The sequence below is a fragment of the Papilio machaon genome, chromosome 20 (assembly GCF_912999745.1).
Source record: "Papilio machaon chromosome 20, ilPapMach1.1, whole genome shotgun sequence".
In the NCBI taxonomy this organism is placed as follows: domain Eukaryota; kingdom Metazoa; phylum Arthropoda; class Insecta; order Lepidoptera; family Papilionidae; genus Papilio; species Papilio machaon.
The window spans coordinates 6022273-6166451 of NC_060005.1; the positions used below are offsets into that span (position 1 = coordinate 6022273).

General features: G+C 34.0%; 8 protein-coding genes, 1 long non-coding RNA gene and 3 other non-coding genes across 17 annotated transcripts in view; 5 read left to right on the top strand and 7 right to left on the bottom strand.

Moving 5' to 3' along the window:
• Positions 1 to 14822: 14822 nt before the first annotated feature.
• LOC106711368 (importin-11) lies at positions 14823 to 30377 on the bottom strand. The gene is made up of 17 exons (XM_045682776.1): positions 30211 to 30377; positions 29388 to 29534; positions 28343 to 28563; positions 27608 to 27767; positions 26802 to 27048; positions 26206 to 26484; positions 25608 to 25789; positions 21583 to 21768; positions 20832 to 20931; positions 20495 to 20703; positions 19857 to 20060; positions 19144 to 19336; positions 18429 to 18681; positions 17508 to 17734; positions 16621 to 16750; positions 16010 to 16184; positions 14823 to 15092 (listed from the first exon to the last, which is right to left on the bottom strand). Exons 2-17 carry the CDS (start codon positions 29520 to 29522, stop codon positions 14988 to 14990), a joined length of 3006 nt encoding a protein of 1001 aa, XP_045538732.1. The 5' UTR covers positions 29523 to 29534; positions 30211 to 30377; the 3' UTR covers positions 14823 to 14987.
• A 683-nt stretch (positions 30378 to 31060) lies between these two features.
• LOC106711504 (heterogeneous nuclear ribonucleoprotein 27C) lies at positions 31061 to 57985 on the top strand. Of its 4 annotated transcripts, XM_045682905.1 has the most exons (12): positions 31061 to 31194; positions 33828 to 34031; positions 39613 to 39803; positions 41289 to 41371; positions 41645 to 41868; positions 42026 to 42225; positions 43732 to 43821; positions 44944 to 45116; positions 49228 to 49300; positions 55579 to 55664; positions 56058 to 56139; positions 56965 to 57985. In XM_045682905.1, exons 1-12 carry the CDS (start codon positions 31157 to 31159, stop codon positions 57087 to 57089), a joined length of 1569 nt encoding a protein of 522 aa, XP_045538861.1. In that variant the 5' UTR covers positions 31061 to 31156; the 3' UTR covers positions 57090 to 57985. The 4 variants fall into 4 exon arrangements, with proteins under 4 accessions (XP_045538861.1, XP_045538862.1, XP_045538863.1 ...); XM_045682906.1 differs by lacking the exon at positions 43732 to 43821 and having other exon boundaries at positions 31063 to 31194; XM_045682907.1 differs by lacking the exons at positions 55579 to 55664; positions 56058 to 56139 and having other exon boundaries at positions 31063 to 31194.
• Positions 57986 to 60100: 2115 nt separating this feature from the next.
• On the bottom strand, positions 60101 to 63557 carry LOC123722137. The gene is made up of 4 exons (XR_006756432.1): positions 63446 to 63557; positions 60827 to 60896; positions 60559 to 60660; positions 60101 to 60299 (listed from the first exon to the last, which is right to left on the bottom strand). It is a non-coding gene; the product is annotated as an uncharacterized LOC123722137 (long non-coding RNA).
• A 2727-nt stretch (positions 63558 to 66284) lies between these two features.
• Trnac-gca lies at positions 66285 to 66356 on the top strand. The gene has a single exon. It is a non-coding gene; the product is annotated as a tRNA-Cys (tRNA).
• A 329-nt stretch (positions 66357 to 66685) lies between these two features.
• Positions 66686 to 76414, bottom strand: LOC106711370 (ankyrin repeat and death domain-containing protein 1A). Its single transcript, XM_014503675.2, has 7 exons — positions 76292 to 76414; positions 75952 to 76050; positions 75715 to 75813; positions 74174 to 74371; positions 67554 to 67751; positions 66868 to 66966; positions 66686 to 66793 (listed from the first exon to the last, which is right to left on the bottom strand). The coding sequence occupies exons 1-7, from the start codon at positions 76412 to 76414 to the stop codon at positions 66686 to 66688; spliced, it is 924 nt and encodes a 307-aa protein (XP_014359161.2).
• A 12808-nt stretch (positions 76415 to 89222) lies between these two features.
• Positions 89223 to 95954, bottom strand: LOC106711446 (clavesin-2). 2 transcript variants are annotated; one of them, XM_014503759.2, is made up of 6 exons: positions 95795 to 95954; positions 92909 to 93083; positions 92048 to 92142; positions 91649 to 91793; positions 90660 to 90853; positions 89223 to 90352 (listed from the first exon to the last, which is right to left on the bottom strand). In XM_014503759.2, exons 2-6 carry the CDS (start codon positions 93057 to 93059, stop codon positions 90053 to 90055), a joined length of 885 nt encoding a protein of 294 aa, XP_014359245.2. In that variant the 5' UTR covers positions 93060 to 93083; positions 95795 to 95954; the 3' UTR covers positions 89223 to 90052. The 2 variants fall into 2 exon arrangements, with proteins under 2 accessions (XP_014359245.2, XP_014359244.2); XM_014503758.2 differs by having other exon boundaries at positions 89224 to 90352; positions 95791 to 95954.
• LOC123722167 lies at positions 91398 to 91511 on the bottom strand. The gene has a single exon (XR_006756437.1). It is a non-coding gene; the product is annotated as a U5 spliceosomal RNA (small nuclear RNA).
• Positions 95955 to 102014: 6060 nt separating the features above from the next.
• LOC123722157 lies at positions 102015 to 107504 on the bottom strand. Its single transcript, XM_045683024.1, has 3 exons — positions 106657 to 107504; positions 103843 to 104851; positions 102015 to 102089 (listed from the first exon to the last, which is right to left on the bottom strand). Exons 1-3 carry the CDS (start codon positions 107502 to 107504, stop codon positions 102015 to 102017), a joined length of 1932 nt encoding a protein of 643 aa, XP_045538980.1.
• Positions 102723 to 112987, top strand: LOC106711460 (alpha-tocopherol transfer protein). Of its 2 annotated transcripts, XM_045682770.1 has the most exons (6): positions 102723 to 102961; positions 110663 to 110810; positions 111362 to 111456; positions 111839 to 111980; positions 112129 to 112322; positions 112548 to 112987. In XM_045682770.1, the coding sequence occupies exons 2-6, from the start codon at positions 110669 to 110671 to the stop codon at positions 112845 to 112847; spliced, it is 873 nt and encodes a 290-aa protein (XP_045538726.1). In that variant the 5' UTR covers positions 102723 to 102961; positions 110663 to 110668; the 3' UTR covers positions 112848 to 112987. The 2 variants fall into 2 exon arrangements, with proteins under 2 accessions (XP_045538726.1, XP_014359260.2); XM_014503774.2 differs by lacking the exon at positions 102723 to 102961 and having other exon boundaries at positions 110735 to 110805.
• Positions 112988 to 114666: 1679 nt separating this feature from the next.
• On the bottom strand, positions 114667 to 132089 carry LOC106711372 (neuroendocrine convertase 1; the record flags this gene model as incomplete). The annotated part of the gene is made up of 15 exons (XM_045683025.1): positions 114667 to 115004; positions 115193 to 115326; positions 115509 to 115669; positions 116509 to 116631; positions 116831 to 116923; positions 119577 to 119677; positions 119750 to 119882; positions 120410 to 120489; positions 120557 to 120675; positions 121316 to 121433; positions 121512 to 121613; positions 122313 to 122459; positions 122747 to 122947; positions 123313 to 123414; positions 131898 to 132089. Coding segments are annotated over 15 exons (2088 nt in total), but the record flags the coding sequence as incomplete, so codon positions are not given.
• Positions 132090 to 137745: 5656 nt separating this feature from the next.
• The window catches only part of LOC106711373 (collagen and calcium-binding EGF domain-containing protein 1), a 7307-nt gene continuing 873 nt past the window's right edge, over positions 137746 to 144179 (top strand). Inside the window, exons 1-7 of the mRNA XM_045683026.1 lie at positions 137746 to 137894; positions 142117 to 142245; positions 142325 to 142473; positions 142678 to 142823; positions 143092 to 143248; positions 143426 to 143523; positions 143601 to 143770. Of these exons, the coding sequence (XP_045538982.1) occupies positions 137746 to 137894; positions 142117 to 142245; positions 142325 to 142473; positions 142678 to 142823; positions 143092 to 143248; positions 143426 to 143523; positions 143601 to 143770 (998 nt within the window). The remainder of the gene's footprint in view (positions 137895 to 142116; positions 142246 to 142324; positions 142474 to 142677; positions 142824 to 143091; positions 143249 to 143425; positions 143524 to 143600; positions 143771 to 144179) is intronic.
• LOC123722168 overlaps positions 144069 to 144179 on the top strand; it is a 114-nt gene continuing 3 nt past the window's right edge. The window contains exon 1 of the small nuclear RNA XR_006756438.1: positions 144069 to 144179. This exon is cut by the window's right edge and continues 3 nt beyond it. This is a non-coding gene — a small nuclear RNA (U5 spliceosomal RNA).

Consider the following 144179-nt stretch of genomic DNA (forward strand, 5'->3'; position numbering starts at 1 on the left):
AAATGTAAAATATAACAGTTATTGACATTATTGACAAAGTATTCTTACAATATGATTAACAAATGTAAAGACTTTAAATCAGTGAAAAATTTAAAATACTTTTATGATCTCAGTCGAGATAAAACGAGATTCCATTATAAATAACTCGTTTCTAGAAGTATGAAACAATTACAAAAGCCAGACGTAAATTACAAAGTAACAAAGTATGAGCGGAGAACTTCTCAAAATTATCGCCCAAGTTGCCGGCGGAAACTTTTAAAATGGAATTAAACAAGAGGAATGAAGCTCTTAAAAATATACGATTCGGTAAATGTCCATAGCGGGGGTTCACTGCAGATGATATATTTGCATGGAGTTAGGTAACAAAAAAAATAAACCGTTCCAAATTTAAAATATAAAACTATCAACGAATAATATTGTTCATTGTGTGTTTCGACCGCAGTGGCATTATGTATTGACACATATACTCTTCCCTCACATTTTCATTGCAAAAACAGAGGCAACAATTTGTGTCCAAACAAGTGTCACGCCAATGGAAATTCACAGTCATGAAAACATTGATGCAACTTACACACAACAGTGATAGACGTCAACAACATCTGTTGCACGAATGGTGCAATACCATGACCACACAGACGACATGCGTGAAGTGGAAGACATTCCGCGTTTCGTCTAATGAGTTTGTGTTCCGGAGGCGTAATTTTAGTCTTCTTTCCCTTCCCATCCCTCTCTTATAAAGGAAGGATGGGAAAGGGAAGTGAATTTGATGGTGGAGGACACGCATAGAAAGGAGAAATATTATCTACGGCTTTTAACCGACGGAGAAAGACACGCAAAGCAATTAACCCACCTGCAATTGCGGATGGCTAACGCATAGTCATGCCTAACTTGGATAGGCTCTAAGATCTTTGGTGGTGAATTTTAAGCTGACGACCAACGTACTTACTGTATTGTACTATATTTGAAATTAATTAAAACTATTTTCACGTTTTATATGAAGATCTCAAGAATAAATCAATGTGGAAGAGAGTAATAATAAAAGCAGACAACAAGGTAGAGATAGAAATAAGGAGAGAGAACATGTAGTATAGAGTAAAATAATATTAAGGTATTATTTTTAATGAATAACTTTCAAAGTTTTATAAGCACTTGTTGAGGGTGTAAGGTGCTTGAAGTCAGTTAATTTAAGATACGAACTATAACCGCCCCGTGTCCCTGACAGACTTAATTTCAAGTTGTCGCGGACAAAAGAGATTTTAGACCAAAAGGATTACTAAGCCGGTAATGAGTTTATTGTTTTAAATTAATTTATCAACAGCCTGAATAAAAAAGAATAAAGGTGCATTGCTTTATAATTATTTTTAAGGCAGATGGCCGCTTGCTTGCTTGACACCTTATAATATAAAAAAGTAAATCTATTCTTTTGTTTATTCTTATATCGTGTACTTAAAATTCTAATGAAGTGAATAGACAGTAGGTATTTGGCCTATTTCCAAATTCCAGACAGAACATGAGAATAGCAAATAAATTATGTTTAACTAGCATTATAACTTCAAACTTTCGTGGTTTTTACTATTATACTGTTCGTAAGAAACGGGACTCTTACCACGATTAGGCTGTTACAGCTCCCGATATTTCGGCACAGTTGCATGCGCCATGTTCACGGATTGACTGACAACAAACAGCCTAATCGTGGTAAGAGTCCCGTTTCTTACGAACAGTATATTAACTAGCATTGTTATCGCTTTCTTTGAAAAAATAATTAAGATATTAATAGATTTTTGTAGTAGATTCGGTAGCAGAATACTCATATAATTTGACAAAATTTAGGTAATTTGACATTTCCGAAAGAAGTAAATTAGCAAACTTGAAAGTCCACCAAAAACACCAAAAAAAAATCTACAAAAAACTTTGACGAAGACTTAAACGAATTAAATAAATAATTACCTAATATAGTTCCCTTTTCCAATTGTTCCTGTGCCAATAAGTAATTGCTTCCTTTTCTTATTTCACTGCCGCCTTCAGGAGAATTTATTATAGAATGTTTCACAGTAATATCCCCTTCATAGTCTTATCTCATTTCTATCGCAGTAGCCTACTTTATTTACAAACTTGACAGGCTAATCTGTAGCCTATTTATTTTCTTATAAATACAAATATAAAAGGGTTAAATATGATTATTTCTTAACACACATCGAATTAATTCAATATTTTTTGTGTTATTTACTACTGTCATTTATGGTTCTGGATAATAAAGTTCGATGATGCTCGTGGAATATATTTTACAATGAATACGATTCTTGAAGATGCTATTTGTGTGTTTAATTAAGAATCTATTTATTGTCTTGTATAGAGCATATTATTTATTTTATTAAATAAAGTCATCTATATAACATACAAATATTTTTATACTAGCTTTTACACGCGACTTCGTCCGCGCGGAATAAAAAAATGCACACAAGATAAAAAAGTTCCTATGTCCGTATCCTAGTTCTAAGCTAAAATTGATGGGAAGGTACCCCATCAATTTTCAGCTAAATCAGTTCGACTGATCTTGAGTTATAAATAGTGTAACTAACACGACTTTCTTATATATATATATATATATATAGATATTTAATACAAGCTGTCGCCCGCGGCTCCGTCCGCGCGCAGTTGAAAAAAAAAATGAAAAATAGATGTTGGCCGATTCTCAGACCTACTGAATATGCTCACAAAATTTCATGAGAATCGGTCAAGCCGTTTCGGAGGAGTACGGTGACGAAAACTGTGACACGAGAATTTTATATTTTACATTATGATACAAACTATCTATAGATACATGTAAGTAAAATCAGAGTGTATATAATATTAAAAAACATATTTTGTATACATGACGTATTTGTGTAGCTGATAACAAAGAAGAAATGTATAAAATTGGTGACTGATTGTCTTGTACAAGGTTACTTTTGTACCGGATAATCTCCGGAACAGCTGGACGGAACTTGTCGGAAAGACAGCGGATTTCACGTTGACGAGTTCGCGGACAATCTCTACTTAAATTATATTTACACTTTATTAATTAAATTATACTTTTATAGTAATGTAAGCTGTACAAAATTGTAATACGAAATCTTGCATTGCTAATCAGAAATTAACATGCAAGTAAACTAACAAACACGACTATTTATTGACTTTTAATTTAAGCCATTAATAATTCAAGTTTCTCTCGAAGCTTTACAAATGTAGCGGCAAAAGTTTCTCTGAACACTGAAAACGACAGCCAGAAGAATTCCCTTTGAAGTATTTTAAATAACTACTTTTAACTAATTTGAGAAATGTTAATTTAATTGATTTATGCAAAATCATGTGAAAATTCTTAAATGGACAAAGTATTTGTATTAAAACTGTTGCGGCGATAAAGGATAAATCGGTTTTTAAATGAACTTGATTATATATTCCGGTACGGAGATAACAAATGAAGAGACACAAAATTTTAATAATTGTTTATTTGTTATTTTTTTTCTGTATTAAATGTCTATAGACAAATTAAATCACTTCAAAACATGAATATTTTTGGTGTTTATAAAACTATACATTTTTAGAAGACAAGTTTTTTATGATTTACTATTTGCGAAACAAAATGGCTATTTTTATATTCCAGGCAGAGATAATCAATATTCACTGTTTAAATACTGTTAAATAGTCACAAATTTAATTTAATAAACAACAACGAAAAATATCCGGAATGGAGGACGTGAAAAATCCTTTTGGGTCCCTTTTAAAATGACCCTTTGTTCGTAGAGTCCGTAAATCAATGTACCGTCGGAAACATGGTGCCTTAATATAATCGTAGGAATTTAAAATAAACAGAATACTTAATCGAGCACAAAGTATTTTTGTTTTGTTAAATTAATCAGGAAAATAAAAAAAAACTTAGTCGTCCTTTTCAATGAGTAATTAATTAAACTATTTGTAATAAATAATTATTAACAACGAAATAGGTAATTCAATAAACATTTTCAAGCAAAATTCTTAGCTTCGAAATTTTCTCTGGAAAGTCCACAAACGAAAGAGCCAAAATTGCTTTCTTTGTTGAGGTAAATCAAGTAGATGTCTGCAGCACTACATTGCCGGCTCTTCCTTGTCTATTTTACAAAAATGTATTTAAAGCTAACAGAAAATTTCAGTTATAAAATTGAATGGAACATTTGATTTTCAACTTTCAAAAAACTTGTATAAAACATACTTTTATCCTTGTTATTCTCTTAAAAAAATCACAGACAACATTATCTTTAGTACAAGTGTTAAGTCAAGTGTTAATAAACAATTGTAATTTCTAATTATTTATTTCGCGTTAGTATTAAGTAACTACTCAGAATTTTAGTATAACTTATATAGCACATTTTAGGCTTTAATGACCTACCAAAAAAATCAAATTCTTTTTTAATAACATATCAAAGTTGATTGCGTCTCTAATTACATTCCATAGTCAAAGTTCTCAGAAAAGTTTCATATGAGTGGTGACTTAGTAGAACTTTTGGAATAGATGACTGTGAAATAGAAGTATATTAACACTAGTGACTTATGGATGGGTGGGCGCACGTCCGCTTGCGTTCCTCGGCCTCGGCTAATTGCGATCCTACGTGACCGACAGTTCGTGCTTCCATTCACTCGTTTTCGGTACATTAACAAAAGTTTTTTTTTTTTTTTGTGTAAGGAGGCAAATGAACAAAAGGTTCACGTGCAACAAACTGTTAACACGTACACTGCCACTACCACTTTCGTGTACAAAAAGAACTCGCAGTCAGCACAGAACGTGTTAAGTTATAGATACATTCATGACTTATCTATTTTGTTTGCTATCTACAAGTATTATAAAGTCTATTGGCTGAAACGGAAAATGGCCTTAGGCTTATTTCGCCTTATGTTAATACAAAATCTTTTATACGAGATTTGTACTGTTTAAAAGAAAGTACTCTACGATGTTAATAAATCCACCCCTGTACTTCTTCCTAAGTCCACCGTCACCCTTTATTCGTCAGTCGATTTAATTATACATCCTACAAAAAGTTTAAGCCTTAAAGAGCAAACTTAATGTATTCTACATAAAGGCTAATTCATCAGTACTTAACACTGGGCGTTAATTAACGTCATTCAATAACTAAGGGCCGGTCTTAACGAGCCTAACTTGTGGGTGTGGAGTCACAAAACATCAATTATTTAGAGGGCAAGCATTGTAATAGACGTTGGCGTTAAAACCCTCCCCTGTCCCGTGCCCCTTCCCCTCCCCTTAACCCCCGGCGCAGCTGTGGCGGTCACCGCGGTCAAATCACCATCCTTTAATTAATTATACACAAAGACATTTTTATTATGTCCCCTTTGAAATTTATTCAAAGGACTTTTTCATACACATTTGGTCGAATACACGCCTAAAGATTTTTGATTGCTTCCCTTATTCCAGATTGGTTTAGTTTTTTATTAATTGTTCGAGAAATGGAACATAATATCACTATTAGTACCACATGTAATACAATTCTATACTAGTGGTACTACTTTATACCTAACTAGCTTTTACCCGCGACTCCGTCCGCGCGGATAAAAAAAAATAGAAAACGGGGTAAAAATTATCCTATGTCCGTTTCCTGGTTCTAAGCTACCTGCCCACCAATTTTCAGTCAAATCGATTCAGCCGTTCTTGAGTTATAAATAGTGTAACTAACACGACTTTCTTTTATATATATAGAAGATTATTATTACGTACGTTGTAATATTTGAGGTTTTTCATGACATAACTGGAACATTAGAGAAATTCTTATCACGTGATAGAGTTGTCCGAGAGGAAGTAATGTCTATATTTATCTGGAGATTGAGAGGCTGTGTGGGTGCCGCGGTGGCAGCAAGGCAATCATAGTGTTGCCGAATGCGACCCAGCTACGTAACGTTTCCGATCACGCACCACACGCGCGATTGACTGTTAAGTTCATATAATACAGAAGGATATGCTGTTATTGTTATTGATGTTGAAAGCTTATAGAAAGAACAGCTTAAAAAGAAAGTAAAATTTTTCAACATACTTAAATAAAGAATCATATTTTATGTTAAATAAAGAATATTAAACCAACAGTAAATGTAGATATTTGTTGTGGAAATCATTTACTTTATGGTTGTTATACGAAATTAAACCGTTTCGTGATGTTTTCTAACCAGTGAGCACTCAAACGCATCAATGTAAAAAAGCATTTTTTAATTCATAAAATCCAATCGAACGATTTTGATCACGATTTTTTTATAGTATCAGCATAGTTATCGCTTTATGTAGGTAAACAACTTTATGGTTATTATTTTCTTTATATCGTATTCTTTCTGAAGAAATTATAGTTCTGTCTTGTGAGAACGTAAACATATACCGGCTTTACTTCTGTATGTTGTTATAGTATTTACTTAAAGCATTGATAAAGACTAAAATATCAAATAACTAACATTATAAATGGGAATGTGGGGTGGATGTTTGTTTGAAGTTATCCCCAGAACGGCTCAACGAATCTCGATGAAATTTGGCATAGATGTAGAACTTAGTCTGGGGTAGAACTTAGTCCGTGAGGACGGAGTCGCAGGCAACAGCTAGTATCAAATAAAGATAGAAAACAAAATTCTATTTGTTTCATATGTTTTGCTATATTTGAAAAGCGTGTCAAATTATTTTTATTGCAATAGTTCTTCAAACAAAGGAAAACATAAAGAAAATATAATCAGAAACTGCCACAAGCTGCATTATGAATATTCATAGCTACTTAATACAAATTTATATTAGGTTTATAATAGACAAATTATAAATTTTTTAAACGTTCATTAGCGCACATAATGACTTAATCTCTGCGATATAAGAGAATGTATTTTAAAATCTGCAAGATTTTAATTTCCCATTTTCATTATCCTCACAAAAATGCACGGACGATGAAAGCTTTTGTCATCTTATTTTACTAACCGTTGGTTTCTGACACCAAAACCTCTGTATAAAATTATCGCGACAAAACAGAGAGAACAATATCTTTTAAACAGGGATTTTAGTCTCAGAAACCCACGGTAAGTATTTATACAAAAACGTATAATTTTTTTAGAGAGTTTGTTTAGAAACATAGATGTGAAATAGTACCATGTTTTGGAAGAACAAAGCTACGGTGAGGACAGACATACTACTTCAATTTTTGGTATATAATTCTACAATCCTATAAAATTTGAATATTTTACAACTGTGAAATCAACGAATTGTAGAAATATTTGAAATCAACAATTTTCAACTCATGTATGTGTGAAATCCGGGTAAATTAAATCGGTGCGCGTCGACGGATAACTGGCTCTTCATAACCAGGTAATCCGGATAGCATTGCCTACGTAATACCTACGAATTTTAAAGCTGTGATAAATTAAAAGCACTTTTAGGAGAAGAACTTAAAATAGGATAACATAAATAAGCTATGAAACGATTTTGATTACATTAGAACAAGGTTCTTAGCAAAATGTTCAATGATAAGTATGAACGTCTATCATCACTTAACTTGTTTGCGCCCTTTAGTGTCTATTTCTATTTAGCGTTAGCCGCTCAACTCCGATAGCATGCGGCTGTCATTTTTTTATAAGAGTAGGGGGCAAACTGTAGGAGTGTTCATCGACGCCCATTGACATCTGCAATACCAGAGGAACCGCAAATGCGTTGTCGGCCTTTGAGATGGTGATACTTCTTGAAGGAACCTAAGTCGTAGGGTTTGGATATACCGCCGAGGACAGGCCATTCAACAACGCGGCTGTACGAGGTAGAAAATTGAAGAACATTCGCGTCAGTGAAACAGAACAAGCGACTCCATATTATGGCGGCTAGTCGCTAAGTCGAAATAGGCACTTAACATTTTACACTAAAAACAACACATCAAAGCCATTACTTGCTACGAACAAATACTACAAGATCTAGATGCAAAACGCCAAAAAAATCTCGACTTAAGCCTTCCTATATATATATATATATATATATATATATATATATATATATATATATATATATATATATATATATATATATCGTATGTATAGGATACTATTCTTCAGACCGGTTGTAAGACTAAGTTCTGATTTACCTGTCATGTGATATCTCACAAATAGCAAAGTTCGCCATTGACGGACTACGTCACGTACATCATTACCAACAAATATAGGTAACCAGACAATTTCTTTTCTGCGTCTTTATACAATATGATTTTTCGCTTACTAAAAAGATTAAATGATTTTTCATAGCCTTTCAAGGAATGACCTCGATTTCCATTGGGAATTAATACGTCTTCCCGGATGACGGTAATACTGACTCCGTCCAATCAAAGGCAACGGTGAAAAATGATGTCGGAAATTAATATAGGAAAAGTTTCCTTTGATAAACGACTCTGTGGGCTCGCGGACGGGGATCGATGTATTTTTTGTACGCTCTTGTATCCGTGAACAAATTGTGTAGAAAAACACGCGGTATCGTATTATTATAAGCTCATGTATACAGTTACGATTTAAGTTAAACCCAGTGGAAATAAACAAAAGAAAAAATACGGGAAGTGTTAAATATGTTCTTATTTTCTTAATTTAGAATTTTACTCGACAAATTATAAACAACCGAGATTAAGTTTGGAAAAGTTTAGATTTTTGTCACGTTTAGCTTGAAATTGTTATTTCAATGTACTATTCTGTTTGGTTCTTGATTTTTGTCGTGTTATATTTTTTAATATCCTAACTTTCTCGAATGTTAATAAGTTGCAAAATTCGAAATCGTTACTCATGTCAAATAAATTACTACGAAAGTTAACTTAAGCTGCCAATTAGTAAAGGATAAGAAAAATTACATCAAGTCTTCTTACGTTTCCAACTTTTTCACTTGTATTCATAAAAATCAATCAAAAACTGTCTTGATGAAAAATGAACGAAATAAACAATCCAGAGATCATAAATTTTAAAACTAGGCATTGTTACTCTAATAAATATTTATAGTCTGTCTATGAGGAGCACATAACTTGTTAAAATTACTTAAATTAACTGTGTCTTAAAATCGTATTCTTTATTTAAAAATTTAAAAAGAAAATCATATATAAGAGTTGAAATAAATTTAAAAAGGTTCAACATCTCAAAGCGAGTACGGAAGTGTGTGAAACGAAGTGTCAAGAATACTGAATACTGTGACGTCACATATGAGCGAACTTTATGATTTAACTTTAGCACGAAAATCCTTTTAAGTAAAGTAGAATGAAAACTATGAAACGGTTGGAATACTTGAAATAGTTCATATGAGGTACACACCCTAATTTTGTTCGGTTAGACATACTGGATTAAATTTATCTGCAATAAACATACAAATCTTTCTTTTCATTATAAGTAAAAAACTGCTAAATTTAATAGGATCAGTCTTTGTTACCTTACGATAAGTTGCAATGGTTTTTTTTTAATAGAGTTGACTCTATAAAGTCTCTAGTTATTGTTCCCATCTTCCGAAATATAGATTGAAATATTAGTAATTTAGATTTCGTTTATTGTGTGCGTTCGTTATGTGTATAATTCTATTTCACAGAAACAGTAAATTTATTTAAAAAAAATTTAATCCGTCATTTTTCCAACATTTGATTGAATGATTTTTCAGTTTTGTGTAAATCGAACTGATTGCCTCTCCGATGAACTTTGCCTCTGGCTCCGTATTAACCAATTCGTTAACGATCAATTTGCTTAAATAAATAGAAATTTAAAAACGTGATTCCCGTCAGCCGTCAGCTTGCAAATTGAATTGAGTCCGAGTCACTGGGCCGGACAGAGTATCGTTAAGCTTATGAAATTCTTCAAGTAAAATGTATGTAGAAAGTAAACAATATACAATACGTAGAATAAAAGTACTTACTGTGCAGCAATTAAAAAAAAAACATTGTAGAATTTAAACGTGAATTTTAATTGTTTAAACTCATTTATAAGAATATGCTGTTATCGTTTTATTTATTTTCAGAGAGATGACTCTATTGTGGCTTGAAACTATTGTTAACTAGCAGTCGCCCGCGACTCCGTCCGCGCTGAATTAAAAAAAAAAACTTAATACATACCCTATGTGTTCTTTCAGACTATGTTCTACATGTATGTTCTATAAAAATTTCCTCTGCTGCTATTCTATGGTCGCGATGATTGGTAGCAATTAATGCAATTAATAATTTAACAACGAATAATAAACAATATAAATTAAAATGCTTATAATTATAATTCAAGAAGGTAATATAAAGTGTCTGGAATGCAACCAGCGGAGTTACTTCATCAAGTAATCCTTGAGTTAGTGCTGAGTCTGCGAGTCTACAAGAAACAATATAGCATCGGAAACACGACACCCGCAGTTAAACGCACAAGTCACAAGCGGTAGCGAATTAAACATTTAGGGGACCTAACACTGTCGAAGCAAACGTTAAATTAAACAAATCGTCCGCGTAATGTTTCGTGATTTTTTTGAAACCAATTCCCCCATTTTCAAGCATGCCATGATTAATGGACAATCCCATAGGTGATTTGTAAAGATTTAAACATTATTATTGTTTTGTATTCTTGTGTTTTGTACCACATAATAATTTATAGTAGGAAGATGCGACAGGGAGGCGGCAATTAGCCATCTTAACGAACGCTTGAAATGAATATCATTCCCTGATTAATGTTGCCACTTGATAAATATATTGTTATAACTCATCGGCCCGCGACCGCCCGGACCACTCGCGGTCTCAACAAATGACTGTCATTTTTAAAAAATACGCGTTTAAAAGAGTTCACAATAATATACCCTATATTTTAGCAGTATTTTTTGTATGTTTTAATTTTTTAAAGGATAATTAATATTAGATTTTTATAAAAGTTACGTCATTGGCACGCGAAGATCATTTTGATATTATAGTTAAATCGTGCTATTTTTTAAACCTATTGGATAGAAGTTCAAATAACATTGTCGAAGGTTTGAACAGGTCCGTCGTCCTAGATTTTATCCCAGTATAAGAATATTTTATTAACACATTAATAATCTGCAAAAGAAGAGGTTTAAAAAGACTTTTGTTGACTTAAATTAGCATCCAATAAATTCTTTAATCGGCCCCTGATCCTAACATTGTTTAAAACGTGAAATAATTTTCTCTTAGTACTTCAACATACGATGCACCATTTCCATTGCTAGTGCTAATCAGCTTAGTTCTTAATCTGAAGATACAATCGCATCAATGGAATGCAACAGCGAACGTTACTCAGCACTAACAGATAGATCCGCTTGGTGTATACTAACACAATGTATTTAATACAATCATCTAAGTTATTCCTGTGGGTTTAGACTACAGTGTCACTTGTCCTTATCCGTGTGGAGTTATATTGTCATCCCTTAGATAACAATATTGTGTGAATACAAGTCACAGCAGTCGAAACCTTTTTTTTAGAGAGAAAAGATTATCCATACTCCGCGCCCAGGGCGGGACGCGGTAGTGTTATGGGATTCTTTCCCCAATAGGGGACATAACCACTAAACCCCGCTGTTTCTCCTAACGCTTGGTAGCGCGACCACGAATAAGCTTGCGCTTTCGTCCGCAAAACCGAAATTCACCAATTTTCAATACTTAGTAATTGCTTACTATTTAATCTATTTATATAAAAGAAAGTCGTGTTAGTTACACTATTTATAACTCAAGATCGGTCGAACTGATTTAGCTGAAAATTGATGGGGAGGTAGCTTAGAACTAGGAGACGGACATAGGATTTTTTTTATTTTGTAAGCATTTTTTTTATTCTGCGCGGACGGAGTCGCGGGTAAAAGCTAGTTTATAATACACTCGAAATATGTACAGCTTTACTTTTGTATATTGTTTTTTTTGTCTAATCTATATTATAAATCCAAATATTTGGATGAATGGATTGATGGATGTTTGTTTGATCTCCGGAACAGCTTAATGGATCTTGATGAAATTTGGCATAGATGTAGAACATAGTCTGGAAGGACACATAGGCAATTAAGTTCTTTTTTAATTCCGCGCAGACGGAGTCGCGGTCGACAGCTAGTGTTAATATAAAAACATATTAGAAGTATGAAACAATAAATGAAACCAAGACAAAATACTTAAAATCCTTTTTATTTAATAAAGCTTGAAGTTTTCCAACAATTGGTGAATGACACATTAACAGACTAAAAAAAGTTTTTTTTTTTAAACATTTCATGACTTTTAAAAACTTTATTAATTTTTAACCTGTAATAGATAAAAACTTAGACAAAATAAAAAAAAGATATATTTGATACACTGCCTAATATTGTGCAAACTAAATCTTTATAATAAAAGTATAATTTAATACTAAATTAGAATTAAAACTTATAAATACCATGAAAATTAAATCATATTATAATATAAATAAATTTAATTCAGAATGTTTCATACAAAATATATACAAATATATATAAATTAGGACATTCTTTTCACATTTAATACATACATTTTACATAAAACGTATACATTTTATTAGGAAACTTTTCCATAGCTTCACTAACACTATTTCATCTCAAGGAACAATTTTTAATAACTTTCAGATTTCGTTCATAAAAGTACTCTGTGCTTATAACAGAGATATACAGTAAAAAAAAACCGCTCAATACATCGGTTATAGCGACCAAAATAGTGGATATAAAGGATGTTTTTTTCCAATGTGTTTTTTTCATTGAGCCAATTATTTCTATGAATTCGAATGACCTAATGGGAAAAAAATTACACCCTTATAAACCTCACTTCGGTTATTACAACTGAAAATTAACAATCGTTTTAACCGATTTAGACTGCATAATGAATCAAATATGCCTTACTGCACTATTGACATAGTCATTATTACGTCAGTCAATTTGCATACACTGAAGTCTATAAATGGACTGGCTATAGGACGTAGTATTTTGTGCCCATTTGAATTTCGCCATTTTAACGCTCGTACCTGTTTGTATTGGTGATGTGTATTCGAACTAATAATATTGATAGAATTAATTGTCACGTAATATCAAAAGGTGCATTTAAATCGGAACAACAATCTCCGATCCATTTATAGGGATCACTGTTTGCGTGTCATTCAATTTGTATTATTTCTGGAGTGTCATAAGTTTTACGTCATTAGTCATTCCACAAGAAGTGTAAACCTTTATAAGTCACTATTGATTTTTTTATTTTATTTGAAATTGTATTTTAAATATTGTAATGAGCTACAATATAATAGTCAATTTTAATGTTTATTTATGTACATTACTGTACAATTAATTTTTTTTATATCTCTTTCTTTTAGTTATAAAAATGTTGAATGAATTAAAAATATTACCATATTGAGTAATGAGATGAAGTTTTATCTCTCGCTCACTTTTTTGGCAATCACTCGTAAACGCGTGGGCGCCGCGAAACAAATATAATTTTAAATGACAAAAAAAAATTGGCAGCCACTTTATTTAAAGTCTAAAATTAAAAAAAAAGGAGACACAAAAAAAAGGATTTTTTGTTATCCATAACATTTCATTAAAAAAAAATACAATTCATTTACCAAAGAAAATGCACTTTGTATAAATTGTTAACTAAAAAAAATACTTCAATTCTTCAAAGAAAGTATGTATAAATACAAATAAACATTAAAATAAATTCTTATAAAACCATATAAACCGAGCTTTTGCGATGGGATTACGTTTTAAATCTAATCAACTATAAGAAAGTCTTACCTTAGGTTTCTGAATCCAAAACCTCAGTATAAAACATATCGCTATCCCCGTCATTGATAACACAGAGATAGTAATCTATCTATATATATAAAAGAAAGTCGTGTTAGTTACACTATTTATAACTCAAGAACGGCTGAATCGATTTGACTGAAAATTGGTTGGCATATAGCTTAGAACCAGGAAAAGGACATAGGATAATTTTTATCCCGTTTTCTATTTTTTATTCCGCGCGGACGGAGTCGCGGGTAAAAGCTAGTATGTATTAAATGGTGATTTTAGACTCAGAAACCCATGATTAGCAATACTTCAATGACAATGTATCTCTGTAAATTAATTTTCCATTACTAATAAATGAGGAGCATCGGAACAAAAACTGAAAAATCGTATTTTGACATTTTTTATGATGCCACTTGGTTGTGAACCATAAACTTGGCCATATTTTTTCACAAAGAACAATATGATTTCTAGGTTTTTGTTCCGTTGCTCTTCAAATACATATTATATTAACATTTTCATCAGTCATATAGTCCAACCACGATAATTACACACTGGATTGAAAACAATTGAAAATTTAAACATGGCAATATTGATTGATAGTGCTAAGTTGTAAAGGATCAAATTTTAAGTTTTCATCAAGTTATTTAATGGTATAAGGACATGACTTTATTTTGAACACGAAATGATCAATGTCGTCATGTTTGATTGTTTATAAGGCAAATTTTATATGTGTCAATGGAGAGAGAAATGCCTTTTGCTCACTGTAGATGTAAGTATTATCAACAGTGAAGGTAGCACTAAATATGACATAGATATTAAAAAAAAAATTATTAGCCGACTTCAAAAAGAAGGAGGTTATCATTTCGTATGTATTTTTTTATATACAAAATGTAAAGTAATCTGTGGACAGTAGTCATAGCAACGGCTTCCTTCAAATTTCATTTGGAAAATTCAAAAATAAGTATTTTTTAAGATATTAGCGTTCACTAATTATTTGTTATAAAAGATAAAAAAAGGAATACATCTTTACTTTTTCTAAATCACTAGAATGACGTATAAAAAAACTTTGACAGATGACAAGCCACTTTTGACGCTAGCGCCACCTACTTTCAGATTTTCTCCCCATTAAAAACAACGTAAACGACTTAAAAAGGCCATAGTTTAATTTTATAACCTAAGTATATGGTAACAAATATGAATAAATTTCCAATTTGCTCATATTGTTCGTATCCAACATTACTTATATATAAATTCAAAGAGGTATATATTCTCTGATCTGTTTCAATGTATCTGGGTCAGTTAACTGCACCAGTCTCTCGAATGTCTCCACTCCAACTTGGTTCTTCAATGTTTCCAACTGGTTTTGAAAAAAACAAATAGAAATAAGGTTTTCAACCATCTTGATGGTTCGGAACTTTATAAGTCGCTATCACTGACCTATAGAAATGGACTGGCTATAAGACATAGTATTTTGTGCCCATTTGATTTTTGCCATTTTGTCGCTGATCGCAACTTATTCGAACATTTATAAGAAATTGCCTATCCATTTATAAAGATCAGTCGTCGCTGTGTAGTAAAGGGATGCGGGAAAGTCGAACTGTGCATTTAACTTCGTGCCACCAAAAAGATGGAAACGTTCTATACTTTGTTTTGGAGACATCTTATAGTGCATTTCAAATAATTCCTGAACTCGCACTATACTTATTACATCAAATCTACCAAATAGACTGCACAGACTTCTATTGAATGGACAGGCTTATAAGCCGTGGTATTTTGTGTTGTGCTATTTGATTTTCGCCATTTTGGCACTGATTGTTGCGGTTAGACAATTCGAACTAATAAAAGAAATAGAAATGTCGGGAATATTAACAGGAACATTTAAGTCAGAACAAAGCAAAGGCTGTAAATTCCAAACAATGATCTATCTATCTTTAGATATCAGTAGTAGACCGTAACTCCTCCCTCTCAGTACGGTTCTAAGACTCCCCCTAAACAATCTCGGCGTATAAATGTCTATAGCAGTGATTATCACATATTTCTTTTACCGGCCCCTTTGATAATCAATTATTTTTCAGCGCCCCCCATTTTTAATTCACCCCTAAAACTTAAAAAATACAATTTCATTACTTTAATTAATTTCAACGCCCCCCATTTTTTGAGCCCTTTAACGCCCACCTCTAGGTTCCAAACGCCCCCAAGGGGGCGTTATCGACAACTTTGAGAAACACTGGTCTATAGCGATATAGAGCAAAGTACCAGGATAGCATAAGTTACCTGGTGGTGTGTGACGAGGCGCAGATCAACAGCATGCGCGGGGTGAGCGGCGGCGAGGCGTCGACGGCGCTGCTCGTGTGGAGTATCCTCATTGCCTCCCCCCGCCCACCGCGCCGCACCCCCGCGACCCTCCAATGGTGACGCAGGCCGTGACCCCGGCGGTGCCACCAGACCACTGACAAACAAATTATAAGTAAACTCGAAACATATTGTTATCTCTATTTTGTCAAAGATAATAACAGGGATGACGATATGTTTTATATTGAGATTTCGGTCATAGAATTCGATACTCTATAACAGTGATTGTCAAACTTATTTCTTTCACCGCCCCCTTTGAAAATCAATTATATTTCAGAGCCCCCTAATTTTTATTCAGCCTTAAAACTTAAAAACCACAATTTCATTACTTTAATTAATTTCAATGCCCCCCATTTTTGGGCCTCTTATCACCCCCTCCTAGGTTTCAAACGCCCCCAAGGGGGCGTTATCGCCCACTTTGGGAAACACTGCTCTATAATAACATTGTATTGCGCAAGTCGCTTAGCAACTAAAATTGCCGCGTTTCATAGATTTACGTTGCTTTACTCTTAAGCCTTCACTCGTGTACTTACTCGACATATGTACCGTTGTCTTCAGTTTTCATAACATCGTTCAGTACCTCAGTGAGGTTGAGCAAGATGGCGGGGAACCTTTGCAGCACGGTCGCGTTCTGCGTCGTCAAAAGAGCTGCTAAACCTAGACCTAACATAGAAACAACAATCATTTAACAAAATCAATAAATCATGTCAAATCCATATCTATATATATAAAAGAAAGTCGTGTTAGTTACACTATTTATAACTCAAGAACGGCTGAATCGATTTGACTGAAAAGTGGTGGGCAGGTAGCTTAGAACCAGGAAACGGACATAGGATAAGGATAATTTTTATCCCGTTTTCTTTTTTTTTTTTTTTTTTATTCCGCGCGGACGGAGTCGCGGGAAAAAGCTAGTATCTTATATATTCCACTGCCGAAATAAGAGACAGTGGATATTTATAATCAAGTTAACTTACACACCATACCTAAACCGCATGATTTTTAAGCGTAGGTTTCTGAGACCCAAATCTCTTTATAAAACATATCGTAATTATCTGTTCCCTTATCCCTGACATTATCTTTGACAAAAAATATATAAAAACTAGCTGTCGCCCGCGACTCCGTCCGCGCGCAGTTAAAAAAAACTAAATGGGGGGGGAGGTTATGAAAACTAGATGTTGGCCGATTCTCAGACCTACTGAATATGCTCACAAAATTTCATTAGAATCGGTCAAGCCGTTTCGGAGGAGTATAACCACAAACACCGCGACAAGAGAATTTTATATATAAGATACGTTTTTAACAGAGATTTTGGTCTCAAAAACCCACTATATGTCATGATTTTCACATTAGATTATATCTAACAAAGTACTATTAAAAAACAGCCATCCCTTAAAGATAACAAGTTAAAAAATGAACTGACCTACAACTTTCCACCTTTCCACTTGCGTAACAAGATTCATCTTCTCAGTCCAAACATGTAGAACTTTATTCAGGACTTTTGCTGGATCCGAGTCATACTCTGTGAGACCATTGGCAGCTTCCTGCACCGCCTTGTAGAACAGATCTGATGACAGGAGAATGACTCGGGAGAGGAGACATAGTTGTACTGATAACACCATCGGCAGATCATCACCTTCTAATATACGTCTGGAATGGAAATTTATATTTTTGTATGATTATTTGTATGTCATTTTGATGTATGTCTCAAAACTCAAAATTTCTATGTAAATAATATTAAAGCCACAATTTTGAAATTTCTCAATATTATTTTTTAACTAGCTGTCACCAGTAACTACGTCTGCTGGGAATTAAAAGAAAACTTAATATGTAGCCTTTGTGTTCTTCTAGACCAGTGATTGTCAAACTTATTACTTTCACCGCCCCCTTTGAAAATCAATTATATTTCAGAGCCCCCCAATTTTTATTCAGCCCTAAAACTTAAAAACCACAATTTCATTACTTAAATTAATTTCAATGCCCCCCATTTTTTGGGCCTCTTATCGCCCCCTCCTAGGTTTCAAACGCCTCCAAGGGGGCGTTATCGCCCACTTTGAGAAACACTGTTCTAGACTATGTTCTACATCTATGCCAAATTTCATCAAGATCCGTTGAGCTGTTCTGAAGATACCTTCAAACAAACATACATCCATCTAAATTTATTATTTGAAATTAGTTTAGTATGAATTTTCTACTTGATCTTCTGTGTAAACCTAGAATGAAAGCCTCCTCCAGATTCTTCTATATCTTCCTGTCAGATATTAATCTGGTCTAGCCGTTCCTAGCAATTTTACTATATCGTGGCAACACCGCAGATAGTCAACATTGTAACAAAAAAACTTACCGTATAACATGTATTAGTATAGGCCATATAACTTTAACACCTAAAAATGCATTTCTCTCCGGATATGTCACACTAATCGCTATCTCAGCCATCTTGAGTGCAGCGATGACACCCTCTGTGCGCATGTCACTCAGCATGTCATCCAGTAGTGACATGCATTTCGCACCGGCACCGAGGAAGAATTCCTCAGGACATAGTAATGTGTACGCTTGCATTATGTATACAACTATCCTTAGATGTTCTGTAGATTGTTCTGGAATAAAGATATTACATTTGCTTAGTAGTTTGTCCTAACTAATTTGTTCTAGGTTTTTTGGCAGCTATTCTAAATGGCGACTAATATCAGCATTAATATTGCGTAATTATAAGACGTTATATACTAGAATTTAAGTTGGTATGCGCACGCGCAGAATTCTCGCCAACTCTTCTGTATATGCTATTTATCAAATACAGATATCTAACAAAAATATGAGAAAGGAGTAATCAAACAACACATTTCTTCTTATTTTCAAAAGCTTATGTATTAACTAGCTATCGCCCGCGACTCCGTCCGCGCGGAATTAAAAAAACCTTAATTAGTAGTTTATGTGTTCCTCCAGAGTATGTTCTACATCAGTGCTAAATTTCATCATACCTTCAAACAAATATCCATCCATCCATCCCATCTAAACTTTCGCATTTATAAGATAGAGGTGGGCCAACAAAATGAACTCACCTAATATGGGATACAAGTTATCAGCCAGCTGCAGCATGGCGGGGTCTGCGCTGTGCGATGTCTCCAGTATGGCCAGCCACAGCTCCAGAGCATCTTCTAGAAGATAGACGTGTGCTGGCTCACTCAGCTTGGTAGACTCGTTCACCACACTCAGTATCCATGGCCGCATGCTCGGAGCACATTCACCCAGCGCCTGCGAACGTATTTAATACAGTTATAGTTAAAAAAAAGACCAATTTATACATATCTAGTGTTAGATGTGAATCGTATCTATTGTTTTAAGACCAGGGATGATGAACAAATGGCACGCGAAACAATATTTTGGACACGTTACAAAATTTTATATACTAAGAAAAGTGTGTATGCGAACATGTGTGTGTCCTTTATGTACGGAATTCACATTAATAATAATAATAATCATCATCATTAGCTGATGCTGAAGGGCTTGGAGCCTATCTTAAGTTAGGGGGTGACTAGGACATAGTTTGCAGATATGTGTAAATTGCATCACCATGTTTTCCTTCACCTTAAAAGCATCAGATAAATATACATATGTAAATTAAAAGATTCGTACTCAAGACCTGCAGATAACAAGTCAAGCGCTTAACTCCTGAACCACCGACCGATGGTACACTCATTAAAAATTTCTTTACAAAAATAGCATTAATACGTAAAGGTTTAACACCCCTGATTTAGACATTTATAAAAATTACCTTTACTAAATGTACGATAGCAGCTAGAGCAGCTGCTCGCAACATGTGGTGGTGAGCTGCGTGGTGCCACAGCTGCGGCAAGTAGGCGAACAGTGGACCTGCACCACCACCACCATCACGAGCCACTCGAGCCCCACAGCGCTCTGTTACGTATGACACCACGTGCAGTACATGCATCTTCGTGTCACACTCCTCAGACTCCACCTGACAATAACATTACAATAGTAACCTACTAGTAGACTGTTAGTCAAATTGCTCCATCCATCCAAACTGTATTGTTTAATCCATATTGTCATTCCTTCTTTCTAATTCAAAATACAGAGCCAACATAACAGCCACTGTAATACAAATAAAGTACCAGGACAACATAAATACCAGTAGACTAGTAAACTTCTCCATGGAGATTTACTTCTATGAACTGAAAATGCTATCAGAACTAAATTATGACAGCTCACTAACGCCCCCCTGTCAACGTCATAAAAGTCACAAAATCCTCTTTATACTTTAGCTGTCATGTCATTTTTTCTTTGATATTTATGCGCAATATAATTTTCTACGTCTAAGTAGGTTTTATATATATTCTGAAAAAACCAACCAGCCATTGTGTGTTTACCAAGTACCAGGATAACATAACTTACTAGGAGGTCATACAACGCTGCGAGTGCATGTGGTGCGAAAGGAGCGAACACATCCACATCGAAGCTGAAATCATCAATGGTACTGCGCAGAGCCTTGGCGGCGGCCAACTTCACTGCGGGGTCCTCGTCCTTGCGGCTGAGCGGTTCGAGCAGCGCGGCGTACATTGCCGGCCGGAGAGCCTGCGATGCACGAACGCTGCTCCATGTACCTGTAATGGATGAGGTGATACTTTTAAACATCGTATACCGTGTATATAAATATTTGCATACTTAAACAATGTTTTCAATTAATTTAAACAGTTAATTGTCTACTAAATATGACTTCTGTAGTACTCACCGATTAACTGACAGACCCTCCTTCTTATTATTCTGTAGTTGTTATCTTTGATCTTTAACTCTTGACTTAAAACATTTGTAAACCATTCGTCAAAATCAACCTGCAAATAAATCAACATTTAAACAAAGAGTTCATAGCATAAATCAATAAAAGTTCACATAAAATATAATGAGCCTTCTGTAACAATAAATTTCATAGTTACCAACCTCAGCTCATTATACGTCCCCACTGAAGGGCTCCCCTACCCTAAGTTAAGGGTGACTAGGCTATAGTCAACCATACTGGCGAAGTGCGGGTTGACCTCACACATATCTATGAATTTCTTCTCAGATATGTGCAGGTTACAACACGAATGGTGAACGAAAAGATCGTACAAGAATATCGTACATATGTAAATTGTTATTCGAAAAATACATTGGTACATGTGAGGGTTCGAACACAGGACATACAGATTTCAAGTCAAGTGCTTAACCCTTGAGTTACCAAAGCTCTCGTATATATCCATCGCTATCTATATCCCTTACAATTCTTGAAAAATATTATCATTTTTATATTGAACTAGCTTTTTCCCGCGAGTCCGTCCGCGCGGAATAAAAAATAGAAAAGGGGGTAAAAATTATCCTATGTCCGTTTCCTGGTTCTAAGCTACCTGCCCACCAATTTTCAGTCAAATCGATTCAGCCGTTCTTGAGTTATAAATGGTGTAACTAACACGACTTTCTTTTATATATATATAGATAAATGAACTCACGTCATCATACAATTCGAAGGCGGCCAGTCCGACAGCATTGTAGACAGCATCCTTGTTGAGTATGGCGGGCAGGTCATCTGGCGCAGCTGGCGACTGCTGCAGCGCCCCCAGCATGCGGACCAGCTCCGGCGCCAGGGTCGTCCGGTGCAGCCTGAACAGCTCCATGAATACTGACTCTGTACACGGCTGTGGATATGTTAATATACGTTAATACAATTACTAGTTATAACACAACTCGGGTTAGACAGAAGTCATGGATTTCTATTTGGTGCAGTGATTGAATACTTATTATAATTTTGTGGAAATCTTATCTAGAATATATTGTCATTAAAATTGAATGTGTGATTTTTTTTTTCTTTGAAAAATGGAAAGATCATCTATAAGTTTTATTGCAAAACAATTATTATTTTTTTATTTTTCGCAATAATTAAAAAGTTATATCAAAATCAAAATTAATTTTTGAATCCAGTATCGAAGACGCGCCGAGAACTCCCGAACAAATCTGAGCGCGTGTGACGTCATACTGTTTTTTTTTTGTCAACTTGACAGCTGACGTATAATAGCGGTAAACGATGCATTTGGATATGTTCCGATATACACTGCGAGCACTGCACAGTGCTATCACTGTAGAAAAATTCGTTCTGTTATGGACTGCCAGTATACTGCCGCAGTACCCTAGGGAAATATATGACGTCATAAATCGCCGCCATATTCTACTGTGAGCACTGGCGTTTTCGAGGTAAGGTACTCGCAGTACCTTGATCACGTGATCAGTCAAAACCATCCGAGTGCCTAACGTCTTATAAACAAAGCTACAGTTTAATCAGAAAATTTTAAAGTTCTGTAATTAGTTTGGATTAATAAATAAAACAATGGAAGAATTGCAAAAATTAACCTTATTAGACTGTGTTGAATGAATGAAAAACATATTCTTTTTTATGAAAAAGTACTTACTTTTATTATATTATAAATTCAATTTACAATTCATATTAATTAAAATATTTTTAATTTGACACTACTCCAAAACAGTTTTTTTAATGTACTAGAAAACTTGAACACACTCATTTGAATGCTGTGTCAAAAAATACTGCTGAAAGTAAACGGGATTGCGTTCCGTTTTAAATCGTAACCAGTATAACTGGCTATAAAGGGACGGACGGCTTCACAGTATACTGAATTGACGTCACACTGTACAGTGGTCGCAGTGCATATCGGAACATACCCATTATGAATTTGCGAAACATTATGACGTCACAAGTATTGTGGCTATCGTTCACATTCACGTGACTATATTTTAATTTTAAATCGCTTGTAATTAATTGAAAAAAAAATATTTTTAGTTTTTCACGTTACACATCGATAAAATTAATAATTAAGTTTTTAAAATATATATAAAAAATAAACATTAATTTTTTTTTCACACTCCCAATTGTCTATGTCTGTATTCATTACTGTTTTACCTACTTTGTAAAAATGGCTGTTGGTCTTCCTAGAAATAAATAAACAAAAATATTCGGCATAATTAAATCTATAATCAAACAAGGATATCTTAACCGGTGAGAGGCGCTACTATCGCGATTGGTTCTGTCAATACATAATAAAACCTACTTAGACGTAGAAAATGACATAAAAGAAAAAATGACATGACAGCTACAGTATAAAGAGGATTTTGTGATTTTTATGACGTCGACAGGGGGGGCGTTAGTGAGCTGTCATAATTTAGTTTGACCCACCGGTTCAGATAATCTTGTCGGTCTACATATAATTCCAAAAGAATGCCGAAAGCTAATTTAAAGACACCATTTTAAATATATCTATATATAAAAAAAACAATTTCAAACAAAATGCATTCAAAAGTACCATTAAAAACAATCTCAAACAAAATGCACTCAAAAGTAACATAAAAAAACAATTTCAAACAAAATGCATTCAAAAGTACCATAAAAAACCATCTCAAACAAAATGCACTAAAAAGAAACAAAATAATGACATGAAAACTTCTTTCTTTCTTTCTTCTCTCTTTCAAAAACCCTCTAAACTCTAAAGAAAGTTCTCTTCTTTCTTGTAACATGTCTATATTGTATAATTATTGTTATTTCGCAGTCGGTGTCGGCCAAAGTAAATATAATATTATACATTTTATATTTGAGATGTATGAGACATACTTATGTTTATGTCCCTACTTAGGCCGAAACCGACTCCAAAATAACAATAATTATACAATATAGACATGTTACAAGAAAGAAGAGAACTTTCTTTAGAGTTTAGAGGGTTTTTGAAAGAGAGAAGAAAGAAAGAAAGAAGTTTTCATGTCATTATTTTGTTTCTTTTTAGTGCATTTTGTTTGAGATGGTTTTTTATGGTAATTTTGAATGCATTTTGTTTGAAATTGTTTTTTTATGTTACTTTTGAGTGCATTTTGTTTGAGATTGTTTTTAATGGTACTTTTGAATGCATTTTGTTTGAAATTGTTTTTTTATTTTACTTTTGAGTGCATTTTGTTTGAGATTGTTTTTTTTGAAGTCGGCTATTTTTTTTTTCTTAAAATTTTTGTTTTATTTCACAATTTTTAGTGAATTTGAAGTTCAATTACAAATTTCCTTAATACGTATGAGGAAAGAAATAAAGAAAAGGACTTTCCTATTTAATATGTGTGTACTTCAATTCAAAAAATAATTTAGAATGCAGCAGATAACCACTTATCCTTTAAACAGTGAAATAATTATCAAAATCGGTATACAAATTGAAAATTAACGAACTAATACATCGTAGCGTGCCTTTAATTTAGTCCAGCCGCGCGCCGCCGTAGAATTTTTCGAATGCGCGTAGTTTTTAATAATTTAATATCTTCCAAACTATTGATCAGAATTACATAGTTTAAAGGCTAATGTAATCTGCATTTAATACGCTAGCCATCAAATATATTTATTTGGATAAGGATTCATATCGAATATAATATAATAGCGCCGTAAGCTTACGACGCTGTTTTTCGTGTGCATTTTAATCGAAGTTTGTTCACAATAACATGGTTTTTGTGAGACATCCATAGATGATAGATATATGCCACCTGAGACTTTTATTTAGCAAATTTAAGGATCTATAATTACTCCGTACATCATTTTAATGTAGGTCATATAGTTTGACCTACGTAAGCCCAGAAAGCAAATTTGTGCTATTCATTGTAACGCGATGTAGCATTTTTCGTTTCCGCGTAATTTTATTCTTACGATATCTCCTAAACTATTAGACAGAATGATATAGTTTTAATTGCAAATATAATCTACATTAAATTCTCTTGATAATGAACATGTTTATTTACATAAGGGTTAATACTGAACTTGAATAATAGCGTCGGAAATAGGGCATGAATTTAATTAATGTTTCGTAAAGAAAAAAATGGTTATTGTGAGAAAACTATAAAAGATAGATATATGCTATCGCGGACTTTTATTTAGCACATTTAAAGAGCTACAATTCGCCATACATCATTTTGATGTAGGTCTTATAGTTTAGCCTACGTAAGCGCTGAAAGCAAAAATGTCCCTAATTTTCGCAACAAATTTTGAAGCTATATTCAAAATCTACTAGTCTTCTAGTTATTTAAAAAAAAAAAAACAAAAAAATGGGACCCACCTGCAAGTACTTCCTTTCGATTAAAATAATTTTTATCAAAATCGGACCACCAGGGACGGAGATTCGCGGTAACACACATAAAAAAAAAAAAAAAAAAATTCAGTCGAATTGATAACCTCCTTCTTTTTGAAGTCGGCTAATAAAAGAAAGTCGTGTTAGTTACACTATTTATAACTCAAGAACGGTTAAATCGATTTGACTGAAAATTGGTGGGCAGGTAGCTTAGAACCAGGAAACAGACATAGGATAATTTTTACCCCGTTTTCTATTTTTTATTCCGCGCTGACGGAGTCGCGGGTAAAAGCTAGTTAATCATAAATGTTGTAAATTGGTAGAAATTGTAGGTGATGTGTCAATTTACAATAAGTGTACTAGTCATGTGAGATTCTCACCCTAAGGCTATATTTCCATGACTCGCCAGCCTCGTCAGTGGCGAAGCTCTCAGGTTCAGCATCCCAGAGCGCGAGGTCGTCTCCACTGAGCGGGAAGTAGTGTGCCACGAGGTGCCGGCACATGTGGCACACCGTGCGCTCGTCCAGCACCTCCTGCTTCACCTGGTGCGCTTGCAGTACCACTGGACACGAGAAATTAATATTGTTAATAAAAAAAAGTAACAGATAATGTGTCAAATCAACCGAAACTACTATATTTATGTGCAAAAATATTTCATCCGCCATTTTGTGGCGGCCATCTTGGATCTATTTATAAACTCTACAAGTTGACCCCTTTCACAATTTTCAAAATTTATAAATCAAAAAATATTATTTTTTACACAACTGTAAACCTTTTGAAAAGTCTAATATGTGAAAGATATAATATAGTCAAACCGGGATAAAAGATAGTCGAATGGACTGTGATATTTTTCACACATATAGAGGTAATGGACCGGATAATGTCTCTCGCTTATGGAGGTTTAACATTTATGCAGGTTCGACTATATTTAAAACAAACTTAACCCGACAAGAATAGAATTAATTTAAAGATACTTACAAGGATCATTAACAGCTTCACCTTTGGGCAATTTATATTCAACACACTGGAGTATTGTCTTCAATATATTCAGACATTGTATCGTAAATCTCTCATATATGAGAGACATTCCTTGCTCCGTGAAGCAGTAGAACAGAGCAAATTCTAATGAAGGTCGTATGAGAGGCACATAAGAGAATGGATGGAAGCACAACACGCCTAGAGCTACTTTAGTTAAATGTATTATGAACTTTTCACATAACTCCAACGGGTAGATACCACGACCTTTAAGGAGTTTACCTGAAATAAAAAATCACATAACTTGGTTAAAGTTTCGAAAGTTGATATAAAGGCCAAAACCAAACTGGAGTTTGTTATTTTTCTTCAGAATGTTTATTTTAAAAGAAAAAAGATTTATCATTTTTTTTTTAACTTTAGTACAATTTGGCCACAATCACTAAAAATTCTGTTACATGTAAAGAGTTTCAAAAAAGCTAAAATCCAATATCTAATTCCTCTTAGAACTTGAGAACAATCATTATTAATAACATCCTACTTTGTTTTTCATTTCTAATTAACTATGAAAGAATCATTTAACGGTAAAATAAAATACTCACGGCATTCTAAACTTGTCTTAGCTCTATCAAACACGACATTCAAGAAGGCCACAGCATCCTCACTGTCATGTGCATTTTTAAAACCAAACACTGTCAGCTTCCTCAAGATCCTAAGACAAAGAAGTGCCTTCTCCAGATGTTCAGTGATCAGATCAGTTGCAGCACCCTCTTGTATGTTACGAAGAAATACTTGAGTGTTCTCGTGCCATAGTTGTAGTATGAATGGATACACAGAGTTTGTTAGTTCCTTAAAAATAAATTTAATTCATCATTATCAGCTCGCTATACATCCCCACTGAGGAGCTCGGAGCCTACCCCAAGTTAGGGGTGACTAGGCCATAGTCAACCACGCTGGCCCAGTGCGGGTTGGTTGACTTCACACATATATTTGAATTTCTTCTCAGATATGTGCAGCATCACGATGTTTTCCTTCACCGTAAGAACGTCGGATAAATGTACATATGTAAATAGAAAAACACATTGGTGCATGGCGGGATTCGAACCCAAGACCTGCAGTCAATTGCTTTACCCCTGAGGCACCGACGCCCTCGAAATTTAATTGTAAGGGATTAACTATTGAAATGCATTTATAATACGAAATTCACTTAATTATAAAAGTACGTTCTAAGGAGTATGGAATGCACACAGGAATAACATTGGCTAACTTTTTTTTTTAAATCTTCAGTGACAAAGTCGCGTGCGACCACTAGTATCACATAAAATAGTAACATGTATTTAAAGCTATTCCATATAAAAGAGAATTTAAAAGAATTGTTAGAGGATTCTATTAATGTTTCTTAACTTACAGAAAATGTTCTTCTATCACCAACAAGCCTCTTCGATGCTAATGCTTTAACCACATGATGGAATATAAGCAATGACCTGTGCTGCACGAGGGGTTGAGGTGCTTTCAAAGCACAGATCAAATCCGGCACCAAATTTGGCCAATTATTTGGACAGTCAAACCTAAAAAAATACAAATGTGAAATCGAAACAAAACATGAGTGCAAAAAAACTCCAATACATTCAATACCGCTGACTCTGCCCGTTCATTTTGGTACGTAAAAATCGTAGCGGTATTTAACGTGTTTAATTTGAACAAGGCAGATACACATAATCCAATTAAAGTATTCTTTGACAAAAGCTAATATCCATTATAGGATCCAATTACAGACTGACATATCCAATTAATCAAGTAGGTTAACTTGACGATCAAAAATAAATAAATTTATTTTGTACTTAGTAACTACGTTCAACTGACTTTCTCAAATTACCTTGTTTAATTAATACATATATGAAATTTTTCTAAATTAAATTTAATAACTTAATTATTAATTGTTGAAAATATAAAATAGTTTAATGGCTATATTATTTGTACAAAATAGATTAAAAATACATCCTATTTCAGTTTTTTAAGATGCATTTTCCTAACATTGTAGAATTCTACTACTTTCAATACTATAGTAATTATCATCTATTAAAATGAACTCTCAGAAATAAATTGATGTCAATAAGTAAATAAATTTTTTATTCAATCTAACCTTGCTATTTTTGATATCAACACCGCTTGTTGTGTTGCAATCTGTGTAACAGGTTCATTGAGTACAGGAGACGTCAGGATCCCCTGACGTAACTTGTGCTTCTCGTCATCAGTGATTGCATGAGGTGCATTCCTGCGCCAATATCTTTCCACTCCATTTTTGAAACACATTACAGCTAGCCAACGAACATTTACATCAATGGAGTGATTGGTTAAAACATTCTGTAATATAAACAAATAATATAATTATTGAGAACTTGTTATCATTGTTTAGTGTCAGTTGTAGAAAATAATAGCAACTGCAAATCATAATTAATACCACAAATTTATTTTATAACTAGCTTTTACCCGCGACTCCGTCCGCGCGGAATAAAAAAAAATGCACACAAGATAAAAAAAGTTCCTATGTCCATCTCCTAGTTCTAAGCTACCTCCCCATCAATTTTCAGCTAAATCAGTTAGACCAATCTTGAGTTATAAATAGTGTAACTATACACAACTTTCTTTTATATATATAGATTTCGCTTGAATAGTTCGTTCATTCATCATTAAAAAAAATTAATGAATTGACATCATTAAAATGTTTAGAATAAATAGATTATGCTATTTAATTTGATCTATATTTATTCAAATGAATCCCTATATCCCATGGTCACGCCATCACACGTGATCGGCTGGACCGATTTCACTTTTTTTTTGTTGTTGTGTTTGTTATTGTCAGAAGGTTCTTAATCATATGACAGAAAAAAATTAAAAAATTTAGATGGATGGATGGATAACGATGTTTGTTTGGAGGTATCTTCAGAAAGGCTTAATGGATCTTAATGAAATTTGTCTGGAAGAACATATAGGCTATGTATTAAGTTTTTTTTACTCCGCACAGACAAAGTCGCGGGCGACAACTAGTAAGCAATAGATTATGGATCCAAACATTTATTTAGTTTCATAATTGATGTTATGTACACTGTTGTCACTAGCGTCACTATAAATTTAGACATATTAACATGAATACAAGTAAGTTGGTGGCAATGAATGTGTTAACTAACCAAGAGAACTGAATAAAATCCAGGTTCAGTTTCCCATTCTTGTAGTTTCTTCTCTGCGGGCTTTAAAACTTCAGTGTCTTGACTAGTGGCACGATTCAGTGTGTCCAAGACCAAGGCATAAATATTTGGATCCATTGTGGCTGTTATCTGTAAAATTAATTTAAAAAAAACATGAAAAACATGAAATCACTCATATAATTAAAAAGTTGTTAAACCCATATAATGAATAACTATTTTTAAAATTTTTTAATTATACAGATTCCTTAACATAATAACTTTTATTTAAATATTATATGTGAGTATAAACTTCAGTATGAATTGTATAAAACATATTTTCATCCCTCATTCTTCTTGAAAAACATAAGATAAAAAAATAATAAAATTAATTTACTTCATGTAAAATAATGAAACATCTATTAAATGCTATAAAATTAAAACAATATATGTAAATGATACTATAATAAAATTATCAAAAGATATATATAACAATTGCATTGAAGTTGTTGAATAAGATCCACATATTTTTTTATTGTGCCTTTCATCTTTTGTATTTTTACTTTTACCCAAATGAGGTAATATAAAGAAAATAACCGAAGTGATTCAAAATCAAACCTAAATGTCTTTCATTAAATGTGATCTGGAATAACTTAAAACATAATGTGTGATTTTTCCAAACAAGCAAAATTGCAATGACATTTACATATTAAACACACCGGCAAAGATGTATTATGTAATTTTTACAATTGAAAAAATATGCAAGATGTGCCTTTTTCTGTATTGACATAATAAATTGAAATTAATTAAAACAAAATACATGACTTACACTTCACGACGAAAAAACAGATCACACAACATAACCTAATATTATTTGCGTATAACACTTATGAAGTTCATTAATTTAGAATCATTACATTACTTCTAGAATATGTAGGGGTTTATAAAAATAAGCCACAAATTAATTTATAACTATCCATGAGATATCGGAAGAAAGAATCAGCCAAATTTGATTCGAGCTACTCGGCTAAATTCTATCTGACAGTTTAATTGACAAATGGAAACTATGAAAACTGGAAACCTGTCAATCCAGTCCAGATTAAAATTACAATTTAAAAACGAAATTAGAAATTTCAAAAACCTTTCTATTGGTACCTCACTACACGGTAAAACCTTAAACGCTTTATGAAAATTATCAACCTTAATGCGAGTTTAATATCAAAACACGAAAGAAATTACGGGCGCGAAAAGTTAAACAGTAAGAGAGTAAAATTTACCACCAAAGTTTTTTGATGAGAACATAAAACATTTAAGTCAGCGATCTAGATTATTTATTTTTTTCGTTTTGTAACATAAAATCTTTATGGTGTCCGTGTATTTTGTCTATGTAATGACACGAAAGCATTTATATTTTCCCCTGAGAAATGTTATGGCAACATTGATACAAATGGCCGCCATATTGGTCTATTTTTGGCGAATTTAAATCAAATTAATACTTTGTATTTTTTAAACGGCTAATGCTCATAAATAATTCACGAGGTCCTATCTTTTTAGATTTTAATATATTTAAAATTTTATTTTTTGGCAAGACTTTTTTCATTAAAAATAGTTTTAAACAATTATAAAATTTCGAACTTGAGTTGACCACATCCTGTTTTCATGACTTTTGAGAAAGCGGATATGGTTGGTCCGCCATAATCATTCGTGTGGGTCTGTGGTTGTGTGGTTTGGGTGTCTTACCGGTGCCAAGCATTATTTTTAATTAGTAATAAGTTATGCGTATGAATCCAGACATGGACGATGACGAGAAGGGGTGAGCATAATAAAATGTATTTTTTAAATGTGTAAAAGGTTTTCCGGGTATGTCAAACTATAATAGGTCAAACTGCATGTCGCTTGCTGTGTCGCATTTCTTGAACAGCCAGCACATCTTGCTAAGTAAGGTTACGTATATGGCAGCATTGCATTTTACTTAAATCTTTATGATGTGTAAGATAAAATATGATGGCTAGTCTTGGCTTAAAGTTCAGTTCCTATCTGTTCAATTAGCCTTTTACCGGCGAGCGGCCACCGACCCCAAGCCTTAGAGTGCGACTTGCGTGCTAACGATCATGGCAGCTTCACTTTCTCGTTGTTTTTGCCTTTTTTTGGCAATATGTTATTCTTTAACGTAATTATTTAAATACGAATGTTTATATAACTGTACATCGTCGAAATTCCTTCGATGCGGAAACTTCGCAGTAAGAATAACCTTTCTGTGACAAATCATTGCTTTCTCTTATCGTATAATTCGCGGTATGGCTTTGTCAGTGTCACGTTTATATAGAGTATTTCGATAGCTTCTTATTTTCGATACATGCGATAATAATGAGGTTATTGGAGCGGCGGAGTGCCGCGTAGCTCAATCTCATTTACGAGACACGGCTAAAACATGCTGATTCATTAGCATATAGTTACCAGCGTCGACCGTATAAAATGTCTTCAACATTTGCACGCATTTTTTGCAAATCAAGCATGTGTTTATTTAAAAAGGCACGTTCACTACGACAGTGTGCAGTATTTAGACAACTTGATAATGTAATATGTTAGAACACAACAATTTATATTATAATTGTTAATTTGTTTTATCAGTTACGATTTTGATTATCTTTTAATGTTTTATTTTCATGATTCCTTACAAGTATAAAATGAGAGATGATAAGCTTGTGAAATTTTCCATACATACAATGTGAACAATCACATAGAGAGATTAAAGAGAATGGCACTTTCACCAGTTGTTGGTTATGTTATACAGTATAGGTGGCTTGAAAGTATATTTGAAACAATTTATATAATAAAAACTATCAAAAATTATAAAGCAATATAGCATTTAAAGCTTGCTGCCAAAGTAAAATTTATCTAAATAATAAAACAAATGTATAGATAACAGTTATGTGTCAAATATTTGGGTCAATATGACAAAAGTAATCATATTTTTTTTAAATGATATTTAGTGAACTTAATAAGGAGAAGAAGCACACTTGTGTTAAAAATACAACACTTGTTGATCAAAAATCTTTTAGCTATAAATTTATGCATTGACGAAATAGAAATAAACACAAAATATCCAAATACCTACAAGTAAAAGAAAAAAATTGAAAAATGTTGAAAGTTAATTTAGTAACTTTTTGTTCTGTATAATGCTGTAATTTTTTTGCTTCTTTTAAAACATGTATTTATTTACACATTTTTTATTTAAACCATTTTATATTTGCCAATAAAGTAGGGTTTTTGTCAGGTTTTTACAGTAGTCTTGTAGACTTAAGAAATTGAAGAAATTACATGATATTAAAGAAACTAGCTGTTGACTTTTCCGCCCAGAATAAAAAAACATAATAAGTAACCTATGTGTTCTTCCAGACTATGATCTACATTTATGTCAAATTTCATTGAGATCTGTCGAGAGCTGGAGATGCCTTCTAACAAACATCCATCCAAACATTTGCATTTTTTATATTAGTAAGATATGCTTTAAATTGAAAACACTGTTGAATGATTCTGAAGCAGTTTTACCTTTTATCATTGAACTTGCCTTATTTGTTTGTTTATATTAAAATTGTAAATTAAACATTGAATATTGTTTGCTTTATATACACATAATTAAAAAGTCAAAAACATTTGGCTTGGCTGTTTTACTTTCAAGTTCTGAATTTCATATTATTTTTGCAACTGAGATGGCTGAAATGCTATATTTTTATATTTTTTTAGTCTAATATAATGTTATCCATTAATTATTTATCATGAGAGTATAGATAGTGAAAGCCAAAGAAAGTATGGATGGATTGTGTGAAAGAGGATATGCATAAGAAGGGGGTAAATTCAGATATGACGGCTGATAGAGATGTATGGAGGAGTACATACTGTGCCGACCCTCCATAGGTATAAGGGCAGGTTGATGATGAGTATAAATAGCATTTGATAAGATTTTAATTAACATGATTTTCTCTTTAATAGTAAGTGAAAGTGAATTTGAAATATGACTCATGTGAGAAGTAATTTCTGTATGTTTAAATTTAAATATTTTAGGCATTGTAACAATTAAAAAATAATAAAAAGTATGTAAATGAGTCTGAGAGTAATGAAAATGAGAGAGATTGAATTAAATTAATCTTACTAATATTATAAAAGTGAATGTTTGGATGGATGTCTTTTACTATGTACTTACCTAATGGCCCAAAGGTTCTTGCTAAAATTTTGGCATAGTCTGGAAGAACACATAGGCTACTAATTCAATCCTTTTTTAATTCGATATTCGATTCGCGTGCAAAACCTATTCTGTATTTTTTATATTAGGTTTTTAAACAATAGTTACTGAAATTTTATTTTCACCTCAACTCATCCACTAATCCACTATTTTACTCAATTATAGCAGTTCTTGATTTCAATGAAAATGTGTTTGTTTGACAGAAAACTGTTTGTTGGTGGTCTGTCATGGGAGACTTCACAGGAGAACTTGCAGCGCTACTTCTCGCGCTACGGCGACGTGATCGATTGCGTTGTGATGAAGAATAGCGAGTCTGGCCGCTCGAGGGGTTTTGGATTTGTTACATTCGCTGAACCCAGCCTTGTTAACGTAGTGCTCCAGAATGGACCACATCAGCTTGATGGCAGGTTAGTTGAACCGTTGTCTCAGTGAGGAAATGTTATTATTTCTATGTATTCCTTATAACATATTGACGCCCCCACCGAATAACCCCGTAATAGGAAAAATCAATTTTTTCAGGAGAAGCAACAAAACCGTATTTCTTTAATAACTTCATCAATAATTATTGTACAAGAATCTTTTAGATACCAAAACAAAGCTTAATTTTTATAGCTTCATTGTATTTAATTTTCATTCATATATTCCGGGCGTATTCTGTGCTATGAAGGAAAAATTATAATACCGGAAATTTTATCTTAAAGTATAAAATTAATGTTTTGATTCGAATTAGTATAAGTTATACAAGTAACTTTCGTAATCCATTACCTACGGTTATTAGTGACTGACTTTTCCTTACTTTCTTGTGCAAAAGTATAAGAACGCTTTTTACATTGTGGACTAGTAGTTAGATTTACGGTGAACTGAAAATATTTGTGTGGGCGATATACGCAAGAGGCGAGTACTAGGAAGTACTGATTCATCTGATAGGTGTGTGGGTATCTTACCAATTTTTGTTTTGGGTAATTTAAGAAAAAAAATTACATCTTACGAAAATAGAAAAAATCATAGTTGTAGAAAGTAACAATACTTTATGATTTTTTTCTCTATTTATAATGTTTTATTACTCATTTATATTTTTGGTGTATTTTAGAAGTGATATTGAATTATTTAGTTTATAATATGTTTAAGTTTAAGAAATTCTTCTAAGTATGGTTGGCGACAGGCAGGCGGCCGGCCGTAAAAAATTAAGCCAAAATTTTAAGGCTTATAAAACGTGCGCCGACACCACGTAAGTGGGATAAGGCCAGGAAGATAATGACTTTAATAATTTTTGAGAAAAAACTAACACATTAGAGAGATTAAAAGTAAATGAATTCAGTAGAATTATTATTCTAAAAGACTTTAATTAAAAATTTATTGAAATCTAAAAAAAATATTATACGAAAGAATGTTAAATGAAGGTCTAATTCTGTCGAAGAAGTGATAGCGAGTGAGGTTATCTAGCGAAAAACCATGCGTTTATTGTAATAACATTCCAAGGTTATGCGGGCGATCCCTTCACCGTGCAACTGGTCGCGATTCTACATTGTTATCTCCTCCCGCCACAGACACGTGCCACGAAAGTACATTTTAATCACGCGCCTTCGGGAACTATTACTATTAGGTGTAGATGCACGCACTTTTGTACCGGGTTATAAGAACATGATTCACGCATTAGGTATATACATCGGAGATTTACAACTCACTGTTGTTACTCTGGTGCACTGAGAGCATCGATGGCGAAGTTGTAAAGCGATTAAGACCTACACGACCAGATTCGATCCCCGCTACATATCAATATGCTTTTGATTTTCTTATTTCGTGAAGGAAAACATCGTGATAGCCTGCATATGTATGATGTAATGGATTAGACAGAAGAAATAGTGTTTCTATGACTTAAAGTAAATAAACTAACAGATACTGTTAATATGAGAAAAAAACATCCTGTCACCTTTATAAAATGTGACCCAATTGTACTTAAATAAACCGCGGCCGACTTTGATTTCTATATTAAAATGCAAACATTTGAATGAACATTTTAAATATAAGTGAGCTTACAAAAAGCCTTAAAATCTCAGGTTACTAATTAAATTTGTAGACTCTTAGAATAAATGCACTAGTGAATCTGCAGTTAGCCTTTTTACGGAATCAAGTCGATTACAGAAGTACCAAAAAATTATGGACCTTGCACTATCTGAATAAAAGAGTATCCTCTATAAGTGAGAGTTGATGTTCGGACGATCTTCATAACCGAAAAACTCCGGTGAGGACGAAACCGATGTTGCGATCCCTTGGACTCTAACTTATCAAGGTTTGACTGTATTTTAAAAATACATATAACTATATAACAAAGTGTAAATAATCTAGACACGCTGGTTAATACGTAATAATGATTTTCTTTAGTTTTGTATGACTCACATTCTGATTGGTAACATATTGTCGCAATAGTCGAATCATTTCACACGTTTCAAGACATGAAGACACTAACATACAAAAAAGAGTAATATAACAAACTCCATTCCACCCTTCTTGAAAAACAGATGTTGTACAGAAAATGGAACAATACGGTAATGTTGTAAAAATTAAGAAAATACATGTGATTGCAACGTTCAGTTGAAAACAATTTTTATCTCCAGTTTTAATGAATTCGCACATTACATATGGAACGTAAATATGAATGAGGGTCGAGAAACTGTACCTCGGGGCACGACTGATATATTCTAAACGACTAGATAAGAAATCGATACTCTGTGTTCGGACGTGGAATTAAATGCGTGCAAGTTAAAAAAAATATATTTTTTTGACGAATATTTGTTTAAAGGTATGTCGGGAACGGCTCAACGGATCTTGATGAAATTTGGCACAGATGTAGAACGTAGTCTGGATAAACCCATTTATTAATTTGTTTTTAATTGACTGATGGGCAAAAGATAGTTATGAATAAACTTCTAATAGCAGATTTTTAAGAAGTCTTTATTAAAATAGATTAAATATAATTTTGTATTGGCGGTGTGATGTTTTACGAATTCCTGAACGCCTATAATGCGCCTACTAAGAATTGATTAAGGGCCGTTATTCGAAGTTTGCATTAAGGTCACGCGCCTCGTTTGCTGTAAATCGACATTTAGTTCTTATGAATAGACTGGGAAAAGGAATTCTTGTAATTACCTTAATAACATTAGGACGTAAAATCCAAATAGACCTTGATCGAATAGAACAAATGATGAAAACACAAGTTTATATCCTTAAATACACTTTTATATATCAAAATAAAATAATAAAGTTGTATAGCCTCGATAACAAGCAATTTTCAATTTGTAAGCTACGAATGATAAATGCAAACACGTCCCGTCTGACAATGGACAATTGTCGGTGGTAACAATAGGACTGTGGAAGAGCTGGAAGCTGCATTGGGTACACGCACTTGCATCTCACTTGTAGTAAACCAGTGTATTATATAAATTTCTCTCTCATAACTTCAGAGTTTATTTCATATAATATAATGTTTCAAATTTATATGACTTAACATAATGCATTGGATAGATGCAAAATTATAATACAGTCAAAATCTGTTATAACGACATCGAAGGGACTACTCATATTGAGTCGTAAAAACCGATAGTTGTAACAACCGGTGACAGGTATTAATAGGAAAGATATGTAATAACATTCAGCCAGGACCTTTGATTTTGGTCAATTTAACCGGTACGTTGTTCTAAACGATGTCGCCATAAACGGTTTTGCCTGTATATCAATTGATGAAATATAAAATTATACATTAGAAATAACATATTTTACGAGGTCGTTTCTGAAAGTTCATGTAGTAGAGTATTATTGTAGGTATGTCGAGGAGTATGAAATATTAATGTAACTGTCTATGGATTGCTAATCCATAACTCTAATCAGTAATGGATTATAGTACTGTCCTTGTGGCGTTCACTTACCTAGAACAATATACGGATCCCCGTCTTCCTGGAATAATATAAAACGCAATCAATAGAAAATTTCAAGGCATACGCAGCGCAGGCGTATCGTCCCCGTGAAACAACCCATCCTTTTTTTTACTCACTAAATATATATTTATATAATTTTATACATAACTTTTTTTTTAATTTATCTAGTCTACTATGTAGACGAGTGTTTGCAAATTAGGATAGTGCGATATTGTAGAGATTTGTTAACATTTTTTTAATCTAGAATAATGGAAATGAGCGAAGTAAAAGAGAAAAATAATACACATACGCATTATTTATTCAGAAAAACGTATATTTCATATGTTAAAGGGTAAAAAATACCTATGTAGTATTTTAATTATTCCTTTTACGTATATTATTTATGTTTTTTTAGAGATTTAAAGAGTAAATAAAGAAAAATATTTACCTAACGGATAATGGAACCGACATAGTTTTAGCTTGTAGCTAGTTTTGAGCTATCCTTACAAGCTCTGGAAAGCTCAATAAGGATAGTATTTTATCCCTAACTCTGCATTGTCTTGCTCAGAAGCTAATTACAAAACTGTAATACTAATAATCCATTTATAGTAGACCGCGTTTTGCAGTAACTATACCATCGGGTGAATGTCCTTCTCGTATAAAGTTATAAAAAAGTCGTTAGTACGCGCCGTCCGGTTTATTTTGTGTCCTCTACATTAGGAGGCGGACCTCGGTTGTTTGTGAATACATCAATAATTTTTCCATATTGCTACGTCATAATATAAAATATCACAAAATACAATGAACAAGTAAAATGCAAAAATGTATTTTGTTATAGATTAAGGTGACCTTGAGAAGGAACGTGTGAATAATTTTTTTTAAGTATAACTGTGGTCGCAAAGTCCCGGTTTCGATAAGAATTCGTTCTGTTCTGATCGGAGTTCAATGGTTGGGGCCGACCAACTGGCAAACGTCACATCTATGACACCTCCCTTGCTAACGCTTCAATGACTTTGTGGCATTTCTGATACATTAATGCATGAATGTCCCCTTATGTGTACGTAAAACCGATTTTATTATTATTACGCTTTTAAAGTTTTTTTTTTCAACATTAGATTTCACATTTCACATTAATAGATCTTAAGTTTATTTAAAATACACTGTTAGAATAATTAAAGCAAAATATAAAGATTATCAAACACCCACGTTCATTTTGTTCGGACAATCAACCTGCGAAGCCGCAACTTAGGCCTACGCAAAATATGCCACAGTTGTCGATAAAAAAATTGAATGAACAGGTTAATCCGAAAAACAGTTGAGATATATATTATTGTTTATATAAGAAATCATGAATGTGTACATATAAGGTTCACATTTTAAGTTCATTTTTCATGAAGACTTCAATCTTTAACCTCAAGGAAAGCGTTATTCTGCAACAATGAATCATTGTGACAATGTTTAGTAGCATTGTTCAACTAAGTTAAAGATTCGCATTTGTAATTTAATCATGTAATAGCCAATTGGCTTCCCGTACACACCCTCGTAGCCCTCCATTTTGTTTTAACGTTCCCCTATGTGTATTCATTACCCCATGCACGTGTTCTAACACTTGTAACACGCGCTCCTAGTTTATTGGGTAATTAAAACAATAAGATGGCTGGTAATAATTTGGAATTGTGCTGTTTTTAGCTCTTATACTATGGCAAATATTGGTGAATATATTTGAACAGATAAAATTGTTTGATAAATATCCTACTACCATCCTTACAAGGTACGAATAGTAGGAGATATATCTCACGGCATAATTTAGATGTATGAATGTTTGTCACCACGTAATTCCAGTTTAGCCTGAAGTAACCTGCCTGTATGAATTAAAATATAAAAAAAAACTAGCTCACATAAAGCATAAGCTACTATAATGCCCTTTATGAGCTAGTTTGTTTTTTTTATTATACACGGAGGAAGTCGCGGGCGAAAGCTCGTAGTTAACAAGTTATTATAATGGTTCCTAGATTACTTTTTCATATTGGACGTAGAGATGAATGTAAAAAAAATATCAAATCCTTTTTGTTCATAGAACCATCGACCCGAAGCCGTGCAACCCCCGCACGCTGCAGAAGCCGAAACGCGGCGGCGGCTACCCCAAGGTGTTCCTCGGTGGTCTGCCCTCCAACATCACCGAGACCGACCTGCGCATGTTCTTTGGCCGCTACGGCAAGGTTATGGAGGTCGTCATCATGTACGACCAGGAGAAGAAGAAGTCGAGAGGTAATACCCACAAATTTTACCTAACCTCCCAAAACATAGTTTACCCAGACAAAATTTATTCAATCATTCACAAATCGATGTTTCAATTGCCAAATATTAATATTTTAAGAAATGTAACAAGTCTTTTTTTATGTTTTGCGAAAATTCATTTATTTTTACCCTGTGTTTGGGCTAAAACAGAGTAATTATTAATTTGGCTATTGAGGCATAAAATTATTGTCATTAACATTTTATAAAGATATCATTGATTTGTTATATTACCCTCAAAACTGTATATAACAGGTAAAATTAATTCTTAGAAGATACTGGCTTAGTATGCCTTAAATATAGCTTAGCAAAACATTTTTAATTATTCTTTGTTATACAAATTTGGCTTTCTTATGATAAATTGATCTTTTCGGCTTATTCTATGATTTTTAAAAAGTATTTAGTTTTAAAATGTAAACAGATAAAGTTCATTTAGGGTTTGAGATAATTTTCTAAATTTTAGCCTAGTAAATTAATGAAACTTTGAAACAGTAATTTGTAATGTAAAGATTTGTTAAACAAATTGTCTCTTTTTCACCTAGTTGAACGAAGGCTAGGTATGTAATAGTTTACTAAAAACTATATAAAATGAATGGACTGTTGTAGATATATATACATTTATTATAAGTATATAACAAATTGATACATTTGTATATCATATTTATAAAAATCTGTGCTTAATAAATACATGTCTTCCTGCATATAAATTCATATTTATTTGACAAAGTTATCTATCTGTCTCCGTGCGGCTTTAAAAAAAACCTTTATAAGTAAGTCTACAACTGTGCCAAATTTCATCAAGATCCGTTGAGCCGTTATGTAGATATCTTCAAACATCCATCCATCCAAACATTCGCATTTATAATATTAGTAGGATAAAGTTATTCTTAAACAATCGATGTTGAATCAATGTGGCTTATGTCGCATAGTGTGTCTATTAGTTTGTTTCTAAAGCTGAGACATCTGTACACATTCGTTATCCTCTTTTTTCTAAAGAGAATTAGAGGTATGGCAATATTTGAGGTTTGTACAAGTGTTTCAGTTACGCAAAATCAATGGTAATCTTGTAGATTTAACTTGACTCTCCTTGCCTTGTATTCTTCGTACTACAGCATGCATCCTTGTATTTTTCTAAGTTGATAACTTCAGTGGTGGCTTTTGGCTCTCAATGTTTAATTAATTTTATGTTATTATTATTTTATTTTAAATAATGTATAAAGAAGTTTAATTGACTCATTACTAGTTAAGATCTGTCATATAAAAAAGAGTTATTAATTATATTAAATTTAAAATGGTTACTATGTTTGAACACTTGACTGATTTCTGGGGTAAAAAATGGTTTACTTGATTAGTTTGCTACCCAATGATATCTGCAACTAGAGAAGAATATATATTTTTTTTTTTGAAATAAGAAATCAACACCAATTGGGCTAAGTTAAAGCTTTTTGTGTGTTTTAGGTTTCGGCTTCCTGTCGTTCGAGGACGAGGTGTCAGTGGAGAGAGTGACTCAGGAGCACTTCATTAACCTCAACGGCAAACAGGTGATTACAACATTATGTATATATCCCTTTACTGCCTTCTTTATCAACACAATTTTTATCCACATCCAGGCAGTGCCTTCAACTTGTTCTGTTGTCGGTACGTTCAGATGTTTGTGGTACAGCAAAGCAGATCTGCATACACTCTTTAACTTTCTAAGAGTTATGGAGCCTACTAAGTTTGCTACATTTAAATATTTATTAAACGCATATAAAGCTTGTTCTTTTATGGCATTGTCAATAAGAGGCGATCATTAATTCTGAACTCGATTTCAGGTGGAGATCAAGCGCGCGGAGCCCCGCGACGGGTCCGGTAAGCTCGGTTCCGGGTCCGGTGGTATGGGCGGAGGTGCAATGGGCGGAGCGCCCGGAGACGCCCCCGCCGCCGGACAATGGGGCCCGCCCCAGGCCGCGCCCATCAACATGATACAGGGCCATAACGGACAGATGGGTGGTCCGCCAATCAACATGCCTATGGCAGGACCCAACATCATGCAAGGGTGAGCTTCTTAATAACGTCATTTCATTCATATCCGACTCGAAGGACCTAGTTTTGTTTTCGCTAATAAACCGCTTTACTTCAAGATAATAGTATAACTAGTACAGTTTCTAGATAATATGATGAGCAGAGTATTAAAGGTGAGTTGTATGTGTCAGGTACCAAGGGTGGGGTACGTCCCCGGGGCAGACGTCGTACGCGGGGTACGGCGCTGCGGGCGGCGGCGCAGGACCCGGCAACTACCAGGGCTGGGGTGCTCCGCCCGCCCCGCAGGCGCCGCCGCACGCGCCCGCCTGGCCCGCCACCAACAACTACACGCAGCACGCGCAGCCTCCCGCACAGGGATACGGCAGCTACGGTATGTACCACCTACAATGTCTATCTCTTCTAATATTTCCTCATAAAGTTTAGCAAACAATCTACAACATATTTTGTTGTACACAATATACAGTTGCTGTTTTTATTTTTTATACTCCTTGTAGCTGAAGCTTGTGCTGCGCATCCGATTTTATTTTTCAGTTATTTTCTCTTACCTATTTAAATAAGAATATAAAATACATACATTTTATTGTTTCGATGATATGTAATAGCTAGTGAAGGAATAGATTGGACATTTCCTTTACCATTCCTATTTTTATGAAATGCTGGTAACGCATCCGTAACTCTTGTAAGCTTATTTGCTGCCTTCAACAACAAAAATATATAATATTGTTAACATATTAGTTGCAAACTGTTAAGATGCTTCTAGTGTTGAAAATTAAAAACATCTATGTGAAAGGACAGCAAATTCTTCGAAGAAGACATTTTCCTTTTTTTTTAGCCTACCCAGAAATTTCAGGTTAGGTTGTGTCAATGCTGAAATGACAACACATCAATGTTAATTTGAAATCAAACTCACAAGGAAGATGATAAAGTGACAAAATTGTAATTAAAATTTGTAAAAGGAGTTTTAAATTTGAGCTTTTTTCTTTTTACTAAATACTGAGTATTCTCATTTCATAGAGAACGTAAATTTGTATTCGATGATTTAAAATACGTTATATTTAGTAACTACGTAAAAATTTACAAAAATATTTACAATATATAGGACGACTATCATGAGTTAAATATGATATAAAAATTGTGGACTAAAAATACGAGCAAAAAACATAGATAAGTATCGGGAAAAGATGATGAGGTTAGAAGAGAATGGAGGAAACACACAAATTAAGTTGATCCCACCGTAGTAGTAACTTGGAAGATATATAAAGATTAATAAAAAATACGCAACGTTTTGGAATTCAACGCATTTAACGTATTAACCGTGCTTACGCTTCTCGCAGCCTTGCAATATCAATTTTCAATTGATTGTTCAATTGATTGTTCAATTCATTTTGTAATTAAATAAATCATCAAATTATTAAATAATATTTTACACAGTCGCCTGCAATCGCTTTTGCGTTTCTCGAGAATTTTATCCGTTGTTTCGACTTTAACATTTTATCGGCTCGTTTAGTAAGTGTTTTTCAACCTTTTGAAATAAGACAATTTTACAGTGTTAAATTATTACGCGACTCATATAACCGGATACTCGGCGTTACGGTGAAAAAGCCACATTTCGAGTTGTAACCATTTTCAATGTAACCCTTCGGATGTTCACGACCCGTAGGTTGAAAAACACTAGTTTGTTTGCTTTTCCCGGCCAAATCCGTGTACCAAATAAAGTACAAATAAGTATGCAAACAGCACGAATCTCAGGCCAAATGTTTGGCCTCCACGCGTACCTCTCTCGATACCGTTACAAGTAAATATCTTTGCCACTTTTTTGGCTAATAAAATACCGGCATTGTCCTGTATATCGCTGACGTAACGTTTGTGTGTGCAGCGAACTACAGTTCAGCGCCGGCGGGCGCTTCGGCCGGCGGCTCGTGGACCACCTGGAACATGCCGCAGAACTCCAACTCAACCGGCTCCGGTGAGTCCACTGTCACCTAACATCATCATATCTCACTCTCAAGATTAAAATAAAAAAATGAGATTAAACGATCTTGATACTCGGTCAGTTAGATTCATGTCTTTGTATGTTAAAAAAGTCGCGGTATACGAATTGTAGTTGTTACTTGTTAATATAAAAATTTTATCTGTAGTAGTTTGCGGTTTTTTTTTACATACGAAAATAAATCTTATTTTTTTCGGTGTCATTTAGCTAGCTAAAATGTGGTTAAACGTGATTGGAAATAAATAAATTAGGTATTTCAAAATTTTGCATATTTTTTTTTATAAAATTATCTTTTCATGCATTAACTTCACTTATAAATGTGACAATAATATTAAAATCTTGATAAAGTATAGAACTTCATGAATCGGTTTATAGTTTCCTGAGTTTATCCACATCCAGGCAGTGCCCTCGACCACTTTTGTCGTTGGTACGTTCAGATGTTTGTGGTAAAGCAATACAAATTTAATAATGCTCACTCTTCTTGTGGATTGTTGAGTTGATAGAGTTTGTACAAGTTTTTTTATAAATATTATTTAATGATAATTTATAAGATCCTATATAATTTTACTAAACTGTTTTAAAATCAACTAACATTTACAAGAGTTACGGATTATTTACCAAAATTTTCTTGACAAAGAGCAGATCTTGACAGAGGCGTACTTGTTTTGAGGTTATAATTGAGCAAGCTGAACGTCGTCCGATTAACTTAATATGCCAAATAATAACATTATTTTTCATTACGTACATATAAAGCGTTAGTGTGTTACGAGTTAAGTACTTGACTGGTATGAAATTCCCGGGTTCGATTCCCGCCATGTACCAATGTGTTTTTCGATTTACATATGTACATTTACCCGATATTCTTACGGTGAAGAAAAATATCATGGTCTGTGAAGAAATTCAAAAATATGTGTGAAGTCAACCAACCCCCACTTGGCCGGCATGGTTGACTATGGCCTAGTCACCTCTAACTTAGGTTAGGCTCTGAGTCCCTCAGTGAGGACCTATAGTGAGCTCATGATGACATATATAGATAATATTTGTATTGAGACAGTGAGCGTAGTACATAGTCTGTAGGTATGTATGTGCACGCCGCAGGGTCGTACGTACCGCTGTCTGAGAGCGGGGAGATGTACGGACGCGGCGCTGGAGGCGGAGGCGGAGGCGCCGCGCCCGCGCTCACAGGCGCGCTCTCCTCCGCCGCACTCAACAAGTCCTCGTCTGACTACTCCACGTACCAGCAATACCCGCCCGCGTACCAACAGGACCAGGTATGTACACGCGTATACACGCAATATGTCATGTAAACAAGATGGCGGCGTGTCGGCCATTTTGTTATATGTCATTAAGATGGCGGTTTATTATATTCTGTTAATTGTTTCATGTTTTGTTCGATTTAAGATTAATTAATGTTTTTGAAAGATAATAATGGAACTTGAATTTAACTTTTTTAATTGACATTTATACGCAAAATGGCCGCCACCGCACGCGGTTGTTAGTTTTCTAGTATTACATGGATTTATTTGTATCATAGCTGGATGTTGGTTTAAAATGGATTTAATTTAATTTTCATTTATGTTTGAAGTAATTACTTTTTAAAATAATATGTCCAGGTATAATGTAATTTTATTTTTCAAACTAAATTTAAGCAATATAATTTTTAATTCAGTTAATCTGTACTGTGTTTGAAAAGATGTTGCTTTTATTTAGTTGTATATTTGCTTAGAAAATTACAAATTTTATAATATTTTTCTCATTTAAAAAAAAATTAAGTTTATAGTATTTTTTGTTCATATTTTTGAGTTTGTGAGAATTATATTATGAGACTTGTAATGAAATTTTATACGTCATTAAAGGTTTAGTGTCCATCACCAAACATTTATTGATGATTGTGTATTACTGTGGCCTTCTACTACCAATACTGTATGAAAAAATATGGGTTTAGCATAGACATTACCAGACATCATGATTATACTTAAGCTTACGAAGTCCATTTTTCAAATTAATAATACATATTTCGTGGTAAAACTCTTTATAACCCACTTTGACTTCTATATCAATTAGCGGCGGTCAAAGGGTTAAAACGTTTAACTAAACAGTGTCTAACTGTAGTTTTTTTCTTCGAGTACTAGAGAATATGTTTCATACAGTGTTTTAGGTAGAGAAGTGTCACAGTTTTAATGTTTAAGATTTTGGCGAATTCAGCATGGGCCATGAAAATATTTGCACATCATATTTTAACACGGTGTTGGTTTTTTTTGTTATACATCTCATTATTCACAGAATTTTGAATTTACTAAAATTGCATTTTGCTTTCATTAATGATCACAAATAATATAGAGCTAATATGTTACATGCTTTTTCTTAGGAAAATCCTATTTTATTAATACTGTCTCTTTGTATTTGTAATAATTTGTTATATTTTAATAAATTTTCTTATATCTGTAATGAACAAAATTTTTACATTTACAAGAGATTATCATATTCATTGTCTTTGATATCGAAACGGTTTTCTATATTTTTCACAAACCCCTTTCCTAAATCTCAATAAAACGGTTTAAATAAATGTTTGTATGTCCATCTGCTTTTTTTGTCATTAAATTTGATGATTTCGTCTAAACAAAAATATTAGTAATTAACGGCAAGATCTTTTTAAAGTATAAAAAATTCCATTCCTAATAGTTTTAGAATTTGTTAAAAGTTAAAAGGCTTTTAAAATCCCTTGCTAAATTATTTCCCAGATGTTTTACTTGATTTTTTCAAATTCTCAAGTTAAAAACTTGCTTCAAGTCATATTTGTATAGTGCCAAAGTTAATGTACGATAGTGATTTTTTTTTTGTTTTTTTTTTTTTGGATATTACTCTAGTATAATGCTCATACTCACAAATGTTTTTAACACTTAATGTCTTATATCAAATGATAACTTTTATTTGTATTTGTGTTACTTCACTAATATGCATAATTAATAACAGCACAGTTTTCTAAAACTCTATGTTTCATCCATTCACTTAGTAATTGTCCTCACAAATCTTGTCAGAATTGAAGCCTCACTTAAAATGCAAGAAATTGTAAATAAATTTAGTTTACAAATAATTTTACGCATGAAATGGGCGGTATATTATTGCTCTTTGCATTTTTTCTCTAATCCACGTAAAACAAAGATTTATCCGATCTGTTTTTAACTTCAAACTTTTGGTGAATCGACTATATCTTGGATAAAGTTTAAATTAAAATAATTAGTTTGATATTTCTAGCTTTTTTCTTATTTTACTTTGTAGCTACTTTATCCAAAATATAGCTATTTATGTAATTTGTACTGAAAGCGATTCAAGCGCTTTATTTACCAAAGTACAGCCAAGTTGACATAGTTTGTATTATGTTTTTGCTTGTGACCCCGGGGCTTGCTCTCCTACCTTCCCATATGATCCTCCGCTTTATCTTTGATTTTATCCCGCATCCCTCCATTCAATAGTTTTGCGTGGTAGTCGGTATGTGAGATCGCATGGAAGACAAGTCTATTCCCATTTACCTTTTAATTTACAAACATATGCGGCACATCAGTTATGAATCAAAATGATATGATAGTTGCAACATTCAATTTGGTTGTACTTACTGAGTTTGTTTGCGATTCACGAATGTTTGTGCGACTTAACCACCGGTGAGAGAGTGAAATTCAGCGAAATGCAAACAAACATTGAGGTCGTGTTGCAGCATGATATGACATAACATTGAGCTCAATAGATTACGACCATTACCCCCCCCCCTCCCCCTCTACCCCTTTGACTAGTGCTAATGTGTGCCGTTTGAGATATAATGAAACGCTTTCGATATCGAAGACATCGTCCTCTGCATGCTTTCAGTGGCGAGATAAAAAACGTGCGATGTCTTTTTGATTTTACCAGCTATGCTGCGGTTCGTAATGCGAACGGTATTCGCTAAATCCCCCGCTAATGTGACCGCGAGCCGGCTCTCTCGAGGCGATAGCTCACCGCACCGCTATCCATAGTGAAAAATCAAGAAGATTAACAAACTTGTCAACTTTCGCTGAAGGTCTCTCATCTCCGCCTCCCCCTCCCCCGCCTCCGCCCTACCTCCTCTACCCCCAGTCATCATCCTGCCCTTGGGGTTAATTACATTGCTTTCGCCCGGTCCATTGTTCACGCGCTGCGCTACTTACATAACTGCCTGAGACAGGTGCATTGTGGCGAGTGGGACTTGATGTCTTGTAATTCTTCTTTTCCAGTTGGTCGATCAGGGTCCACAAGAGTGGCTCCTCCAGAAAGACAATTAGAGATAAGGGTTCAGATGAGGGCATGTCGCGAAACTCTGGGGATTTCTCACTATGGACGGTTCGGTTATCGCGACGGTCGCGCGGCTCTACCTAAAAGGCATCGCACCGCTCTAGTTGTTAAGCTTACATTTAGTTCACAATATTCATATTGCATTTTATTTTTGTAGCCGTGCGAGATGATTCAATCACCTTGTATCATCTCAACACATGTAAATTGGCATTTAAAGTACAAATTAGTAAAATTTGGATTTTTCTCGTATTGTTACAGGTTCATTAATAATTAATTTTAATTATAAAAAAATAAATAATGTTAAGAGAGCTGTACTTTAAGTGTTCAGACGAAATTCATAACTCTGTCGAATGTAACGAGAGATCATAATATACTTAGGAGCAAAACTGTGTTAAAACATCATGGGGCATCGTCGAATGCGGCCTTCAATTACGATTACATATTATTATGACATATTAAATGCATATTGACATACAAAGCTTGTGGCCTCATTTCGATCCCTCATGACGTCAGTGGCCGAAGCCTCGGCCGCGCGCCATATGTTTGTAACAGCTAGCGAGCCTCGCCCACACCGCGGCGCCTGCGCGGCTAACACGCGGCTAACACGCGGCATGACCGCGCAGCCGCGACCGATGGCCCGAGGCTACGTTATCTCAGCGGCCGCAGAACGCTGCAGAGCTTGTGCATTCAGAATTAAGTCCTCCTTCATTGTGTACTACATATCCACCCATAAATGTAGTTAATAATCCGCTAATGTTTTACTTTACCCTGTTAAGCTTATACGTAGTCAGTTTTTATTTATCGCCTATAACGTAGCCTCCGACGATCGCGTGGCCTCTCGAGGCTTCGGCCGGTTCGTCGTCTCGTGTTCCCAAACGAACGCAACTATAATTTCGATATATGAAAACATTGCTGTTGTTCGTAAAAATTGGTAGATGTCATTAACAAAGTAGATGCAATTAATTTCTGTAATAAAATAAGATGATTGCTGTCTCACCTCCGAACAACAGCAGATGCTCTTATCTTCGAAATATTGTAATATTGTGGGGCGTACTAATGAGCCGGGTGGGGTAACGTCAGGGGTCATCATACGGCGGTTCGCGGACGTACGGCGGCGAGTACCACGGCGCGGCGGGCGGCGCGCAGCCGCCAGGTGTGCACGCCGTGCCGCACCACGCGCCCAAACACTTCGCCGCGCAGGACTTTAACAAGGAGTGGAACGCCGCGTAATCGCCACTCGCACCGACACTCGCCGCCGACACCCGCACCGACACCCGCACCGACACACAAGTCGACACTGACGACACCGACATAAACACCACCACCACCACTACTAACCAACAACTGCAAGTATACAAACCCGCGACCGTACCCCAACAACCGTACAGACCCGCGGCCGTGCACCCCACCATCAGCAACCCCTTAATGTTGCCCCGACCGGTGCTCCCGTTCCCTGGCCCGATGTCCGCTCCCCTGCGCGCTCAGAACTCCACACTATTTGTGTCTCGTTACTTGTCGGTAGTTACGTGGAGGAATCGTTAGCTATGCCGCTCACCCAATGTCCGCGACTGACAACGTGCCCCCAAATGTCGGTCGCAGTTAGCGTTGAAACTGGTTGTTAATACTTTCATAACGTCCCCAGTACCATCTGGTAAACTTGCAACTTTCTCATATAACCAAAATATCCAGATTAAATAATATAACTATGACGTTCCCAATAACGAAATGGACCCCAGTACATTTAACATCGTATCCAAAGTATGTCTGCTATTGCGCGGTATGTGACTATTATTACGTGATACGAGACATATTTCGTGATATGTATTCTGCTATTACGTGATACGCGACTACTATACTACGAAATGTGACTAGTATAATGTGATACTAGACTGATATCACGCGATACACAATTCCATATGTGATATGATTAATATTGATATAGCTTAATATGCAACGACAAATATTGCACATACAATACTTGGAAATATTGGGAAAATGTTGATTATTGCAAAAGTTATTAGTACTCGTTGCAATGGTGTAGCTTTCATTTGTATTTAGTTTGTTTTCTTAATACTTAGAGCTACGACAAGTAAATTCTGTAGACAGCAATATCTATAACAATCGGTTTCAACTCGCGTTTTGACTTTAAGTTGTAAAATCCGCGGCATAGTATGAAACGAACGGCGAGTGTTCGATGAATTGTGGTCCTTGCAGACCACGCTAACTGACCTGCATATTGAATCTTGACAAAACCGATGTTAGTTGATGAGATCGATCCCCCAACAAACATACAAAATAATCATACACAAGTATATTATCAACATAAATAAAAAACAACATCAATATTATCATATTTATTTAAGTATATTACAAAATATAAGAGGTTTTTATACAATGCAATATAGAAAAATGTATGATTCTTAGAGTTAAAATTGCATTTTGAATAAGTTTATTACATAGTATGTATTGAAGATAAATAAGCGCCCTATGACTACATTAACACAAACCCACACGCGTTAAGGTGTTGTTTTTAATAAATTAATATTATAAAATGTATTTAAAAATAAATTATAAGACGAAATTCGCGTCAACTAACCGGTTAATGATTACGCCTCGGCGATAGGAGTCAATCGATGTGTTCACATTATGTTTCTCTCGTGGGCTGAGCGACTTTGCGTTGTCTGATATTATCTTATCCCCCAAGTTATCGCGGCCCCCTCTCTTTTGATCCTAATGATCGTATTTTTTTCTTATTACTAGTTTTTGGATGTGGGCTCTTAACCCTTTTTATTTTTACTCTTATCTAATCTTGAATTTGTTTGTTCTTTGGAAGTTTGATGATTTCTTTTAATAATAATATATAAAGTGAGGTGGGGTCGGGGGCCGGCGGGCGGCCGCCGCGACGTACTGCGCTCGATGCGCTCTCGTCTCACGCTACTTCCGCGCACATTTGACAGAAACTGTTTAAAAAGCCAATTTAGGGAAAAATTACCTAAACAAGTTAACTTAAGCTAATGACTTGTATAAATATTTGGTATATATATCGGTATGTATGTTTAATATTAGAATTTTGGTTATTTACCACCCACTAGACTTAGGAAAATCGTAGCGATGTAATGAGAATAATTATGTGTTAATATTTAAACAAAACATAGTATGACTGAACGTGATTTTTATATAATATTTTTACCGTAATTTTTTAATTTCTAAAAAGGGAGCAATTCTGTATAAATAAATATTTGTAATTTTAATTTTTCGTCTATGGATTTTTTAGTTTTGTATTGCAGTGTTTTAAGTCGATAATTGATTTTTAAAAAAGTAATTATAAACTAACCCGGCAAATGATAATATGAGCAAACGTTGTAAGTGTTAAGTGACTACGCTCAATGACTTAGGATATATCGCGGAGACGCCGCACCCCCCGCGCGTACGCCTGTACATATACTTACTTGTGTGTAAAGCATAATTTTAATCGATTCTCTCGTCACATAGTTTTAAAGTTTTTTATTTATGCGGATTGCCAAATATTTTTAAAACTGTATAGAGCTTCCGAGCTGTCTGCGTAGAGCACCTCGTGGCTCCGGGCCGCCGCCGGCGCGCGCTCGCCTCTCCCGCATCAAAGTGAATTATAATTTAAAATAACATTGTTAGATTAAATTTAATGTTAGTCCTTTACTGTACTATATCGCTCAATCATTTGACCGATCGACTGATTAAAATTTTAGTGATAAGCTAAGTAATTATTAGCGGGAGAGAGAAATGGGCGCGCCCCGGCGACGCCTGCGCATTATTTGTTGTAATTATCTTAGAGTTTACGTGAAAATATCTAGGCGCGCCCGCGGGCGCTCGATAAGGTTTGTTATAAACGTTTTTTAAAATAGAATTGTTGATGATTACATTGCAAGTGCATAATTTGATCGTATAGAATAGGGTTATATAATATCGCACCATAAGTAAAGTATAATTTAACTACGTGAGGTGAATAGGCAAATTATAAGCGACGCGCACCGTCGCGGCGGGTGCGGCTGCCCAAATTAAAGCTAAAACATAGTGAGGAAATAATTAAAATGCCTTTACGATGTGATGTTCATAGATAACGCGGATATTGGTACATTTCTAATAGCTCTGTATAATTATTACTAAAACGACTGAGACGAGAACGTTATGTAGCAAATTAAAACTCGTACCTTATAAAACGATTTATTGAAATAATATTAAAGATTAACGTCGGTGTAAAACCGACCTCTAGGTTACGTGTGTAGTTACGCCCGCTTTGTTCCGCTTTATTTTTATTTAACTTAATCTATTTGTTCCTATGTTAGTTTTACTTCGTCTCGATTCATTCCTCGCCGGCCGCGCGTGAGTCGCGCACGACGCACGAAGCGGCCACGCCCCGCGCCCGCGCGACCGCGCGACTTCGCCCTCTTCGCACTATATCGTTTCCATTGTTTGGGTTATAATTTCCTCGCCGTAGGTTAATGTACAACCACCGACCGCGGCACGACGCCGCTCGTGACCGTTTAATATTAGGAAACGATGCCTTACAAAAAGTTAAGTGAATATAGAGATGATTTATATTATGTTATTTTCAGTGATAATGAATTAGCACTAAGGTGGTTAGACACGGGCCGGAGCCCCTCACTCGCGAACTCTTCGGAACAATATTAAGAACTTAGTTTGTAATGAACCATCGTGGCAATCTTCTAAGTAAACATAAAGAATATAATTTATTTAAAATAAAGTATATGTATTAGAAATTTTAGATTTACTCAAACATTAAACTTAGTGCAAATTATTGTGAAAAAAAAAATCGATTGAGACTATTTATATGGGTTTTTTATTATTATATAGGAGAAAAGCATAAAATATTGGATGAATTTATTAATTAAAATAGTTAGCAAAATACAAATACGGTAAGACTCGTTAGAGGCTAGTCTGTCAAATGTGCGGCGAATGCGCCCCGGCCCCGCCCCCCGCCCCGCCCCGCGCCTTGCATCCTCTGCATTTGACGTTACACCCGTAACGTTCGACATAAGATATACACATAATGTATTTCTTTATATTATATAATATAATGTTTATGGAATAATATTTTAATCATGGCTTAACAGTAGTACTGTTGTGTAGTTAACCTTTCGACTCTTGTTTGTATCGCATTATATATAGTGTACGCGGTTTTTATATGTGTATGTTTATTTAGTAGCGACATGTTTTTTTGTGTAAAAGTGTATTTTTGGTATTTGATATGGCACACGCGCGGAGTCCGGCGTGCGCGTTATACATTAAATATACTTACTTATAATCGTAATTGACTAATTATATTATACGAGTCCCCTAGTGTTAACGTTAGGTTAGCAGGAGTTGTTTAAGTTGTGTCGCATCGCACTCGTGACGCGTCCGCATTTACACTATCATGGCCGACGCAGCAGCCGCCACTCGACCCGACCATATTGTACTCTAGTGAATCTAAAGTTATTTTAAAACAATGCAGGTATTATTAATATAAATCCTCATATTTATACTAGAGCTATTTATAATATTAATGTAATTATTGAACAGACTATCGTAAATTGAAATTGCACGGCTGTACTTTTAATGATAACATTAAACCTAGGGCAAGTTGTTATTTATTTCTGTTTTAATTAAAATTTTGATGTTGATTATTTTTAAACTATATTTTTTTTTTCATTATAGTGGATTAAAGTACATAATTCTCGATCGATTAGATTACAAAATTGATTAGGTGAACTATCGACTGATGTACAATATTTAAAATAATGGTTATTTACGACAGTATATAAGTTTTACTTTACGCCCGCTAGTGGGCTATATATTTATAACAGACTTGTATTAATTTCCTAAAATGTAATTAATTGGAAGCGGTGACCGCGACCGAGCCACAAACTAAGTATAATACAATTGTAAGACTATTATCTAGATTTGTTGTAATCTTGTAATGTGTAACTACTATACTTAGCCCTAATGAGTGCGTAGCGCGGGCGTGTCGCCGCGCCGGCTGTCGGCTGAGACACGCCCCCAGCCGGCGCGGCCACGCCCCTTTTACTTTATGTTCGTTATATAAAAAGGAAAATTATGATAGACTTACTCGGACGTCCTTGTTGATTCTTTTTTTTTACGATTACCTAATGATAATTAGTTAATTACGGTTTTAATTATTAATTTTAACTGAAGCACTAATAAAATATTAAGACGAGAAGCTTGTACGCAAAGAGTATTCGATGTAATAATTTAAAAAGTGCTATCACAGAACACTAAGGTTTTTCGAAGTAGAAATTATGCATTATTCATATTAGGTATTTTGGGTATATATTAGTGTTAGTTTATAAAAGATAACATAAGTATGTAGTGTGTAATTGTAATGAAAAAAAAAATAAAACAGTTTTGTAGTAGTTTCCTATTATTAAGCTTCTTCTATTTTAAAGGTTTAAGTAATACTACTGGTTGATTAATTAAAATATTAATATTACCACTGCAAATATTTGAGATATCTTATGATGAAATATATATCTACTATAAGGACATGATAAAACGTAGGTAATTAAAAGAAATCAAAAGTTTCAAAATAAAACTGGCTTTTTAATGTTCGCCTATCCCCCATCCTCCCCCCCCTTAGGATAAACTTATTCCCAATTCTGGATATCATAATTTTTGTTTTTATAAGTTCGCATACATAAAGTACACATTTATTATCTTAGGAATCCCAAATAATAGTCTTACTAAACAATTCAACAGAAACCAAGCCGTTTCCAATTATTATGTTCACTCTGCACAATACATTACAACACTTTTCACTTTCAACTTGCATGATTATACACCCCTTGGTAAAGTGTTGCCATATATCTACTAACTATATTTCTCCTGCCTCATAAAACTGAGCACGTACGTAGCAACATTTAAATTTTCAGTAAAATATACTATTTCGTAATGTAGATTGAACAAAATTGTACAAAAATTTATTTATATGTTGCTGCGTATAGCTTGGTTTTTTTAGCTTTATAAACTCCATACAATGAACAGAGGATGCAATATTCGATTAGCACTTTTTCGAAATCATCACCTGTCCTTTTAAGAATCTAATTTTCTTTTCCCATTCTTTTAATTTTTTTTTTAAACTTATTCCCGACATTTCGAAAATCGAACTTAGTTGGTATAGTAGAAAGAAAATTTGACTCAGCGTAGGCTTAGTGATTCACTGCTGGACTTCACATGTTTATAGGCATATTAATGTTAAGTGACCAGTGATCAAAACTACCTGATTCATCAGTTATGCACGAGTTTCGAAACCCATATCAATAGGTACAAATTAAGGCAGATTTACGAAGTCCTGACTCGAAGGACCGTAATTATGTAATAATCCATGAACCTAGAAGTTCATTGATGGTCAGCTTATAACCTCATTCCTTGCAATAGAGGGTGATGGTGTAGGAAGCAACACCGGCAGCCCCAAGTACGCACAGATACCGCAGATGAATGAAGCCATCTCTGCACCCCCACAGGTTTAATATATAACAGTATACTATTTACACAATAATATGACCAGAGGAACAACTTTTACAACTGAAAAAATTTTAGATTGCACCAAGGATAAAAATTAATGAGACCGATATAACCATAACATAATGTTTTTACTATATTCTAATAGACAAAAACAACACAAAGACAAGGTCTCAATTCAAGAATTTTTCACTTTTATCTGGCAACATGATCAACGCCATCTTTATTCTAAATAAAGCGCTATCTGGGATCCAACTAAATACTACAACTATTGGGAAACGGAATGCAAATATAAAAATAATAAATCTTGAGCAGAGATTTAACCTCGCATTTAGGTATCAATGATACACTGTAGTTACTAGATAAAAGTAAAATATTTTAAAATGATTTTGCAGCAGGTACCGTTAATGTACTGCGGCATGGTGTCGCCGCAGCCGTCGTTCTGTAACGTGTCCGACATGTCGGCATCGGCCTCAGGTTCTTATACAACACTAGATTTTTAAACTACCCACAGAAGTACAGTAGCAATAGTTAGATATTACGTTTGACGTTACATCTAGATTTTGTTCACATTTACTCATTCATTTTGAGCTCATCATAGTGTTACATCTATAAGTAGCTTCTCCACACCTATAATTAGTTGGTTATCTATACGGACATTTATCTTGAATGGGACATGTCGATGACTAGACTCGTCATATACATTTCTGTGAGTTGACACGCAGTTGAACATATTTTGGGACATGTTCATGGGTGGTTACGTTAACCGCTATTTTAAGAAATAATAGAATAGACAGGATTTACAGGACAGGACACCATGGGTTACCGATATCAAAGTCTCCGTTTAAAACATATTATCTCTGATTTGTCAAAGTTTCAAAAACTCACTTCTAGAGATCTAGAATCCTATAAAAATACACTTATTTTGTAGACCCCTTTTCATACTTTAGGTGGCAAACATATACATAAACTAGAAATTTAAACTTATCGAGAGTTCACACGACTAATATGCATCTAGATACAAGTAAAAGTAAAAAATATCATTATAGTTAGATTGAAATGAAAACTTAGACACATAAAATTAGATCTAGTTACATACGCTAAAAAAGTTTTACCATGGCGCTGGCGGTTCTAAAAAGATTGTATCTCGGATATGTAAAAAAAGGTAAGGTTTTAAGGTATGTTAAAAGAAGTGGCGTGTGGTGCGGTAAGTTTTTTGTACCTTTATGGAAACAAGCTTTTAATACATTGCTTTTTATAATTTGTATATTTTCGTGTTAAATATTGACTTGTGGGGTATAGGTGACGACTATGAATATACCGGCGGCTCCGGAGATGGATACCAGCGGTCATCGAAGCGCAGCTACCACGGCTCGTCGTCAGGAGGCACAGCATCCACGCCTTCCTATCACCCCTATCGGCGCTAACCACTGGTGACGTAGCTCATCATTCCCCATACCTCTATGGTATTTTTGATTACAACGTTTTCGGTTCTCTAATCCTGTCATGGTACGATAACGATTTTCCATCTGTACTTTACGTTAACCAAAATGACTTGACAGGCGCAACTTGTAAAGAACGGTCATATCAATATTTGTATTATAGTTTTTTTTTATATTTGCTTAATCATTGAGTTTGTAAATGATTTTTACTGGGCGCGAGTTTTGTAAGTGACGTTTACTATTGGTGTATTTTTTGGTGGTTTTTGCAAGAGATGATACGAGGAATTCAAAAGATGTTTAGAAAAGGATTATCTCAAATCTTATAAGACCGTGCCCAGATATAAGTTAGTATATTAGATTTTTCTTTTAGATGATTTTCTTTCTGTTTGGATGATTGACGGTTTCAATGGCTTTGGAAACTGAAATCAATAGTTGTATCAAACTATTCAAGACTCAGAATTGTACATTTATTTTTATATCTAACCTCATTTTACAGATTATAGTTCCTTGACTAGTTTGGTTAAACCACATGACATAGAGTGTAAGACTTCTTGCGATACTATTTGAAAAAGAAAATTATACACGTTTATTCCATGTATTAGTACAATATTTTTCTTCTGCAATCCAGAATAATGAAACTAGCAATGACGCCATCCCAACTACTATTTAATAGTTTTTATATTTTGTATTATTACAGTTAAGCAATAGATCTCGCAATGCGTTCTAATTTTTCCCTTTACCACACTAGAGTGAATAATATATGTAGTTATTTTGCCTTTATTCGGTTATAGCCCTGTTGTTGTTAAACCCGGAGTATTTATTGACTCAAAGCTTTAACGAAAGCAATACGTTTGTTACCGGCCATTTTAAAAATATTGTATTGTACCCATATCTTCAAAAATACGTCAAAGTGTAATGTACCATATATCTTCATAAATTTACTTCTTACCTACAATGGTTGGTAATGTAGACAGTTTTCAAATAATTTTGTGTTGTAAAGGGAAAGATTTATAATATTGCATTTTTAATTTATTTTCGTTTTAACTTAAACCCGCAAAAACCTCATAACTGTTCTAAACAATAAAATGTCCAATGTATTTGTAAATTTATAATGATATTGAAATATTTTGAAATAAGATACTTAGGTGATTAACTGGTCAAATGACTCCTCCAACTTTTGTCCATCAAATATTTTTAAGGATTTGCATTTATGACAAATTAGGAGAGTGCTAGGAGCATGTTCAAGTTACGTATATTTTTTGAATTGCTGATTGTGGATAACGATGGATATGAGATATGCCGCATGCTAGCGTAACCCTTGGTTAAATGACAAAATTTTTAATGTAATTAAAAAATATATTGGTCCTTCGAGCACCATGAAATACCAATGTTCTTATGTCCTCCCTCTAGGGATTTCAATTACAGTTTTTTTGGCATGCTCCATCCTATCTCAATGTTCAAATTTGATTTCTTTTTATTCATTAAAATAAATGTAACTAATAAATTTAAGTTTTATTTAAATTTAAGCGTCGCCTCCCGCGTTCCCGTCCTCAATACTTTAATCTAGTCTTTATTTATAAAAATATTAACTTAATTACTAATTTAGTCAATGTCAGTGTATTTTTTTATTAATTTTACGATATTTTCGAGTATTTTTCTATCATTAATATAATGAGACTAGACAATGGTTATTATGTTTAATTCTACAAATAAAATTAACTAAAGTTGAATAAGAAATAAAATTAATAAGAGCCCTTATGTATTAAATATATTTATATATAGCTTTAGTATTACATATGTACGCAGGAACGTACGTTTCAATATTTTAAATTGAATATTAAATTCAAAGATGCACAAAGATCAAATATTATAAATAGGAAAATATTTTAAAGTTAATCTAGATATATCTAGTTTTATTAGGCTCTAAGCGATAAAATTTGTAGCTAAACAGTTAAAAATGTCTAACCATAGATTAATAAAAGATCCATAGACTAGAAATACATTTTGTAAGTTGACATTAATTTAACGGTAATTAGTGGTTAGATAAGTTTTTACGATAAATTCCTCTGTAGCATCGATTGGTCTTAATAAATTGTGTAAAGTTTCATTTTACAATTATTTCTAAATATACGCTTAACCTAGGCTATTAAGATAATTGTCTAACTTGTTATACCAATGGACAGACAATATTAATTTGACACATTTATATTTTAGTCAATAAAAATATTTGTACAGGCTTTGAGTATGAACGCATTTTGGATTCAACAAACACGTTGCTGTGCGTTTAGGTCTATACGTGAGGAATATATGAATACAAGGTAAGGCACTAGAATAAAAGCTTGAGCCAGGTAGGGGATGTAATAAAAAGTTGCATACCTTCTTTTCAATGTTCTATCCAATAAATGGTAGAATTTTAGGAAACAAACGTTTTTGTCTGGAAACTTGCGGTCACCCTAATGTTTAAAACTTGCAAGCAATGCTGACTTTGTAAGAAATTACTAATTTTGGTCAAAGTTATAGCCAGACAAGGAAAATAGAAAACGTCACGGGGGCGCCTCAATTGTATAAGTATGTGAAGAAATGAGTTCTAATGAGTATTATTCCTCAATATGGTGAGAGTTTTTATATTTCTGGTGAGGCTATATCAAACTTTACATTTTTTAATTTACACTTATAGATAACACACCAGCATAGACTAAATTTTAAACATCAAAAACTTGTTTATTCTAAATAAATTTGTACATGGCAAATTATCAAATTACCGAAGGAGTAATAAACTACACAAGTTCATCAAAAAACGTATTTTTAGATATAACTTTAGTATGGACCTTCGAAGAAATGGCACTTGTATGTATTCTTATACATAATAAAACGGCGTGCATAAAACAGTACGTTTCAAATGAGATTGTGCATAAACCCACGGCGTAGCTGCATAATCTACGATTTTTTTTACCAAATATGATGCACATATTATTTATTAGGTATATGACTCTTGATTGCATAATAATATCTATTCAAATGGTAGTGGTAATATTGAGGGAGTTGGTCGTGTGGGTGGCACATTGAACTGGTATCAGGGCTCGCAGGAGTTGCGGCGCGAGGTGCAGTTAATACAGTCACAGGGCCGCGGTGGCACCTCTTCAGGTAAGTGAGCTTGTGCCGCACGGTAACATAACTCTCTGTAGCGGGCGCAACCTGGAAGAACACTGGACTTGAGCGGGAATTGGACATTTTAGATAAAGTCTTAAAGGTTCATGTAGAGATAAACCGGAATCGTGCCAACAACGCTCGGCACACGCTTCAGAGACAAACGTATAAAATACATGAGAGCGCTATCCTGCTACTGACGTCATCGCAGGACAGTTCATAGTAATCGTACGATTCCGGCTTATGTCCAAATGAATTTTTACTGTCGAAGAGTTGTGAAGTTGTGGGATTTATTTGTATTGTTTACCAGTCGGTGGTAGAGCCAGACGAGTGTCTGCAGCGAAGCCGCGTTGCGCAAGACGATCGAGAAGAGTTGTGGCCGACCATCACCTTTCATCGCCTTCCGTACCTTCGATATCATAATAAATCTTCATACATTCTCTATATAATTCCTCTAAGATAGTTAACAATCAGTTGAAATAGTCATTCTCAATTTGTTCACAACATAGACTTCATAAAGGTTTGATACCTCATATGATTACCAAAGGATTCATCGAGATATTTTGATACGATACCTTCGCCAGGAGCGGGTGAATGACCGCCGGACTTGTCAGTGCGTGGCGTAGTCGACTCATCGGAGTGATCCTGTTGGCAAAGTTTGCAATATACAATGATGAACGCAGATACAAAGTTTTCAACGCGCCCATTGCTACTATTTAATAATTTCCAACATAATGATTTATAGCAACCTAGCTGTTTCGTTAGCGCGGTATCAAAAAATACTTAATTTAGTAGCCTATGTGTCCTTACAGACTATGTTCAAAGCTATGCTATATTTCATCAAGATACATTGAGTCATTCTGGAGATATCATCAAACAAACATCCATCCATCCATCTAAACATTCGCATTTATAATATTGATGATAATGTTTTCCTGAGTTTCCACGTCAAAAACCATTCGAATACTCTGAAATAACTGTGATAAATCTTTAAAACTCCGGTAAAAGCACAAAAGATAATTTTCTTCGTATTAAACGTCTTCTAACATGGAGCGAGGTTCATACAGTTCATACAACTAAGAAAAGTAACATAATTTGTGAAAAGTTAAAAAGTGTAAGATACAGCGTTACGCTGCTATTACTCGTAACATGAAAATATTTTAATTAAAACAAGATATGGTTGAAATTTTGATTTTGTAAGTATACTTTTAGTGCCTAGAATAACTTTACTTTCATTGTTTTCCCAAGATCACTTCAATTTAACACGTTTTATTCTATTACGATTTCTGTGACGACAATTAAGTCTATGGCATTAAACGTTTTTGAACAATGGTGATAATATATGCTGTGTAATCCTGCTTAATTAGCACACAGAATGTGGACGCTATGCGATAGTATTGTTAATATCCGGCTACCAACATCGATTTCCTATGAATCGTTGTATGTTGTATAATACAGCGATGTATACAGAAAATAGTCTATGTTAGTGATTGATCCTTAAATTAGAAAGTAGACTTGCATTAACAGTCTCAACACCTTTATAAATGACTAGCAGATGTCCACGCGGAATTTAAATATAAGTTGATGATAAAGTTATCCTGAGTTCCCACTGCAAAAAACATTCGAATTCTCTGAAATAACTGAGATAATAATCTTTTGCCCGTGACTTCGTCTGCAGAGAATTCAAATTCATTAACATTGTATAACATTTTAATCGGTTTTCGTAGTTAGCACGCTACATTTATAACAAGTTAATCTCCGTGCAAGCGCGGCTTGGATGCCAACTAAAAATGGAAGCGTATAATCCAGGATTCAACTTAACCGAGGATTTCATACAATGTTTATAAACTTTACTAAACTAAATGTAAACTAAATATTTTTTAAAAAGAAAAATTCAATTAAGTTTTGATAAATTAGTAGTTATTCCGATCTTAATCATATGGGATACTTTTCATCAACAGCAGTGCTGTGTCTCCAAACAACTTTATAAGCCTCATTATATTAGGGTAAATACTAAACCATACTAAATTCTGTAATTTAAAATTTTATATTTTTAATTTGTCTTAAATTTTATAACAAATGTTAAAACTTGAATGAAGGCTAAGTATTGCTCGCCGCTCTCCGGGATTACCTTGCCGGCCGACACAAATAAGGGGATTTGTGGACACAAAGCCGAGCGCAATACGAGTTAAACGAGTGTTTGCTTGTTTCATAAAAGGCTGTTCACTCCACCAACAAACTAAGCAACAAATTACCTTTTGTGCCTGAATAACTCCGATTATGGCGACAAAATTTATTGAAAAATGTTCCAGAAATCCAAGTCGTGTATAACTATCAAGTCTCTAGAATTGATGCACTAAAATATTACATTTTCTAATGTTAAATAGGTTAACATTTGAGGAACTACCGTCTAAATTAGACCTTTTAATAACGAGTGTTCCTCAAATATATTTACCTAAAAAGCAATTCTGTGTTAGATGTTTACATAGGACCTTAATTCAAAGTCGATGGTTTTCTTTGTTACAAAGTTCCTAACTTACATACGATAAAGGAAAACTTTTAAATGAATTTAGTAACTGCCGCTCCTCTGTTGGTTTGTACAAAGTTTCCTTAATTTTAATTTTTTTTTTTATTATTGAAAAAGTTAGCGCTTGACCACTATCCCACCCGATGAGGTGATGATGTGGTCTAAAAATGGTACGCGCTAGCTTTGTAGATGCCTATTCACTCTACTCTTGAAGGCCTCCACATCGTACTTGGACGGAAAAACTGACGCCGGCAACTTATTCCAATCCTTAGCAGTACGCACAAGGAACGATGATTCAAACCTTTGTGATAAATAAACTTAGATGTTAAAACCTTTCGTTACTAACGACCGAATGTTAGCCACTCTTATGTCAAATTACTGACTGAGAAAATTGTAAACGTTTTTCTAAATCACTAATTCAACATTTTTATGTTATAAATAAAAATTACGATTTGCTATAATTTAGGACGTTATTTTTAACCATCCGTTGTTGACCATTAGCATAGTATCCGGCATTCATTTAAATTTTTCATTCCATTCAGCATGTCGCTTTCGTCGCTGACTACTGCCTGACCTAGACTTCCCCTATTGATCGTCACGATGACCTGTCCCCTGCCCTCACTTCCTTATTAAACCTATAAATGGTAATGGATTTGTTTGATATTACTTGATGGATATCAACGTTGGCGGTGGCAGTGATGAGGTCCAGGATGGCAGAGAAGGAGCCCCTTGCGGCGCGCCGGAACCCCTCCGGTGGAGACTCCGCCGCACCCCCCGCACCACCCGCCACGCTTACCGGCGACTGCGACCACTGCAATCAATTTTTTTTTAAATTATCATACACCTGTCCTTTATTATTTAACGTGAGGTCGGCGCACTAGGTTTTGACCTTAATTTTTACGGCTGGCTGCCATCAGCCTGACGCCAACTCTACGTTTTAAAATTTAAGCGAAGTGGGTGTACCGTATCAATATGTGCTATGTAATCTGCCAGCAAAAAGCTAAACATTTAATATATATTTTGATTAACAGTTTGCATACAGTTTTGAACACATAATACTGCTTTAGTCAATTACTGGTCTCCATCCGAATTAACTTATCTTACCTCAATTAGACGAAAGAACAAAAACTAATCTACAACTGACACAAAAACCTTATTTCTTAAAAGTAATGACGTAAAAGTAATATTTCAAATATAATTTACTAAGGTACGTTAGCTGAGTAGGTAATATTCCAATTCAATAAAACGTTGCTTAACCGTCAGATCATTAGGTCACATACGCACAAGCGCTTTTTTTACGCCGAGTTAAAACTTGGCTTTGATGGCTCTCAAGTTTGAAACGCTTTAAAATCATTCTTGCTTCCTCCTCCTAGTGCTCGATAAAACAACGTTGCGTTTTAAAAGCGTTTCACTCAACAGATACATAGAAATGCATTTGTTCTATTTAAACGCGTTTTAATAACGCGACGTAAAAAAAACGCCCGTGCGAATGCGGGCTTAATTACTCAGGCGCAGTAACGAGGTCACCGTAATTTGTAAGAGCAAGGTATACTCAGGGATTTTATATTTCTGAAGCGGTTCATGTAAATATTAAATTAATTTCCGAGTTTCAGGTATATCAACTATCATACATCACCGTATATTTGGAATATTACCGGTAAAACATCACCGTGTATTTGGAATATTACCGGTAAAACATCACCGTATATTTGGAATATTACCTGTAAAACATCACCGTATATTTGGAATATTCCCGGTAAAACCCTTATTCACACTTACTTATCTAACATTAGTTGTTCAGTCTTATCTCATAATTCCCGTAACTTTAAAAAATAGCATAGGCCGCCACATATTGAAGACGTTCCTACATAATTTAGGGGTTCAATTGAAATCAGAAGCAGTAACAGTATTTGGATACATAAATCTTAGAACATTACTGAATATACTTATTTTATGCTAGTATATTTGTAGAGGAAGGAAAGACACGAGCGGTAATTTGGAATAATTTAGAAAATAATTAAAAATTAAAATAATTGAATAAAAAGGCGAAAAGGAACGATTAGTCCTCACTTGGAAGAGAATATACTTTACCCTGACAATTTTGTATAAAAAAGAAATAAAAATATAAAAAGTGTTTATATTTAAAAAATAATAATAAAACGTATTAACAAAGAGATCCGATTGTATCGGCAACAGTATTGGTTTAAGATCAAATAAGACATCGCCATGTTGGGGACTGGACATGCATGAACATGAGTCAATAGCGCATAAACCCGGCCTTATGCAAATTTCATCAAACCTGTTCTCAGTTTATAGAAGCTTTCAACTCACATAGTTCCGAACAAAGACCGCAAACAAAAATGTCGACTACAATGACTTGTCAACCAAAGTTCTTGGTGACCACTAGAAATAAATATAAACTCTTAATCCTTCTCTGTCTATAGGTGCCGCTCCCTCTCTCCTTTCACTGTGATGAAAGTTGGCCGTTAGCTAGGTGATTACCGCTCTTGAGACAAGCGAAATAGCTTTTCTGCCCTGGCAATTTGTCTATTGCTTGATACATCATAACTTACACTAGCAAACTAGTTCTTTCTTTTTCCAGCGCGTCGTAATACAAAATATCAGTTAATATAATATTATAAGTTGGTTTCTTAATCCTTAGACGATAAAAAAGCTATCCATTTGTCTTAACTCTAACCGAAAGACTTCGATGTCAAACCTATAGCCCGAATTTGCACCATGCAACATAAAGAACTGAAGTTGTAGGCGAAATGGCAGCTCTGTATGACACTATAGACCCAGCTTAGCTTAGCTATGCAGCCTAAGAGTACTGTAGTATAAAATGGTCGAGATATCGAAGCTATAAATTATACTAATATTTATTTTTCTTTGCGAGTATGCATTAGAATAACGGATGGCGATAAGACGAATAAATATTATTTAATTAATATTGAACATCTAAGCAGGAATGACTACTATATGATATTGTAATATCTCGACTAGCGTAGTTTAGTCTATGCTAAGTTGTATTGCGCAAGTATATACGGTTCGCGTATCAAAACAATCGAGTGACGTCACAGTGCGATTTGCAATACGCAGTAGCTCGCATACTCATGTAGATATGTCGCCCTGGTAACTTTTAAGCAATGTCCATTGCAAAACAGTGTTCGTTGGGAGCAATACAATTTGGGTTTATTTATATTTTTTTTGTTCAATGAAGAGGAATCCTTTTAAAACGGCTTAAAAATATTTAAAGATACCTTTTATTGGAACCTTTCTCTTTTGATTTTCAAAGGTTTATGATTCCGTCAAAATATTTTATTGTTCGTTAAAATTGAATTGTTATGGCTTTTTAATAAAAATTACGTTGTGGCAAGTTGTGGTTCTTTGTTATCTTATCCATTTTCTTTTTATCTGTCATGGTTTTTTTTAATATAGGAATAATACAAAGAAAATTTAATTGAAGTTGAGTTTTTGGAAACAAAATTTCATCCAACCGACCATATGGGGATATAGCTCAGTGGTAGAGCATTCGACTGCAGATCGAGAGGTCCCCGGTTCAAACCCGGGTGTCCCCTAGTTCTGTTTTTGTTTTGTCAAATTTATCAGATTTTTAAGTTGACGAGAATATTACACAGAAATTTGTTTGCAAACTAATTAAATAAGATCACGTTAATGTTTGAAGTTGTTTGTCGCTTGTGCACCCTCTACTAACTTCGTGAGTTTCAACTAATGTGACATATATTTATATAGGCCTCTATTTTGTCAAAAAGAAATAAAGGGATAAATAACAATATTTATTATACAATGCAAAAAACACTACACAAGTTTGGTTTGCCTCAGGTAGCACCTACTAAGAAAAAGATGGGCACAAAATATAAAATAATCATACTAGTATAGCACGATGCTAGGTTACCTTATCAGTCAAGGCGGGGTCAGCACCATGTGCCAACAGCAACTCGACGATGTCGGCCGCGTCGGCTGCACACGCCGCGTGCAAGGCTGACGACCCAACCTGAGTTTACAATAAACAAAAAGATTGTTGATTGTTGTTATTCTGATTCGTGTTACAACTTTCGGGTCACTCACATTATTTTGCAAATGGACGTCGGCACCGTACTCGAGCAAGTGTTCCACAATACCTCTGCAGCCCTGTGCGCACGCCATTTGTAGTGCAGTCACACCGTTCTGTATACAAAACGCAAAGCTTGTATATAATAACTAATAAGTATATGCTAAGTTATATACAGTCAAAACCGTTTATGGCGACATCGTTTAGAACAACATACCGGTTAAATTGACCAAAATCAAAGGTCCTGGCTGAATGTTATATACATATCTTTCCTATTAATACCTGTCACCGGTTGCTATCGGTTTTTACGACTCAATATGAGTAGTCCCTTCGATGTCGTTATAACAGATTTTGACTGTATTTGTCTATCTTTATCTGAATAATATACTAAAAAGACAATAAAGTGGTCAGAAAAGACACAAAAAAACCCCTAACCTAAATATCATTAAAATTGCGATTCCCTTTGTTTTTTAATCATGTTTGCGCCATTTTTTTGTATGAAACAACTTATATGATGACATCGCGATAAATCGTTGGTTTCCGAGACAAAAATGCCAGCATCATATCGTCATCCCACTCATTATTTTATCTTTGGCTTAAAGATTGGTGTCAAAAACCAAAATGGAAACACGAAAACAAAGTCCGGTTTGTTTTGACTTATAATTTCAAGAACCAGGCGCACATAAATGTAGCATGCAGTTACATTGTCCGTGGCGTCGACGGTGCAGTGCGCGTCGAGTAGCGCGCGCACGAGGTCTGTGTGGCGATGCGCAGCGGCGACGTGTAGCGGCGTGCGGCCGGCACGGTCCCGCGCCTCGCGCGCCGCGCCACGCGATACCAAGAGCGCAGCAGCCGCGCAGTGGTCACCCTCGCACGCCACGTGGAGCGCCGTGCGACCATTCTTACCAACAAAATAAATTATTAAAAAAAGTTTTAAAAATTAGATGGATTCATGGAAATCATTAAAGTGAAATCGTGAAAAAAAAAAGACAAAAAAATAATAATATAGTCCTCAATAAATTTTCAAATTGAAGAACCTAAATAAAATTGTAGCACTGTCGGTCGTCAGGTCCCATCAGTTTTAGGGAGTCCGGTCGATATCTTTAAGTTTTACCATGTTAACTATTTTTTTGTTAGGTATCATAGCAGATAATTGAATAAATCATCTTTAAATTCTTTCTTTCTTTCATTCTAAACAAAGAATGGATCTTGAAAAGTCATACATTAAAATGTGCTTTTCCATAAATATAGTAAACATTTAAAAGCTGTAAAGATATTTTAATAGAGCTCACCTGAAAAACGCATCGTTAGAAAGAAAATTTAAAATGTCAGAAACAAATGCTAAGCTTTTTTCCATTTAAAATTGAAGTGGAATCAGATTAAAGTGTAGCATTTGTGCAGATTTAAACGAAATAAACATTAAATGATAGAGCTAAAAACTGTTTATTAATCTGTCGTCGTACTTTACTTTGTTTGAATTGTACTTTTTGTTTTAGTACGTACGCTATATACAATTTTCTATTTTATGATGTTCCCAGCCCTTGAGTTGGCGCGTTGAGCAGAAGAATACTCTTGTTTCCTACGTGCCAAATCTGATGCCGAGTATTACACGAAACTCACCCTCCATATTGTGAAAATATATTGATTATATTGGAACGGAGATTTTGGTCTTAGAAACCCATTGTAAATGACATTGTCAGTCATTAAAATGTGTAAATATAATTTCTTACTTAAATAGAATTCGATTACTCGTTTATTGTTTGTTAAGTTTTGTTTTGATGTAAATTAAACCGCATGTTATTATTAGAATTTTGAAAGCACTTTATAAACAAGAGGTTTGAAAGTTTCGTAGTACTGAAAGGTTAACGTGTAGTTAAAGTGGATCGATCTGAAAACGTTCTCTTTGTATTCGATACTTGAGTATACTGCGGTCAAACTTTAATAAGGGTTTCCTTTCAAAACAGACACATATGTATATATATATATATATATACATCAAAACATGTCTTTCGAGAGTGGAATATCCCGAAAATTAAATATGTCCAGAGGGTTTATTAGGAATAATTGCGATATATGTTTTCGTAACATCATTGACAAAATATGTTAAAACTAACTGTCGCTCGCAATTCCGTCCGCACGGAATAAAAAAAAAATATTGTAGCCTATGTGTTCGTCCAGACTATGTTCTACATATATACCAAATTTCAGTGAGAGCCGTTTAATTGTTCTGGTGGTACCTAATAACAAATATCCGTTCATCCAACCAAACATTCGCATTTATAATATTAGTAAGATTTGTATTAGATTTGTCGTTATATTTTATGTCGTTGAATTTAATTTTTGCATAGTTGCCTTTTTACATGATATAAAGTTCATTTTTGCTATGAAATTTAAAATTACAACCAATCCGCACTATGCCGGCGTGGTTGACCAAGGCCTAGTTACCCCTAATATGGTATGATCCAGCCACTGGATGGAGAAATGAGCTGACGGCACACCTCTTTTCTATTTCCTTTGTATTCTAGAATTTTACCGACTTCAAACAAGCAATTTGCTTATTTATTTTCCGTAAAAAAGCGTACTCCTTCTATAAATATTTTCAAAAGAAAAGAAAATTCCTGAGAATACACAAACCCTTTTTAAATTAGAATAAAAGCTTCTTCAATAAACTCGTACAAAGAATTTCCACTTAATTTAATCCAGAAATAAATATTCCTTTCCTGGAAATCTGATCCTTTGAAACTGGCGTTTGTAAAAAAATGTCTATTGTTACGTAACTAATGGCTCTACTTACAACTTTAATAAATGACTAACCAATACTCGATCCGAATTCGTTTGTCAATAAAGCATAAAATTTAATCTGCAATTAAATTAAAAGTTCTCTCTAATGGTTACACAATTTGTAAAGTCGTATAATTATTTTAATAGCACCGGGACAAACAATCGTTTTTTTTTCTTTGACATTAGTGAGGACGTTAGTAGGTACTTAGACGTTAGTCTTTGGAAAAAATATTTTTATACAATTGAGTAAAAGTGGACATAACACAGCAAAATTTGTTAATTATTAAATATTTCCTTTACATTCCTTTATATTATTAAATATGCCTTTATAATAGTAGTTGTACATATACCATTTTTCAGAAGAATTCCGAAAAAACCTTATATAATACTTGTATATTAATAGTAAAAATGTACATAAAAATGTGTATGTACACATATTTTCTGTGTAGAAAATAAAATTACATTAACGTTGTTGTAGCAAATAACAATCTCGCTAAAATGTGTACATATATGTAATTTATTAGGGATTTACTACGTGAGGTCACAGAGAAGCCGCTTGTTACATTCTATAATGATGACTTATAACAAGATACAATGCAACAAGTCTAATGAGTAGATATATACGAGAAAATGTTAAATTACAAACAGAATATATACTTTATAACATCATAAACTCATAAAATATATCTATATATATAAAAAAGTCGTGTTAGTTAAACTATTTATAACTCAAGAACGGCTGAATCGATTTGACTGAAAATTGATGGGCAGGTAGCTTAGAACCAGGAAACGGACATAGGATAATTTTTATCCCGTTTTCTATTTTTCATTCCGCGCGGACGGAGTCGCAGGTAAAAGCTAGTTAGAAATAAAATTACCAATCAGTAAGAAATCCGTTAACATCGGCTATATACCAAAGATGTAGGTTCGAATCCCGTTGTTCGACAGCTGTAAATCATATCCTAGGAAAAGATTTAACCTTATTTTAGTAATTACAAGAATGGTTAGTAAAATTTATAATTATCTGCCAATATTTTTTTGAATTGTTAACATAAGATCTGTGAAATTAATTCATATTTTATCCTAACAAGATGTCTAAATTTATTATCATTATTCAAATGGTTAAATTATACAATACCTTGTAACAAATTTAAATGATTATTACATCGTATTTCAAATTAATTATTTAGTAGACCGCTGCTGGCGAACGATATTGAACTCTGTAATAATAAAGTCATGAATTCCTTTTGTAATTTCAAGTAGCTTAAACGTAGACAAAGTGACAGGTTCAAAGAGATATTACTTCAACAACAAATGGAGTAATAGACATTTTTATGTTTAGAATGAAAATTTAAACACCATTTAGAATACATCCCTCAGAATCAGAGATGATAATATGCTTCTGTGCATGAACGAAAGTGAAAATTAACGATTACATAAGTTCCAAGTATCAAGATTATCAGAGAACACTCGAATTGTAACTCGAAGAGTTCGTACACTTTAAAGTTGTGATACATGTACACAATACTAAATATCATGGACGTCTACAGCCGATGATTTAGGCTGTGTGTAGGGTGCGGGGGATACAGCTACCATTTTAGCCTTATTCGCAGTAGATTTTATATGTTTTTTTACAATTTTTCGATTATCTAGGGACAGCTGCCCTTACCCCTCCCCATCCTGGCTACGCCCATGCTACACATACAGACTCAAGTTGACTAAGAAATCATTGTTCCCAAGTACTTAAAAAAAGTAATTAAAAATAAACAATCAAACTAATAATAACATTTGTGCATTGCATATTGACTGTCCAAATTATGTAAGTTATTTTCACAAAAATTACATTGTTACTAATGCTAAATAAGGAACCAGTTATAAACATAATCTATATCCAACGTACGCCGCTACTAAATGATTAATGAATGTATGAATTTATTTATACAAAGGAGATGGATGTATGGTCATGCTAAGCGTTGCCAGACGTCCGGATAAAGCCGGACATAGGTAGGCCTTTTAATTGCGTGTCCTGCCAAAATAAACAGTTTTCCGGCTTTTGTTAGGCTTTTTACATTTCCCAAACGAGAGTGTACCTATTAATACTGAGACAAAATCCTAAATAATATAGGGTGTCAGACCTTTCTACCTAAATGTCCGGCCAAACTGGTTTCTGTGTCCGGCTAGTAGGTTTGTCGACCTGGTAACCCTAGTTATGCGGGTTAATTGAATATGTCGTTAATCATTGTTATTTGACGTTATATTCACGATTCGCGCTTCTATGAAATTTGATGTAAAACTGACCACTCTGTGTGTACGTTCTTTTTTAAACGTTATCTCGAAATTGTTTCTTATAAAAGCAATGGAACTTATTATACCTGAGGCGAGGTTCAGTCTTACAATAACAAGGGTCTGATGGAAAAATAGATGTTATTTTTCCATTAGATCAAATAGCTTTAGATAAAAAGATAAAAAACAACGCACAGAACGATATTTTACAGCAAAAATATCATTTCAAAAATAAAATAACTCTACCTATATAGAAGAACAATTTCAAATCTGTATTTTGTAACATATATTCTGTTCATTCCAATTTATAACTGAATCTGATAAAATTGATATAAGTCTATTACATTAAAACTTTATCAGCTTTACACAGTTGACAAAAATCGATTTGAATAAGGCATAAAACACAAGAGAATTTGTCAAAAATCGATTCGAATCAATACACGCCTACCGGACCGCCCTAATGATGTTCCAACCAAACCCGATAACGGATTACCTTCCATAATTGCTGTTCGAATATAATTTTTATTCGAAATTTAAAATTTAGTTCCGTGTCGTATCGGATTTTTAAAAATGGAACATGTTTATATTCAAAAACCAGAATTTGCATCTGTTTTGTAATCAGGCGCTCAGAAATTATCAAGTAAGTAATTTTTAATCCGTAGGCTTTTAAATAACTAGTTATATGCAGACTATCCTAGATGAACCAATGCAAGTCAAAAATAAAACAATCAATTCTGACTGTCGCTAAATCTGAATCCATGAATATAACCTAATTGTAGTCTACTGCTGTCATAGTCATTAAGTGACTACTAAAGGACTGTATCTTAGTGAGGATTCCTTGTACTAAGTTTAAACTAGAGGGCTTAGGAATCTAAGTTTTTACAAAATTTATTGGAGGCTTGAAAAATCGATGATGTATAGATTTATATTTTCAATAACAATTTGTATTCATGAAATATAATTTAATGGGAATTGCGGCCAAATTTATTATTAAAAACTACCGTTATCCTAAATACTACGAGTATATTTATAATTCTGCTTGCTTTATTCGATCCTTAGAGGATACCCTTTAGTCAAAATTCACATTCGAACAAGCACGATGTTTAGTTTTGTGTCGTTTCTCCTGAGAATAAATTCCTGTTGTTTATTTAATAAACGTTTAGCGAAGATACAGTTTACTTATGTTTACTTTTACACAGTTAACGCAGTTGTTTATATTTGTCAATACAGCAAATACGAGTATTTAACAATAAATACGGACAATAGAAATAAATGCGTATTAAAATTTATTGAAAAGAACACCATTCATTGGCTGCATGATTTAAGTTTGTAAACTTTAATTAGATTTTGGCTGGCGAACATTTTTCGTAATAAATCTTTATTCAACTGGTGTTCACAAATATTTATGAATAATGTAATTACTAGCTTTTGCCTGCGACTCCGTTCGCAGGAAATTAACTTAATAAGTTGCCTATGTGTTCTACATCTGTGCTAAATTTCATCAAGATACCTTCAAACAAACATCCATTCATCCATCCATCTAAACTTTCGCATTTATAATATTATTGGGTTTTCGGAAAGTCATTTCGTTTTTCTATTTCTTCTATTTCTATTTGCTATATTTATGTCTATGTTTGTTTCTATTTTCTATGTTTAATAATGCCTTTATCAGCTCCAACTGACCTTCCAGGACGTGGTGCATTCGTCGAAAATACACGAATCCTAAGTCGAGAACCCTTAAGTTAGTAGTAGTTACCCTTAAGTTTAAATCTTAATTATTAACTTTGTGTTAGTTTAATTTGTATCCGAAAATGGTAATATTTAATTTGGAGTATCTATTTACTTAATGCTATTTATTTATTTATTAATACACATTGTTAATAGTAAATTGATTGTAGGCGACCAGTCGTACGGAAATTCTGCTGATGGAGCGTGAAACACGAATGGAGCAAGACACTCTGTTGTCAGGGAATTATTGTAATCTTGCTATTGTACTACTACTATATGGAATGTTAATATATCTCTCTGACCTTAGTCTACTTTATATGGGTCAACACAATCGGATTGCATCCTCCAAAGTACTTGTATATGTGAAATAATTTTGGAGATTATGATTAGCTAAGATTTTTCTGTGTCAGCATACCTCAGTGAAATACCACTATATTTCATCTCCACTGGCCCGACGACTATTATCATCAAATGGAATTCTCTAGGCTAATTGTATAGTGGAAAATGGATTATACTAGCACAGTATATTACCTTATTAACCGCATCAATATCAGCTCCGTTCTCTAGCAGCATTTCTACTACAGCAGTATGGCCGGCGCGTGCGGCCAGCGCGAGGGGCGCGTCACCCGCCGCGTCTGAGCCCTGCACCCGCGCGCCCAGAGACAGCGCATACGCAGCGACATCTACCGCCCCCCGTACGCACGCGCACTGCAGGAGATCGTTGTGTTTCTGTTAAAAAATTAAAAATAAATAAACCTACTGACTTTACATATTCTTTGGTAGAATACGAGTAGTATTGCGATGGTATCAAGGTATTTATTGTCTACCCTGGGTACTGCAGAGGTCCAATGCAGGGAGATCCAGTGCATTATTTTGGGTCTCCGATCTCCGTCCGCAATTGAAGTTGCCACCGACAGGTGTGAGTCAACTTTTACTTAACCATATTTTGCCCTAGAAAACAGCGTACCAAAAAAATCTACTACAAAACAAGGCTATGAACACAATGGACATAGCTCCGAAAAGAACCACCTGTAGACAAGAAATAGACAACAGTACCACACCATAAAAAATAATATACTTTAAGTTTATTTTGTCTTATGTGGCGGAAAGATTAATAGCACTTGGTTTATAAGACTGCACTATTCTAGCAATCTATACCTATCAGTTATTTGTCGGGATTGCTTGATATATGACCGTGTTATAAATGATTGTATTGGGATATTGGAACGAATGTTTTATTAACAAATGCTTACTTCTACTTTGAAGTTTAAACTTAGATCAAAATATTTTTATACTTTAAAGCTTTTATAGCAAAAATGTCTTAATCTATATATATAAAAGAAAGTCGTGTTAGTTACACCATTTATTACTCAAGAACGGCTGAATCGATTTGACTGAAAATTGGTGGGCAGGTAGCTTAGAACCAGGAATAGGACATAGGATAATTTTTACCCCGTTTTCTATTTTTTTTTTATTCCGCGCGGACGGAGTCGCGGGAAAAAGCTAGTTAATAAATAAATTACTTGCCTTACTTGAAAGCGTACATAATCCTAGTTAAAAATGCAAAACTATTCAAAATAATTGCAAAATACTTGATGATGCTTTGAAGACATAGTTAAGCATTTTAAGGTAGAAAATATGTTTTGTTTTATGAAATTTCATATAGTTATTGTTTATATTTCTAAAAGATCACGGAATATTATTTATGATTGTAACAAAGAAAAAGTTGAGGCTCGTTTAGTTCTGGATACTTTACTACTTAATGACATTTCATGACACAATAAAATGTCACTTAAACTCAGCACAGTCTCACGGCACGACATAAATATCTGCCGAAATTACAGACGGATTTTATTAATATTGTAACATTGGTACTGTGTTCCTTTTGCTCGTAAAACAAGGGATTGTTTGCTACCGAGTTTCGTCTGCAGTGACATTTGTATTGAGTCATATAGTCATCTCTCTAATTGTCTTTAAAAAAACAGAAGAAAAAATACACAAATCGAAAGCACTCACGTCACCACATAACTTTTTACTGTCACAAAATAACCTAAAGTACCAGGACAACAGACCTTGTTGGTAGCAGCAAGACAAGCGCCGGCCTGGACCAGAGTCTTCACCGCGTCCAGGTGGCCGTGCCATGCAGCCATCAAAAGAGGACGCATTCCAAACTGTAATTTTCAGAATACATTGTATACTTCGTAAACAAACACAACTTTATATCATTTTTGTCCCTTGGATTAAGACTGGTTATAAACGTTAAAAATATTCGTAACACCAAATACTTTTTCTTATTTTAAAAATCTCACCTTATCAACAGCTTCAATATCACATTTGGCGTCAATAAGTAGATTTATTATCTCCACATTGCCTCTGCTTGCCGCCCAGTGAATCGGCGCTCTGCCATACTGCGAACAAAATAAACACATTACATCCTATCTGTAACTCTGTTATTACTTTAAATTATTATTATAAACCTCATGCCATCTGACACTAAGGGCGACCCATTACGTAAATTTGGTATCGATCTAATTTCCACTAAGTAGCTAGCCGCGCGACTCGTGTCGCTAGCGTATATTTATCACAACCGCACCAGTGGAAATTCACACGTGTCTCCATACAAATGGCAGTTAGCTAAGTGGCACTTACGTTATTCCTACAGTTGACGTCAGGTTGTCGTTGCAGCGCCTCGCGCACCGCTGCCGTCTCGTTCTTGATGACTGCCTCGTGGAGGAGCAGATCGTTCTGCTGTACGCGGTACCGGCCTTCCATAGCAAACTGCACACAAGTATATGTTTTATATAGTGACCCATAGAGCTGAGAATCGTAGAAAACGTACAGAAACTTTTATTGAATTTGAAACGATGAAAAAATAATAGTTAGGAGTACCAGGGTGTCATCAGTATGGGGGAGGTAATAGAATTTCCACATAAAGCGCACGCTCGATTGCTTTATTGAGTACCAGCAATGCAATAACGCCAAGCCAATATCTAGTTACAGGCTATTAATGTCCATTAGAGCTCCGAGCGAAAGTCGATATCTCTATTATGAAGTATTCGATACAGTATCTACTTACGTAAACATAAAAAACTATTGTTACTTAGAGCTTTTTGTTTTTTTTTAAATACCCATGGGAATTAGAACATTAATTAAATAATGATTGAATAATAAGGTCAGAATTATGGTTAATAACTACTAATTTACTATTAATTCGGTTAATAAATGGTTTAAATACTAAGATTAAATTTACAATGTTAGGTTAGCGACCAACCAGAGTTGTAACTATCGTTTTATAGAAGAAATACCATAACGCACTCAGACGATGAGGTCATGATTTTTTAAAAGCTCCGAGTTTCGTACTTCAGTCCTCTACTCGCTGAATAATTGATTTCTCTCCGAAAACATTTCGAGTTTTCCGCTTGATTTTGTGCAAACGTACGAATGTTTTATTCACACATTTCTCGCCGTATGTTTGGTTTTGTATGTGAGTGTTTTTCAGTGATGTGAAAATATTCAACAATGTATATTGTGTGATTTTTTTATATTTTTGTATAGCGCAAAATGTTACGTATTGAAAATGTTCCTTAAAAATAGTGAGTATACACGTAAAATTTCATATTTTTCCTCTTTAGGAATCCTTTTTGCTATTTAATTCAACCCTTATCATGCAAACCCCTCTTTGTCAATGTAACAGAAGCTGAAGTTTGGACGCACAGTTTAAAAGCTAAGAACTATAGTACTGACGATACTACTACGACGATACTAACTAGTACTGACGATAGTATTAAAAATACTTAATTAAAATATTTATTTGTTAAAGATAATTTTAAACCAAACAAATGTTATATGCATTCTAATTGGTTTAAAAAGTAACATAACTATTTGGTTTAAATTTTTTTTATTTAAAAGTAGTTTGTCATTTATAAATGAGCAAACTAAGTTTATTTTTCAATGGCCCTACAAGAAAGCCTTCAGAAACGCTCAACGGAATCGGCACGACGTGGGCTCTTGAACACATCAGCCTATATCTTACGCTCCAATATTTATATTTGCTTCGTCTATAGCGGAAATAGCTGTCAGTTTGGAACCTTTAGCTAAATTTATTTTGAATTTTCAGAAAGAATATAGTGACAAAGGATAAAGATCAAGAACGCATGCCCATATACATAACTACGAAAACTGTAAATATGTTATTTAAAAAAAAAGTTCAACAAAATTCAGTTTTACCTATGAATTCGTAGTCGTATTTGGACTATAATTTTATTTAAAAAAAACATATTAAAAAGTCACCGATTTTCAAATGCATTGGCAAGGAAACAGCTACCGATGTAAACCTAACCTCAAATTATAAAGCGGAGAATCGCGTTAATGTTTTAAAAGTTTGCAAAATTACGATAACAAAGGTACAGAGTACTAAGTAAATATCAATTACTGAGTCACGCACTCAGGTTTCACCAGTGAAGTGGATGATTTGATTAAACTGTGAGTTATTGACGCCCGAACAAACCTAATGGACAATGACCTAGCAGGCGGCTATTGTGATTCAATAAACCTACATATGAACGTACTCGTAAGTACTTAAGTGTTATATTTATTTAATACTAGCTGTAACCCGCTAATATGTTCGCGCAGAATAAAAAAAAAACGTAATAAGTACCTTATGTTTTCAACCAGACTATGTTCTACATCTATGCTAAATTTCATCAAGATCCGTTGGGCCGTTCCGGAGATACCTTCAAACAAACATCCATCCATCCAACCATCCATCTAAACTTTCGCATTTATAATATTAATAAGATTATCGGGGAAATTACGGTTTATAATATTAGTAAGATTTTATTGTTTATACCCCAGCGACTCAGTATTTAATTATTAACACGCGTATGTATGTATGCTTGTATGTACATAAAAAAAATTAAATACTAAGATGACCTTCGAAAGTCTCCAGTTGAACTGATTTTAACAAGTGAGGTGTATTTGATTTTTTCGCGTAGTATTTAAGTGTAAAGTAAGTCGAGTTTCTAGAGTTTTTTATCGAAAATAAATATAACAAGTACAAAGTAAGAAGATATTTGTTTAAACTTTGAGTTTAGTTTAAAAAAACTTTCAAAAGTAAGTCGATGAAAAATTGTAATATTAATATTAGTTTCATTGTTTGCTATTTAAAGCAAATTTTAATATTAAAATGCGATCTCATTATAAAGTAATGAAAAACGTACAATTTTTTCAACATGAAAGCGCACGAATACTTTGACTCGCTCGTTAACTCAAATTACTCTGTGACGTCACTGAAATATGTCTTTTACCTTAACGAGATTTATGTTTTTAATTCAGAATGCAACTACGAGTATAACTAACAATTTTTTTTTTCTATTTAAATAAATAAATTATTAAATTACTGATAAGCACGAGTAGTTACATTTAGTATACTATCACAGTTATCGTTGGTTTCTGACACCAACATCCCTGTATAAAAAAACTTGAGAGGTGTCAAGGGACACCCGGATGGAACGAAGTTCCTTTCAATTAGTGAAGGAACCGATGTTTATTCTATGAATAAAAAACTTAAGTCTTCACAAGAAGTACATTTTATTTCTATGAATTTTCGTTATACATATATTGTCACGTCGTTGCCATGGTGAAGTAGCGCTCATTCGTCGTTAACATACTTACTATAGCAAAAAGTGTCGTGACAACTTTTCGTAAGAATTTTTTCCGTCTAGGCCCTTTCACAACGCGCGATAAGGAACTTCGTTCCAAATATCGTTATTCCTCTAATTACCATTAAGAAAACAGAGATAACAATATGAGTTATACAGGAATTTCGGTCTACGAACTATTATATTATAACTATTATAACTATTATAACTAACAGGAAGAATACAAATTGAATGTACCTCAATGTAAAATTGACCAATCTATATTAAGAGTAGACGTAATTTTATTAACCGTCTACTACGCAAAAAAAAGTGTAATAATAATCTATTCCAACCATATTCTCTCTCAATATATCTCTATTTTTTGCAAAGATAATGAATGGGCTGGCAATATTTCTTGTACAGGTGTTCCGCAGTCAAAATATTCAATAATAAATTACATTTCGATGACACACATTGTATAAAGTACCATTAGAGGCGGCCGATTCCTTTGTTTATCATTTCATATGCTCTGGTAAACTTGTTGGGTGTGACGTCATCACAGAGACATACGACAGATTACAACCAATCTCATCCCCGACATCTATATCTATCTATCTATATATATAAAAGAAAGTTGTGTTAGTTACACCACTTATAACCCAAGAACGGCTGAATCGATTTGACTGAAAATTGGTGGGCAGGTAGTTTAGGACCAGGAAACGGACATAGGATAATTTTACCCCGTTTTCTATTTTTTATTCTGCGCGGACGGAGTCGCGGGTAAAAGCTAGTCTATATATATAAAAGAAAGTCGTGTTAGTTACACTATTTATAACTCAAGAACGGCTGAATCGATTTGACTGAAAATTGGTGGGCAGATAGCTTAGAACCAGGAATAGGACATAGGATAATTTTTACCCCGTTTTCTATTATTTTTTTTTATTTCGCGCGGACGGAGTCGCGGGTAAAAGCTAGTCCTATATATTTGTTACAAAATAAATCAATTTTTTCGAGCCACATTACAGCATTATAAAATTGAATTGTTTATTTCCAATTTCATTCCGAAACAAGCTTTGTTATTGAATTGAATCATCTCCGGGATTATTGATAACAAGGTTACAGGGAACGTAATAAAAACCAGTATACGTAACCTTTTCTATCTTATAATATTTATTTTCCATGAATAAAAAAGTAGAACAGTTTTAAAATAAACAAGACCTAAGGAAGCAATTTTAAATCTTACTAATATTATAAATGCAAATGTTTGCATGGATGGATGGATTTTAGTTTGAAGGTATCTCCAGAACGGATCAACGGATCTCGATGAAATTTGACATAGATGTAGAACATAATCTGGAGGAACACATAGGATACCTATTTTTTTTTTAATTCCACGCGGACGGAGTAGCGGGAGACAGCTAGTTTTCTATAAAATGGCTTAATTCTAAACTCTAACTATAATAGTTAATAAAATTTTCCTATTTTAAAAATGTACTATTTTTTTTTTGGAGGCCAATGTATTCATTCGTTTTAAAATTGTCTTTTTTGCGACTAAAATTTAATATTTTAGTTTTTCGGTATATTATTTTTACACAATATCGGTAAATTTGTGTTTTCAATATTTAGGTTTAAGTAAAGTTGTAACTTAACAGATTTATTTTAGAATTTGAGGAGGATTTTAAGGTTATTTTCTTAAAAACGAAAGTGTAATTTGAACAGTATTCAATAAAAATTAAGTATTCTATTGTTTATTCCAAATTATAGTTGCGTGTGAGAAGTTCTAAAAAGTAATTAAAATCCGGTAAGAATTTTAATATAACATTAAGTTAACTAAGTAAAGATAGGAGAATAGAGCTGTTATAAGTTAATAAGTTACTTAACTTAAAGTAGGTCAAGCTGAGGTCTCGGCATACGCGTCTCGGTGCTACGGAGATTTATTAATGGACGGTAAAAAATAAGAGTAATATAAGTTTTCTGATGACCCCATACGCTTAAAAATCATCTTTAGGAATTATATTTAGGTAATAAATATTTATCTAAATTATCAAGGTTTAAATGTTTATTAAACTATTGCCTTGGAATACTACTGCGATAACATTTTTCAGACATATCTATGTTTTCTTTCAAGAGAGTAGTGTCAATTTGTCGACGGTTTTATTAGGCATCTAATACCCGCTAATACTAACCAAGAATTAACGTAACACTAGAGAAAAACATCATTGCGTTAATAATAAAAGAAAGTTACTAAAATGTATTTAAACAACACGCTGTATTTACACAATAGGATAGAGTCAAGTCAATCGTTCCAACAATACACCTAATCGAAATCCAGTGAAACCAACAAAGCAACAAAGGTGAGGCAATCCAAACACAATGCGACACTGCCTTATCGTTGTGACTGGCGGAGGTTTCAGCTTGGAATAATTAAGACGCGAGAGATGGTTTACTGAAGGCTGATTTATGCCCTTATAACTATTGCGTGTTCCGCTTTTTTTTTATTAAGGCTCTTTAACAATTATATGTTTTAAATGAGATGGGGCAAATCTTTTCCTATGTAACATGTTACAATAAACCAATAAATAAGTTTATATAACACCAGACCAAAGACAAAGATTTATTAACACCCGTTTGTTTACTTTTTCATTTTCTTTGAAAACCCGAGAGATATAACAAAAAAGTTTTTATATGATAATTTTTCTAATAAACAAATATATAACCATACAGAAGAATCAGAAAATACGTTGTTATTCTTTGACGTTAAGAGTAAACAATTAAAATTAAACTGCTAAACAATTAGTAAGACCGGCATAAACAGTGCAGCAAAGTCATTACGCATTTACCTGTGATGCAGTCTGTCATTAGCGAGCCTGTATAATGTATGAGGTAACATGAGAAACAGTTCCGCATTAACTGTTAGACTTGTAGCACGCAGCCGCAAAAGCGAAGCTAAATCATAGCGAAACGTACGATGAAAGATATAAAAATGCTCAAAAAATTTAACACAGATTTTAGTCCTATTTATATTCGTTATTTTTAATAAGATAAGGCAAACGGGGCCACCAAGGTGTTCAACGGCCATGGACATCTGCAATACCAAAGGAATCGCAGATGCATTGCCGGCCTTTGAGATGGTGAAACGCTAGCTTCTTGAAGGACCCTAAGTCGTAGCGGTTTGGAAATACCGCCGAGGACAGACCATTCCACAACGCGGCGGTACGCGGTAGAAAGCTACGCGAAAACCGCACGGTTGTGGATTTCCAGCCATCGAGATGGTGTGGATGAAACTTGGCGGTCGTCGTGTCGTCCGATGACAGAACTCGTCTGCAGGAATTGTTCCAAACAATTCTTCTGAGCACTCCCCGTGGTAGATACGGTAGAAAATGCAGAGGGAACTAACGTCCCTCCGCAACGCCAGAGTGTCGAACCGATCAGTAAGAACTCGGTCGTTGACGATTCGAATCGCTCTCCGTTGTATGCGGTCAAATGGAAGAAGCTGGTACTGGGGTGCTCCAGCCCAGAGATGCGAGCAGTATTCCATGTTATGTTCATATTGAAATAGTTCGCTTTAATTGTAGTATGCTAAAGATTTTAATGACAATATTTTTATCTGACTTTATGTTGTACACATAAATAAATAGGCTTACTTCTTTACCTATATTTTATACATTATTCTGGTAGTTATTTCAAAGCAGATTATACCAATTCTGGATAGACAAGATCGTTAAAATTTCGAAAGTAACGGGTTAAAAATGCGAAAACTAAAAATATTTTTCGTTTATTTTTTTACATTTTAAATTGCGAGGAAGTTGCAATCTCTTAAAAGCTTATTTAAACCACGAAAATAAACTCGCGGCGTATCGTTTAATTTTTTGAAAGCCGACCGAAGGCGAAATACGTTAAAAGCTTCGTTCAAAATACCAAAATAATCACCTGCGACTTTGTTCATGTACAACGTTATCAATAATTGAATTCACTATTATCATACTTGAAAAATAATAGTACTATTATTAACTATCCTAATATTATATTACAAACTTTTGTTTCATATTTACCACCTTGTCGTTCTTCCTCTATTGATAATGCTACATGCAAAATATCAGCACAATGAGTGTTGTTACTTTCCTGGATAGTTAATTCCTGGATAATTAGGATACTTTCAAACGCAATGTAAAATATTTAGTTACTCGTTTAATCTATACAAGGGGTTGTTTTTTTTTAATTTATGCTATAGCGGTAAATTTATTCATTTATATACGCATCAATATTGAACGCAGCTGCCAATTGTATGCAAATTAGCAACATGTTTCCTGTAGCAGTATTTATAGAAGCGTTAGCTCGTTTCGAGTTTAAAAACATTTCAGTCACGATTTCGCTTTTGTGTTAAAATCGCTATTCTGCACAAAATAATTGTTGTTGGATTTTCCTGGAAAGTTTTTATTTGGAACATGATATATTTAAATGAACAAATTATTGCAAGCATAAAAAGCAACCGAAACCAATCATTATCTCCCTGGACTTATCCCACTCACTTAAGGTCGACTCACAAAGTTTTATAAACCTTAAAGTTTTGGTTTAATATTTTACGGTCGGCCGCTTGTCTATTGCCAACCCTACTTAGGAAGGAATATAAAAAAACAATATTTTATTACAAAGTAAATAACTGTAATAATAGCCGCAACCAATAATCTTAATCTAATATTGCTTTTCTTTGAATATAAAGAATTATATCTATTGTTTTAAGGGCGATGAAAGCTTTAATCCCTTAAAAAATAATCTTCGGTTTGAATATTGGATTTGTATTAGTACCAAGATAACGATTTAATTTAGAACCACTTTATAATTATAATATTTATATTACGAATCAGTTCCCTTTCAATAAATTTCTTGAGTAGATCGAATTCATTGACAATTATGTTAATTGAAAACGTGCTCGAATACGTGGCAGACATCTTAAATGTAACATCAGTATACATAAATTAAAAATTAATTAGACATTTCAGATAACATCTTTTAGAATAAATTAATACAAATATTAATATTTAAGGATAATTAAATTCTATCCGACCTAAATCCAAATCTCGGCAGATATGAAATTTTGATTAACTAATTTACTGAGTTTCCTTTGAAAATTGCTTTACTTCTTTTTGTAACGATCATTTGAAAACTTATTAAGGCTGTGACTGTTTTCCGATCAATTTCTTTTTTTCATTTGTTTGTGTTTATTTTAACATTGAAATAAGATACGTTGTGATTATTGATGTTTTGTTACGCCTTGATATGTTCTTGCACTGTTTATCTAATGTATTTTTTTATTTGCCATTGTTATGTGTTATTAACTGTTTTTATAAAATAGTGTCAGTTTTTTAAATAAATAAATAAGTGTATATACTATGTTTTGTCCGCTACAAACTTATTAAGCTATTAAAGATCTTTTTTGGAAGAATAATCTCTCAAAAGAACTATTAAAAAGAAGTCCTAAACCACTATAACTTTATGTTTAATAATTCCTTTAATTAACGAATTATATATTATTTATACTTTACAAAGAAGCTTATAAAAACAATAGTAATGTAAAATATGTTGTATAAATATAGTGCACCACCAGCTGCGGAAACTCATGACTGAAGCAACCAATGGTCAGGGCTGCAGAGACAGGAACCTCACAATGCGGGTTTCTAAAATAACTGTCTTGTGTATCGGGCTCTTAATCCAAATGTATTACGTGAGTCTCTTAAGGTTTTGGTTGAAACTCTTTGTTATTAGTTAATTTAAAAGCAGTGTCTAAATTTAGTGAGGTTATAACCGTTTTTTTCCACAGCCGTTGTATCTGTAGAAAGTGTCTTATTATTCCTCTCGATCAATTTAAAAATATAGAAATATGTTTTACTATAGGTATTACAGCAGTGAAAACTCAGGACGAAGCATGTACGAAGTATGGTTGTAACATTTCGGTCCTTTAGCTAGAATTAAGAGTAATCTATGTTTTTGGTTGCGATACATAAAACAAAATAATTGAATTTAAAATAGAATTAAGGGAAATAAAATACTTTAAAATTTAATAATTATTCTTTTAACATATTCTTTTTTTTCTCCTAAATTTCGTTTAAGTTACAACAAACGTTACAATGTTAACATTTCCAACATAAATAGAGTATGGAAAGTACCCTCGAGGAAAGTGACCTCTGCACAATAGCGCCAACCCCGGGCAGCAGGCTTTGTTACTCTGTATTTATGTTGCCCTGGTACATGCTAGACATATTGTCAACTTTATTTATCAATCTTTCCTAACAACAGTAATTAAAAACAAAGTGTTTTCAATTAATTATACTGTAAAATAAATATTTTAATAAGAGTTAAATAAAACAATGTTTATACAAGATCTTTAAATGATTAAAATATAGTTATTACAGATTGAGTTGAAAAGTAAATAAATAATTGAGAATCCTAATTAGATTTTTAATAATTTAATACCGTTTGTATAAGAAATAAATTCATCTCAAACCTATTATCATTATTACTTAAAATTTCATGTTTATCAATCAATAACTTAAATCTAAATTCTTGTAAAAAAATTACTAAAATATCAAATTAAGTAAATATAATTTTGCAATAAAAAGGTGATTAAAAACAAGGCACATAAAAATTTGTTTTCCAACATAACGTTTGTGACTAAAAATAAAAAGTCATTTCGTTTTAAATTGAAATGCCGTCGCCAAAGCAAACTTTATAACTAACAGCTTTTCATGTCCATATTCTTTATGTGTATATCAAACATATCATTTTAAACTATTCACTGTATTTGATATGTATTAAAAAAAAAAATTTATTAATTAGGAAAACCGACCGCACCACCTTGTGGGATACGGAGCTAGATAGAGAATGAAAAGTAGTGTTGGCTAAGAAAAACATTATTATTATTTTTATTATATGTTGTGCATACAGAGGGGTTAATTTGACATAACGCATTCAAACCACGCAAATTATAATATTTTTTGATTAAAAATAACTATAGTTACTTCTATTCCGCACTAACTTTGTGTCAAATTTCACGTTCAGCCGTTCCCACAATATCCTTAAAACTTACGAAATTTCGCTCCACATATTAATATAATATACAGATAAATGCAGAGCAAAACTCTGAGTCACTAACGAAACCGTACATCATATTGTCATCGCTATTTCTTAAATATAGAATGTGAAAGATGACAAATTGTTTATATACATAGGTCGCAAATGGAAACACGCAGTCAGAGTAATTAATCTAATGTAACATACGAGTAACGACTGGTCATTAGATCGGTAGCCGCAACCTCAACTCACGAGATTAACAAATAACAAACACAAGACCCCTTGTAAACTTTAAATTTAATCATAAGGAAAAAGTTGTTGATAAATTAAAATCGAGTATTTATGTTAATTATAATTATATATAATGAAAAATAGTAACAATATTTATTTGTCTTTTAATCTACTACTTCTACTAATCTACTCTTTAATTGGGAATGCATTAAAAAAAACATAATTTTTATAAAAAAACAAAGACAATTTCTGATACTAACCTTTTATTTATTTTTCAAAATCTTCAAAAGCTCGTATTCTGTGAATTCCACATTAAATATGAAACTTTTTCCAAGCGTTTTCTGGATGTTAGAAAATAATTTTCGTAACTTTCCCGCCAGCTAGGTGTCTACGAGCGCGCTACGCCGTAGCCAGCGCTATACTGCCGACCTGTAGAGCCTCTACAGATAAGGAACAAGCGCAATGGTTACGGCACTTTAAGTCTTTGTTATATTAACTTCACCTGATTTTATTTCTTAAAAAATAAATAAAATGTTACTAAGTTAAGTAACCACACTTACTGCCGCACTCAAAGACGTTCAGTGATCTTCTTTGTGTGAATTAATTATTATAAATTAATTAAGTAAGCTAAAGTAAGAGAAATCTTCACTAAGGACCTTAATTAAGTAACAATAAAACAAGTCTGAGTGACAGTAAAATATTTTGTATATTGTTGTAATACAAATTTATTATATAAAATACACTCTTATCTCCAAATACGAACGCCATAAATTTAACTTAACAATATAAAGCTCTGATAGATCCCTAACCTTATTTCCTTCCTATTTAACCTACTCCCGCTTCCTAACGCCTTGAGGATATTTATTTGCTGTAAAACTTTTATGTGTTACAGAATACATAAAATTGTCTTCATTTCGTCACTAGTATGCTTCGCTTTTATATACAAGATATCTATATATATAAAGAAAGTCGTGTTAGTTACACTATTTATAACTCAAGAACGGCTGAATCGATTTGACTGAAAATTGGTGGGCAGGTAGCTTAGAACCAGGAAACGGACATAGGATAATTTTTACCCCGTTTTATATTTTTTATTCCGCGCGGACGGAGTCGCGGGTAAAAGCTAGTACAAAATAAAAACTTCGCTCTTAAATATGAAAATATGTAAAGAAATTATCATCGAACAGTTTTTAGTAAAAGTCTAGATTATGGTACTCTGTCGTCGCACTTGTTTTGTTACAAAAAATCCATCGTTCTAAATTTCTAAAAAAAAAAAAAAAACAATAATGTTCATATAATGTGTTACTGTTGTTTAAATTAATTCGAATCATATCTAACAAGCTCTAAGCTTTGGAATGGTCGGTAATAATTTGTTAAAATTTTTATTTTAAAAAGAAATCTCTAAACTCTTTGAACGTGAGCAACAATTTAATTTAACATCTCGACTGCCCTCCACCCTTTATATTACGGTCATAAAACCTGTAATACCCCTGTCCGTGGATGACGTATTGTTTAGACTGATAAAATTACTCGACAGGCATAGGCCAAACTAAATTGTACTTACTCAACAAGTACAAGCTCACTAACACCGTCTGTCAATGTCAAAAAGATGTTACAAGATTCTTGTGATATTTTAGCTGTCTTGACATGTTTTTTTGAAACGAAGTTCCTTATCGCGCGTTGTGAAAGGGGGCAAGACGGAAAAAATTCTTACGAAAAGTTATCACGACACTTTTTGCTATAGTAAGTATGTTAACGACGAATGAGCGCTACTTCACCATGGCAACGACGTGACAATATATAACGAAAATTCATAGAAATAAAATGTACTTCTTGTGAAGACTTAAGTTTTTTATGCATAGAATAAACATTGGTTCCTTCACTAATTAATTGAAAGGAACTTCGTTCCATCCGGGTGTCCCTTGACACCTCTCAAGTTTTTTTTATATCATTTTCTTAGTATATTTAGAGTACAGATAAGCTCGTTACATTATAAAAGAAACCTTACCGTAGAACTTTTCTGCAGTTGTATTAATTTTATTTATAATGCTGTCATCCCTTTCACTCTCTTTAAAAATACAGAGACGGCAATTATTATTAACACTAACACAATTCTTATACTTAGGGTATAATTTAATGTTAGTTCCCTGTTTTTTTAACAAGCTTTTACCCAAGATTTTGTCCGTGCGGAATTAAAAAAAATGTAGCCTATGTCACTCAGTGATAATGTAGATTTCTCATGCCAAAACAAGTTTTGAAATAGATTCAGTAGTTTTTGAGTTTATTACAAACATAATAAACATAAATACAAATCTTTCCTCTTCGTAATATGAGTATAGAAATAAACTGCGAGAAAAAAAGGTAAAAAAAAACAAATGTTTTTGATTATATTTATTTATAAAAAGTAGTGTAAATGTAAATATTTTTTACAATTGACTAATCTAAAAGGCATTTGTTATGTTATAAGTTATCACCATTAAGTAAACATAAGAAATAATATAAATAATATGAAAAATATCGTCATCCCTGTCATTATCTTTGACAAAACAGAGTTAACAATGTTTTAAATGAGGACTTTAATCTCAGAAACCCACTGTTAAAAAGTTAAATAGAAAGAAATAGTCAGTGTACTAAGAAATCAAAATTATTTCTTCATTATTCACTAGCCTTATTGACGTCATATATAAAAGTAACATTGCATTTTATAATCTAACTGGTCAGTGGGCCTAGCACGAATATTTGTGACAATCGTCATCGTATCGTGATCGACATTTGTATAAAACTCTGTACAGCAGCGCCCCTGTCGAGCGTAAAGTACACCACAAATCTCATACTAATTTTGACATAATTGAAGATGATACGAAGGCGATTGTCACAATTATTCGTGCTAAGCTCACTCCGTTTGTGGGATTATTGCCTAACGACATTACGATGGCTCCTATGTAAATGGTCAGAAATACATTTTTCATTTTCAAAATATAACAATGGATTTATTTTTCCGTATTCTTGATTTTAAAGATTGGCTGTATCGAAAATAAAATTTTAGGCAAATAGGCGTATGAGCACAAATTGGACATATAAAGTCCAATCGAACAATATTTAAATCTTCATATGTCGGGTATGTGTTATAGTGTTGAGGGTGCAGTGAAGGGGTGGAGTTACCGCTTCAGCAGTTGGACTCAGTACTTGGCGACTAATTGCCGTATTAGCAGCGCTCGACGGACGCGGGTTTTAAAATGAAGAGAAAGTACACATGAGAAAACTTCAATATAAATAAAATGGCAATTGCATTTGTTGGAAATTTTCATAAAGATTATAAAAAGCAGTTCCGGCTCTTTAAATTTGTTATCCTGTAAAAATTATTTTTTTAACCTGGGGCAGTTTACATATGAGCCATCGATTTTACACAATGTCTTAGAATTTTTGTATGCCGTCGGAAATTACAATTTAGTTTATCTTTCCAACGAGTTATTTATTCTTTAACAAGATATCCAAGATCTTTCATTTCCTTATCGAATTGAGCGTCTCTATATTTTTTAATCTTTTGAAACCATTGTCCTATTGACACATGATTCCTACATGTACCACCATATCTTATAGGCAAGCATTCAGGATCGATATGTTGGTGAAGAGACTTCAGGTCGTGACCGTGGAAGAAGATACGACCCCAAGCTTGTTGTGGTATGAAGCGCTTGAATATGTAAAAGAAAGAGTTCAGAAGCCAGTTGTAGTTGATGATGTGACACGAGTGCAAACGACCTGGAGTTGCCACCTGGAATAATAGAAAAATAAATATGAAGTGATAATCTAACAAAATTAAAGTTTAAGTTACAGTTAACAAATTAAATGCTTTTATTAAAAATGTACTTTAAAAAAACTAGATGGCGCTGATTTGTTTTTGGTAAACATCTTTTTAACAAATAGAACATTCGAACTAAACCCTCATCAGTAACCAGCTAGTCAATTCATTCTGTAAATATGACGGAATAAAATCATTTTAAATTATTGTCATCCATGTGTTATTTATAGGTTACATTAAAGTAACTAATTCATAGACATAATTTTGTTTTCATACTTACGCCCATCAAACACACCATTTGGTAGGCGATGGTTGGTGTGAGCGTGGCGATGTGTCGCAGCGTGATCCCCTCCAGGTCCACAAGCACGGTGCCCCCCAGTACCTGGATCTTGGGCTGGCGGATACCAATCTCCGTCATCGCCATCCCTGCACGTACTAAATCTTCCACTGGGAACTCACTTGGGTCCCACATACCTGGGAATTCGTGTAAGATAAAAAAATGCACACAAGATAAAAAACTTGTGAGCCGTTATGGGACGCCTGGCAGATGTGAAACATCGTGTGTGTACAAGTAATATGCATAAAATATTATAATTAAATAATAATGATAATGATAATGACAATAATGATAATATATATATATATATATATATATATATATATATATATATATATATAGTCAGTATAGCGTGGCGACCCGTCGCCACGGCAAGCGTCGCCACGCCAACAATTCGGTTTACAAGTGATCCTATAGATGTTTCACATCAATATGTATAACAAAATTACTTTATGCTCGCCTCGACGGGGGCACTGCTGTGCCAAAATACACAAACATCATTACACAAACATTGTCTTTGCAACGTAATAGTTGTACACAGATCATAAACATTTCAGAAGTAACGAATGAGGAATGCTTAAATAAATGCCGTTAATCATGACGTCATTCAATCAAATCGAAAATAGTATTCAGAATTCTGAATAAAATTTCAAGCGCGAGAACTACAGTTGCGAAAATTTAACCCTACGAACGTAGGGCGACAAAAATATCAAAGACTCATTTGAGTGTTCCCCTCCACGGAAATCTTTAGTAAAAGGCGAAAGATTTGTACGTTTTGAAGGGAAACCAGAGTGACGACGATAAGTTGTAGCTAGGGTATCCATCCCGCGATGAAACAAAATTATAGCGTTGCCTATCTTTCATACAGCGCCATCTATTAGCGACACTAATAAATTTAAAATATGATTAAAATTAAATTAAATGTTACTTACCGAATCTAAAAATAGACAAACGTCCAACGTCTGGTCTGTCCAGCATTGAACCTTCGTAGGCGTCTTTTACTTTGGTAAGGCCCCACAAATCTACATCCTTGTAAAGATGTGGATATTCTGCTCGGAAATTGCAATAACGCACCAACTGTAAAAAACATATTTAATATTTCTTACTGCCCTACTGAGAATCATTTAAACCACACATAAGCGGTACCCTTAGAATTTCCACACTAAATCTTTGTTAAGTAAGTGACAAAGAAGTTAAAGTGTCACTAAAGACCTTCCTTAGTGATCATTTAACTGTGACTCAATTACTCTTAGAACTTATAACGTAATTATGTAATGCAAGTCTTATTAATTTTTAAAAAAAAATAACGTTTTTGAATTAAAATCACTTACAAGTTTGTGTGCCCGTGGTACAATGAAATCTCTCGCTCGAAGAAAACGGAGTAAAAACGCGTCGTCGGTCCTATGTGGCTTGCACTCAGCGCGCTCTGGTGAAAAAAGTACGCATATGATTTGTTATAAGTGCATAAACAATATTATAGATGTCGCTATTCACAATTTGTCAAAATGTAAACGTAAGCATACTTTGTGAAACGAAGCAAAAAAATAACGTTTCTGTTTTGTTCATATTTTATTACATACACATTTAAAAAAATTAAACTTTGTATAAAATTACTGTGAGAACAAATCTGTATTCAAGTATAGTAACTGTTGGAAAAACTAAATGACAACAAAGGTCACTTACAAAGTGCACACCTGACATTCACATTCTTTTAAGTCTAACAATTGTAAATCATTTGCACTTATCAGTTTCAATTTTTTATACTCAGGTTCTTCAAAGATTATTACCACAGTTAGGAATTTTGATACCTAATAATTAAAGATGCTTCACACCTTAAGTTTTAACAAAACAGTGAATTGTACAGTTTTGCCTACACTAGTAAGTTTTAACTGTACGTTTCGACTGTTCAGTTAAAACTGAAAGTATATATCGGCGCTGGAAAGAAAGCGTCATAGGTCTCTGAACTCAAATAACTCTGTTAACCTCCTCAAAGGCTAATGGTACAAAAGAAGGCGCCACAGAATCCTCGCGCAGGGGGCTAGTACAGTTAACTGACTATTACACTCGATCACAGTGCTTAAAAATTCTTCTATACAGTCTGTTTAACTTATCTCTCTCTCTCTTACTTAAATTCAAATTCATATTTAAATTCGCATGTATTCCGTACTTTTTACAAGTACAGCATAACATACCATATATCAGTTCTCTTAGTTCCCTGATTGATGCGTCCCTGGTAACCGGATTCTCGTTACATTGTTCGAACGCCAAAGCGAGGCATTCGGGGTCTTCGTTTATATTCTTCAACTCCGCTTCGAACGCAATCTCAAGGAAACACTCGTACATTATGTCGCCCTGGTACTTGTAGTTCTATTGAAATGGAAGGAAAAATTCCATTGTTCAATCAATTAAAAAATAATCAAGCAAAAAACAAACTTTATTAATAACCAGTAATAATAATATTAATATTAATTAATTTAATATTAATCAACTGAAGTCGGACCATTTATAAAGAAAATGCTATATAAATTAAATATCCTTGAAACATGTTACGATCAAATCAAAATTTAATTTACAAGTTAACAAGATATATCCTTTTACAGATATGTTTAAATTACGAATCAAAGTAAAGGGCCCTCAAATGTCAATAAGATCTTGGCCTACATAGAACCTTATGTAAGAGTACACACGATTAAATCGGTATTGAATTTATATCATTTGGTTTATGTTGTTCCAGAACATAGCCATATTACTTAACTTTCTATACGCAGCCGACACAATTGCATCAGAGCAATTCAAACTGTTTTCAGATAGCACTCATTTCAAGGACATTACCATCTTGCCAATGAACCAAACTCCCTGTATACTATTGTCGTCTTTATAAGAATTCCCGTAAAACATATATTCCTTTGATAAATTTAAAGGCAACTATCACATTCGGAAATTGCAGGTTGCGCCAACCGCCGATTTTAATACGAGGTATTTTTTTATCTTAATTTCTTAGAACAACGCAACACGAGCTTTGCGTTTATGTTGCGAGTACAAAGCGTTCCGCTATGTAGTTCTACAATACAAATCATGCATGCCTCACGGACTCATGCCACATGGTTAAAACTACGTGATTTGAACAGGCTAGAGCGACAGAGCAAGAAGGCGTGCTTACATGGTGTTATAGTGCAAGACAGCTTAGTATTTTTAGAACAATTAGCTTAATTTTTAATCTCAATCAAAGACTGGCGCATGCTGTATACGTAAACTTGCTTTGTGTGCATTTGTTCGTGTGGCATATTGTTAACTCGAAGTCACAGCAGCGTTGCGACGACGCAATCGTAACGTGAATGTGGCATCTCTCTTAGAATACAAATTATATCAAAGTGTAGAAATAGAATTGCTTCATGTAAGCAGATGCAGCGTGTAATATTATATGTCCAAAATCATCAAAGTGTTTTAGAGTTGCGGTCTAGTATGACACAGCTTAGTGTCATCAAGATTGACCGACTACTGAAGATGTCTAAAAACTTTATTTCCACATAAAAATAATGATAAAAACTTTAATACATACGTGTGAAAAGTTAAAGAATAAGTTTCGAGAAAATGCAGTCTTTAATTTTTATTTACCAAGGTCATGCATCTTATTAACCATACTAAAAATGGCTGGGTAATATTTATTACAAACAACGTAAACGCTTTGGATGTTAACAGTATTGTTAATTTTTAAACAGCCTTGATAATGTAGCTAGTTATAAATCAATGCTACAAATCTTGGCTATACAAAAAAGTAGTCGATCTTTATAAAAAACATTTATGTACAAGTTTTTTTTTGATGTTAATAAATATTCCACATCAACGTCATGCGACCAAGGTATCTGTGGGCCTAGCACGAATTTTTATGACATTGTCAATTATATTAAAATTAATATGAGACTTTTGGTGTACTTTAGACCCGATATGGGGCGTTCCACAAACAATACATACGTTGTCGATGACGATACGAAGACGATTGTCTCAAATATTCGTGATAGGCAGTTATGTTGTTACGTCCTTTATGTACACCTTTATGTTTAAATATAATTTAAATACATATTAGAGTATACAAACTAGTCAAAATAGTAGAATTTTTGTGGTATTGAATACTTGTGGTATGTGGTATAAGTCATTATATGCTATTAGTATACTAAATTAACAAATACAATGTACGCTCCTAGTACTACTAATATGTCTACACATATGATTTGTTTATTTACTAGCGGTCACCCGCGATTTAGTATGTACAATTTTCCCGCTCGCATCATCTACCTTCCCGTCAAAATCTCAGAGATAATCGCAAACGCAGCCTTGCGGTCAGACAGACAGATATTTTTTTTATATAAGATAAATATATTTTTTTTAAATATACTGACCCTATCCATTTTTTGACTTTGAAAACTATGACGTCATAATATAGCTCATGTTAATGCACATTTTTATTTGAATCGCATTGCGATTACACGCATTTTGTGACGTCATATTCAAGGAGGTACACATGTTATACTTAGCTGATGCTAGTCATTGCGGTACTTAGGTAAGAAGACGAGTTTAAAATGTGCTATGTCCTTTTTGGAGCTTGTTCCAAATCACTAAAAACATTATCTACCATTAAATAAAACACAAGTTTTTTTTTACAATCACGATATTCAAGGTAATTTGAAAAGAAACTGGTTATAAACATTTAAGACCATGCAGATTATTTATGGTAACTTAATTGCAGCTTGAAACAAGTTTGCGCTTGATTCACGGCCATTATTAAAACATGTAAATAATACTAAAATATTAAAAAATATATCTTTGATACTTATTATAAGCTACATATTTCTATGTTTATAAAATTACTAGCTGTCGCCCGCGACTCCGTCCGCGCGGAATCAAAAAAAAACTTAATTAGTAACCTATGTGTTCTTCCACAGTATGTTCTATATCTATGCCGAATTTCATCGAGATCCGTTGAACCGTTTTGGAGATACCTTCAAACAAACATCCATCCATCCATCTAAACATTTATAATAGTAGTATGATAAATCAAACAATATGCAATACTTACGAACCAAAATTATCCTTGAGCAATCAATTAAAACACAAAAAATAACACAATGAAACACAATAAATTACTCCATTTTTGCTTACTTGTAATATTTAATTTTATTTGTTTTAAAATAAATTTAACCTATAAACTAAACAATCATCTCGCGAGACTGCGCGGCCAAGCGCGACTGACAATGAAATGAGTGTTTCGTCACTTGCAATAGTTCGTATTTCGAGTATTAAAAGATTCAAACATTATAATAGCTCGGGTATTGAACAGTGAAGAAAAGTAGTGAGCCGAACATTACCCAAACCGCACCCTGTCACTAGACGACTCGTATTTGAGTCGGTGGGGCTATGGGTGGTGGTGGATTGGATGAGGTAAGCCGAGCTCGGGCTTGGTTGCGGCATCTCTTCGCAGATGAGTGCCAGGTAGATCTATTAAGGATGGAGGAAAACATATACTATGCTCCGCCACAAATCCCTATAGCAAGTGCCTTTAGCAAATACGTTCAACCCATATTCGTCAAGTATATTATCGTAAATCGCGAGCCGTCATACAGTTTGAATATTGTAATGATTCTAGTCGTGACGGTACATTCTACGGTCACTAAAGGTCTCTTTTTTCCCGCTAAATGGCCTTTATAGTTACGGTATATGTCTAGCTAGAAAAAACTATTTCTTCACAAAAAATTGTTTACTACAACGTATTTTTTTTTTGTAATTAATACAAGTACTTAGAACTAAAAAGCGATATTTTTGTCAATTTTTATTGTCCGAAATACGATTGTCCTAGCCTGGTCGACTGATTTTGAAGGCTGAATGTTCGATTTCTTACCCAGAGTGCTAAACGTTAAATTAATACCAGTTACCGTTGATTTCTGAGACCAAAATCTCTTTATAAAACATGTCGTCATCCCTATTTACCTTTGGTAAAACAGAGAACTATATGTTTTAAACGGATATTTTGCTCTCAGAAACCCACGGTTAGTAATATATGGGTGCGTATTAAAAAACGTTTATCTTACAGTTCAAAGAAGATTCAGACGCGTGGCAAAGTTCAGCGACTGCGAAACAGCAGGGTTGATGACCTCGAGCTTGCAGTTCAATTGTACGAGTACATGATAAGTGATAACTAAATTTGGGCCATCGTAAATAAATAAACAAAAGATTTCGTGCAAAGCTTCAATCAAAATTATAATAACGTATTATTTACATGAACACTTATTATTATAAAGATTTGTATTTTTCTATGTTTGTAACGAAAGTAAATTCAAAAACTACTGAAACTATTTCAAAAATTCTTTCACCAACAAATAACATATTATTATAGTAATTCAAAAGAATTTTACAATGCAATGTTTAAAAAAATGTCCATCCGTGCGAAGCCGGGTCAAACTGCTAGTACGTAATGTAACAAATTCATGTTATTATTATTTTCCGCTCTAAATTCAACAACATTGTTGCTTGATTATTATGTATAGAGACCACATCATTTTAGTTTAAAAACTCTTAAAGTGATAGGAAAATAGACTAGCTTTAGTTTCGGCAAACTTTCTAATGACCTTGTTAGATATTAAATGTTTTTGTGGAGAAACTTTTTCCTGTTACTATAAGATGCCTCTAATAATAGGGTAATAGGTAGGGACAGATAGTTTTGTAGTTAAGCGGTAAAAGTAATGTTTTTTAGGTTCGATTCCTGGTCGATATAGGAAATTGACAATAAATATTTATAGTTGCAAAAATTAAATTAATCTGGAGATAATTTTTAATTAAATTTAATTAATTTATCTTCAATTCTGGAAGGTTGAAATTTAAATTAAAAAAAAAAACATTCAAAGAATTATTTCTACGTAACCTAATGAATAGGATAACAGGAACAATTGGGAGATGCCACAATATAAGAAGGCACCTCTGGCTAATAAATAAGTAGTGCTCATTCGAAGTGAAAGCACTGTTTGGCAGCAAATGCAAGTTTGTAAGTTATTGCGTTCATTAGGAGGTATGGAAGGCGTGACTTAATTATTGGATTAGAGATAACTTAGTGAGGGGAAAGTGTGGGATATTTATGTGACCTTCTTTGGTGGCTATGTTACTAAGGATCTTACCAACAACTTTTTATTCATAATCAAGTATTGTTTATTGTAAATTTAAAAGAAAATGGTTATTTATTTATTTTATTTAATATAATTTCGTTGTATAGACGGACAACATTATTTTCGTTGCCGAAATACTGTATCGAAAGCGTATCTACAGTTGCGCCGATTACGCTTGCGTCATATTTGCATTTATCTTTGCGTCACGTACATCACGAGGCCGCCTTGACTTGGACCTCATTATACCTTTGATCTTATGCTCGCCTAGTACTCTAAGGAACGTAGCGTCTTATTTATTTTGTTTTGTGCGCCCATATAAATAACAAAACTCTCGATAAAAAATAACAGCACTAACCAATCGGGTCCAGTGAACCTGTTGATTGTTGTTGTGGTTTAACTGCCGAAAAACATGTTTAAAAACATATTGTTATTCCTGTCGTTCTAACAAACAATATTATGTTTTGTACATATGATATGTACGACCATATTACAAGTAATTACTTCAAATGTTTTCGTGCTTTACTTAAAAGAACGTATGGAAAACTCCAAGTTGTAACTATGAAGTTAATTGGTACAAACGAAATTGGAGCAAATCATCTTCATCCATTTCTGTACTTCCTAAAACGCAAACAAAATAGTGCCTGCATACGTACTGTTAACTAAATTATATGACCAATTAATTTTCCATTAAGCCTGTGATGTTGAAATGAAATGTATTAAAACGATAATAAATATCAAAATGAAATGAAAACTAAGTGACTGCCAAATTAGTAAGGTAACATTATCATAAAATAAATTCATACGTCTAAGATACAAAGTGAAAGTATAGACTATGTTATACAGGTATGTCTAATGTCTAATATTAAATTAGACTGAATATATTCCGTTCAGACAAGTCTGAACTAAAATAGTTTAGACAAGTCTAGTCAATTATTCATCTGAAGTGACACAAAAATTTTAAAACTTTTTAATACAAAAAATAAAACAACTAGTTATTAATTTTACGAACGAATTCGTCATGCTCATGTGTCAATTTATAAAACGCCTGATGATATTTCGTTCATAATTTAAATAAGTGGTCTTGAATTTTCGTATAGGCGCTTTTGAATGTTTTTAGCAGTAACTTTCGCCTCTGTTATTAAAACACAATTTAATTTTTTAGCGGACTTCAAAAAGAAGGAGGTTATCAATTCGACTGTTTTTTTTTTTTTTTATGTGTGTTACCGCGAATCTCCGCCCCTGGTGGTCCGATTTTGATAAAAAATATTTTAATCGAAAGGAAGTGCTTGCGGATGGGTCCCATTTTTTTGTTTTTTTTTTTAAATAATTTATTTTTATCGTAGTCTTAATTAACAGCAATTTTACCCCATCTAGTGGTAAAGTACAAAACTTACAAACGAAAATCATTAATCAATTAAAGGACTAGTCGATAGATGGCGCTTGAAAGTCATATTTGCTTTTTTGTGCTACTGTGCTAAGTAAGAAATGTAAAATGTGTTTTGAAAAAACAACGAGGTTATTGAGAGATTAAAAAACTTGAGTCTCTACTGATAAAAAACCATGTTGTTACATATCGTCCCTTAGCTTACAACAACACTCAAGTCGAAAATTAGCGGTTTTTCATTTTAAAGCCATTAGATGGAGCTGCTCATTACGCGTCTAACCATTAGTAAGGTAAAGAAATTTAGTTAAAAGTTAAAATAGAGTAAATCGACAAAAACTAAAGAAGTAATTATTTCTTAACCGCTAAATAGCATATTTATTAAGTTTTTTTTTAAATAGATAGTTTTTTTCGTCTCCTGTAAAGTTGATAAAAATTACTTATATGGTGTTATTAGCTATGGGACGATATGCCTTTCCAAAGAGAATGGAAGAGATTTCGAAATATATTTCTAAAGCTGTAAAAATTCACGTTAAACATCTCACTGTACCTTAGCAACAAAATGTCGTTTAAGTATGATGTGAGAGTTAACCCACTACATGCATCCTACTTCCCATTTGGACGTTTAAAGAGAAAGTTATATGCAGTTTGGGAAAGCGATAAACATTTTTCGGAACATAAAACTGATGTTACTAGAAAACTATATTTGAAATTAATGCTTTCGTGTTAGTGACAAACTTACCTAAGACGCTATCGGTTAGTTATTTCAGAAAACATGTAAAATCTATATGGGCATAGAAAAAAAAATGATCTTGTGACACTTTAATGAGGGCGCTAGTGCGCTATCCTAATTTAGTTTGACTTTTCGGGTAAGACAACTTAGTCCGTTTATATGTATTTTAAATGAATTAACAGTGTTATTTGTCAGCTTTTTCAATAACATGAAATTATAAATATAAAAACAACACATATGAAAATAGACATTACTCATTAACCATAATTACTGTAACCTTGGGGAAAGATAATTAGTTTATTATTGTGATAAAAGATGGCGTCACAAGTAGTTATGAATCCTATAGATAAATAATCCGGAAATGGATGGTTTTTTTCTAGAGGCCTTTTGTAAAGGGATAAATTCTGTCAGTAATGTTATTACAATACAAATTGACATTTAGAAAATTTACACTTGGTTAGACGGCAAACTCTCTATCTGTAGGTTACATATCCATGGTAGATAAACGCCCGGCTGCATTCTGGGTTTCTGAGACAAAAATCTCCGTTTTAAACATATCTCTGTTTGCCAAAGATAATGGCAGGGATGATGATTTACACAGAAATTTTGATCTCAGAAAACAACAACAGACGTTAATTGGTCTCCCTTAATATAAATGTAGTTTAAAATTAGTGACCAATTAACTCTGAATGTGGCCTAAGACTAGTGATGCAACGGATGTCTGTTTCCGTTTCCGCAAGTGCGGAAGTTCCGCGTGCTTTTCAACATCCGTTTCTGCTTCTGTTTCCGCAACTTTTATAACGGAGATAAAACGGAATTTTACGACAGCTGTGAGACCCAAACGCGCGGCGCGAGACGCGCAATCCGTGCGCGGCCTTTCGGCACTTGTCGCATTTGTTTGTTTACGTACTTTTTTTGTGAATTTAAGCGCGTAATATTTTCTGCAGCTGTTTGAAACAATCAGTTTCTCTTGCTGGAGTAAACTGTCTAGTTGTTGTCCATATAAAGTTTGACAACTGGCAAAATGTGACTATTTCATACTTACGAGTTATTAAATGTACTTTTGAATAAGTGATAACCATGTAATATATCATCATCATTATTATCATCAGCTCACTATACATCCCCACTAAGGGGCTCGGAGCCCACCCCAAATTAGGGGTGACTAGGCCATAGTCAACCACACAGGCCCAGAGCGGGTTGACTTCACATATCATTGAATTTTTTCTCAGATATGTGCAGCATCACTATGGTTTCCTTCACAGTAAGAACGTCGGATAAATGTACATATGTAAATCGAAAAACACATTGGTACATGGCGGGATACGAACCCATGACCTGCAGATTACAAGTCAAGTGCCACGAGCCACCGACGCCTAATAATTATATCTTTTTCTAATGTAGATTTGGTGTATTTGATACTTTACACATTCACTGTTTACAAAATAAAAAAGGTAACAGCTGGGAGCCAAAACTTTTTATGGTGAATTTTTATTATTTCGTAATATTTTTATTTTTAAGTATTAATATTTAAAAGCCTCCATTTGTCAACACGTATTTTAACTTATTGCAGCACAGTAAAAATACATACATTGAAGGCTAAAGGACACCGATATCCAATGCCTTAATAAATTAAAAACGAATACAAACTGTTTTTAGCAAAAAAATAAATATTTTTAAATATGTTTTTTTTCATATTATTTACACTTCTGTTTCCGCATCCGCTTCCGTTTCCGTTTCTGCTAAAATTTATTTTTGACATCTGTTTCCGTTTCTGGTTCCGCTAAGACACTTCCGTTGCATCACTACCTAAGACTTCATGAGAAACATAAAATGTTAATTTCAAGGATACAAAGATTTATTCCAGTGTAGTTCTAAAAGCATATAACGTGACGCTCAAAAAACCATTTGTATGCCATTGAGATGAGTCAGTCTGTCTATCTGATTTTTTTTATCTGTTTATAAATAAATATAGATGATATTTGAATTAAAAAGTAAACAGTATTATAAAATAATATACCTATACACAAGAATCAAGAGTGATAAGAACCTTTAAACTGTGTATCAAGTACCAATACTTTGACGTCTAGAAACTTGTTTTGTTGATACTGGAATTACACAGTGTATAAAGTTATAGAGGCTTACATTAATTTAAATCAATTTTAGAATAATACAAAGTTTAATTCTTAAGTTATAGTCTTCTGAAATAAAAAAAAATAATCAAAAGTGCTATTTGAATTGAATATATTATTTTAAAGTGTTCATTTTATTATATTACACTTTGATGTAAATCTTTTTTTGCTTTTAAAGTTACGTAAAATGTAGGCATAAAAGTCAAAGTTATTTCCAATAGTAAATACATCTACATATATAAAAGAAAGTCGTGTTAGTTACACTATTTATAACTCAAGAACGGCTGAATCGATTTGACTGAAAATTGGTAGGCAGGTAGCTTAGAACCAGGAAACGGACATAGGATAATTTTTATCCCGTTTTCTATTTTTTATTCCGCGAGGACGGAGACGCGGGTAAAAGCTAGTGTAATATAATTTAAATAATTTCGCAATCTCTGTCCTTCACATTACTCTGTATTCAGACGCTTACGCTCGGCGCTTTATTTTAATTTTATACCGCAATCAGCCGTCCGTTGAAACACTCGTTCACATCCGTCCTATAAAGTTAACTTTAATATTTAAATTACAAACAAAATAGATTATATCATTATTTATAATTAACGGATTAATTAATTCTTTTAAATAATCAACAATTGACAGTAGAAAAAACCAAATTAAATGCTGGTGATAAATAATGTCATTTAAAAAAAATAAAAACAAGGCTTAACTTTTAACGTCCCGTAAACAGTGAAGTGAATTAACCAAGTGTTATTGGTTTTATTACATTTTATAGTTTGTAAAACTGTTTTATCGTTGCGTTTTGTTCAACATCAAGCAAAATTGTAGAACTGTGCTGTCGGTAGCAGGTAATTGACCTTACATTACTCTTACTATATCATTATTTATGTTATGTTTGTAAAGTACTTAGTTCATTCATTTTTAAACCTTACGTAGACAAATATTGTGTACTGTTGTTTATGTTTATTTATTTATTTATTTATTTATTTATTTATTTATCTACATACACAACAGCTTAAAATTATCTTAAAATAGTAATAACAGCGGAAAGAATACATACAAGTGATAACTTAGCTAATAGTGTGTATAACGACATTATAAGTAGCCAAAATGATAGTGTAAGAACAGACATTATACATTACTTTATACCTGTGACTTATGTTATGTTAATATTACAAATAATTTTGTTTTTAAAGTTCTTTTTTGATAAGTGAAAAATATCTATATTATTAAAGTTTTCATTATAAAGGTGAGGTAATCTGGTTAATATAGAATTTTTTCCATAGTTTGTTCGGTGATATGTTGTATAAAATAATACGGTATTTCTAGTACGTTTTTTAGGAGTGCAAAATGTTATACGGCTTAGTAATGTTGGATGATCTAATTTATGTAAGATATCGTAAAGTAAACCCATATCTAATAGGAGCCTTCTATCAGATAACGGTAGTAATTTAAAGTGCTTGCAATCCTCCCGGTAAGTGGAACGTTGCCTATGACATTTAAAGTTGAGAATTTTCACAAATTTCTTTTGAACATGTTCAATGGTTTCAATATAGATCATATACTGCGGAGACCAAACTGAACAACAATATTCTAGGAGGCTTCGGACGTAGGCGTAGTAGACGACTTTAAGGGCAAAGGGGTCACTGAAAGGTTTGCAAGTACGAGCGATAAAACCGAGGTTACGATAAGCATTATTTCGGATATATTCTACGTGCTTTTGCATTACCATTTTAGAATCGAATATAACACCAAGATCGCGAATTTCGTCAACTCGTTCTACAGCCACGTTTTCGAATTTGTAAGGGTATACAATAGGGTCCTTCTTCTTCGTAAAGCTTATACAGTGACACTTCTTAATATTGACGGATATTCTGTTTTTTATATAATAATCATATAGTGAATCCAAGTCCATTTGTAGCAATTTGCAATCGTTAAGATTACTTATTGTCATGTATATCTTAGTGTCGTCAGCATACATCAAGTGTTTCGCATTCTGTAAACATTTGTCTATATCATATAAGTAAGCACAATAAAATAAAGGTCCAAGGTGTGAACCCTGGGGCACACCGGATGGGATTTCGATGTAGTTGGATCGATGACCGCCAATGGTAACAGCCTGGGAACGATTTTTCAGGTAAGACTGTATCCACCTGAGAAGATCTCCATGGATTCCTAGCTTGTTAAGCTTGTATAGTAGGATGGCGTGATCTACACGATCAAATGCCTTTTCAAAGTCTGTGTAGATCACGTCGACCTGACCAGAGTGCTCCATACCGTTAAAAACATCATCAGAAAATATAGCAAGATTAGACGTAGTAGAACGTGATTTCAAGAAACCATGCTGGTTTTCTGAAATACCTTGTTTTATAATGGGATAAATCCTTCTGTAAACAAGTAGTTCCATTAGTTTACTTAGTGTTTTAAGGATGGAAATAGGACGATAGTTGATAATTAAATTTTTAAGGCCCTTTTTATAAACTGGTACAATATTAGCCTGTTTCCAGATATTTGGGAAAGTACACTCCTGTAATGACTTATTAAATAGGATACAAATGGGGTATGATAAACTTTTAGCACAGTTAGATAAAAATATAGCCGGCACGCCATCACCACCCGCTCCTTTAGTTTTGTCCAACTCTTTAAGCACAGTGAAGACTTCCCTTTCTTGAAAGTGAACCTTGCTTAAAGTGTTGTTAAACATGCAATCATCAACATTATTATCTTCAGAACCAGAACTATGCGAAGATATAAAAACACTATGAAAGAATGAACTAAATGCAGCACAAATACTTTCGCTGTCCGTTAAGGTTTGGTTGTTATAAGTGAAACTGCTAGGGTATTGACTGCCACCGCGCTTAGATTTTATATATGACCAGAACGCTTTCGGATTACGTTTAATATTCTCTTGGGTAAATAATATATATTTTTTATAACATTTCTTTTGTATTTGTCTTTGTCTAGTCCGAAGTAAAGAAAATTCGTAATAATCACGCGGGTTTCTATACTTTTTCCACCTTTTATGTAATTTACTCTTTTCTTTAATTACTTTTATCAGCCCCGCACTGAACCAAACTGGGTAGTTATTATTCCTCTTCTTAGACGCGGGAACAAAGAGATCAAAACTTTCATATATGACGTCATAAAAATATTGAAGACTAGTATTAATATCGTGATTCAGTATTAAATCCCAGTCAAAGCTTAGAAAATGTTTATTTATTGCGTCGTAGTCACATTTATGAAAATTACGTTTAATCCTAGCTTTTTCTTTCATGGATTTGAAACGCAAATCATCTATAGTTAAGGGGCGGATGGTGCGGGTCGATAGGCAGAATGGGAGAGCACTGATTATTAATTGTGAGAAAATGATTACAGAAACTTAAATCCAATATACGACCGTTTTCATTTTTGACAAGGTTAAACTGTGATAAGCCTAAGTAAGTTAATTCATCTACAAATAATTGTGCTGCATCCTGTACTTCTCGAGCGCTTAAGTTGAGTACAGTATACCCCTCATCGAACCACTGTAGACAGGGCAAATTAAAGTCCCCAACCACAAGGATAGGATGTTCAGGGTAGTTTTCGACGAGACTGCGTGTATGTTGTTTAATAATATTCAGACTGGGAACAATTTTGTCACTGTCAGGAGGTATATAAGTCAATATAATATGAAGGTCAGTGGGGAGATATGCTTTCTGAGCCGGTATAGATACACACAAAAGGTCGCAGAAATCACAAGAGTATTCATCACGGAAACGTGGCTGTAGATTATTTTTAATACACATCATAACGCCGCCACCCATCTTTTTACTTGTTAAATTTAAATCACGGTCTTGTCTGAAAATTTGGTACCTGTTATCACAAATTTCATTGTTAGATATGTCGTCTTTAAGCCAGGTTTCTGTCACTAGTAGAACATCGTAGTTATTGCACAGTACGTTATTATAAAATTCGTTACATTTGGTTCTCATTCCGCGCACGTTTTGATAAAAAATCCCTAATGTTGTATTAGCCATCAGTGCAATGTAAATGTCCTGTAGCCTTGTAATAAGTTATAACTTGAAACCTTATATGAATGTGTAATAATATTATAATCGTTAATACACTATCTTGTAACCGAGTAGATGCCTTACATATGGAAAAAATTCTATATCTTTCTGTACTTAAATACAACGTTATAGATATCAGAGTTGTGATAACAATAAAAATAAAAAATAAAAAAACTAAAATAGTGATATGAGCAAAATCGTATTTTAAACAACAATAAAATATATGATCAACAATTAATAAATGTACTGGTAAATTTTGGCGAAAGAACATAAAATGTATTGCCTTATTTGAAATTAACATTAAAAGAACCATTAGAAGTACCGAGTATAATACCTTCACCTCACTCCTTATAGTGGGTGTTACACAAGAGCAGACCACACTGTAGTCCAGCCGGACTGGCAGCAGATTGACCCCATCCAGGAATTTTAACCTTCATAACAACTTTTTTAAAACATCCAAATTGCGCACCAAAATGGCATTAGTAGTCTCAGACTTTCTCATAAAGATTCTGCCGGCACGCACCCATACAAATTTATAGTTAAGTTCTTTAGCTCGAAGTCTGGCTGCAGCGTGCAAGGATTTGTTTTCGGGAGATAGATTTTCGACAACGTAGATTTGGGTACAACTTTTTGCAGCTATACCAAGATCGCTCGTATTAAGTTTATTTTGTGGATGTGCCTTATTATATTTCTGCACGGAAGCAAGGAGCGAGTCCCTCAACTGTGGAGAGCTTAGTTTGACCAATATCGATCTAGGACGCGTGCTGTTGGGGTTCATTTTCGCTGTTCGCGAGCAATAATAAATGTCGGTGTCGTTTATTAGACAGCCAACCGTACGGCCCAACTGCTTCGTCAGGGACGCAAGGTTTTCACCTCTATGCTCAGGTACACACTGTAACTCGATATTGGCGGCTCGCATTATTTGGTCGATCTCCATGATTTTATTAGAAAGTGTACCCATACTGGTGCAGGCCTGTTTCTCTTCTTTAAACGACGTGATGTCACTTTGACAAGTTTTTATATCGCTTTTTAGCTTTTCAATTTCGCCGTTAAGAAAGTTCATAGATTCTTGGAATGTAGATATTTGTTCATTAATTTTAGAGAGAGTACTTGTCAAGGATATGTTTATTTCGGACATACACTCTCTGACAGCAAGTTGTACCTCCTCGCGGATAATCTCCCTTAACTCGGATCGCATCACGTAGCCTTCGCTAGGTAAAGTAATTTTGGAGGCTCCTTGTTGCGAAAGATACTGAGCCTTACGACGAGTAACGATTGAATTGTCGGAGGGGGCCGAAACTTGCATGGGACTATTGGAATTGTTGCCCTTGGGTTGCTGCATTTTCCTTGTTTATTTTTTATTTTATTTTATTATTACTATTAACGAACCCTTTTAAACGACAAAATTTTGTATCCAATAAATAATTTAGAGTGAGTTGTTTTGGGTCGGCGACCAAAGGGTTAAAAACATCGATCGTCTTGACAAGTGTTTTTATTTTGAGTAGGAGAGGGTAGATAGCAAAAGTATCTTATAATGAAATACTGTTTATATCCATTTTCACCTTAAATTTGCACTTAAACACACACTAAACTTAAAGAGTGGTATTAAGTTATACAAAATTATTGTTTACAGTCAACACGGCACTAGTTTTACGCGGTAAATTAGTTTAAAAGGACAAGCGTACAACGCAAGATGTTACACCGTTCGTGACGCGGACGAGAATGTTAACAAATTATATCACACTAGCTGTCTCCCCAGACTCCGTCCGCGGAATTAAAAAGAAACTTAATTAGTAGCCTATGTGTTCTTTTATGTTTTTACCTATCTCGCAGCCGTTCTGGAGATGCCTTGTAACAAACATACATCCATCTAGACATTCACATTTATAATATTAGTAAGATTATTTTCCACACTTAAATACAGGATCATCACTGTCTTTACTTGAACTAAGTCAAAAGTCAACTCAAAGTCAAAGTTCGGATTGTTTTTATTTTCGGCTATGTTTAGGCATGCTTCTACCAAAAGCTGCAAAATAGGTAGACAAACCAATTATTGCCACAAATCAAAAGATGACAGTCAGTTTGACATCTATCTCTTTATGACATATTCAGTTGCAAATACATTTACATGCAGGATGTGGAAAAATCTATTGGAATGAATATTTTAGAATATAGCCTATACAGTTTACTAGAGATGTCATCTTTCTTAAAACATTTAAAAATAGAATTTTAACAACACAAGAGTTTTATTTTTGTTTATGTCGTGTCGTGTCTAAAGATTGATAACTCTGCACTCATTGTGTTCTCATGTGAAAGCTACTGCAGTCCAAAAAATAGTCAACCAGTACAGTTATAAAGCGAAAGTGTTCTATTTTTATGTACATACTATACTACCAATGCATTAGATCGAAAATTGGTATATAATATAACAAAACGTCTTTTATTTTGTACATAAGCCTTTTAAGAAATTGAAAAAAAAAACAGTTGAACTAGATTTTAAAAGGAAAATATCAAAACAAAAAAGAAAACATATGTCGTTTTAATCTAAATGTAAATGAAACGTACTAAAACCTCACTACCCTTCTTTGTAGTCGATGTAATTATTTTTGTGATTTTGACTATGTTTCTATGCCTAAATTTGGCTTGTTAAAATATACACCATACATTGTAAAATATAACATTGTTATGTTTAAATTCTGTTAATTTGCAGACATGTTAATTTTTAATATGTATGCAAAAATGTACAAACAGTTTTATAAAATTAAATACAATGTAAAATTGCATTCACGTAACTATCAACCTATGAAGTCCTGGTAGATCTAGTGCAAATATATTTCTAGGTTACCTAGCTCTGTAAAACCTTATGCGATTTGTCTAGTTTGTAGGTCAATATGGCCGATTTAGAAATTGTTTTAAAAAAATTTGTTATTTTAATAAAAAAATGCCTAATTTTTCTATGCAAAATCATTATCAATGACTGGCGCCAGCAACAACACCACCTGTTGCACAGACCGGCTCAACCGGTGAAATACCACGACCAACAGAAGACAGCGGAGACGTGGAAGCTATTCCGAGTTTCGTTTGATGAGTATGCGTGTGGAAAGTCTAATTTTACTCTTCTTTCGATATAGATTTGACGGAGGACGTAGTAAAGGAGAAATATTCTATCTTTGTGCGTCCCCTCATCCACCTATTAAAGACGTTTATGGGTCGCTTCGCTATTTCGGCGACTACGGGTGGATGTTTGTTCGTTTGCTACCTTACAATATTATAAAAAAAATTACTTACATACTTGATGCACACACTCGCGCTACAAAATTTAACTTTTACCGTGGGTTTCTGAGGCCAGTCTCTGTATAAAAAATATCGTCATCCCAGTATATCATTACCCTGTCATATCTTTGACAAAACAGAGATAACAATATGTTTTAAACAGAAATTTGGGTCTCAAAATCCAACGATTAGTAACCTAAAAACTCTTATAAACAGATCTTCGTAAGTAAGATATGTAAGTAGGTGAAATATTTGATTTGGCACACATTGAGTTGAGGTGAATGGACTGGTTATAGGAAAATTACCAGTCGCTTGCAAAATCATGGCACAGACATAAAATATGTGAGATTAACGTAGATTAGTTACCTTTATGTAACTACGAGATTTTATGACTGCCAACGTATAGTGCATCTGCAGCACGTCTGCACTTAACCGTTGATCTAGTGATAATTTTTACCCACGAACAAAAATTAAGTTATTCTTACTTTATTTAGACTTTATTGTTCTTTTTAAGGTAAGGTTTTTTTCTTATAAGGAATTGATGTGAACGGAAAATGGATTTAGCGGAGGAGAGCACACATAAAAAGGGGAAAAATCCTTTTTCTGTGCATCGCCTTTTCCCCTGATTAAAGGCAGGCAACGCATCTTCAATTGCGGATGTCTTTGAGCAGCGGTCTCTTCGCTATTTCGGCGAATTCACGCCGTTTGCTTGTTTGCCACCTTTGTGCTAGTGTTTTAAAGAAACTTTAGTGTTTACTTCTAGTTTTCTTGAACAATCTCACAATAAACATTGCACAGCAACTTTCTCTGTCATTACTTTTAACGACGTACGTTGATTATGGTGGCATACTTTACCAAATTGCTTATACATATTCCTGGAAATAGGTAGATCTTTTACATTTTTACATGAAACAAACGTATAAAAGAAAAGGCACACCAGTACTTCAGTTTAGCTGTATATACTGTCCTCCCAAGTGTCAAGATTTCTACCTTGTCGAAATTTGTAAATCATGTACGGTGTTAAAAAAACAATAAAAATTGTAATGAAAGAAAATCTACAATTTTTTTGGTATGTAATAGCATTTTTACATAGATTGAATTAAATACATTGGAAATAAATTGAAATAACTGTGCCAAGCCCAAAGCTGAATGAATAAGTTTCTTTTAGTAATGTAAACAAAGCAGTCTTCGCTTGCGCTGATTAAAAAATCCTTTTTTGGTTACCAGGACAACATGCCGTTCATCGACATAGCATTCGCGGCGGAGGTGAGCCGGTTCGAAGACCCAGAGTTTGAAGAACACGCGCGCCGCAACTGCAACGAGGACCCTCGCACGAGACAGTACGCGATGGAAGAGCTCCGGAATATGGTGTACGGTGAGATGATACCCTAGTCAACTTCGAAAAAAGTTTTATTGAAGCTAGTCAAAATGAATCCGCAATTGCTTAATTAATTTCCTTTTATCCATCAACTAGCTGTCGCCCGCGACTCTGTCCGCGCGGAATTAAAAAAAAACTTAATTAGTAGCCTATGTGTTCTTCCAGAATATGTTCTATATCAATGCCAAATTTCATCCACATCCGTTGAAGCGTTCTGGAGATCCATCCATCCATCCATCTAAACAATTGCATTAGTAAGATTATGTCACTTTTGACAACAACAAGATTTTGGACGCGAAAATGTGCTTAAGGTTATGTGTGCATTTTACTAGTGTTGTGATTGCATTTTCGTTCTGCACCTGATCATTCAAACGAGCATGCAAGATAAATTTATTATACTGACTGTTCAAAATAAAGCCTGGGGACATTTGCTTTTTCATTAGTTGCTTTAATTTTATTATTATAATCCAAAAGATTAATCTTTCAGATACCTTGAAAAACATTCTTAGACTTAGACCAAAACAAGGTATGTTGTGTTCGTATTGCAGAAAGAGGCGAGTGTCACCCGCGCCGCATGGATGATGCATACCTTCTCAGATTTCTGCGGTGCCGACGGTTCATACCCGCTCTAGCGCACAAGCTTGTACGTATGTATGAAGAATATTTTTTATTTGGTATAAATAACGTCTTCTGTCTTCTTTGTCGCTCACCAGAGAGAGCCAGCAAGCAGCACTCTGATAGTAGCGTAAGATTTCGTCAGTACTAGGAGAGCAGGGGCAATAATGTTCCGCCCAGTCAACGCTCGTTAAAATTCCTTGACATAGAAACAAACCTTTCGAATTCGCGAAAGATTGTAAGCGATTAGGCGGTTGCAACACACAATGAATGGATTTTTCATTTCAAGTTGTTTAAAACACATAAAAAGAAAAATAAAAAATAAAGCTGTAACTTTTGGGGGGGGGGGGGAGAAAAAGTGCTAGCAGAAGTAAATAGATTCTTTAATACGTGTCTTTTGTACTTTGCAGATGGTCCGTTATGAAGAGTTTAGAAGAAAGAACTCATATCTATACGACTGTAGCGCGTTCGGTCTGCAGAAGGTGAAACATGTGTACGGCGGCACTTTACCAGAGAGCCCCGTCAACGGACGAATCACTCTTATGAGGTTCGGTGCGTAATTAAAAAGAACTAAAATCAATCAGCAAACAATTTTACAGTTTTATACGTAATTATGCGCAGAATCTGCAATATTTTTGTAATGTTGTATCGAGTTTATCTTCACACTTAATTAATAATATAAAATAATGTTTATTTTCAGGTAAATGGGACACAGAAGCTGTGCCGATAGTAGATGTGGTGAGATGCGCACTTATCATGGACGAGATAGCTGTAATGCAGCCAAAGCTGCAGATCCTCGGCGTCACCATCATCGTTGACCTGGAGGGGCTGAGCGTGAGACACGTGCGCCATCTAACGCCCACAATCGCGGGACAGATCGTCAGCCTGATGGGGGTGAGACCACTTAGTTGTTATGATACCCTGGTTGTGAACTTTGAGTTCTCAGAGAAAGTAAATCAAGTAATTTTTTTTACACCACAGTTTTTTTACAACGAAATCTTATTAAAGATACAAGATAACATACATTTCATACAGATTTAGTTTCTTTTTGTTTATTTGTGTTAAAACACTTAAGAAACATTATGTCACAATACAAAAATGTCGCATCGTTCATTACAGGTCAACTTTCCTCTTCTAATGCACGGCTTGCACATAATAAACTACAACTGGTTCCTCAACACTTTCTTCTACGTGTTCAAGCAGTTCATACCGAGCGCCGCTTGGGGCCGCATGCATTTCCACGGATACGACATGTCATCTCTCCACAAACACATCGACCCTAGTTCTCTACCTCCGGAATACGGTGGTACATGTCGACATGTTATATCCACAGAAGAATGGTTAAGAAAAGTCAACATGTATAAAGACGATTTTATGGTACAAGAGTTGAGGGATCTAGGATTTACTGTTGAGGACTAGGAAAATATAAACTTAGAGTAATTATTAAAATCACCAAGGACGACTCTTGAAGATATGTGCATTCAATGTGCATTTTTATTTTGGATAAGTTTACAAAAACAAATTTATTAACTTGAGAAAGGCTGCGTTGGTATTTGAAGTATTGGCCAAAAACTAATTAAAATAAAAAAATACAAAGAAAACAAAAATAGAATACGACGAATTACCAAGGAATGGGGGATCAAGTAAAATTTCGATAATATTACTATAAAATATTAATTACAAATAAATCATAAAAAAATTAGCATAAATATTATTTCTCTGGCCCCACTAATCTCCACCCGTCATCACTATCTACATAAGGATAGCTTGGAAATGAAAGCTTTTGCTTCGTATCGACATATACGCGTTTGTTGTTACTGTCATTTAATCTATCACAAAACACTTGTTTCGGTCACTCGAAAAATAGAGAATGATGAATAATAGAAAATTTACTTCAGATCCCTGTTTTCCTTTTAACGAAACGAAATAGATCGAAATAATAGTATTAAAGTGTGTATTTCACCTTATTTATTAACACACCATCTATTCTATAAAAGAGAACAACTAACATTAGTGACGACATCTTTCATAGAGTTTATTAACCAAACTTTGGGCGCTTATGGCAGCGACAGAAGAAACTTAGCGAATGATTTACTAGGATATCATAAGTTGAAGATGTTTCAGTTACTGCGTAACTGGCTCTTTAGTTGGCAATATATATATATGAAATGAAAATAAGAACAGGTGTCTAGAATAATAATATTTGTTATTAATTAATATAAAAATATTAACAAGTTCCTGCTATCATTGACATTGTATTAATGTTAAATAAAAATAATTTTCATTAACTTTATATTGTTTAAGTTAATACAAACCGCCGCTAGATGACACTGTGGCAAAAAATTTTGTAAATGTGTCTCTCACACCTCTACTGAATGAAACACAAGAACAATAACATATTGCTATCTCTCTCGTTCTGCGCAATTTGACGCCGCCCGTGAAAGAAGAACATTTCGTCATTTGGTGACCAACCAGTAATTTGACGAATGGATTACTAGGATATCATAACATAGCTAATCCACAAAGGATGGTCACAAACCCCTATCGCAGATACCGTCAAACTACCAGCTGAACTTTCTTGCAACTTACAGTAAACTTACTTACAAGAAATAAATCAAAATATGTATTTATTTTTTTAACTAATTATTCTACAAAATAAGAACTAAATGACAAGACAAATTTAAAAATAATATTTGTATTTTGATGACTACACACACTATAAAATGTCCTCCCTCATCAATCTATCGAATGTCGTACGAACGTGGGCTGGAATCGTCAATCGAAACTTAACGAACGAAGTACTAGGGTATCATAAACCATAAGGAGTACAAGTAGATTTGGAGGCGTATTTTCGAAAAATACCTCCCACTAACAAAGGCCTCCCATTTTTCGATTATGATTTAATATTTTGTTTTTTTATTTAATTATTTATAATACAGTTTTAACTTATGTTATGTAATTCTTTATGTATTTTTTAATCTAATGGTTGAAGAAAGAAAACGAAAATTTCGCACGATTTCGTAGAAGAATTTCACATATATTTTGTTTCAGTAATTAAAATAAAAATCACAAAATTAAAGAAATTCAATTTATTTCAATTAAGTACAGTTTAAAAGTAAATATAAAATTGCGCATTTCAAAGATTATATACTTCAAAATTTGTCATATTTAATTTTTATATGATTACCTTGTATGCTAACGCCATCTATTATTAACAAAAATAATATTTTTTTCTTCCGCATTTTTTTTTTGTTGTTGATTTTTAAATTCCGTTCAATATAAAGCCGTTGTGTACTAGGGTAACATGAATGACTTACTGTGATGATTTCTTTGCAACTCTTCTTCTATTTCATCTATGATCAAATCAGTGTCTATGTTCAATAATACATTTTCATCGATGTTTACGCGATTTTCTGAAGGATCGTCAAAATCGAAGTAATCAAACATAGACGGTATTTCGTTATTGTATCCAAAATTGTATATCCTCGGACCATTTCTCATTTGAGTTGGCATATCCTTAGTTCCATGAAGTACTAGAATTAATGGCCCAATTTTTCCCGTGTTTTGTTCATTAGTCTTAAATAATAACATAATATCGATATTTAATTTATCCCGATATTCAAACAAAAAAAGAATAGATAAGAAATCCTCGGATTACATACAACACGTAAAAAAGTAATATGTGAATGGTTAAATTAATCAACAGGATGGATGATTATTCAAGAATTTAATTCAAAAAGGTAAAATCGAAAATATATTTTTACCAAATCTTCAAAGGTGGCGCGCCACACACCGTCGGGGCTCTCCCCCCACGTCGCTACCGAGGTCAGGGGCCAGTTGACGAAACCAGCTGTAGATGTGTCGCGCGGTCTTGCGCTCAGCAATTGCACTTTTGTTCCTAAAAAACAGACTCCGGGAATACGAAACAAACACCCTCTCTGCAAAATCGGGTCACACTTCATTCAGGGATAAATTATAATGAAATCAACCTCGCTCACCACTTTTTGTTATGTCACAATGTATTGTGCCCAACTTACCAGGTTATCATAAACCACGAGGATATTAATATAAGACAATTACCTTGAGGAGAAGTTAAATATATTTCCAAGGCTCCACGTCGCTTGTATTCAGCGTTCACTATAAGTTCCACATGCTCGATGTAGTTGACGCCGCAATTTTCAACGTAAATTTGAATATTAACACTTTTTTTGGTTGTAATTTTACTGTCGGCTTCATTTAGGCTATAAAAGAAAAAATTGAATGTTAGATTGAAAAATGTCTCTATCGAAGTTTACGTTCCATAAAGAGCGGAAGTGACTCGTAACTTTTTACTTATACAAGAACCAACAAGCGCTTCGAAAAAAGAAGTTAAAAAAGATTGAAAAAAAGATATTGAAGAATTAAAAAATAAAAAACTTGAGAGGTGTCAAGGGACACCCGGATGGAACGAAGTTACTTTCAATTAATTAGTGAAGGAACCAATGTCTATTCTATAAATAAAAAACTTAAGTCTTCACAAGAAGTACATTTTATTTCTATGAATTTTCGTTATATATTGTCACGTCGTTGCCATGGTGAAGTAGCGCTCATTCGTCTATAGCAAAAAGTGTCGTGACAACTTTTCGTAAGAATTTTTTCCGTCTAGCCCCCTTTCACAACGCGCGATAAGGAACTTCGTTCCAATAAAAATCAACAAAGAGTACTTCAATACCTAAAATGAGTTTTATAAAGCTTATTTAAAAGAATATATCCGGCCAGGTAATTTTATTTTTCCACAACCATGTTCTCCACGGTCCGGCCTTGTTGTTTTTCGCGTCGTTCGTGTTAGATAACTATTGCGACGCTACTACTAGGAGGTAATAAATACTCACTGGTAACTTTGTGCGAGCGAGTGGAAATCGTTATTACCTCTCATTCTTTAGGTAAACGTTGTACCATTACGAAAGAAAGAGATACAATACTATGACGACTAGTCCCTCAACATGAAGCACCTATTTAGAGAAGAACAAACCAACATTTTTTCTTTGCGAGCAATCGCCGTGAAACATTTTTGTACTAAATACCAGGGCAGCATACTTACCGTGGAGTTTCTATGCGGCAGATGAACTTGTCTGGGACAGTCGTCCAGTTTAGTGCAGACTTCACAAGTGACGCTGCATTGAGTAGCCCGAAACCAAAGCGTATGTCAAAACGAAAACCAGCACTAAAATAAAAATCTTGAAACTCAATAAAGTCAAAACTATTCACATCTGTTTAGTTTTTAATTTAATTTAACAATAAATGATTATGTACTTTATAGATTACGGGAGATTTTAAAATGTTATCTGCTTTAATATAAGAGACTTTGCTTTACTTACAAAATGAGTAACGATCAGAAAATGAACTAATAATTAAATATATACCCATTTATTTGCCAACCAGGATTTTGAGATAGAGGAGAGAATTCTGATGTCCATACAATGAGGTGTTGAACATCGCGCCACGTTAAATTTGGACTGAAAAAAAACGTTATCATTATTACCACTGACGAAACGTTAGTAAAAATTTAATATGCTGTTGTTATCGCATTTTTTTTTTTCAGAGAATTCTCCTAATCATAGAAAGGGAAATGAACATATTTTTCTATATGCACTAGAAATGGAATAAATGTTTTTAATGGAAAGCCACGGTTACGATTACCCTCAGATTAAGAATTATACCATATTTTCGAAACTTTGACGTGGCAGAGGCGGTGACGTACCATCCTGTTTTATATATTCCTGGTAGATTTTGACCTGAGATTGCTGCCAGTTTTCAGCACTTTTTTTTCGGGGCGAGCGAGGCCGGTAGGCGCACGTGGAACACAGATATTGTTACGTCACATTTCGCCTCTGATACTAGGAGACCATAAAATTAAAGGTGTACGTCAAAGAGGAGCAAAAACTTTGACTAGACGTCAGCTTGCATTGACATTGAATGGATTAAGAGTTTTAATTAAATTACTTACAATAAAATTATCATGTATTTTTCAATAAGTAACAGTAAAATTTGAATTTGTCCATTTAGATAGGTATCTATTTATTTATTCATTCAAGACAAAAAACAGATAAATAGGTCTAAATTAAATATACTAGCAAAAAGCGATGCTTTACTTACTAGACGGAGCGCTCAGAGCACAATAGTTAGGTGTGTTAGAAGGCCTCCGGAGCCCTATTTTGTGATAAATTTCTCCAGTATCGTTATTTACATTACAAAGTTTACATATAAATAAATCAAATAGAACCAATTGTTGCCGGAGGCCTATTTTTAGTTCACGTTCTCATTCCACCCTTTTCATATAAGGAAAGGATGGGAAGAGGAGGGGGTTTTGACTAGGGATTGCAATCCGGAAAAACGGATCCGGTAATCCGGCGGATCCGGCATCATTTAATGGTTACCGGATCCGGTACCAATATACCGGATCCGAAAACCGGATCCGGTGCTAGCAGTTTGTGAGAAAATATTTTCAAAATCAATATTGATTTTCTTTTAATACTTATATTTTTTACAATTATTACTTAAAATAATTATTTATCGTAAGTTGATTAAACTAAAGAGTTCTAAACTCATTATTGTGATAATTTTTGCCATTCATTCGTTCGACAGATTCATCAAATCATGATGGTATCTGTTATAATCGTAAATAGATTGATCTCATTTCAGTTAATTACGTAAGGTTAATTGTATCTATTAGATATTATAGTTACTTGATAATTAATATTGTTACTTATAAATTGATCTATCTGTGAAAGTGAAATCTAGAAAGACTAAGCTACTCGTTACGTCGTAAAATTATTACTAGTTACCTACACTACTAAATTTTTATTGTTTTCTTGTTGTCTATTTGTCTTAACATTGGTTAAGAAATAAAGTCGATTTTATATATTTGTGATTTATTTTTAATAAACTACCTACATATAAGTGCAGTGACACTTGATTAACTTACTTATTTTGTACTAAAAAGCGAAAATCATCTTGATTTAATCAATCCGGTCGGATCCGGTCGGATCCGGCCGGATTGATGGGAATCCGGTCGTATCCGGCCGGACTGAAAATGACGCCGGATTGCAATCCCTAGTTTTGACGGAGGAGGGGACGCATAGGAAGAGGATATAATATCCTATTCAGTGCGTCCCCTCCCCTGTCAATTAAAGGTAGGCAACTCATCTGTCATTGCAAATGTCTATAAGCTTCGCTATAATAAGTCGTGACATTTTTTAAACACTAATTAATAATTTTACAAAAATAAATAAAACAAAATATTGTGTTTGTTATTAAAAAATTGGTGTTAAATTATTTTAGATACGTCTTACTTCTTACTAAATAAATGCGCAAGTTTAGATGTATGGATGGATGTTTGTTTAAAGGTATCTCCGGAATGGCTCAACAGATCTTGATGAAATTTGGCACAAATGTAGAACTTAGTCTGGAAGAACATAGGACTTAGGAAGTTCTTTTAAATTTCGCGCAGACGGAATCGCAAAAGTGTCATGGCAGTAGAAACCCACAGTTATATGCTGACAGTTTGTAATAATTTCAGTCGGATTATAAAATGACAATGTTCACAATCGAACCGTAGATAACACAAGGTTAATTAAATATAAGTACTAGTACGCTATTTATGAAAGCCTGGTAGAAATTGACCTGAGTTTTTAGCTGCTTTGCTCTCCCCGACTAATCAAGGCAACATTTGTTGCGTCATGATTCGCTTCTGCAACTAGGAGACCATAAGTCGAAGTAGGTATAGGTTTTTATATCTATGTAATAATAATACTAGTGTTTGTCCTCACCTCTGTCCGCGCAAAAAATTTAATTAGTACTCCGTCGGGAGATACCTAATGATAATGACAATCATCTATCCTTCCAAACAATCGCGTTTATGATATCAGTAAATAATCAATAAATTAATATAAATAAAATAACGAGTAACAAAACTGACTTGACGTTAGAGTGACAATTAGAATACTAGTTTTTGCCCGCGACTTCGTCTCCGTAGAGTTAGACAAAAGTGTGAAACGTATGGTAACCTTTACAACTTGTAGGCGCCTTTCTGTTAATGTCAAAAAACTATGAATATGATCCTTGTGGGACTATATTTTATCTGATGAACGAAAATATATAGATACCAACTTAGCTTGCAAAGCTAGAGCGATAATCCCAGCAGCTAGTGGTGCCGCAGCAGAAGTCCCCGTATGCTTCAGAGTACATGAGTCGTTTATATCAGTTGTTGCCTAAAATACCAATAGTTAATCAAACAAAAGTTAAATATTTTGTTTGTAACTAAAACTTTTTGACGTACTTACTATTTTTTGATCTTTGTAAGCACCGGAGGAATACGCCGTGGCTAACGTAGACGAACATATTTCCCCGTACCAGGGAAACAGACCTTGTTGCGATGCACTTCCAATCGAAATTGTATAAATACTAGATGAATATCTAAAATAAAATTTTCATGAAATTTTCATTATGTTAGATGGAAAACTATTTGTATGGATCCAAATTGCAGTTATACACTGTTTAATTAAAGAAGTGTTTGAACCATTTCACCGCTGGTGATTCTAATTACGTCATGCTTCATGAGTGAGTAGAGTTCGATTGCATTTCGGAAGCCTGCGCATGATCATATTTCAAGTTTGATTTCTGGTAAAGCCTAATACCAGTGTGCCATAAAAAATGTTGCACGAATGAGCCGGCTCGACCAGTGTAATACGACGACCATACAAAAGACAGGTGTCAAGTTGAAGTTGATTCAGCGTTTCGTCTAATGTTCGTGAGGCCTAATTTTTGTCCTTTTTTCCTGCCACCCTCTTCCTATAAGGAAAGTATGGGAAGAGAAAGTACATTTGATGAAGATGGGGACGCATAGAAAGGGAAATTTTCTCTCTGTGCGTCTTCTCCATCGATTAAAATATAATTGAAACACGAACTTTTTTATGGTTAGGGCATTTAATTCTAAATCTTACCCATCGCAATTGCAATTGTCGCTGTGACCCCCGCCGTTGCCGTTAGCCCATACGTAAATGCATCCTTTGCCATCACGACCCTTAAATAAGTGTAGAAAAAATTAAACAATGCTGAAAAATATTAATTTAAAAAAACCCAAAAAATACCTTAGTTACTCCACGCTTCAATGCTTCGACTGCAAGCCTTCCTGGACCTTCTACTGTACGCCCGTCATCATTTGGGCCCCAAGAGGCGCTATAGATGTCAACTTTATCCCATGCATAACCTGAAATATAAGTTTTAAATAACGCCATCTATTATTCTAGTGTTATATCAGTTACCAATAAACTACTTGCTCAATGAGAAATATCAAGTATTCACGTAATTTATGAATGCCCAGTAGAAGTGGACTAAACATTGTTCAAAAGTTGAGGAAACTGGGCGCACTTGCTCCTCCTCTCCTTTAAACTTCGCCGCCCGCCCTTTCTTCCTTCCCGGCAAGAAGACAACAACTGTTACGTCATATTTTGCCTCTGATACTAGGAATACATGAACTTCGAGTAGGTACGAACGAATGACCAACTACAAAATTTATCTCCATGTTTAAACGTCAAGCGACAATGGCATTCAATTATAAATACTTGCTAGCAAAAATTAGGACTAAGATTAAGATTGCTTAGATCATTTTATTTAAAACTACTGTAGTAAATAAAACAAGAGTTAGATAGAATCAAATGATAAGAATAAAATTGCTGTTTATTGTTAATAGTTTACAATATTTTTTAGACCGAACCAACCAACCAAAAGTGAGCTGTGCTGTGTGCATTGACAGCCAGCCAGCCGGTCCGCGCATGGCATTTCGTGCTCAACATGGCGATCAAACGTACCAGGACAGCATAAAACGAGAGATATCAGCTTTAATTTACCTATCGCTTCGCCCTCTATGCGGTCGGTTATACGTCCGTCGAGCATTCGAACTCCGCCCACTTTGGCGCCGAAAGACACGCCCACTCCGCATTTTCCATTATTAGCAGTCATTACTATCTAAAAATTCACGAAATTATTGCTTCTTACTTACTAATGTTTAACATACCAATAACATATATTTGATTACATACTTACTTCACCCGCACACCGAGTTCCATGAGAATTACGATTTTGTTCGTCCTGTTTAGGGTAAGGATCGGGATCGTGATCATTGCAATCCCAGCTTATTTCTGGGTCCTGGTAATACAATTTTAATATAAACTAATATAAAATAATTCATATTTTTATTCTTTAATAATAAAAAACAAGCTCGAGTATATAACTTAAAAAAACATTAATTTTAAATTTATATTAATTTTAAATGAAGAAGCTTAGGTAGTTAGGGGAGGAGAGAGAGGCCTGTCATGTGCGCGCAACTGGACGTTACCGGTGCGACGCTTGGGCCGCCAAGTTACCAGGAGTGCAGATAAGCCAAAGATATGAATGTTGGAATTCCATGAAACTCTGACATACTAGAGAGAAAGAGATAGCATTTTAATCGAAAGCATGAGTTCGGAAGCGACACTTGTGATGTGACGTAATCACTGTGCAAATGACATTCTTATTTTTTCAACATTATTTTGATTACACCGTATATGTTGATTTTCCACCTAGTAAAAATAAAAAAATATCTGTATAATGTATGGAGCCTAATTGGAGCTATAAAATATTAATGTGAATCCAACTGGCGTTGCGGATGTCCATGGACTTCGGATCTATTAATTAATCATCTTTAGGCGATTTGTTGCTCAACTTGCGACAAATCATCCAGTAAAAATCAGCAGTCGCGCATCAGAAGATAAAAAAATACGCATAACTAAAAAAATAAAAACCGCCTTTTTGTTACGGAAACTTCCATCAAGCGCGTCTGTTGTACTAGGGCAACATAGGAATTACGTAGTTATCACGCAGATCGGTGTGGTTGTACTCTAGGCCGTCGTCCAGTACTGAGACGCGCACTCCGCGCCCGTTAATTCCCATTTGATACACTGGCAGCACGTTCAAATCCAATCTGGGTAGATCTTGGTTCGTTCTGGTGTCTTGCTGGAATGAAATATAATGTAATGTACATAATTAGATAAATGTGAAAAAAAAGAGGAAGAAGAGAAAAATGTATGTAACTTTCCAGAAATAATAAGTCTTCAGTCTTATTTAATTTGATAATTACGGAACGATAGTTAAATTAAATTCATAAAATAGTGATTTGACATATTTTAAATTGTTTTTTTCAAGTTATTATTTATTATTATTTATTTATTTACAATACAATAAAAAATAAATAAAAAAAAAAAAACCTAAAATAGAACTATGTCCCACAAAATTATGCTTACCAAATACCACTGGTAGCCCCATAGCTCGTCGTTAAATAAAGCCGTTCTTCTGAAAGCATCTCTTTTCTCCCTTCCAGTTTGAGAGGAGTTCGTATCTTGAGGATTTTCTATCCTTTTCACTCTATGTACCTCTCTGTCCGGGTCGTATGGGGGGTATCGTTTTACTCGGGATTTTACAAACAACTGTTCGACCCATTTGATCTAAATTTAAAAGAGATAATTTTAGTAATAGTTATAAAAAATTGTTTAAACCTTTACATCTAAGCTTTGCTTTTCCATTCCATTCCAATATTCCATTTTTTTTATTACTTCATTATTGAATAAAATTTTTTAACGTTTCATCATAAAATCAGAAGCAGGAAACACGTTCAAAATAACAAAGCAAACAAAGATAACACACACTGGAGTTTGTTTACGTTCGCTTGTAAATGACGTAATTTCGCTGAATTGCTCGAACAAAATCCAGGCCAATGACACAAGGCAACGAACACCACGTGTAAAGTAGTCACCATGTACCAGGACAGCATGTCATTATAGTAGAACCATCCAATGTTCTTTGTACATACCCTGCTGTCACTTTCGAGCGCGTTTGTATGCTGTGTTGGCGTGCGTCGTTGCTTGTAGTGCTCGTATGCTCGGAATGTGTACGTATTCGGGAATCCTAGTACCTGCGAATGACAATCATATGACGCTTGATGAAATTAGTGAAGTCCATAATAAATAAATATACAAGCAGTTCCTATTTATTTAATCAAAATAAATTATCTCCTAAATGATCGCTAGCGAAAGTCTGGGGCAACTTATGAAAGTATAATTTTTTTTTAAATTAAAATACATAGAAAATAGATGTCTGTGGGGCCTTGTGTGCGTTTTGTCTAGTTAACCTATCTTATCTTACCTTTTACGAATACTTTTGGATGGATCTTTGTTTGAAGGTGGCTACCAGAATGGCTCAACGGATTTCTACGAAATTTGGCATAGTGAGCAAACGAGCGAAAATTTCTGTATTTCGTGAAAAATAATGTCAATATATATTACATTACAAAATTATTTTACAGTACGTATTCATTCACTTCCACTGTGATCCACAATCACAATAAACTGCAATCAGCTAATGCATGCTTGAATTTATCCACTCCTGGTGGATGACGTTCAAACAAGCTGATGTAGGCGGCGCTCTTGGACGCGCGACGACCGACGACGGACGAGACGACCAAAAGAACGTTCGACGCGACGCTCTGGCTTGTCATGTATCAAAATTTTGTCAGTTTTGTGATCTTGCTTTGCGGGTAATCTCCTTAGTGTTGTATGACATTCATTTAGCGATATAAATATAACATTGATATGGGTAATTTTATTTTTTTAAACTACTTTCACGATAACTGAAACATTAATGTAAGGTACTACCATAAAAAGGTTACCATAGTCGCCATCTATTTTTAACAATGAAAACTTGATTTGTATGGGTAAATAAAATTTTAAACTGAACAATTCATGGCTCTCAAACTTAATTTCTCGTAATATAATTAGGGTGTGTTGTTGTGTGTTGTGGTGTTGTAAAGTGTAAAATAATTGTTTAAAATTTTATGTAAACTAATAAGAAATGTGCAATTATTTTTCAAAGAAATTTATCATCATTTTTGAGCGTTGTTTTTGCATTGTTTTGACAACCTGCCCAATTCTTGTCAAGTGTTGAAATTGTGCCATCATGTGGCGTTCGAAACAAGAGATGGTACTAGGACACCATAAACATAAGAGTAGGTAACATGACGCCTAGACGACGCGACACACATGTTACCGATAAGTGTGTTATGGAACACCTCGTACACAAAAGAGTGTTCTTTCACTGTTTTCACAAATACACGCAAAAGAAAACTATGGTTTAATTAATTAATTAATATTTTAATACACCTAGGGATTTTTTTTATTGGTTGTATTCAAGTTAACTTATTGTCCCCCTTAAAAAAAATTGCAATATATGTTAATATTATTCATTGCTTGATTGTATTTTCTAAATTCTTTCACACGTTACTACAAACAGTAGTGTTGGTGGTATCCATATGCCACACATGTTCAACGGGGTCATACTCGTTGGACCCATGTGAGTTTTCACAATCACGTATGTACCGGGAGAACAGGAACGTTCAGGAAGTTTTATATGGACACGTATGTGTATACTGGGGTGGGTGTAGGCACTGCGTGTACTCGAAGGGTGCGTTGGGCAAAGGTCATTGACTTGAGAGTAAGCTGTGTAACTAATACAAATTATTTATAAAGTTGTTTAAGTCGTTTCACCAATATTCTTTTTTCTTTTCTTATATGTTTAAATGTTATTAATTAAATGTTATGTTTAAAAATCTGTTATGTTATTTTTATAAGTATCAGGTAAAAAGGATTTTATAATAAATTTACTGGGCTTGTTTTTAATTAATTCAGGGAAAAAATGAGAAAATAAAAATGATGCGAAATAGAACCGGGAAGTTTTGGCCCGTATCTGCCCATCACTAAAAGTAGAATATAATGTTATACTCTTTGATCTACCTAGTTCCTGTTGTTTATGATAGCCTAGTACTTCGTTCGTTGAGTTTCGATTGACGACGACTCGAGCGATCGACAACTTTTTCGCTTCGCAAACAAGCAAAGCCGCTCAAAGTCCTTCTTTAAAACACTTGAAATAAAGTTTTAAGTCGAACAAAGAGAGAATCGTTGCAGTGACGCTTCCTACTTACTGGCTTATGAGAAAATTTAATTCGAGAAGCTTTGACGATATCGAAAATTTTCGTATGCCTGCGACTCATCTAAAACTTTTTTCTAAATCTTTTTTCGCTTTAAAATATTAAAAACTGGACTAACTAACTTCAATGCTTATTTGGATGTTTTTTCTGCTAATACTTTTTATTGATACAAGATGGCGCTTTTTTCATTATCTTTTATTGAGGCCTTAACAGTTGAAATTATTTTTCTTTTTTGTTGCAGTTAGACACAAAAACAATAAAAAAATCAAAAGACCGGACATCGTAAAATAAACATATCAGTTGTCAACTTGTGTCACTGTATTGACATGTTATAAGGCTTCCTCTGTTGTTAAAAGGTATTATAAAAGAAAATAAAACCATTAAAATAAAATAAAAAATATGTACAAGTTAATTTAAAAGATACTTATAAAAATAATCGACTAGGGCTGATGAAAATATAAAATGCGGACGGAATTTGAAATATAGATGGCGAAGAGTTTACACGAACATCACAAAAATAATTTCATCTAACTTTTGTAATGCACGTGTAAGCTCTCTTTCAAAATATACCTGTACAAAGCAATTTGCCGTCCTTTTAATTAATTATCTTTGAACAAAAAGATAAAAGAACTCTCTTATGCAATCCTGATACATATAAAATTTTTCATGGAAATTGTGTAAAATAGAACTTCCAATTTTATGATATCCTAGTAAGTTGTTTACATTGTTGTATATGATGTAACTTACGACGATAGAGCATTGCACAAGAAAATTTCAAAGGACCTTTGTTTCATTGTTGTTTTTTTATTTTTTTAATTTCAAGGTAACTAAAAATATTTTGATTTTAATCATAAAGTTAGTATTAGCGCAATAAAAGGTGTTATTTATTAAATTTTAAATTAAATATTGGATTATAATTTTAACCGATACCGATTGCAACAGTTCCACGTCCTGCGTCCGCGTCATTTATTGACACCGTTACAACTACAGTGATATACTATGACGTGAGTGTCAACTCTCTCAGAGCTCTGTATGCCTGGTAGCAGCGTCGCCGAAACTGCCGTTAGCGACGGCTACTGCCTCGCTTCTGTATGTGACAAACGACGACGAATATAGAGAGAGATAGATCTATTATGATCCAATGAACAGGCTACATACATGCCAGCCGGGCCAGTATTCGCGTAACGGTAGCGGTTGGTGGTGGTGGTAAGGTAACTGAGATTGATAAATTGACGGTCCGTAACATTAAGAGCCGATTTTAAATCGAAACATAGTCAATTTTTAAGCAGCGATCCATATCTATGAGGTCAGTGGCTGATAATGAAAGAAGATATTTTTCTGACTTCTATTAAATTCCCATTCGCATAACGACAAAGTATTTTGATGGAAATTACCATATAGCGTATTATAGGAATTAGGCGTAGGATGTCGTGGTGTTTTGTCTTGCTCTTTGTTCTACTGTTTTTCCACTAGATCAGAGAGACACAAATCAGGGGCAATTAGCGTCTAGACGGCTAACTAGAGACGACTGACGTAAATCTGTTTAGGCGATTGGATAAATGAGTTTCGTGTGGAAGCGCGTCGTAGGCGTAATCAAGTATTTTTTTATTCCAATAAAGCTTCTATACCTAAAATTTTTTTAGTTTGAAGCAATCAGTGATGCTCCTTTTATTCTCTATTTTGACAGATTCACGGAAAAGACAGATTGTCGTTTGCATTTCAAATTAGTTACAATTCTTAGAAATAATTAGGTACATTGATGTTTCGTTTTAATAATGAAAATGATAAAAAATAGCGCTATTAACAAGTGGCGAAGATAAGTAAGATATTAAGAAGACGGGCAGGAAAAAAATCCTTATGTTTCACATCTCGTAAGCAATATATTATTATTTTATCACGTTCTAAATGCCAAGACGCCGTCGAGCTTTAGACGTGACAGCGTGACAAATTGTCTCAGCAAATTGAAACAAATAAAGGCTCCTAAATCAACATTCTATTCATGTGTTACACTTTTTATGTGGGATGCGATGTATAGTTGATTAGCATAGAATTTGATTAATTGATTTTTCTGTTAATAATTGATTATTATCATTAAATACAGCGCCATCTATTAACAACTCTTAAAATCGCTAAGAAAATAAGTTCATGAGTAAATAATTGTTTGATATGGCTCTATGAAATATTCCATAAGTGTAACAAAATGCATAATTAAAATATCTATATGGACATAACACGGAAAATGACAATCACAAAATAATAATTTAAAGCAAACGATAGATAAATATCTGGTTACAACGCCATCTATTAATAGTATTATAAACAAAACTATATCCATATGTTTGAAGAATTGTTTCAAGATATCATTAGGACACTAATGATTTTAAAAATTTAAATATCGCCAACACAACATAAACCGGTTTTCTTTCCAATACAGCCTATTTTTGATGATTTTTGTCTTGAATTTAATTAAGTGATGACGAAATCTGACATTTGCACAACAGATAGAGCGAAGTGTTGATAACGCTGGCCAATACACCGTCAATAGTTATCAATTGATGGCCACTCGAAGTGGGCCGGCGTCAGTGCTTTGATTTGCTATCTCGGTTGGCCACTCGGCCACCCGGCCACCCACAATCTATATTCAAGTGCTTTTTGTATGTTTCGGAAATGAGCTTTTATCTTCATACTTTTCATCAAAAAAAAATTCAAACAAAATGCACTAAAAAGAAACAAAATAATGTCATGAAAACTCTCTAAACTCTAGTAGTTAGTAGTAGGGGCTCAGTTTTCCGCAACTCCACGACAAGCGCGTATTTTGCGTGTCTCTAAACTCTAAAGAAAGTTCTCTTCTTTCTTGTAACATGTCTATATTGTATAATTATTGTTATTTCGCAGTCGGTGTCGGCCGAAGTAAATAGGTGACATTTTATATTTGAGATGTATTAGACATACTTACGTTTATGTCCCTACTTAGGCCGAAACCGACTCCAAAATAACAATAATTATACAATATAGACATGTTACAAGAAAGAAGAGAACTTTCTTTAGAGTTTAGAGACACGCAAAATACGCGCTTGTCGTGGAGTTGCGGAAAACTGAGCCCCTACTACTAACTACTAGAGTTTAGAGAGTTTTCATGACATTATTTTGTTTCTTTTTAGTGCATTTTGTTTGAAATTTTTTTTATGTTACTTTGAGTGCATTTTGTTTGAAATTGGTTTTTTTTGTAGGTTACTTTTGAGTGCATTTTGTTTGAAATTGGTTTTTTTAGGTTACTTTTGAGTGCATTTTGTTTGAGATTGTTTTTTTTTTTTGAAGTCGGCTATTTTTTTTTCTTAAAATTTTTGTTTTATTTCACAATTTTTAGTGAATTTAAAGTTCAATTACAAATTTCCTTAATACATATGAAGACATAAATAAGACAAATAAAGAAAAGGACTTTCCTATTTGATATGTGTGTACTTCAATTAAAAAACTAATTTAGAATGCAGCAGATAACCACTTATTCTTTAAACAATGAAATAATTATCAAAATCGGTATACAAATTGAAAATTACCGAACTAATACATCGTAGCGTGCCTTTAATTTTGTCCAGCCGCGCGCCGCAGTAGCATTTTTCGAATGCGCGTAGTTTTTAATTATTTAATATCTCCCAAACTATTGATCAGAATTACATAGTTTAAAGGCTAATGTAATCTGCATTTAATACTCTAGCCATCAAACAAATTTATTTGGATAAGGATTCATATCGAATATAATATAATAGCGCCGTAAGCTTACGACGCTGTTTTTCGTGTGCATTTTAATCGAAGTTTGTTCACAATAACATGGTTTTTGTGAGACATCCATAGACGATAGATATATGCCACCGAAGACTCTTATTTAGCAAATTTAAGGATCTATAATTACTCCATACATCATTTTTATGTAAGTCATATAGTTTGACCTACGTAAGCCCAGAAAGCAAAATTGTGCTTTTCGTGTAGCATTTTTCGTTTCCGCGTAATTTTATTCTTACGATATCTCCTAAACTATTAGACAGAATGATATAGTTTCAATCGCAAATATAATCTACATTAAATTCTCTTGATAATGAACATGTTTATTTACATAAGGGTTAATACTGAACTCGAATAATAGCGTCGGAAATAGGGCATGAATTTAATTGATGTTTCTGAAGAAAAAAATGGTTATTGTGAGAAAACTATTAAAGATAGATATATGCTATCGCGGACTTTTATTTAGGACATTTAAAGAGCTACAATTCGCCATAGATCATTTTTATGTAGGTCCTATAGTTTAGCCTACGTAAGCGCTGAAAGCAAAAATGTCCCTAATTTTCGCAACAAATTTTGAAGCTATATTCAAAATCTACTAGTCTTCTAGTTATTTAAAAAAAAAAAAAAAATGGGACCCACCTGCAAGCACTTCCTTTCGATTAAAATATTTTTCATCAAAATCGGACCACCAGGGGCGGAGTATCGCGGTAACACACATAAAAAAAAAAAAAATACAGTCGAATTGATAACCTCCTTCTTTTTGAAGTCGGCTAAAAATGTAGCTTTTAATGAGTTATTGAGCTTTTAGGTTATTATTACCCTGACTGAATTATTCTTTAAGAAAATAGCTCAAATAGTCATAAAATATCATCATCTCCGTGACCTTATTCCACACACTCTCAAAAGGATTTATAAATTGTCATAAACTATGTACTTATTTATTGCAAAATAAATAAATAAGATATTTCTAATTGTTCGAAAGATAGTTAAATATCATAAGATATGAAATTGAATAAAAAAATAAGTTATATATACAAATAATATAAAGAGAAAAGATTCGTTTGCTTGTTTTATTTTGCATTGAATAGGTTCTGAAACTACTGAACCGATTTGAAAAATTATTTTAGTGTTCGGAAGCTACAATAAATAAGAAGATATCCCCGGGTAACATTTGCTATATTTATTACTTGATTTTTTTCTTCCGCGCGGATGAAGTCGCGGTCAACTGCTAGTTAACTGTAATTTGTTTTTTGTCAAATCTTTGGCAAGGAAATAGATGGAGTTAATTATGTATTGTGATTAGAAAACAGAACATAGTCTGGAAGAACACATTGGCTAACTTATTAATTTTTTTTTAAATCCGCGCGGACAGAATCACGGGCAAAAGTGAAATAAATTGGAATAAACCAAACGAACAATAAATTTCAAACTCGTTTCATTTTTAATTAAAAACATGATCCTACTTGAAATCGTCTTTCTGGCAAAATTGTTCTGTTTAATGTAACAATTACAAATTGTTTTAACAATCAATATATCTCGAACTAATTGCCTTTTCTTTTTTATAAACTTTTAAAGATTATGTTCAAAAGCCTTCTTTCTTCTTAAGGATCCCCGTACAAGAAGGATCCTCAAAATTTCTTCCCCCCCTCGTGCATCCTCGTCACATCTTCCATGAACCTCGAGGGAGTCGTAGAAAGACCTTCCTTATCAACTCAAGGAATCGCTTCCCGTCAATCTGTTTTCACTTCTTTTAGTCCTACTGACTGGTGTGTTTATGTTTCCCTAGTAGCTACTTATATTTTTGTTGGGTTGGACGTTACGTTATGCAATTGTTTGTAGAGAAACCAACCAGCAAACAAACGGTTGAACCGACTTCGACAAGTGAAGTTTATTTTACTTTGCAAATGAGCAAACGGCCACCTGAATTCGCCGAAATAGCGAAGCGACGGCTGCCTATAAACATCAGCTATTGCAGATTTCTATCTTCAATCGACCGGGGAGGAGACGCACAGAAAAAGAACATTTTACTAATAGTTACAGAATTGGAAAGCTTTAGAAATATAGAAATAGGCTTTTGATAAATCATAGGGCTTAAAGGACTAATTCAGTCAGTCCCAGTCGAGGTCTTTGCGCACGTTTCTTAAATTACAATTATATTTTTTTATTAATGTAATTAATGTAATTGGACTAATATTAATTATTCTCATCGCATGTTAATAATAATGATAAATCACTTAAAATTAATTTAATTACTGTTTTAATCTACATATTGTTTTTTTTTTTTCATTTAATTAAAAAACGTTGTAATCGAATAAATAAACGCGGTTCTCAGATCCAAGAATCAAACTGTCGAAAATCTGACAAAAGTGTCGTCTATAAAAAGTTCAAAAAGATGGAAGGATGGCTTTAGGTAACAGACAAAAATTTTTCTAAACAGTTACTTCTTGCCTCGACATTACTTATATTCATATATTTTATGGTTATTATAAATATTCTTTATTTCTCTAAGAATTCACTGTAAAGAACATTTTATGTAGTAAATAATGTTTTAAAATTGAGTACTAAGAAAACAATTTACCAACAATAATACAATATAACAATTAATAACAATTTAACATTTAACATAAACGGCTCACCGGTCCACCGAACTCGTAGCCAAGTTGCAAAGCGATCAGCTGCGCGACCTGGTCACCGCCGTCAACTTCCACAGTCCACTCCTCGATGAGGTCCTTTGAAGTCTCCAGGCCATTGTGTAAACTATTATAGCCATGTTCTCCTGGTACCCAGGAGTCGTAATGTGACGTCACAGAAAGTACTAAACCATAGATTAATAAAATAAATAACAGAATTTTTATTACAAAAGACATTTTATTTTTAAATTAAAGTAAAAAAAAAAATATTTTTTCGAGTAAGAAGCGTTCACCGAAGAACGCGATGTAACCCGGACGAGAGACGCGTTCAAATGAAAGTAAAATGTTGGGGACTTTTTTCAATGGAAGTTAATTCGTTCAATAAAAAAACTTTGGTATTAAACTAAAGATAATTTTTTTTAACAATTTGATGGATCAAAATTCTTTGGACAACAAATTAACACGTTAACTGCGAGGCCATTTTGGCGGAACTTTCAGCTAGTGCGTTTGAGGCCTGTTCGTGGCAAAGTTGAACTTTTTTCCAGTGCTATTGAGGCCTCTCCTGCCTCACAAAATTATGTTTTCGAAAAACATTTTTAAAAAATCCAAATTAGACGATATTTGCTTGAAACTTCACTCTTATGAACTTAAATATGTGCATAATATGAATCTAGCTTCGCCTGGAGTTAGGACGTTTCGTTAATGAATAAAGTAAAATTAAAAATTTGTCATCGGTTCTGCCTCAAATCGCACTGAAAGGAAGGTCAATTAATGCCTCGACTAGTGATGGGATTAAAAGAGAGTTGTAGTTACGATAAATGTTTATTGAGTATTAATCACAGAAAATGTTTTTCATTAAAACATGGTAAACAAAAAGATTTGTCACACTGGACACAAAAAGTCACAAATTTTTTAGTTTTCTTAGCAGCTTGCGTGCCATTCAATGTCAATCTTAATTTTTCGTAGCAACCTACGCAGCGCTTTCTTTGACCACCTCTTTGGAACAAATGATCAGCACATCTGCCGATAGGAAATCTTGGAATAAAATATATATTTTAGATCATCAGCAAAAACATTCAACGTTCTCTGTACATAAACGATGATCAGCACACAATGGTAAAAATTGCCACTATGGACTAAACTTCGAATGAAACTGTGACTTGCTTAAAATAACAGTGAAGAATAATCCACAACTGAGCACACATTTTAAGGCAACACCCATGTGCAAAACAAAATAATGATGATAATTGAGTATTGTTAGTGGTGAATGTGCGTGCGTGCGAATATTGTATTAAGTATAAGACGTATTAATCGTGCTATTTAAGTAGAATTAGTTAATAGTAGCTTGGCTTTTAGTGTTGTGTTTCTGGCTCGTAAATACATTCTGTGTCCGATTTATGCACTTTTGGTTCATCATAGACACAGGCCACCCCCTTAAAATTCAAAGTTGCAGTAATTTAGGTTTTGTATGGTATAAGTAAAATTTTTACCGAGGTCAACATAGTTTCTCATAACTCCAATAAACATTTTCAAATAAGTCAGATGAAGTACCATTATTGGTTTAAAACGTTAAGGATTTTAAAATAAAGTTCTACGCTTAATCTTTAATAAATCCTGCCAAAACGTCCTCGAAACTCGAAACGTTATCGAAACTTTCCACAACACTAAGCTAGGATGCGCGGCGCCCGCGCCGCCCGCGCTTCGTGCAGTGCGGCCATGAGGCCTACAAATTTTGAGATAGATTTGACCTCAATCCGCACTAGGCGTAATTTATTTCTTTTTAGTGCGTTTGGGGCCTGTGGGACCTCATTTTTATCTAATTACGCTATTGGGCTAGATATCGCAAGAGAAACATTTCTATATATTTGTCTCTGTCGTACTCATAGAAATACTGATCTAGGAGCCTCCCGCACAGAGCGAAACAACCCGATTTTGACTGCCGCACCAGCGAGAAGTCACGCTTTGGGCCTATCCTGCCTCAATCCGCAGTGAACGTGTTAATAGATTACAACTTAGGTGACAATTAAAGTTTTTTACTTACGTGTTTCGTGGTTTATTTAAATAGTATTTTTCTCTGTAGACGAAAGTGTTATAATGCAACGTATAAAGGTATATTACACGGAAAAAGGTTAGTAAAATTTATATCAAATAATTCTGGCAGACTACTTAACAGGCATTTAGAATATCCAATTTTTCTAATTCAAGTACTTAATCTCACTTATATAATAAATGCGAATGTTTAGATGGATGGATGAATGTTTGTTTGAAGGTATCTCCAGAACGGCTTAACGGATCTTGATGAAATTTGACACAGCTGTAGAACATAGTCTGGAAGAACGCATAGGATACGTTTTTTCTTGATAACGCGCGGACAGAGTCGCGGGAGACAGCTAGTACTTATTATAATTCATGATTCCTGGAGGTTATTGTCTGCCGCCTACTATAATAGGATTAATAAATATTTATGTTACCACGTCACTTGTTTAGCATAGATTTAGTTAGAAATAATTGATGTAAGATATTTAAAGCACCAATAGTATAATGGTTAAGGGTACGGATATTCAATCATGTGGTCTAGGGTTCAAATTACATTCGTCTACAGTGAATATGCCAAGAGCTTGGTTACAAGATAAAAAGTAAATTAAAGAAACGTTGCTAATATTTTTATGCACAATATTCCAAAAACATTTTCTATACCTTATTTATTTTTAAACTAGCTGTCTCTTTTCACGCGGCATTAAAAAAAACCTAATAAGTAGCCTATGTGTTCTTGAACTATGTTCTAGATTTGTGCCAAATTTCATCGAGATCTATGCAGCCGTTCTGCAGATACCTTCAAACAAACATCCATCCATACATTCGCATTTATAATCGTAACAATAAGTAAGATCGTCAAGGATGACAACTTTGTTTTTATTCAGATGGTTAAAGAATTCGCAATCAGCCAGTATTGTTTGTGTTATAGATAATAGCAGATTAAAAATAAAATTTGTAAAGTTTAGTGTACATGTTGCACAACCGGCAGTGTGCCAGTGTGCCGCGACGCCGGGATCTGACCCTGAGCTGCGCCAGTGTAAACAAACCGTAAATCTCTGGATTACATTTAGTGTGGCCTCACTTGCATTGAGACAAGTAATCCGAATATTTTAAAATTATAGAACGAATGATCACTAAATTTGAAAAAAAATCTCTAAAACTACAGGACAGATAGCCCTGAGTAATATAAGCTATCGCCTATAATAACCTATTATATGCCGTATACATTAGCTTACTTCAAATCAAAGTCCTGTCAAAATCGGTCGGCCGTTCCGGAGATAACCCAGGAAACATGCGGACTTGCGTTTAGAGACTGACAAACAGATAGAAAAAAATTCAATAATTCTGTTTGCTCTGATAGTAGTTAGATGAAGACCATTTTGTGATGAGAATGAGTGATATTAATGAAGAAATAAAAGGACAAAACAGAGCTTGGAATGTGGCCACTAATTTTTGTTTTAAAACCATTTTTACCATAAAATCATTTATTTTATGTGAATATTACATTTCTTCGGACGTCATATTAGTCGGATAAATAAATTGCATAATAAAAAACAATGTATTTATCACAATGGAGCGCATAATTTCGGTCAGCAGATAACACTATCGAAGGAACACTGGTTCTCAAACTTTCACCACTTTATTTATATTGTTAATTCTAATGATTAAAAAAAAAGTTACATAAATATTATTATTTGCTTATTTACTAAAATATACCGATATTATTGATACCAAATAATATCGGCTAAACTTATAGACATAAAAAATAACCTTACTTATTTGGTTGGTTGGATGTTGTAGGTATTTCACACCGAAACATTTCGTTTAAAACATATCGTCATCCCTGTCATTATCTTTGAAATATCATTGTCCCTGTCATATATCATTATATGTGATAACATTATGTCTTAAAAGAGGATTTTCGTCTCAGACCTACGATAACCACCTAACTTTAATAACTACAATCAAGTTAAATTTTGTTCAAAATTATTTGTGTCGGCACCGACTAGTTTCGAGCCCATCGGGGGCCCTTCATCAAGGTTAGTGGGACTCACGAAAGTTTAAATAATTTAATTAAATGCTCAATGTTGTAAATCCACAATCATACTAATATTATAAATGCGAATGTTTAGATGGATGGATGTTTGTTTGAAAGTATCTCCTGAATGGCTCAACGGATCTTGATGAAATTTGACACAGATGTAGAACATAGTTTGGAAGAACACATAGGCTACTTTTTATCTTTTTTTTAAACCGCGCGAACGGAGTCGTGGGCAACAGCTAGTCCTTAATAAACTGCAAGTGCTTTAATAACGGAACACGTTCTTTTCTATGATCTAGGTGCCGTGTTAGAAATAAATAATTAGATCTTCCTAGCACATTATGGTTACCTCATTTGTAAACGCACGATCGTCCCTGGAGTCAGTAACGCCTATAGCCTACTGTAACGCCACGCACTACGAAGTCTATTTCGAGAACTAGCCGGACAGTGGCTGTCAAACTTATAGTTTTTTTATATTACAGCATTTACAAAAGAGTTGGCGGCTACATTCAATTGGTCTGAACGAAGCATATATTTATAATTTACTTGCTGTCGCCCGCGACTCAGTCCGCGCGGCATTAAAAACTTAATAGTAGCCTATGTGTTCTTCCAGACTATGTTCTACATCTATGCCAAATTTAATCAAGATCTGTTCAGCCATACCGGAGATACCTTCAAACAAACATCCATCTAAACATTCGCATTTATAATATCAGTAAGATAGATAAATGGACTGGCTATAAGACGTAGTATTTTGTGCTTATTTAATTTTCTCCATTATGACGCTGATGGTAGCTGCTGGTTTGTGGCGGTAATGTGGATTCAAACTAATAATATAGATTAAGTTAACTGTCACGTAACATCAGCAGGGGCGTTTAAATCGGAACGAAGCAAAGCTGTCATTTCCACGCAGTCGCCTATCCATCAGTGGAACCAAGTCATAAATAATGTTGCTGACCTTTGAAAAATTCATAGTATAAATAGATTTTTTCAAAAGGAAACAGCTAACTATTTTTTTCTAATTCAACAATATGACTAAAATTACTTATACCTAAAATTGTTTGCAGCGGAAATCTTACTAATATCAGAAAATACAAATGTTTGGATGGATGGATGTTTGTTTGAAGGTATCTCCAGTACAGCTGCACCATCTTGCTTAAATTTGGCATAGATGTAGAACATATCCAGAAAAAAACACATAGACTACTAATTAGTTTTCTTAATTCTTTGCGGACGGAGTCGCGGGCAACTGCTAGTAAGTTAAGTAATATTGCCTACAACAGTCAAATGTGTTTCGTTATTAAAATGTTTTTTGCCATTTTAAAACTAATTAATGAGTCAGAAGTCTTTAATAGAAGAGCTCTATCTTTTTTTGTCAGACTGTGAATGCAAGGGTAATATAATCCGCTAATAACGTATGCAATGAAGTCTTCTGTATTGCTTATCAAAGCATCGTCTTATTCTAAATGGCTTGCGATGCATCTCCGCACTCTATTAGTTCAAGATTGATTCAGTGAATTGCTCGTTGTAATGTATGCCGTTTAAAAGATGACACTAATTCAAAAACATCAATCCTTTCATTGTAAACTGTTAAGCAAAAATAAATACATAATTTAGAAAAATAGAATAGAATTGTCAATTAAACTTATTAACAATTAACACTTAAACCGTCATTTAAAATTAACGTCAGTTGCCTTAAAAAAAAAAAAGAACTAAAAATTAAAGTTTGAGCACTATCGAAACGCATATCCGCGCGGGCGCAGAACCGCAGTCGCGATGCGCGCGCCGTTCGAGCACGCGGCCCGAGCCGCGCTCCTCCTGTGCACTGCCGCCCTGGTACTCTGCCATCAGGACGACAGAGGATACCATGCAGAAAACGGTTACCATGCTGACGACGGCTACACTCACGAGGACGCTATTGATGTGTGAGTGATCACCCATCACCTAGTTCAGTGATGATTTATGTGATGAAAGAAAAAAAGTGATCGATCAAAGAATATTTACTCCTAGTAAATATTTCGTACCGTTGCTACTAATTTTTACTAGACGAGATCTTAAAATAAAATATGAGTCAAGGAATTTTTCTTCTTTGATTCTTCGGTTTGCGGAAGTCTGTTGTAAAATTGTTCGCGAATTCTCAAAGTATACGAAGACATTTTTCTTGGATTACATCCAGACTATTAAAAATTATAAAACATTGTTTATTTTAAAAATGCATGCGTATATTTTACTATACATATATCTACGAACTTTCAATTTCGTGAGGTTTTTTTTTTAAATAATGTTATTAAAGTAAGAAACATTTTATTATAAAATTCTTTAACATCTCCGACATATTTAAAAGTGAAAGTAAGTAAAAAATATAAGTTTAATTTATGCCACAAAATTAAAAAAAAAATAAGTTACAATAGTTTATTTTTATTAGTTTATTAAATTGAAAAGTATTAAATTATATTTTTGAATTGTTAAATCTGGTGTATAAAATGAAATGTTTGCATTGTAATTAGTTTGCAGAAAAATAAAGATAAAACAAAAAAAAAATTAGAGTTAGAAAAAAAGTTTCTGCACTTTCTGGATCAATAAACATTTTAAAATAATTTTATATAAAACTTATTTAAATATACATTTAACTTTGAGAGCGCGTAAATTCGTGATAAAATGAAGAGTTAAAGAAAAAAACTAAATATAATTAAATCCTCGCAGCACAACATAAAAAATACAGTAAAACTAACAGGAATTTTTCTATAGGATGTTTCGTTATTAAATGTACATTTACAAATTTTGTAAATGTACAAAACATTATAAATACCTTCAAACATTTTATGGTTCTCAAAATTGTACGTAAAGGGAATAGGTACGAGTATACATAGGTATACATAACAAGGTATAAATAAAGAAAATAGGGTTATTATTCCAGATTGATATATGTTTTTATTCTAAGAACTTATAAGAAAGAAAGAAAGATAAAATGAAATTTATTACACAAATAGAACATAAAACATAATGTTATATTTATAAAACTATACGAAGGTATTAAAATTACAACTTAAAATCAATTAATATGTACGTTTTCTCAGTCGGTTGTACTTACTTATCCACTTACTTAATTATTAAAGAGTTACTAATACATCAAGATGGAACGATAAACTTAACAAAGCTCTCAAATTAAATGGTAGCTTGAAATAATGCGCCATTGTGGCATCCAGTCTGACAAGCCGGTTGCTAAGATATGTGCGAATACAATGCATTATTCAGTTTAACCGTGAGGTTTCATTGCAACACCCGGATAAAATAAATTACTATCTCAATTTGTACAAGGAGAAGGAGAGAGAAGACAAATATTTCTTTGTATGGGAAACCTACGGTTAAAGACTGTTAAGTGTTTTATGTTTATTTATTTACTGGAATTAGGTGTTATATTTAAATTACTTTCTTATCTTTACATTAGATAGAAGACTTAGTCATCCTCAACATAGAGTTTTTATTAAAGACTTGTGGTCGCACATGACTTCGTCAGCGCAGAACAAAAGATTTTACAATTTTTTTTTTTATATTTTGCGTTGTGGTTGTTAAGATAAAAATAGTCTTTCAGTTAATATCATCGTTAGAAATATATAAATTAAACAAATATATAGGGTTTTTCAAAAACATTTCTTTCAAAAGCAATATTTCAAAAACATTCAAAAATACAATTTTCATAGAAAGAAGTGATATGTTTATGATATTACGACGTGATGTGGTACATACCGGTACAAAACTTCTATTACATTAGGTGAACAGGAATTGTAGTTAATGACAAAATGTTAGTTATACAATGCTGAGTAATGATATATTAAATGTGAAAGCGACTTATGATTGGAGAGCTTGGAAGTACACATTGAGATGATACTGCAAATCATCTTCGTACGCATTAGTTATGTAATCTGAACGTCCCCTTTACACTACCGGACGTACAAATTCCTCTGCATTTATAAATGACCTCATACCTTAAAGTATAATTATATTAAGTTGTTAACTAATAATTATATTGATACGTGAAGCATAATCTTTATATCTTTTAATAAGAAAATTGTGCTCTTGGATGAACGTGAAATTTGACACAATCAATGAAGAAAAATTGCATAAAGCTATTTTACTATTTGACCACTAGTCAACTCTGAAAATATCCTTTTCTTATAGGAAAACTAGCTGTCGCCCGCGACTCCGTCCGCGCGCATTTAAAAAATGGGGGGGGGGGGGGTGGGGCGTTTATGAAAAATAGATGTTGGCCGATTCTCAGACCTACTCAATATGCTCACAAAATTTCATGAGAATCGGTCAAGCCGTTTCGGAGGAGTACGGAGACGAAAACTGTGACACGAGAATTTTATATATTAGATGGTGGGAAGGAACATACGAAACGCGGAAATATGAACATTTCATAACCAGTCTTCTAATTTATAAATATAAGAATGATATACGCAACGCAAGCTTCTTCAAAGTTCAATAAAAGTTTCATAAGATTACGTTAGTACATGAAAGAGGGAGCTTTAGTAGGGCGTGTTGAGTTCAATGATCGACTGATGAATGAAATGCAAAACAACTGCGCCAGCGCTTGCGTCTCATGCATTCGCGGCTATAAATAGTAAACGCAGCGTTTTTAACTCAATTCTAAGAATTGAAGATTAACTCACTACGCACTTTTTAAGTGTTAATGATAACACATAAAGTTCATCTTGATTGTAGATTGCATAGATAAAGTAAAGCTGCATTTAGGTTGGATGCGTTCACTAGTTACTATTAATAATAACTTGTTAAGTCGTCATTCGTACGGGCGCTTTTCTAACGCAAAACGCGTTCAAATAGAAGAAATGCTTTTCTATGTAGATGTTCATGTGGCAGCGTTTTTAAAACGTGACGCTTTTTTATCGCGCAGTGATGTATTTTCACCGCTGGGGGAAAGGAACAAGAATGATTAAAGCGTTTGTAGTTCGAGTGCAGCCAACGCTGAGTTTTAACGCAGCGTTAATAAAGCGCCTGTGTGTATAAGTGCTAAGGGAAAAGCACCTTAAATGTTGGGGCTAAACAAACATTGCCATTCGTTATATAATCTCGCTTTTAAATAAAACTAGCTTTTACCCGCGACTTCGTCCGCGAGGAATAAAAAAAAAATAGAAAACGGGGTAAAAATTATCCTATGTCCTATTCCTGGTTCTAAGCTACCTGCCCACCAATTTTCAGTCAAATCGATTCAGACGTTCTTGAGTTATAAATGGTGTAACTAACACGACTTTCTTTTATATATATAGATTAGTGTTACGTTAAGGTGGTACTTGAAGATGGGATTTTGAGTACCGGTATCGGTATTCTGTGTTTGTTATATGGTGTAGAAGAAATTGAAGGGTAACATGCCTTACAAATGTGTTTATTCCAGTTGATCATGTTTGCGTAAAAGATAGTGTACAATTCTGCATAAAAGTGCGATGTTCTTAAAATGTAACAAATAAATTACAATGCAAAAGTTTACGCACCATGAAGGTTTGACATGACGATGAGTTCACTCCAGTGACATCATCGGAATTACCGTACTCATGATAAAAGCCAGCTATTTTAAAAACATCTTAAACATTTCCACATTTGGTGGTTTGAAGTCAGCGTTTAAGTAACGCGCGTTATCCAAAGTACAAAACGCATTCTGCGTAATCGTTGTTTGACCGCTAACAAACGTCACTGTTTGTTTTCATAATGTTTTAGAGCGTTTTATCTTTACATAGAACTGTAATTTTTTTATAGTTGACATGTTTTATAACGAACTATAAATAAAAATGCCGCCATCGCTGTAGCTATAATAATTAAGATGATAAAGAGACATTTTATTACTCACAGTATCTGAAACAGGAATCCAAAATTACACATTATCTTGGCCATTAATATAAAAAGACTTCTGGTAGGTTAAAAAGGGTTACTCAGTGATTTCGTGATAATTATTTTTGCCCCACTGAGGACGACAATGTTTTTTGTGAATATTTTTGTGTACTTGTTAGCCTTAGTTAATAATAACTTGATTGATTTCAAAGTGTGTGGTGCCATTAATTGAGGAATGTTTTCTATAATGGGATAGTTTGGTAGTCAACCATGTTCGGTTTTACACTAACCATACTTGTGCAGATCGGAGGCGGCCGCGGTGTGCCCGACGGCGCGGCTGTTACGGTCGCGCGAGACCTGTCAGGTGGAGGGCGCACCCGCGCAGTGCATCCGCCTGCAATGCTGTGACACCTACACACACATCGCGGGACGGTAACGAACTCAATAACGAACATTACGTACTAGGCAATCATAGGACATACGTAAGATAAATCAAGTGTTTTGATTATAGATGCATTCCAAAGAACGTGGAGCCGTGCAGCTTGAAGTTGTGCGAGCAGGCGTGCAACGTGCGCGGCGGACGCGTGTGGTGCACCTGTCACGACGGCTTCCGTTTCCACGAGGACAACTACCGCAGGAAGTTACAGCCCTATTGTGTTGGTATGCCGCCACAAAGCATTCCTCTCTGTCTCTCTTCAGCCAACTTCAAAGAGAGTGTTCATCTTTCTTACACACTCTCACTTTCAGGCAATGTTCCCTTTAACATACTAAACGTAATCTACAAGGTCCTAATATAATATTTCATAATTCGGTGAACCAGTTGTTATGTTTATTCTTCTACCTTACTTTATTTGACGTTTTCAGACGTGGACGAGTGCTCCGAGAATAATGGCGGGTGCGAGCAGCAATGCGTGAACGACCCGGGCAGCTTCCACTGCGAGTGCGCGCCGCCACTTGTCCTCGCACCGGACGGCAGGAAGTGCATGCGCCGACTCGCGCTCGCCATACCTGTGGGTAAACTACTCGCTCGACATAACATGACACATAAAAAGAAAGCATTCAAACGTATATTTAGAGTTGTGGCGTGGTGTGTCTCATACTAAATAATCTGGTGGTTGCTTCTTGGTAGATAAGTTGTTGATTATTATTTAAGAATCTAACGATGCATTTTTATCTACAAATCCTGTTCGGACTAAGATCTTCAAGTCTGGAAACCAGCCATGATAACAGGACAACATAACCATGGCTGTACTAATCTCTATAATCTAATGCCCCTAGGAGCCGCTACCGCTAGTCAGAGCGTCATCCCGTTGCTACGCGCCATGTGACTCGGTGACGCTACTGTCACGCCGTGTACGTCAACTCGGTGACCAGCTGCGAGCCACGCAGCAAGCGCTCAAAAATCTGCTAGAAAACCCCATACTTAAGGGAGAAGGTATACTCTATAAGTTAATTAAAATTTTCAAAGATTGCACTAACGTTTTTAAATGATTTGAAATTCCAAAAAATATAAAATTTACTAACCAAAAACGGGTTTAAACGATCATGATCATTATGAAAAAATTATTAAATAAAATTCGTTCTGTATTATGATTCGCAATAATTATTGTAGATGGCGACAGGTTTGCAGAGGGCACGTTCACTTACCGGGTCCTGGACTCTACCGCGCCGCTAGAGGGCGGTTACTGCCGCTGCGAGAGAGGGCCAAGGGTAAGTAGTACTTTTTTAAAAACATAACACAACATTCATTCATTTTTTATATTATGTAAAAATAATAATAATTCCAGGGGCCACCCGGTCCCCCGGGTATGGAAGGGCCAAAAGGTGACACGGGACCCAGAGGTCCGCGGGGGTCACGGGGACCCAAAGGCTCCCTGGATCTGATGCTGCTCCTCATAGCAGACATCAGACACGACATACGTAATCTCGAGGCTCGCGTTTACAAAGAGGGTGAACAGTGAGTATACCTTTTCTAGTTATATTGAATATTATCACAGTGGACTAATAGATGGCGCTACTAGTAACTATTAAGAATAGGTGCAACAAAAATATTATGTTTCCATACAATTCGGACTGTCACAAAAATAGCAAAAAAACTGTGGTTGTTTTTTCTTTTACAAAAGGTTTTTGGATGCTTAAAATTCTACATATTTTTTTATCTTGAACTTAACACTAGATGTCGCTGTATCGAACATTAATCGCGATGTGTTTTTGTTTCCAATCTGCAGTAAAGTGTTTCGCCCAACCAATTCTCGTCACTCTGGTTTCCCTTCAAAACGTATAAATCTTTCGCCTTTTACTAAAGATTTCCGTGGAGGGGAACACTCAAATGGGTCTTTGATATTTTTGTCGCCCTACGTTCGTAG

What these genes read in the sequence shown, in the direction of transcription:
- LOC123722157 (XM_045683024.1), bottom strand. Translation starts at nt 107,504, where the DNA reads ATGCAGCAACCCAAGGGCAACAATTCCAATAGTCCCATGCAAGTTTCG. An exon ending in GGCAGAATCTTTATGAGAAA is followed by an intron (nt 104,852 to 106,656) that starts GTCTGAGACTAC and finishes ATCTTCGCATAG; the next exon opens with TTCTGGTTCTGAAGATAATA. An exon ending in TTATATTCGATTCTAAAATG is followed by an intron (nt 102,090 to 103,842) that starts GTAATGCAAAAG and finishes GTGTAATTCCAG; the next exon opens with TATCAACAAAACAAGTTTCT.
- LOC106711370 (XM_014503675.2), bottom strand. Translation starts at nt 76,414, where the DNA reads ATGGAAGGCCGGTACCGCGTACAGCAGAACGATCTGCTCCTCCACGAG. An exon ending in ATATTGAAGCTGTTGATAAG is followed by an intron (nt 75,814 to 75,951) that starts GTGAGATTTTTA and finishes TGAAAATTACAG; the next exon opens with TTTGGAATGCGTCCTCTTTT. An exon ending in CCGTCGACGCCACGGACAAT is followed by an intron (nt 66,967 to 67,553) that starts GTAACTGCATGC and finishes TTTTGTATACAG; the next exon opens with AACGGTGTGACTGCACTACA.
- LOC106711368 (XM_045682776.1), bottom strand. Translation starts at nt 29,522, where the DNA reads ATGGATCCAAATATTTATGCCTTGGTCTTGGACACACTGAATCGTGCC. An exon ending in CAGCGTTGTATGACCTCCTA is followed by an intron (nt 20,061 to 20,494) that starts GTAAGTTATGTT and finishes TGTTATTGTCAG; the next exon opens with GTGGAGTCTGAGGAGTGTGA. An exon ending in ATACTAATACATGTTATACG is followed by an intron (nt 17,735 to 18,428) that starts GTAAGTTTTTTT and finishes TTTCCATTCCAG; the next exon opens with ACGTATATTAGAAGGTGATG.
- LOC106711504 (XM_045682905.1), top strand. Translation starts at nt 31,157, where the DNA reads ATGCGTATGAATCCAGACATGGACGATGACGAGAAGGG. An exon ending in CCACATCAGCTTGATGGCAG is followed by an intron (nt 34,032 to 39,612) that starts GTTAGTTGAACC and finishes TTTTGTTCATAG; the next exon opens with AACCATCGACCCGAAGCCGT. An exon ending in GGACCCAACATCATGCAAGG is followed by an intron (nt 41,869 to 42,025) that starts GTGAGCTTCTTA and finishes TGTATGTGTCAG; the next exon opens with GTACCAAGGGTGGGGTACGT.
- LOC106711460 (XM_045682770.1), top strand. Translation starts at nt 110,669, where the DNA reads ATGCCGTTCATCGACATAGCATTCGCGGCGGAGGTGAGCCGGTTCGAA. An exon ending in AATCACTCTTATGAGGTTCG is followed by an intron (nt 111,981 to 112,128) that starts GTGCGTAATTAA and finishes GTTTATTTTCAG; the next exon opens with GTAAATGGGACACAGAAGCT. An exon ending in AGATCGTCAGCCTGATGGGG is followed by an intron (nt 112,323 to 112,547) that starts GTGAGACCACTT and finishes CGTTCATTACAG; the next exon opens with GTCAACTTTCCTCTTCTAAT.
- LOC106711446 (XM_014503759.2), bottom strand. Translation starts at nt 93,059, where the DNA reads ATGTACGAGTGTTTCCTTGAGATTGCGTTCGAAGCGGAGTTGAAGAAT. An exon ending in ACTAAGAGAACTGATATATG is followed by an intron (nt 92,143 to 92,908) that starts GTATGTTATGCT and finishes TTTTTTCACCAG; the next exon opens with AGCGCGCTGAGTGCAAGCCA. An exon ending in TTTGTCTATTTTTAGATTCG is followed by an intron (nt 90,854 to 91,648) that starts GTAAGTAACATT and finishes ACGAATTCCCAG; the next exon opens with GTATGTGGGACCCAAGTGAG.